Source organism: Pinus tabuliformis, chromosome 1_2, assembly GCF_031772625.1.
Source record: "Pinus tabuliformis cultivar Carrire ecotype Pingquan chromosome 1_2, CPIR1, whole genome shotgun sequence".
NCBI lineage: Eukaryota > Viridiplantae > Streptophyta > Pinopsida > Pinales > Pinaceae > Pinus > Pinus tabuliformis.
The window spans coordinates 399474904-399619082 of record NC_142298.1 but is presented as its reverse complement, the minus strand read 5'-3'; positions in this window follow the sequence as shown (position 1 = coordinate 399619082).

The following is a 144179-nucleotide window of genomic DNA, read 5'->3' as shown; positions in this document are numbered from 1 at the left end:
TCAAACTAAGATTTTCTTGCTGCATTTTCAACACCTTCAACCACTTTAACTCTACAAGTTTGACTTTTGGGGGTACCATACTTTGACTAGCCATAACTTTCAATCCAAGAGGTCTCTTTTGATCTTCCACATACCACTAGAAGGATTTATCAGGGCTCTATCCATTTGAGTGGGTTCAAACTACTTTTGAAATGATCTTCTTAATCGAAAATGGCTTCAAATGTCCTACACCTTCACCAACTCTTCATTTAGCATACTTTGCACTCATCTCAACTTTTTCCTTCATCTTCATCATATTTTCCATCAATGAAAAAACATTTTTAACACATGGAATCTTGAGATAGGGTGTGTAAATCCACTTTTAGTGGCACAGTTTGGGAATCCCTTATAACACAAGGGATAAGCACTATGATACATGGGTACCTTTAGAGTGACCTCCCAACTCTGTTCGGAACTAGTTGGCAGTTATATCTAGGAACTACATTGTACTCATGGGGGTCTCTTTTAGGAGGCTTCAGGCTTGATACCTTGCCCTTGCATGTAGTTCTAGTTGTTGTTGTTGTTGACCTTAGTGGTCTTTCTTAGGATACTATCATAGGTGATGACGAGGGGGATAGTCCTTGTTGTACCCCGAGCAAATTTCAAGCAGACTCACTCGGTCCTCCTAGGGGGGTGCTCCACGACTCATAAGAACACGTGTGTCTAGATTTGGATTGTTAAGAAAGTACCTATTATAATTGTCACAACCATTTTCTCACCACTGAATCGTGCATTGATTAAGTGGTCTATGATGGTGAGAGGACCCCTTTCCCACTCTGATTTACTTGGTTTCTTGCATTAGGATATTTTAGTGTGCATTGTTTGTTCTTTGAATATCTAGTGGCCTTAGGAATTTTATTTGTTCACATTTGTGTCACCTTTGGGTGCCACCATGGAGGATTTTTGTTTGCGTCATTCTCATAGAATTGCATCCCTTTCCCCTTACGAGGCAGGACCATCTCCATGTAGATGTCAACTTAATTCTAACATAGGTACGTCTATGTCTTAGGATATTTTGGGTGCTAATCAAAGGCATGAATCTTCCTTTCATTCGGTGGTTAACCCTAGTTCGCCACATCATTTTCATAACTCTGAACCTATTTCATTAGGTGGGGGTGTTGACTTACCTAGATCTTCCCATAGTCCCTTACCTGAACCATTCATGGATAACATTAATGATCCTATGTCAAATCTGTTTTTGGGAAAAGTGTCTATTCAGAACGACCCTATCCCACTGGGTTGTGACAGAGACCTCAGAAAAAAACAGGGAAAACTACTCTTGTATTCTCCTTTATAAACTATAAACGAAGATGATTAAGATGAACCGACCCGTGTCTTGCGCTAGTTGTTCGATCCAATCTCTCTTCTCTTTGCCAGCTTCCAACGATCTGCTCCCTCACTTGCCCAGCGTCACCAAGTTCCTGCAAGTTCACAGAAGAGAGAAACTACACAAAGACATGGATTTATGTTCATAAAAAGCTTAGGATAAGATTTAAGCTAAACATACAAATATAACACACATCAGATATACAAGCATGTAGGAGAAACTCAAGTAGTTTTATTGATAAAACAAGAAGATCCAGGAGGAGTTACAACCGATGATTCCTGATCCAGCATCAACCTCCCAGCATAAAATCCCTTCTTCACCTCCAACAAAGCATAAATCACCCAATACTCTGATATCTATCACAAAACCAACAACAATTCTCTACAATGTACAAAATTCCAGCCTCTGGATCTCTTGGTGAGGGATCCATATATAGATGTATGCAAAGAGGATGAGTCAGCTCATGAATTGATTAGTGGCTTCTCTCTGTCAGTTCTTGCTTCCACTTGGAGACTGAGAGCCTCTTACTCATCACTGGTCGAATTCAGTGAGGCAAGTGTCATTGGAGAAGATTATGGAAGCTTCCATTGTCTCTCCACCTCGTGGAATGACTCTGCCACTTGTCATTTCCCGCTCAACGCACCCTGGTAGTGCATTCAAGTGCATTGCAACGCACCTAGCCAGTGTATTTGGGTGCTTTGCAATGCAGCCAGCTAGTGGAGCACTTGAAATGATCCTGTTTTGACTAGTTTTGAGCAGTTTCTGGTGGAGAACTTCTGGGAGAAGCTGTAATTTGTTGAGCTTGTTTCTTTAGGAGCTGGAACAACACTTTTAGGGACTTAGGATCCCTTGGTTTATGGACATTTCATGCTTATAGCTGTAAGGCACAAAAATGTCTATAACAGTTGCCCCCTAAAGTATGAGGCCGTTTATCGGGTGAAATGCTTTATTAGGAGGATCCGAAGTTCTTCTAATGCTGGAGAGGAGACATGTAATGAGATACAATACAATACATTATTTTCATACTGTTTTCATGATCTGGCTGAGGCGGGCATTCCCATGCTCAGCTTTATAAATTCATTTTCATGTACATAGGACAGACAATCGTCTGATGGTAGACTGATGATTCTGATGAAGTCATCATCCCTTTTGGTAGGATGATCATCTGTGCTGCAATGCTGTACATTTCAATGTATTTATCTTTCCTGAATATATATCGTAGCCCGGATGGATGAAACTAGATCCGGGGTCTTCAATCTCGTCCGATCTTCACTCTAAGTACAAGTTGATCCATGTGAGAAATGTTTTGAAGTCGAACATGGAAAGACATCGCTTGATTACCAGTCAATGATGTAAATCGTTAACAAGCACGAGAGGAATCACCGATAATAATAATGACCCTCAAGGTACTGCAGTAAAATTCACGTGGTGTGAATAAAGGACTTGGCGTCGAACACCACGCAAAATCTTTCGGTCGAAGGTCATTGATGTATACCTGTCGCCGAAGTGAGAAACTTGCCATTGAGGCATGCAAGCTTCAAAGTACTGAAGGGGTGTTCCTAGATCAACTTCTTGGATAATGAGCTGATGTCGACAAGAAGTGATCCGTCAAAGGAGGGCCTTAATGAATCCCACATCAATGACACGGAACGGAGCAAATGATTTTGATGGAGGTGAAAACGATCTGGTAACATACGGTTCAGGGTGGCAGTCATGAAAAAGTGAAGTATAATGTATGGTAGTGGATGGGGCACGGTTGACTTCTCTGGATGAATTCTCTTGAACATGTCGGCGACACTTATGTGATGGATCGTTAGCATTTACCCCAAATTTGGATGGTATGGCGTGACCATGGTGATGTGACCGGTGAATGAAACAACCCAACCCGACTCTGGCACGAAGTGGAAGTGTCATGTTCAAGAGCGACTTGCTACCAATAAAGTTTCTTTGAGTTTTCTTCCCAATTTTTCCCCAGTCATTTCTGACCAGTACCTCTTTATTTTTGTCAAGCTTGAGGAGGATAACATATGCTTGTTCTATAATTCGCCCTTCGGGCAAACCCATCGCTATGTTTTAACGAGCCTAGCGATAGTGAAACTCGTTCTCGTCTAAAGACAAGTTTGTCGCTATTAATCTTTTTAACGAGTCTAACGACAAAGATAACTCGGTCCTTTTCTTTTTTAGGGAGTCTGAAAAGGTACGTAAAGATAACTCCGGAATTCCTTTTTCGTCATCTAATCCCTTAAGTCTGAAAAAGTATAAAACAATACAGAAGGGATGAATTTTCGATAGTTTTAACGAGCCGAACAAAACAAGCGCTCGATCTTTTTGTGCAATAATCCCTCAGGTCCAAAAAGATTAAAATCTAGAGGAGGGATAACACTTCCTGTCGCTTTAATGAGCTGGAAGGCCAAAACTCGGCAATCTTTTCGTATTTTACGAGTCAGATGAAAAGAGCTTAAAGAAGACTCATCTTTTGAGGAACGAGTGATAAGACGGGTAGTAGCTGATTCCAGGTAAGGTTTGGAATTTTCCAATCACAGCAGTGTCACAAGGATGGCTAGTGAAATCACTCTTCACAGCTGTTCCTCAAAATGGGTAAACAATCAAATGGAGGTGAACGATCGGCCAATGGAAAAGTGGAGGTGACGGTGCAAACACGACCAAGGCTTTAATGGCTGAAAATGTTTCATTCACGATGGTTATTTACCAGAGGATAGTTCATTTTTTAACGAGCTTAAACGCGGGTGGAAACATTTTCTCGATCTTATGTTTATTTTTTAACGAGCTTGAACTATGTGCTAAAACTGCTCGATTAAGTGGTCTTGTTTTGATTTTTACCATAGCTAGCTTTGTCCTTCCAAAGATAGTACTGTATTTTTTAACTGCTTCATCAAACTAGTTAGAAATGATCAATATTTGCTTTGAAAATGAGATTAAAACGCTAATACTTTACTCCGAACTACGTGAAAGTAATTAAAAAGTGTTTTTTACCTCTCATTTTACCATTTCATTTGAACTTGGTTTGTTGGAGCTTTGGAGGTGTTTTCCCCCTCGATTTTCATCAGCTGATTTCGGGAGATTCTGCGGACGATTCTTGGCGCCGTCTGGACCAGGTAGGAGCTAAACCCGAGCCCTTTCATTTCATGGTTTCTTTTTTGCATTCTGTGCTCTGTTCCCTGATTTTCTGAGCCCCTAGGGTTTGATGGGCTCGTTATGCTATCAATGCACCTTGGGTACATCAAAACCTGCGCTGAATGTTGGTCCTCATGAAGGCAGTTTGACATTCAACGCACCTGTAACACTGCTGCAGGTGCGTTGGGCGCAGAAAGGAAAGTTGTTGCACAGTTTTTGATGGAATTTTTCCCTGTTTCTCATCAAAATCAGGATCTAATCTCCTCTCTTGTTTGTTTTTGCAGAGATATTGGAGCAAAATGACCCTTACATGGCGAGAACGAGAACATGAAGAAGAGGACATGATTGCCCTACATGATCCTGTTACAGTGAACGCGCTGCGGAACTGTGGCTTGCTGAAGTTCTTCCATATCTCTAGCATGAGACAACAGATTAACTTGCTGAAGTATTTGCTTGACTCTTGGGATCCTATCAACCAGGTTTTCCATATTAGGGGCAAATCTATCCCCTTGACTGCAGTAGACATCTATTTCTTGACTGGCTTGTCGAGGCGGGAGGTTCGGTCCGAGGAGGCGATTCTGTGAGAGATTATGTCCGTCAGTATTGCAGGGAAGGATCTCAGCCGAGTAAAGAAGGCAAGATCATCATCCGTGATGTCACTGATAGGTCCCTTAGGACTATCCTATTTACTTTTGGTAGGATGGCCGGTAGCGTGTCTCTTCATGTAGCCAACAGATCCTATATGCAGCATGCCTTGGAATGCCTCCAATCGAAGGTGTTCAACTGGTGCGACGCAGTACTTCTTCTTATGAAAGAGTAGTTGACCAAGATAAAGAACGGGAAGTTGAAGAACTTTGGGTTCGGTTCCATTTTGACCGCCTTTGCCTTGGAGAAGATACCACTGATGCAGCCGCAGTACATTGCGTTCGACTTACCTTCTCCTACTGAACCACGCATGCAGAGATGGGTTGACCATATGTCTAGGCATGCTGGTCAATCTCAGATTTCTTTCTCTGATACCTTCTTCAGGTGGTTTGATCGTCAGGAGATGGTCTATTCCGAGTATCCATATGCCGGCATGGACTTCCGGGGTGATCCAGATTTGGTACTGCCGGATGGCGAGCAGTGGGGTGCTATTGGTAAAATCTCTGACCATATTGTTGTTTACTGTTTTTGTTTATAATGTCCTTGTGCTTTGTTCTATCAAGACTCTAATCAAACTCATGTGTACATGCAGATGTCAGTCCTGTTCGTCCAGTAGTTTGCGTGAGAGTACCAGCTGTTGTCCCAACAAGAGAGGCCACCGGAAGGGTTATTCTTCGCGACCTCAATGTGGCCGAGACTCTTACAGCTATGCAGGAGCAGGTTGAGAGCCTTACTCTCGGTATTCCAGATGTGAGGATCGACGAGCTACCTTTGCAGTTACAGCGGCATACTACTGGTGTGCCCAGACGATGGACTCGTCTCTTACGCATGATCGCACAGGCTGTGACTTGCTATCACGAGCATCATTAGACTAGGGTGCCCCCTAGCATTTTGAGTTTTTGGGTCGTGTGACCGATTTTGTCTTGGTTACAGAACATTATGTGTAAACCATAAACAGCTATATATGTATTTTTGATTTTCGGAGTTTCATTCTGGTTGAGTTATGTGATCCACATGTAGAACATTGATGATGTGTTTCTTTTTATAAATGTTGCAAATGTCTATCTAACACATAGTTTGCTAATGAGTTGGTTAATGTGTTTAAGTTTCTGGAAATATGCTGGTATTGAATAAGATCAAATTGTCTTTCCAAAATCTTAACCCTTAGGAACATGCAATAAATAGCTGGGTTTCGGACGGAATATATACCATTGAGTTGTAGTATTACGAGCTATGAGTCTAGCCTGACGATTAGTCGGCGTATACCATGAGTGATGGCATCAGAGAGAAGTTCTATCAACGCACTGTATTCAGCGATATTGTTTGTTGATCGACCAATACATACACCTCTGAAACTTACTAACTCGCCGCTTGGATCAAAAATGGCCCAGGCTGCGGAGGACAGGTTCCGCGAACTACGACTTGCTCCGTCGGCATATCCAACACATGGTTCCAATAGGTTTGACATCTGCAATAAATGTAAAAAGGTGGATTACTTGACCAAAACAAACACTCTTAGCGAAAACAAAAATATAACAAAAGCATATTGGTTACTACTAGGCGTAGTAACGCTTGAGGTACAACCCATTACGAGGTTGCGCCAGTGGAATCCCGTCGTAATCCATCAACTCGTAGGCTCCTTTTGCTAACACCCGCTTAACAATGTAGGGGCCCATCCATAAAGAGTTAAATTTACCTGCTCCCAATTTATCGGATTCTTGGTCGTAAAGCAGGACCAAGTCACCTTCCGAGAAGACATGGGGTTTGACATTTTTGTCGAACTGCGCCTTGACTCGTTTCTTATGGGCTTCGTTAGCCAACGCGGCGTCACAACGGGTTTCGTCCAATTGGATTAATTCCAAGAAACGAGCTTCTTCTTCTGAAGTTCCAGGGAGGAGATCGATTGCGAGTTTGAGAGACGAGATTTCACACTGGACTGGTAAGACTGCTTCTAGGTCGTATACCAGTTGGAAGGGTGTGAACCCGGTCGCATTCCTTACTAATGTTCAGTAAGCCCACAAAGCTGAGTACAAGATTAGGTGCCATCTTCTTTTGTGAACTCCGATCATCCTTTGCAGCATGCGCTTCATGACCTTGTTGATCGCTTCAACTTGTCCGTTGGCCTGCAGATAATATGGAGTAGAGCTATCGTGAGATAGCCCTAGTTTGGCAGCTAATTCAACCATCATGTGATTGCGAAAATGCGATCCATGATCTGTGACTATAGCCTGTGGTACGCCGAATTTGGCGACTACATGATTGAAAAAGAAAAGGGCAGTTGTTTCATCAGTGTTATCTAATGTAGGCATCGCCTCGGCCCATTTGGTAAAATAGTCAACTGCGACTATAATATACCCATGCCCCCCCGGTCGAGGTGGGGTTACATGTCATGAAATCGATGCCCCATTTTGCGAATGGCCCAACAACAACTATTGGCTGTAAAGGTGCGGGTGGTCTTCTGGTTTTGCTATCAAAAATTTGACAAGCATGGCAACTTCTGACTGCGGTTATGCAATCTTTGAACATGGTTGGCCAGAAGTATCCTGCTCATAAGATTTTTTGTGCTGTAGCATATCCAGATTGATGCCCTCCACACGCGCCTGAATGACACTCATTCAGGGCTTTTTTGGCTTCCTCATGGGTGAGGCACCTCCTCAGAACTGTATCAATACCATGACGGTAAAGTGTATCACCGACGATCATGTATTCTTTTGCTTGGTATCGAATACGTTTTTGTTCGGAGTGAGAGGTATTTGGCCTGAATTTTTGGGTTTGGAGATAAATGATTATGTCTCCATACCACTCATTGCTCGTAGATATCAGAAACAAACTTTCATCCACGATTGATTCTTCAGACGTTTCATCGTTGGAAGACGATGGGAGATCGCATAATAATTCTGCGAAAACTAGAGCTTTCTTTGACTTGGATTTTACAAATTCCAGATCAAACTCTTGAAGGATTGCTATCCATTTTGAATATTTGCCCCCCAGCAATTTTCGCGACAATATATAAGTCATGGGGTTGCAATATGACAGAATGGTAGTTTTCCGAAAGAGGACATAGTGTCGAAATCTTTGTATCGCTTGAACTGCTGCAAGCGCTAGTTTTTCAACATAAGAATATTTGCTTTCTGTATCATTTAAGTTCTTACTTAAATAATAAATAGGATGTTCTATTCCATCGACTTCTTGAACTAAAACCATTGCGATGGTCGTATCTGCTGCAGCCAGATACAGGTTAAAGTCTCTTTGATAATCAGGGGCATACATTAATGATGCTTTCATTAGGGAATCTTTTAAAGCATCAAAGGAAGCTTGCGCGACCTGATCCCAGTTAAAGGGTACCCCTTTTTTCAAAAGACGTGTATAACCTTTAGCAAGTTCGGTGTAATTTGGAATGAACCTCCTCAGAAAGTTTTCTTTCCCCAGTGGAATCGCCATTTTGTTTTCGGGAAAAGTGTCTATTCAGAACGACCCTATCCCACTGGGTTGTGACAGAGACCTCAGAAACAAACAGGGAAAACTACTCTTGTATTCTCCTTTATAAACTACAAACGAAGATGATTAAGACAAACTGACCTGTGTCTTGCGCTACTTGTTCGATCCAAACTCTCTTCTCTTTTCAGCTTCCAACGATCTGCTCCCTCACTTGCCCAACATCACCAAGTTCCTGCAAGTTCACAGAAGAGAGAAACTACACAAAGACATGGATTTATGTTCATAAAAAGCTTAGGATCAGATTTAAGCTAAACATACAAATATAACACACATCAGATATACAAGCATGTAGGAGAAACTCAAGTAGTTTTATTGATAAAACAAGAAGATCCAGGAGGAGTTACAACCGATGATTCCTGATCCAGCATCAACCTCCCAGCATAGAATCCCTTCTTCACCTCCAACAAAGCATAAATCACCCAATACTCTGATATCTATCACAAAACCAACAACAATTCTCTGCAATGTACAAAATTCTAGCTTCTGGATCTCTTGGTGAGGGATCCATATATAGATGTATGCAAAGAGGATGAGTCAGCTCATGAATTGATTAGTGGCTTCTCTCTGTCAGTTCTTGCTTCCACTTGGAGACTGAGAGCCTCTTACTCATCACTGGTCGAATTCAGTGAGGCAAGTGTCATTGGAGAAGATTCTGGAAGCTTCCATTGCCTCTCCACCTCATGGAATGACTCTGCCACTTGTCATTTCCCGCTCAACGCACCCTGGTAGTGCATTCAAGTGCGTTGCAACGCACCTAGCCAGTGTATTTGGGTGCTTTGCAACGCAGCCAACTAGTGGAGCACTTGAAATGATCATGTTTTGACTAGTTTTAAGCAGTTTCTGGTGGAGAACTTCTGGGAGAAACTATAATTTGTTGACCTTGTTTCTTTAGGAGCTGGAACAACACTTTTAGGGACTTAGGATCCCTTGGTTTATGGACATTTCATGCTTATAGTTGTAAGGCACAAAAATGTCTATAACAAAATCCCATTATGTCCATACCGCTAGTGATTGATGGTCTTCCAAGGTCACGTCCACATCCATACCCTTGACCACGGATCCCTTCCATGCCACATCCTTTTATGACTCTTTCTCCTTGTTCTTGTAGAATCTTAGTGGAATTTGACCACTTGGCACATCCAGTATGGGTACCTCCACATCCATGACCTTTAGCTCTCCATTGACAATGAGTGGAGGTTATAGTTCCATCACATCTAGTAACCCTAAGTCTAATATTGTTTCACATATAGTTTCATAGGCCCCAATGGGTTTAGGTATCTTTGTTTGGAGTACGACAATACCCAATAATGGATTTCCATTGAGTTGGAATCCTTTCAGTCTATTCATGTCATCCTCTAGTAGTGTTGGAGGTGTGTTCATTTCTAGTGGGCCTACCAATCCTTTTGGGAGTCAACTTCTTAGAGGATCTACTTTCGAGAGTAACACATATGATCCTTGGAATTCCTTTAGTGCGAAAAACACCTTCTACATTTATAATCCATGGGGTCCTAATCCTATTAAAAACCATTTTGGATCCCCTATGGTCCAAGAACTCAAAAACCTCTTGGAAATCCTTTTGCCACTAGGGCCACTTACCCTAGGGGCATTAACCAATCTTAGGTTTACATGGGCACTGGAGCTAACAACTCTGGTCAACCCTCTCCCATGACTATCCCTAATATTAGAAACAATGCTATGGGGGAAGACCTTCCACCACTTGGATCACAAGGGGCCTCTAACCCCTTCCAAGCTTCGTTCACATCTCCTTTCTTGGCCGCTATCGCTTTTCCTAATATTTCTAAGTTGATGAGCAACCCCATTTGCCATAATCCTGCATGGCCACCTGGCCTGCACAAGGTGCCAACAAATATTTTCAAATTTGATGGTAATCCTGGTGAAAACCCTTGCGACCCATATCACCACTTACCCATTTATGGTGTTCATCCAACTCTTTTATTGATGACAGTATTAGGCTGTGTCTTTTTCAGCAGACTCTCTCCAGCGGTGTTGCTAAGTGGTTTATTGATCTTAAATCTGCTGCTTATAATGATACTTTCCTATATTTGGCACATAATTTTTTTAACCATTATCAATTACCCGTTAGATATGAGTTTAGTATGAATATCCTTACTACCTTATGTCGGGATGACTCCACACAGATTTATGATCATATTCATGAGTGGAGAAGATGATGAGCTTTTCTTTGAACCAAAATGCATGATGAAGTGGGTTATGAATGGTTTATTAAATATTTAATGACTGAAATCGTTGAAAATGTAGCAAAGTGTGGAGACCAAACCGAAGAGCAATCTATCTTGTGATCCCACCAACTTGATTTGATTTAATATCCATCAGGCACCTTGTACCAACGCATTAAAAATTCTCCTCAACCATTGATTGATCATTTTGATATAGGTGGATATTGGTGGCCACCCACCTTTTCCACCTAGACCTCCAGTTGGTTTCATCATTTTCCTTGATTACAACAGCATTTACTATTTTTAGCAATTTTTCGGGTCCTAAACTTCCAGAGTTGTTTCGACCCCCTAAATGGCATTTTTTTAGGTTAATTGTAGGCACGTAGCCATAGGAATAGGCTTACTTCAAATCCTATGGTACTAAAAGAGATATTTCTACTGAGGTATAGTATGTGCCAAACAGATATCATATGACTAAGTTACGACCCCAGGAAGTTGGCTGCCCAACTAACCCCAACAAGGCCCCCAAACACTTGGTGTTCCATCTCCTAAGATTAGGTTTTTTGTTGTTTAGGTTTCCGTTTGTTGTACAATAATAAAAAGTCCATTGAGCCTTATTGTAACATAGTTTAGAGGCATTTAGCCGCCACATCTATTCTTAGAGATAAGCTACCATCGCCTGAGCTATTTTATTTCCATTCTGTATGTAAGCATATTTAATTTCTCTGATGTTAATGAAATTAAATTTTATTTCTGTTGCATCTTTGTGTTTATGTTTATATCTTTGTTCTATTGTGTTCCTGCATAAGTCTGGATCATTTGTTTCAGAGCAATCTACTCATTCTCTATTTTTCTTTGCATGTCCCCAACGAGGTCAGGGTATAATGAGTTAGGGCTCGAACTGGTTGAACCTTTGGAAGACCAGCCTTGCAAACCTTGATGTCCTTCCATGGCAGAAGAAAGGAAAGCTGAGGGGCCAAGAGATAATTTCAAAATATTTCTCGAAGAAGCCCTCAAGCGACAAAGGAATGCAATAATGGACAACATTACCCAGATCCTTCGGTCGCTACACATAGGCAACACATATTCATCTAGAAACCACTCTGGATGCACCACTCCCTTTAAGGTACAATTCAACTTTGACATTCCTATATTTGAAGCCAAGATAGATGCAGACACCATAGATAGATGGTTAAATTTGTTTGAAGAATCTTTTTCGGTTCATGATTTTTCCAATCAAGAAAATATTACTTTTTCACTCCTTAAAGGCGCCCCCATGTCAAGGGCTGGTGGGAAACTTACCATGAACAAAAGGATGAGAGAGAACTCTCATTGTTTCAGCCACACCCACTTAGAATTCTTTCCAAGACGCCATTAAGGAACAATATTAACCTATGAGGAGCTATGAAGATAAATACATAAATTGGACCATGCTACAGCGAGGAAGGAACCAAGACATGCGAGAGTTCACAAATATTTTTCATACCCTTCACACGAGGTTGCGTATTAAGGATTATGAGTGGCTTATGGCACTAAAATACGACTAATGTCTACATAAGTACATCTAGGACAAGATGGAGTTCCTGGACATCTCCTCGCTCGGCGTCGCCTATCGATACACTATCAAGATCAAGAAAAACTTTAAACAGAAGAAGCGAGACTTTGGATCTATGAATCCGAAGCAAGGGAAAGGCACCCCCAAACCATAGAAAAAAGGACAAAGCCAAGATGGGGTGACCCATGACAACCCTATGAAACTACAAGTAAAGAACAACTCCACGAAGACAAAGAATGACACAAGAAAATGGTGTAAGTTCCATAAGAGGCCCACTCAGAACACAAGTGAGTGTCAAGCCAAAAAGTAACTGATGGTCGAGATGAAGGCTTCTGAATCAGACGCATGTTCAGACTCTGAGTTAGAACCCAACTAGGGGAATGAAAAAGGGAAGTAGATTATTGATGTAGAGTGCAGTGCCACTGTTTCCACCACCAATATCTAAACGATTGAGCCCAAATATCCAGAGGAGGGGGAGTGTCTCTTCCACTCACATATGTGGGTGAAGGGTTCTCCACTATAGTTCATTGTCAACCGAGAGCTAAAAGAAACTCATTTCATTAGAGGTCATGAATCAATTAGGCCTACTAACCATGCCACACCCAACGAGACAACATCAAGTGTCTTCACCAAGGTGAAGATCTCTGTGTCAACTAGCAGTGTCACTTTCCATACAACATCAAACCCTTCACATATGAGGTATTGTGTGATGTTTCTCCTCTTGAAGTTTGTGATGTATTATTAGGCCAACCATTCTTGTGGAAGCATCATGTTGTGTATGAGTCTAGGCCTCACATTGTTATTATTACATTAGGAAATAAGTTATACAGGATATGTAGGTAGCACCACCTACTACCATCTCTTTGATCTCTGTGAAGAAATGCAATAAGATCATTTCCCAAATTTGGAAATTCATATTCCTTATGATTCACCCTAAGGGCAAGAATATTTTTACCACATCCACAACCTCTTGACAGGGCTCCTCTGCCCAATAACAACAAATGGAAAAGGTTGTGGAGGAGTACAGGGACATATTTACCTCACCCACACATGTACCCCTACACTGCTAAGTCAAGCACTCCATCGATTTGACCCCGGGTGCACCGCTACCCAACATGCCGATATATGAATGCTATATTATGAAGAACGATAAAATTAAGAGGCAGATTTAGGAGTTGTTGTAGAAAGGGAACATTAGGCCAAGTTCATCATCCTGTGGGAGCCTGATATTTTTGGTACATGAAGAAGGACATGACCTGGAGACTCTGTATTGACTATGGCACACTAAATAAGATCACTGTTTAGAATAGGTATCCAATCCCATGGATTGATGACATTCTGGACCATCTTAAGAGTGCCAAATATTTTATCAAGATTGACTTAAAGTTTGGTTATCATCAGGTGCCAATCAAACCTTCCGATATACGTAAGAATGCCTTCAAATCCAAGAAGGGCCTTTTCGAATGGCTGGTCATGTCTTTCGAGTTGACGAATGCCCCCGCAAACCTCATGAGGCTTATTCTTGGGAACGGGTCCTTGTTGGGTTGTGTTATATTCTTTCCATGACTAGCCCACATAGTTAAGCAGGGGGTTAGAGGGGGGGCGAAGCTACCCCCTTCATTGCGTCAATTGTGTAGCGAGGGGGGTCACAGGGGGTTTTAGGGGTACTCGTAACCCCATTTTATGGTTTTGGACCCTATGTTAGGTTGGTCGGACCCACCTATGGTTTTGTGCATGATTTTCACACATGATTTTGGACGCGATGGTTTTCGGTCCATGGTTTTGGACGCGATGGTTTTCGGTTCATGGTTTTGGATGCGATGGTTTTTGGTCCATGGTATTGGATGCTTCGGCATGTATAAATATGTATTGTAACATTGAAAGGAACATAATGAAAAATAAACCTGGTAGTCCCGGTTTTGGGATCTAGGGGAAATCTCTGTGTATATGTGTTATTCTCTTGCATTGTTTATTTTTTGTGTTTTAGAATTCGTATGCAGGTAATTTCCATATGGGGTTAAAACCTATTGTTCCCTGGGGTCAATTTTGAGGTTAAAATCCAAAGTTTTGGGGTGAAAGGCCCAATTTTTGTGTAAAGAATGTAAAGTCTCCATATTTTGTGGTAACAGAGTGCGAAGATGTAAATAGTCAAAAATGGTTTCTGCCCTTAGTTTAGATAGTTTGTGTTAGCTTGATGAGATCCACCCTTGGTCCGCGGGCCATGGGAATGTATAAGAAGGTAGCCTTAGAAGAGTCTAAGGCAAGTTTTAGTAGAGTTATAAGTAATTTTTTGGGTCTATAAGAGCTAAGAGCGGAGAATCTTAGAGTAGGAAGAGGCTCTGAAGCTGAGTGCATAGAGGCCTAGGGTAGAAGTCCGCAGCTGAGTGCGCGGACCCCTACAACTCTATGCGCAGGGTAGTCAAAGTTTGTACTAGAAATCTGAACCATCAATAAAGAGAATTATTTTGGAGATATCTGTATATGAGTTATTTTACTTCTGTTATTAATGTTGTGATTATGTTATGTTAAACACTGGGTTTATGTTTTAATGCTATTCTGATGCATTAATATATATGTTTCGCTTTGTTATATGAACGCAAGAAAAGATATATGTTTACACGAAGATAATCATAATTACATGTTAAGGCTATATGAAACTAGGATAATCTGATTAAATACAGAAGTAAGAGTAATTACAGAGGCGTGTAAGTGCCTGATCTATATATTTAGGGTATGCAAAGGACGATCAAAGACTTTCGCAGAGGCTTCAAGGATGAATAACATAAGTACATTGATAATCCCTAAAGGGCTTATCGATCTGCGCAAAGGCAGAGTGAAGGTATAAAAGTCACATCGCTACCATCTCAGGGTGCGGAAACTTGGTTCCTACACCCCCCCATACTGCTTCGGGTGAGACTTCAGTCCGCACTCCGCGGATTGATGCCGAAAGGGTCAGTAGTGTAGGGATTTGCTTGACTACTTAATGTTGAACTTGGGCCAGGGCCCATCAAGCCAACAAATGGTTTCGTTTCCAAGACTGAGATCTACATAACAAGATGTGTGATGTCGCATAATTGGAATCTAACTAAGAAAGAGATCAAAGACTGGTTGGATAGAAAGATCCACGAATTTGGGGCGCAAGAAAACAAGAATCCACGATTGATGAAAGAACAGTGGTTGGATATATATTGGTACATAGAGATATACGAAATCTTCTTATGTTCCTTCTCGGTTGAATTATATGAGTGGATCACGAAGTTGGAAAACGACCAAGGGAGGTGGAGGCTTGACGGTTCGATAGTCTGCACCCCGGAGTTAGTGCGGAGATTAGAAACCTTTGAAAATAAGATCACGTGTGTTGTCGATCATTGGCACGATCATATCATAGGAGGGTTCATGACAGAGTTCACGGCCAATACCTCGGTCAGTCATAGTGAAGCAGAGCACCGCTTCTTCGAAGGACCACGAGGTAAGTATTTAAAATCGTTAAATACTTGGATTAAGATGCTATTGTGTGAAAAGCAGGTTATGCAGTTACCTTGATGTTTGGGGCTATGCGAAGTGGAAGGACTTTCAGGGACGGAGGAAAGAAAGTCCCTGAATATAGCCCGTTGATTCAACCTCCTCTGAGTGACGACGAGGGATCAACACAAGCTTCTTTGCAGAGTGCTATTCAGTGAATAAGGCAGGAGTTCCCACAAATACCTCATCCACCCACACTGCCTCCATATTCACCTCCACCGCTTAAACCCTCGCCCACACCACTGCCACCTCCACCACCATTCAATATGGTGAACTCTGTGAAGTTACCTGTGTTCAAGGGTGTGGGAAATGAAGATCCAGACCAGTTTTGGTTCGTTGTGAAGGTTGTATGGGAAGCTCAGGGTATCAAAGATGATCAAATGAAGAAAGTGGTGCTGGTTAGTGCTTTGCAAGATCGCGCACTAACATGGTACATTAAGTAAGTATTTAAAATCGTTAAATACTTGGATTAAGATGCTATTGTGTGAAAAGAGGGTTATGCAGTTAACTTGATGTTTGGGGCTACACGAAGTGGAAGGAATTTTAGGGACGGAGGAAAGAAAGACCCTGAATATAGCCCGTTGATTGAACCTCCTCTGAGTGATGACGAGGGAGCAGCATAGGCTTCTCCACAGAGCGCTATTCAGTTAATAAGGCAGGGGTTACCACGAATACCTCATCCACCCACACCGCCTCCATTTTCACCTCCACCGCTTACACCCTCGCCCACACCAACGCCACCTCCACCACCATTCAATATGGCAAACTCCATGAAGTTACTTGTGTTCAAGGGTGTGGGAAATGAAGATTTTGACTAATTTTGGTTCGTCGCGATGGTTGTATGGGAGGCTCAGGGTATCATAGATGATAAAATGTTATAGCTCTGATACCACTTGTTATAGATCTAACCCAGAAATATTATAGATCTGATTCTTTATTGATCAAACCCTTAAGGTAGGGCAACACCATACATTCACTCCTTAAGGAAGGAGAACACTCCACAAGCCATATGCCTGTTCATACAATATTCCTTCACTTCTCCCCATGTGGAGTCTCTGGCCTCTATATAGGCCTCATACATACAATACCATGGGTCATTATCATGGTTCCCTCATACCATCGAACTAATACCATGGGCCCATTACATTATTACTAACTACTTGTGGTCCCTTACATGATATGGGTTAACCACCTTATTTATTACTATGGCCCATCCCATTATTACATTATTACCTTGCGTACTTCCCTTTGTATCCCATATTATCCCCCCTAGGCATATAACATTGCAACCCCCTTAGCATGTTTCGTCCCCGAAACATGAGAAGAACACAAATAATAAGATCTACTGAAAAGAGTAGTCCACTGGTACCATGCACATGCATCTAACCATCCAAGAGAGAGGTGAACCCTTGGTCTCACTGGTGCCTCGCTCGCTCGAGATGGAAGTTGACAGTGGTAGCTCTTTTGTGTTGATGTGTAGTAGGTGGATCTTCGCTCCTCTCTATCAGTCCTGCGGAGGTTTTTGTCCATGTGGCTAATTGGTTGCCATCTTGATGGTTGTCTTGCGGGGTGATGTGGGTGATGATATTTTGAAGTCTTAACCCACGGTGTCTTTTTCTTTAATTCACCCTGCTCTGGTGCCTGTTGTGGTGTCTCCTTTTCCAAGATGACTTCAACCACTGAGCCCTCATCTGATGTACCTGTAACCTTTTCTGCTTCAGCCTCTGTTTGTGTTTGATTATCGATCATCACTGGCTCATCATCTAATATGTCAGACCCTGGAACATCTTCTGCTTTAGCCTCCTTGGACTCTACCTGTTTATTAATGAAAATATCCTGTAATGTAATTTTCTTCTTTTTATACCAGAGCTTTAAGAATTTCCTCTGCACATTAATATTGATAGTACCCACTGATTCCATCCAAGGGTATCCCAAAACAACATCCATGTTATCCATATCTGAAGCATAAAAATCACCATGCAACACATACTTATCCATAGAAAACTTCAAATCCTTATAAATTTGAACATCCTCATCATCAACCTGTGTATTTTCAATGTGTTTTGCTAGAACTTGCAATTTTTTTGCCAAGTTGACATTTATGAGATTTTGCTTGCAACTCGGATTTATAGACACATTGATTTTCTCCTTCTGAATCAATTCATGAACCTGCAATAAGGAGATACCAGCAGAAAATAACCCTTTTGGTTCCTTGGTTTCCTTCTTTCCTGTAAAAATAAAATCTTTGCTAGGCTGTGTGTCTGCTTATGTGAGCTTATCAACAAGATTAACTTTACGGTCAAAGTGGTCCATAAGAGCTTTTGTGAATATGTCCCAAGTCAAGGGCCTTCGATAGTAACGTTTATGCCATTGCCACCATTGCCGTATTTCATTGTCCAAGTACATTGTTCCCACACTCAGTTGAGTCTCATCATCCATGATGTAATGCAATCTAAAAAATTTCTCCATTCGTGCTAGCCATTTGGCTGGATGAGAGCCATCAAATTTATACAAGTCCCTCAAATTCTGATCTGGGCCCGCCATCACAAAAAAGTTGGCGAAAATTTGAAATGGTCACAATTCCATCAATATTGCTCAGAATCCCTGTTATAACCTATTTTTGGAAATAGAACAACCATTCTGCATCTGCCCATATGATAGAAACCTAATCCAGGCACTAGAATTTCAGTTATGCGCTGATACTCTCCCGCCGTCACCAAAATTTCTGAAAAAAGCGTTGATTTTAAATCAACGATATCTCCCTCATCCGGACTCCGATTCGACTGGTTTTTTTTTTTGAAATTGAGTATTTTTCCCCAAATAATCCATATCTACAATTAGATTTTGTAGATCTTGCACCAAGACATCTAGATCTGCGCCGAAAATTTGCTGCCTCGAAAAAATGTCTGCAACCCCACTGATTTTTAAATCAGCGATATCTCCTTCAGCCAGACTCCGATTCGACTGATTTTTTTTTGAAATTGGGTATTTTTTCACATAGAATCCATATATACAATTATATTTTACAGATATTACACAAAAACGTATAGATCTGATCTGAAAACTCGCCACCCTCGAAATCCTGCTAAAAAAAAAATTCTCCACTTTTTGGCCCAAGAAAGTGCTCTGATACCACTTGTTATAGCTCTGATACCACTTGTTATAGATCTAACCCATAAATATTATAGATCTGATTCTTTATTGATCAAACCCTTAAGGTAGGGAAACACCATAATACTCCTTAAGAAAGGAGAGCACTCCACAAGCCATATGCCTGCTCATGCAATATTCCTTCACTTCTCTCCATGTAGAGTCTCTAGCCTCTATATAGGCCTCATACATACAATACCATGGGTCATTACCATGGTTCCCTCATACCATCGAACTAATACCATGAGCCCATTACATTATTACTAACTACTTGTGGTCCCTTACATGATATGGGTTAACCACCTTATTTATTACTATGGCCCATCCCATTATTACATTATTACCTTGGGTACCTCCCTTTGTACCCCATATTATCCCCCCTAGGTATATAACATCAAATGAAGAAAGTGGCATTGGTTAGTGCTTTGCAGGATTGTGCACTAACGTGGTACATTAAGTATTTCACTAATAATCTGATGTCTACGTTGGCAAATATCCAGACTGCGTTAAATAAGGAATTCAGTAGACCTAAGTCTAAGGCGCAATTAATTGTGGGATTCAAAGAGATCATGATGAAGCCTGATGAGACACTCTAGGATTTGGATCAGAGATTGAAGTGTACGATCCGTGAGGCTAACATGAATTTGACTGATGGGTAGCACTGCGAATGGTTTTTGGCCTCGCTCCTGCCTCATCTAAGGGTTGCGCTATCAAAACAAAAGATTGGGACCCAGGCAGAAGCTTTGGAAATCATGAAGAGATTTCACAAGATACTAATGCAAGATGCTAATATGGGGGTTCAACATATTCATGCGCAGTTGTAGAACCTTTGCCTAGAAATGCAGAGTTTGAAGAAAGATAGAATAACTTAGTCCGAGGTGCACGAAGAAGTTTGGTGCCTGAAGTGCAAAAGCTAGGGGCATGAAAAGGATCACTGTCCAGATTTCGCAAATTATGTTGCAGCAGGGGGACCAATGCCTCTAAGGCTAGAGGCTACAGCAAGGACAAGTACAACACCCGCGCTATGGTGTGCTATCTATCAGGTACCTCAGAAACATGCGACAAACAATTGCCATTTGCTACAGAAATTCGCACAAACACTGCAACTGTAGAAAATCTGATGGTAGGTTAACCCAATAATGCAATATAAATCAAAGCAGAATACTATAAACTACTTCTACTATCAATTTGCGAAATCTTAAAGATCGAGCTGAACAATATAACCATAAGAAGAAGAATAAATGGCACAATACATATGAAAATACTTTGGGGAAAGCCTCGGCTAAAAACCCCACACTATTGTATTATCATACAGGTGGAAATACATAGGAATTATACAAAGCCTTACCTCTCACAGCTAGCCAGATCTCAGTACAATCCTCACAGATCCTCACAGGCAATCTTGGCTTCTCTCCAGCCTTCCTCTGTACCCTCCAAGCTCCTATTTCCTTGTGTTTTTCCTTGTGGATGATTAGCCTTCAACCAAGTGGAAAACCTCCTTCAAAACTACGCAATCCTCAAGGATAAATCCTTGACTTCATGCATGAGTTTTCTCCATGAGAAAACACATACAACTGATAGTACATTGTCCTTGAAATTTAATCTCAACCGGGTCTTTCTTAGAATAGACATGCATGAGTTTTTGATGAGGGAATCTTCAGTTAACTGGAGTAGCACTAGTTGAGTGCATTAATGCATCAACTAGCTGTTAACCCTCTATTAGTTCCTCAACAATTTGGAACTAATTTAACTGGAATTAACTCAATAAACTGAGTTAACTAATTAAAACTCAAATATAACTCAATCTTGTCTCCTTAATTTAAGGGGTAACTCTTGCATGACTTCAGAAAGACTTCTAACTTGAATTTCTCCAAGTAATTAATTTAAAATAAATTAATTAATTATTTCCAAGTAGTTGTTAAAACTAAATTCGATTTTAATTCACAATTTAATTCAAGTACAAATTAAATTGGAATATTCTTGTTGCCATATTTCAACACTCCCTCTCAACAAGAAAGGGATTATCTGCCACTCTGATCATGTCTCTATGGAACTCGAATTTACAATTTGACAATGCCTTTGTCAAAATGTCAGCATCTTGCTCCTCTGTCGAAATATACTACAATAACTGATCCTCCTCGACCTGTGAAAAGCCACGGGCAACAAATCTTGCCTTATTCTTCTCCACACTACCATCAGCAACTTTCTTTACCTTGTAAAGCCAACGGGAACTCACAATTGACTTGTTCTCCTATCTCGGAACCACGTCCCAAACACTGTTACAAACTATGGAGTCATACTCCTCCACCATAGCATCAACCCAAATCAGTTGCTACACTGCTTCCTCAAAGGAAGATGGCTCGGTCTCAACACATTCCCCAGTAAGGGCCATGTATCTAGTGTACCTCTCAGGTGACCTCCTCTGTCTACGCTGAGAAGATGGTGCTCCCACATTCTCTCTCGCATCCTCCAACAATCTGCTAACTTCTCTTATGCGCTTCCATCCATCTCTGGAAGACTTTGCTTAAGTGAAAGTCTCCACTTCTGAAACCTCTACATGCATCTGCTACACATCAGTCCGAGGCTCCTCCTCCTTAGGAACCAAAAGTTCCTCCACAGCTTGTAGTTGGAGCTCCCTCTCAAGGGAAAATCGCATGGCCTTCTGCTCATCAAACTTGAGATCTCTGTGAACCACTGTCCTTCGACTGAGGGCAAGTACACCTAATAGTTGTGAGGTGTATCAATGTTCCCCACAAATATCCCCAACTCTGTTGTCAGCTCAAGCTTCTTCCGTGCATTCTTTGTCACATGGCAACATGTCGATGAGCCAAAGATCCTGAAGTGACCCACATCTGGTCTCTTACTAGAGAAAGCTTCCTCTGGTGTCTTCATCGCAAGTATTCGATGCAAACTTCTATTCTGTAAATAGACCACTGTGTTGCATGCCTCAGCCCACAAGGGAAGTGTTAGGCCTTGGTCATGCAACATTGCCTGTGCTGCCCCTACAATAGTTATGTTCTTCCTCTCGTCCACCCCATTCTACTGTGGGTTATGAGGTGCTGTCAACTCTTGTTTAATTCCTTCCGTTGCACGAAAGTCCTTAAACTCTTGAGAGACATATTCTCCACCGTTGTCGCTTCTCAACACCTTGATCTTCTTCCCTGACTCTTTCTCGACCAAAGTTTTGAACTCACAAAACTTTGTGAAAGTTTGGTCCTTCTTCTGCATGAAATAAATCCAACATTTACAAGAATATTCATTAATGAAAATTACATAATACCTTTGATTTGTTGCGGATTCTGTCGAGAATGGTCCACAAAAATAAGTATGAACTCGCTCTAAGATAGCCTCTGCTCGATTGTCTCGATCATGAAAGGAAGACTTGGTGTACTTTCCCAAGGTACAACTTTTGCATGTGTCAACTTGTTCAATTTTACCTTTGGGAAGTCCTATAGATATCTGTTGCATTATCTTCAAAGCCCCATGATGCAAATGGCCCAACCGCCTGTGCCACAACTAGCCAATGTCTTGGCTTTGCACCAATTCTACTTTCGTACTCAATGCTGCACAATCATCTACCTCTAGTTTATAGGGATTCTTCACTTGAATCCCTATCTTCTTGGTCTGACCCATGGCTATGTGTCTTAGGAATGCCTTTCCTTTACTAAATATAACATCGTAGCCTTTGTCCTCCAACATCGCGACTGATACCAAGTTCTTCTTCAATCTAGGCACATACTTCACATCTGTCAAGGTGAGAGGAGCTCCATGCTCCCTCTGAAAAGAAACCGTGCCCACTCCTGAAACACTATACCTTCCATCATCACCCATCTATATGTGCATCTTGAGGTCTTTCTCCTCCAAGGCACTGAATAAATTTTTATCACTGGTCATGTGGAATGAGGTTCCACTATCAAGATACCAGACACAACCCATCATCGATTGCACCGTGCATGCAATGAGGTAAAGTCCATTTCGAAATGAGAGGCTAATGCCTCACCTTCCGATCCTTCCAAGGATCTCTTCTTGGACTTCTTCGATGGGAAATTAGTCACATAATGTCCCATCTTGTGACAATTAAATCATCTTACTTTAGACATGTCACCCTTTTGCCCTCCATGAGAAGAATTTGATTTGAAATGGGAAGCCTTCCCCTTCCCTTTCCTTGCCTTACTTGCTAAGGCCATATTCTCTTCATCATCATTCTTGGATGAAGAACCATTTCTTGTGCTCCTCCTGATCTCCTCCTACATAAGATTCGACCACAGTTGTTCCCAATCCGGCAGTTTCTCCCTTCCATTAACAGAGTCCTGGTAGCTATTCCAACTCTTTGCAAGGCCAAGGAGAGTGATGCTCACCATATCATCATCTGCAGTAGTTATTCCCACACTGCCAAGCTCATCTCTGCAGGTGGTGAGCTTGTTTAGATATGTGGAAATAGTATCGTGCTTCTCCATCTTGATTCTTCAAAGCTTATCCTTGAGCGCCAATTTCCTCTGGTCACTATTGTTCTGGTAGAGGTCCTTCAATGTCTCCCACATTTAAAATTGAGTATCCTTCCCATGGAGACTCGAGATAATATGGTTTCTAACTCCCTAAAGGAGGATCCTTCTCACCTTCGCCACACACTTCTTCCACTCAGCCAACTCTTGTGCATTAGTTGAAGCTAGCTTTGGGATTTCTTGATCAATGAATTCCTTCAAGCCATTGTCTTCTAATACAACCTCCATTCTATCTTTCCATGCTATGTAATTCAAGCTACCTTCCAAGGCATACTCGAGTCTCAAGCCATAGAATGCCATTGGCCAACCTTGAAGTATGATATGAATTCGATTTTCACCTGCAACCCCGAACTTCAAACTTCGAATTCTCTTCTCAGTATACTGTTCATAGCTCCGATACCATGTAGATAATTTCTACAAATCCAGCTCTGATACCATGTAGAAAATCTGATGGTAGGTTAACCTGATAATGCAATATAAATCAAAGCAGAATACTATAACCTACTTCTACTATCAATTTGCAGAAGCTTAAAGATCGAACTGAAAAATATAACCAGAAGAATAAGAATCAATGGCACAATACACATGAAAATACTTTGGGGAAAGCCTCAGCTAAAAACCCCACACTATTGTATTATCATACAGGTGGAAATACATAGGAATTATACAAAGCCTTAGCTCTCATAGCTAGCCAGCTCTCAGTACAATCCTCACAGATGCTCACAGGAAATCTTGGCTTCTCTCCAACCTTCTTCTTTGCCCTCCAAGCTCCTATTTCCTAGCATTGTTCCTTGTGGATGATTAGTCTTCAACCAAGTGGAAAACCTCCTTCAAACCTGCACAATCCTCAAGGATAAATCCTTGACTGCATGCATGAGTTTTCTCCATGAGAAAACACATGAAACTGATAGTACATTGTCCTTGAACTTTAATCTCAATTGGTTCTTTTTCAGAATAGACATGCATGAGTTTCTGATGAGGGAATCTTCAATTAACTGGAGTAGCGCTAGTTGAGTGCATTAATGCATATACTGACTATTAACTCTCTATTAGTTCCTCAAATAGTTTGGAACTAATTTAACTGGACTTAACTCAGTAAACTGAGTTAACTAATTACAACTAAAATATAACTCAATATTATCTCCTTAATTTAGGGGATAACTCTTGCATGACTTCAAAAAGACTTCTAAATTGAATTTCTCCAACTAATTAATTTAAAATAAATTAATTAATTATTTCCAAGTAGCTGTTAAGACTAAATTCGATTTTAATTCACAATTTAATTCAAGGACAAATTAAATTGGAATATTCTTGTTGCCATATTTCAACAACAACAACTCTTCTATAACTTCGGTCAATCAATGGGTCGTGATGAGAAAAATTTCCAGAGTTACGAATTAATGATGGACAAGACACTTGCATACAGGGTGCAGACAGAAATGCAGCCTCTGGACCAAGGCGCAGCATTATCACAGGGCAAGTATCAGGGGTGAAGACAAGGCCAAGGTGGAGGAGGACCTGGTAGAGGTCGAGGGTAGCTTATTTGTTATAATTGTGGAGGACCAGGATACTACGTGTGAGACTGCCCGAACCCGATGCAGTTTTCATGCTTCTATTGTACTCATTTTGACCATGCGACGGAGGATTGCACTATATTTTTAGCTAAGATATGCAAAAAGGGGGTGCAGCCTCAGGAACCCACTCAGAACCTGCAGATGATGAGGGATGAGCCTGACGAGGAAGACCCTAAGGTAAATATTGTGTTGCGGAGAGGAGAAATGACTGGTGAAGATAAGGGGAAGCAGCCTAAAGAATGTGAGTGGGTCTGCAAAGCACCAAAAAAGGAGACCAGGTTTGATCTAGAACGTGCAAAAGAAAAGTTTATGGAAGAAAATAAAAGCTTCATTGAGGTCTCTACCTTAGGGTGTCAAGAGAAGTTGGCTGAAGAAATGGACCCGTCCATGATTACCGCGTTCTTGGAGACCTGCATGAAACTACTACACGATAACAAGGCTGTGAAGGGACTGAAAGTGCTAATCAATAGGTGCGTTGGGAAGGAAAACGTTGCTAACGGACCGCGCACAAATAGAAATATTGGCAGGCATAAGACAAGAACTGGACGTGAGATGAGACTCACCACGCAGATAGGAGAATATGAAATGGACCAAGTTATCATGGACCTAGGGTTAGATGCGAATGTTCTTCTGAAACAAACATGGGAGAGAATGGGGATACCTGCACTATAGTTGTATTTGATTCAGTTAAGCATGGAGAATCAGTATAAAATCATCCCAATGGGGAGGTTACAGGGGGTAATAGTTGAGATTGAAGGCGAGAGCTCACTAGCTAATTTTGAAGTGATAGATATTGTGGATGACAACAATCCCTACCCTGCGCTCCTTGGGATCGATTGGGCTACTGACATGAATGGGGTGATTAATCTGAAGAATCAAAATATGATATTTGAGAAGAAATCACTCTGCGCAGTGGTGCCCCTTGACCCTGCAAAAGGACTGCACTAAACTAAAGTGGTCCGTGATTATGAAAGTGATGAAGATTTGGACCAGATTTACAAGATAACAGCACAAGATTAGGATTGGGTGAATCCGACAGTAGATGGACGTATTGCATGGGACCGCGAGCGTTCTTGCACATCAGATTCAAACGAAGAACTGGAGCACTGGTAGAATCAACTGCATGAAGTGTCTACGCTACACTGTAATATGATGACCAAGTCGTTGCGATGTGTATCATCAGTCATTGCGCTATGTATGAATTTGAGAGAGAATTTCCAGAGAAACATCGCTTCCAAACCCTAGATTTAGTACTGCACGCTACACCTATGATATGGTGGGGCACACACATGGGAAGTTTTGATGATTGGTGCGTATATAGAAAAATGATGAGAGTGTGGTTTGGCCACCCACAAGTGCGGTTAACTGAAAAGTATGATGGGAGAAATGATCCACGCAACCATTTGGCCAAATGGACTAAAGTGTATGGAGTGAAGCCTCAGCTGGAGTGGGTACATATGTTTTTTCATACCTTGGATGTTATACCAATGAATTCGTACTTGGAGACAGAACTCCACCATGGCACTAAAGAGTGGGATGTTTTGCGCCAAGGATTTTTTATGACGTTCAACTTTGAGGATGGGTTTGAATGTATCGACGAAGCATTACAGGAGTTAAGGCAACGATCTTCAGGATAATGCAGGATCATCTAGATTTGATTCAACTTGATTGGACTACCCAGCTAAACCACATACTAGAGTGCTACAATGTAACATTGGAAGAAGAAGACGAAGACCTGAGGAAGATTAATATTCCAGAGACTGTAGGTCACCGCGAAGTTGAGGGACCACAATTATAGAACCCAGACATAACTAAGCCGATCAAAACTAGATAGGTGAACATTGGTACGGAAGCGCAGTCGAAGTTTGCAAATATTGGGGACTAATGGGATGACGCGACAGTAGATAAGATTGTTGAACTACTCCACAAATATTAGGGTTTGTTCCCCACAAACTTTTTAGATCTGAAAGGAATAATAGGGGGCCTGGGTCATGAAGATCACTCTAAAACCGGATGCGAAGGCAGTTAAGCAAAGACCTTACCGCCTCAATTCAAAGTATAAAGAAAGGGTCCATTTGGAGTTGGATAAAATGCTTGCAGCAGGTATTATTGAACCGGTGGAATAATTTGATTGGGTGAGCCCAATAGTAGTTCAAGAAAAGAAGCAGAAGGATGAAATAAGGATATGCGTAGATCTCAGGAAGTTGAATGATGCCTGCATGCATGATCCCTTCCCAACTTCGTTCATCGATGAGGTGTTGGATAATGTTGGCGGCCAAGAAGCATATTCATTTACCGATGGGTTCTCAGGGTACCATCAGATCAAGATCGTGCTGGAGGATAGAAGTAAGACGACCTTCGCGACTGGGTGGAGATGCTTTCAGTACACAGTAATGCCTTTTGGGCTGAAGAATGCACTGACAATCTTTTCGCGCATAATCATTGTGACGTTCAAGGACTTCATTCATAAATTTATGGAGGTATACTTTGATGATTGTACAGTGTTTGGACTGGTAAAGCGTCACATAGCAAGTCTGCACTTGATGCTAGATACATGCCGGAGGTACCAGATTGTGCTCAATCTGAAGAAATATTTGTTTTGTGTCCCTTTCAGGATCTTGTTGGGTCATGTGGTATGCAGATAAGGCTTGATGGTAGACCCTGCGAAGATTGTGGTCATAATCGATTTGGAGGTGCTAAGGAGTGTGAAACAATTGCGTGCAACATTGGGGCATACGGGATACTATAGGAAATTCATAAAGAGCTATGCCCAGATCACCATGCTGATGGAAAAAATGTTAAAGAAGGATGTTATGTTCTGTTGGAATGAAGAATGTCAGAAGAGCTTGGATGTGCTAAAGGAGAAAATGGTCATTGTGCCGATTCTAGTCTTCCCGGATTGGAAGAAGGAATTTCATGTGCATGTGGACGCGTCATGTATTGCGCTAGGAGTAGTACTAACACAGGCTAGTGAAGGAGACTTGGATCATCCTATAGCATTCGCAAGTAGGAAGTTGTCCAAAGCTGAGAAAAATTATTCCACGACAGAGCGCATAGGATTAGTTGTGGTGTACGTGCTCTAGAAGTTTAGGCATTATTTGTTGGGCGGAAATTTTAAGATGTATACAGACCATTCTGCATTGAAATACTTGGTCAACAAGCTTGTGTTTGGGGGGAAGATATACAGGTGGTTGTTGTTGTTCCAAGAATATGATTTTGAAGTCATTGTGAAACCAGGACGATTGAATGTAGGACCAGATCATCTATTGTGCATTGAAACTAGAGAAGAGCCTACTAATTTGGAGGAAGGGCTGCTTGACGCTTAGCTATTTGCAGTGCACATCACGGAAAATCACTTTGAAGATATTATACACTTCCTGACTACAAGAATGGCTCCGGAAGGATATACAAGTCAACAAAAGAAGGAGCTGGTGGTGCGCGCAGCAAACTTTTCTATCATTGCAGGGCACTTGTACAAAATGGGATCAGATGAAATATTTTGATGTTATGTGCCAAAGTTTGAAAGAAACAACATCCTCACTAAGGCTCATGGTAGGGCTGTGGGAGGACATTATGCGGGCAAAGAAACAACACAAAATATTCTACGCACTGGGTTCTGGTGGCCGACACTACACAAGGATTCAAAAACGTATTGTACGGCATGTGATGCATGCCAAAGGATTGGTAGAGCCTCACGGAGGGATGAGCTGCAGCTGAATTCACAGATATCATTACAACCCTTCAAGAAGTGGGTGATTGACTTTGTGGGACCAATTCAGCCTCCAAGAAAGAAGACGGGTGCACGGTACATCATCACCACGACTGAGTACTTAACCAGATGGGCAAAGGCGCAACCTGTGAAGGAATGTACAAGCGCGACAACAACAAAATTCATCTTTGAGTATGTGCTGAAAAGGTTTGGTGGTCCAAAAAATTTAATGAGTGATCGTGGTATGCATTTTCTTAGTGAGATGATTTGTGCGATGACGGAGGAATTTCAGGTTTACCATTAGAAGAACACACCATATTACCCGCAGTATAATGGAATGGTAGAAGCATTTAATAAGATACTGGAAAACGCGCTGACAAAGGTTTGCAATAGATAAAGAAATGACTGGGATGTGCGCGTACCCACAGTGCTATGGGCTTATATAACGACTTGCAAGAAGATGATTGGAAAAATGTCGTTCAGGCTGGTTTATGGCATAGAAGATGTGATGCCGATGGAATACATTGTACCTAGTCTGTGCATAGTGACATTCACAAGAATGGTGGATCCTGGAGCCCTGGAGGAGAGGTTCGTGCAGCTAACAGAGCTTGAAGAGGATAGATTTCTAGCTGGATTCCATCAACAAGTTCAAAAGGAGCGCGAAAAGGCATGCCACGATCGGCATATAAAACTATGCACCTTCAAAGTAAATGATTTAGTGTTATTATATGAAAACAAGTTTGATAAATTTCCAGGAAAATTTAGGATGCATTGGCCGGGGCCCTATGTCAACAAGGAGATTACCGATGGTGGAGCAGTTCAGGTGGTAAAGTTGAATGGAGAGCCATTCCTAGGGAAGGTGAATGGTAGCTGATTGAAGCCATACACCAGCGATTTGGCTAGATGACTACATGATGGAAGCATAGTCTTAGCGCCCTAGGCAGCTGAAAGGAGGCGTGGGACTATAAACTACACTGCCCAAGTTGTGGAGCTGCATGATTGGGCAACTGCGCGGAACGAAGGAATGTCACAGTGTCAACAGAAATGCATGGGGAGCTGCGCTATCGAAGAAGGGACCACACAGGGCAGCCGGAAAGTGACCGTTATGGTCACTGTTCATGATTTGACGATGAAAAAGTGACTAAATGTAGCGGGGGGGCGGTGGCATTTAAGTCGGAATTTAAGGGCAAGATATTTGAAAATCTGTTGCCAATCTAGAATTTATGAACGAATTTTGGGGGGAACAGTCGGATTTGAATTTGAAAATGCCTATAAATTATAGGTGGCTGCCCAGTGAAAAACACTTGGCATTTTGAGAATTGAGGTGTTGAGCTCTCAGGCACGTATGAACCATGAGAAATTTGAAGCTTTGATATCGAGTTCAGTGTTTGAGATTTTGCCAAAGGAAACGCAGGAGTTTTTGTGTAGCATCATGTTTGCACCTGCAGAAACCGTGAGTGCTGGAGAAGCAATGGCAGCTGAGGGAGCTGCCCCGGAGGTGGCAATGGTAGTCGAGGAAGCTACCCCAGAGATAGCCAGTGTTGAAGTAGTTGTAGAGGTATCAAAATCGCCGAGGTCGCCTAGGCCGATACCTACACCGAACAAAGAAGGTTTGAAAACGGAGAAAGATAAGCAGAAAGTGACACCACTAGTGCGCGCGTCACCCAGAAAACACCCGCAGAAGGAAGCCCACCACATAGGAGAAGGGCAAGGTAGTTGACCTGGAACCTGAAGAAGACAGAGAACAAATCAATATGGATGGGGAAGAAATTGACATTGGGGCATAAGATGTTGACGTTGAAGGGTCCGACCCTATCTATAAACTGCCTGAATACATTCCTCTGTGCCAAGGCAAGGCACGTTCCCAAAGGACATTGATGAGAGAAAAGTTACACTGCATACACCACTGCTGTCGGAAAAGATTGCGTTTAAAGGGCTGCGCCTGACATGCGTCCCCCATTTAAAGCTGAAGGATTTGGATTTCACTGATATGGAGTGCTTTCCCCACTTAGCGACTGACCAGTTCATGAACCGTGTCTTCTATAAGGACATTGGTGTGACTGCGTTGGAGCCAAGGAAGTGGATAAAAGGGGTGGACGAGGTAGGACTGCTAAACATACTATGGGTGCCACATTACAACCGCGTGCCCATAACCATGATAGTGATCAAACAATTTCTATTCTTGGTGCATGATGGGTGCCTGTGGTTGGAAGAAACAATCCCAATCATTGACATGCTAATCCATAGGATCACTCAGCTACCGCATTCAGGACTAAATCTGGCCATGGAATTTGGCAAAAATATAGGTGAGCGTGACCTCGCCAAGCAAATGAAGGACAAATTTAAGCTCGTTAAGAAGCCGTGTGGCTACTCCATTTCTAGTATAATTGACCCCACGGTCAAAGTAGCCACCCAGATCATGGCTGGGAAAATTATAAGGAAGTGTCACGCAGATGAAGTGTCAGAACCGGTCATATCATTAGCGGCCTAGTGCACAGAGGGTGTACAATTCAACTAGGCACGCTACCTCTGCAGTGAGTTCCTCACGAACTGCAGAGAGGCACATGATCAGAGCAAAACGTTTCACTATGTATGCCTGTTGCTATCCATAGTGCTGGTCGCATGGGAGTTATTGGAGGATAGTCAGTTTCCTCCAGTCGCATAGGATTTACCAGAAGCAGTGAAGTTTGCTTCGCTCTGGGCCACAAAGGACCCCCAAAGGGTCAAGGATATCAAGATCTCCTGGATCTTGATGGAGATGAGTATCAACATGGCCATCAACAATAAACCACAGTTATCATTGACTACCTTCGAACAGTTGGCAAAGTATGTGGAGTTCAAGGCGGACTTCTACTATGTCTCCATGTGAGCATAGAAGGATCCTGATCAAAAGTGGTATGACCTTCCATACCTGGCCATAGGCGATGCAATCACGGCTGTCCTCGACCACTAGCTAGTAGAGTGGCGCATGATCTCATAATTGACAGTTGGGTCTAGCAAGTCTGCAGCGAAGCATAAGAAGGAAGAGGCTGGACTAAAGATGGAATAGTTGATCGAAAAGATGAAGAAAGAGGATGAGGACAAAGCCAAAGCAGAGAACAGTGCCAAGAAGCAGACAAAAGGGGAGGAAGAAGAGGAGGAGCATGACTCCGACATGAGCCAGAAATCTCCTTCCTCGGAGACAGAAGAGGAAGAGCAGCGATCTAAACAGGGAGGAGCAGACCTAGAGACTACTCTATTCTGAGTTAAGTGCAATAGGGAGTAGGAGAAAGTAGGTCCACGAAATAATTCCAAGGCCAGCAAAATGTCCCTCGACCCAATCACCTTGACATAAGGTGATTTGAAAAACATTGGAGATGCAGTGAGGGATGTGACCGCGAAACTGCTACAACAGTTTGAGCAGCAGCAAAAAAAGGCCTTGGGTACCATTCAAATGGATCTGCGAGAGTTGTAGATCCAGGCGTCATAGGTACAGACCAGTGTGGGGCAAAGTAGCGCGACGTCAACTAGTTTGGTGCCTCTAACTTCAGAGGCAGGAGAAATGGGGCGTACGTTGGATCCTCGGGCCGTAGCGCTGTTAGATGGAGCGCTGACTACAAAAGTAGAAGCTGACAGGGCCACTATCAACTCCCTCAAGAAGGTTGGCTAAATTTGGTCATGCTTCCAAGTGAAGCCCTTCACACCTTGCAAGGTGGTGTGATTGCAGAACTTCGGGCTCAAGAATAGCACACCCTGAATGTTATCAGTGAGAAAAAGGTGAAAAAAGCTCAGTTGGCTGTACAAAATAATTCTGCCATTGATCTTATTAAGGCCACCATGGAAAAGAATGAGCACATGAACAAGGTGGTGGCTGAGGCATGCAGGACTGTTCTAGAGTTGGATATTCCTAGAGATGCACCAATGGAGTGAGAATTCGGAAGCTCGCTTCCGGAGTGCGTGAAGCAAGAATAGAGCTAGTTAAGGTTTAGTTTGAGCTGAACCTTAAAATTATAGAGCTCGAGTTGAGGGCCCATCCTTCAACTCCACCAGAGGTTAAAGAGTAGCACGGGGCCACTATCAATGATGTAGTAGCAGTTGTATATGCCACAGTGACAGATTGCACTGCACCCTTCAAGTAGTCGCTCAAGGTAGTCACCAGCCTATAGGAGGATCCCAATATGCAGAGGTTGGAAATAGAGGAATGAGAGCTGCAGTAAAGATATGATGAGGTTAAAGCGACATCACACACCGTTTCCATTACATAGAGGTTAGCAAAGTTGTAGGAAGCAAATACACTTAAAGAACAGGTGGACGTAATTCAACGCAAGGAGGCAGTACTAAAGGCCAAATTGGGGCCTTGGCTAGAGGGAGCCTACGTACTCACTGCCCCCATTGAAGGGAAATTGACCAATCTACAGGCGACACAACAAAAAATACAGGCAGAAAACGCAGAGCCATCGACGGAGCAGCTGGTTGAGTGGGTGAAGCATGCGGCAACACAATGTACCACCGAAGTCATAGTGGTACAAGTGGTGTTGGGAGGTGTTCATGACAAGATCTCCATGCCACCAGAGTGACTCGAGGGTGAGTCACTAGATTTTTTTTGGGGGCCCGTTGGGAACGAGTCCGTGGGATCAATTTTGGGGTTAAAATCCCAAGTTTTGGGGCTAAAGGCCCAAGTTTTGTGTAAAGAATGTGAAGTCTCCACATTTTGTGGTCGTGGAGCATGAAGATGTAGATAGTCAAAAAGGGTTTCTGCCTTTAGTTTAGATAGTTTGTGTCAGCTTGATGAGATCCGTAGACCATGGGAATGTATAAGAAGGGAGTCTTAAAAGAGCCTAAGGAAAGTTTTGGTAGAGTTCTAAGTAAGTTTTTGGGTCTGTGAGAGCTAAGAGCAGAGAGTATTAGCATAGGAAGAGGCTCTGCAGCTGAGAGCGCAGAGGCCTAGGGTAGAAGTCCGCAGCCGAGTGCGCGGCCCCTGCAGCTGTGTGTGCAGGGTAGTCAGAGTCTGTACTAGAAATCTGAACCATCAATAAAGAGAATTATTCTGGAGATATATGTATATGAGTTATTTTACTTTTGCTATGAATGTTGCAATTATGTTATTTTCAACATTGGGTTTATGTTTTAATGCTTTTATGATGTGTGAATCTATATGTTTCCCTTTTTTATATGAACACAAGAAAAGATATATGTTTATGCGAAGATAATCATAACTACATGTTAAGACTGTACGAAACTAGGATAATCTGAGTATATATAGAAGTAAGAGTAATTATAGAGGTGTGTAAGTGCATGATCTATCTATTTAGGGTACGCAAAGGATGATCAGAGACTTTCATGGAGGCTTCAAGGACGAATAAGAGAAGTACATTGATAAGCCCTAAATGGCTTATCGATCTGCATGAAGGCAGAATGAAGGTCTAAAAGTGACATCACTACCATCTCATGGTGCAAAAACTTGGTTCCTGCATCCCCCCATACTGCTTCAGGTGAGACTTCAGTCTGCGCTCCACTGATTGATGCCGAAAGGGCTAATACTGTAGGGATTTTCTTGGCTACTTAACGCTAAACCCGGGTCAGGGCCCAAAAATCCAACACTTATGGATGACATATTTCAGCCCTTCACCAATTCATTCATGGTAGTGTGTTTGGATGCCATCTTTTTATTTAGCTAGAGTTGGGAAGAGCACCTTAACCATATTCGACAGGTCCACCAAACCCTGCGTCAACACAAATTGTGTGCCAATTTGGAGAAATGCACTTTTGATATGACCTAGGTTCAATATCTTGGGTACTTCATCGATAAGCATGGTGTGCATGTGGACCTAGAAAAGATACAAGTTACTCGGGATTGGCCAACCCACACTAATCTAACAAAGTTCTGCAACTTTGTGGGTCTTTCCAATTTCTACCACAGGTTCATGTTGGGTTTCTCTCATATCACTTGGTCTTTGAGTCAAGTCACTAAGGGTGGAGCAAAAGAAAAGTTATTTTTGTTTGAATCCCAACATAAGGTGTTTATCGAGTTGAATTTCTACCTCTTCTTAGCGCCAATGATCAAATTACCAGACTTGCAATGCCCATTTGATATTGAGACGGTTGTCTCCAACTACGCTATTGTTGCAGTTATTACCCAATAGGGGCATCCAATGGCATATCATAGTGAGAAAATTTTAAACACAGTCTGAAAGTATCCCACCTATGACAAAGAGATGTGTTCCATTATTCAGGCCTGCGGAAAATTGAAGTATTACATTCTAAGGAAGGAAACGATCATCCACACAGAACAACAACCCCTGCAGTTCATGCAAAGACAAGGGAATTTGCAGAACAATCATCATAGAAAATGGTCCACATACCTGCAACAATTCCATTTGAACATTATGTACAAGAAGGGAAGAGCCAATAATGTTGCAGACTGCCTCAACCGATCGTCGATCATGGAACTGGCCACTGTGCTAAACTCTTGTGGACATGAAACTTTGGAATGGCCACATATTTACAAGAGTGATCTAGAATTCGACACCACATAGCAGATGCTCATGGAAGATAACCAGGTTCTAGAATTTCATCTCCAGGACGCGCTATTATGCCACCTGGGACACCTTTGTGTACCTTCAAGTGAGCATGCCAATATGATTTAGGAGGCTCACTACAATCAAGTTGTTAGACACTTTGGGGTAGAAAAGATAGTGGAAATATTGCAGAAGTATTTTTATTGGACAAACCTTCGATAGGATGTTGGGAAGTACATTAGTTACTACACTACTTGTGCCATTACCAAACCTACAATCAAGAAACAAGGCCTATATACTCCTCTGCCTACTCCTATTCGGCCCTGGGAATCTATATCCATGGGTTACATGTCGGGCTTTCATTCTACCAAGCATGGCAATGATTGTGTTTTCGTGGTCATCGCAAAATTCTCTAAGATGACCATTCTGGCCGCCTGCAAGAAGAGTATCTCAATAGAATCCTTTTGCAAAATCTTCTTTGAATGAGTATGGGTACAATTTGGGATCCCATAGTCCATTATTTGAGATTGGGACAACTGGTTCCTAAGTGCATTCTAGTCAGGCCTCTGGTTGTTGTTGGATACCAAGCTCACTAAGTCTATGACCTTTCACCCGCTAATTGATGGTCAAATAAAGGTCATAAACAAGATGATCATGCACATCCTATGCATGTACAACTCAGATCACCCATGCACATGGGATGAGATCCTCTCCTATGTCCATCACAACTACAGTAGGGTACTCCACAACTCAACTAGTTACAAGCCCTTTCAGTTGGGACTGAGTTTCCATCCACTATGTCCCATCGATGTTGCCATACCATTTGTAGCTACTCAGGCATATTCGTTGCACGTCCAATCTGAAGCTGACAGGGCTAACAACTTCATTGAGCCCATTCAACACATTCGCCAGTAGGTCCATGACATATTGGATAGAGAAAATGCAAAGTACAAGCAACGTCGTGATCAAAATCAGGTGCCACACAAGTTCTAGTTGGGTGGAAAAGTTTGGTTATGTTTGCAGAAGGAGCGCCTCATTGGACCCCACTGCAAGCTTTTCCCACTCTGATATGGGTCTTACACCATCACTAAGGCAATAGGAGACAATGATTTTGAGCTCAAAATTCCACCATTCCTTAGCCTGCACCTAGTACTCAATATGGACCGATTGTGACCATACTTTCCCCCATTGTTAGACACATCCGACATTGCTGAGCAGTTGACACCAAACAAGATCAACCCAAGTTATATTGAACAAGCCACAAATGATAGTATCATAGAAACATATATATATAACACTCACCAACAGAGGATGCAACTATATCGAGTTGTCAAAGCATGCCAACTCCTTCACCAGGGAAAGTGGCTCACCAAGGACTAGGTTCAACAAAAAAATCCTCACCTCATGGAGGCTCTGCACGCAATGGAGAACATTGCTTGTTAAGGGGGGAGGACTGATCTAGGTGAATATTGGTTTCCAATCACCTATTCCACCGAGACCTCTAGTTAGTTTCATCAGTTTCCTTGATTATAGCAACATTTACTATTTTTAGCAGTTTTTCAAGTCCTGAACTTCAGGAGTTGTTTTGACCCCCTAAATGGTGTTTTTTAAGGTATTCCACAAGGCCATATAAATAGGTAGGGGTTTGATGCAAATCATATAGTAATTAGAGAGATATTCCTAATAAGGCATCATACGTGCAAAACATAGATCATATGACCAAGGTACGACACCGGGAAGTTGGCTGCCCAACTAACCACAACGGGGCCCACAAAATCTTGGTATTCCATCTCCTTGGGTTTGGTTTTTGGTTGTTTAGGGTTTCCCTTTGTTTTTCAATAATAAAAAGGTACTTGAGCCTCATTGTAACATAATTAACAGGCATGTAGTCACCACATATCTGCTCATTGATAAGCTACCATCGCCCGAGCTAGTTTATTTCCATTATGTATGTAAGTATAATTTAGTTCTCTGATGTTAATTAAATGAAGTTTTATTTCTGCTGCATCTTTGTGTTTATGTTTATATCTGTGTTATGTTGAGTTCCTACATAAGTTCAGATCAGTGGTATCTGAGCAGTCTACTCTTTCTTTACATGTCCCCAATGAGGTCATGGTATAAGGAGTTAGGGATCGAACTGGTTGAACCTTTTTAAGACCAGCCTCGCAAACCTCGATGGCCTTCCATGATGGAAGAAAATAAATATGAGAGAGCAGGATATCCTTTCAAAATATTGTGTTCCTGCATAAGCCTGGTTCACCTTCAACTCATAAACCTAGAACCCATGCTGATGGATTCGTGGGGTCTATATCATCTAGAAAACTAGGACAACTAGCCTCATAGATGGGCCAACTGAACATCTCTTCTAGTGCCCCAGTTGGTAATCCTACTACTCAAACTCCTTATGCCTTTGTTCCTACCTATAAGGTAGATTTTGTTTAATCCACCTTGAATAATAATCCTCAGCAACTGGGAGGGAAAAAGATAAAGAATAAGTCCAAGACTTCATTTGAGGAATAGGGGGCGTCACAAACCCAAGATAACATTGGGATTGACATAAAATAAAAGAGGAAGAAGAATCAATTCCCCTATAATATTTGTGGGGATGATCATCTTACTCATGAGTTCCCTTAGATGGATGAGATTCATCGATATTTCATTAAAAAACTTGCTCGTCAACCTATTTTCTTGAAAAATCTGTTTCCAACCAAGCAATAAAACATGGTTGCAAATCCTCCACCACCTTAGCAAGGGGAAAGTGGGGCCAAATTTTCTAGTTCCTTTCCTTCAACACAATATAACTTTATGGTAAATCCAAGCATCCATTCACAAACCAAAGCTCATATTTATGAGAATTATGAGAGTGGTACTTCTACCTTAGAGCTCGTGAACCAACCCACACTGGATGGTCAAATTCACTTTGATAAACCATCATTGAACATTGTGTCGCATCCACCTAAGGGTGCTCTTCGAAATAATATCCACAACCCCAATGTGAAGGTTGCTCACAATTATAGTATTATTAAGGATTTGGCCCAAGCTCCAGCTACTATGTTTGCATTAGAAGTGTTTCAAAGTTGCCCAATGCAATGCAAGGCACTTTTGTTTTATATCTGTGGGGTGGATCCCTCATACTCAAACATTATGACCTTTTATCCATTAGTATGGAAACCTTGTCTTCCACATCATCTAGCCTTCCAGATAATGGGCCACATTTTTGGAAAAGATGTTCATAGGAAAGTCTTGGACAAGTAGGTATTCATTTGTATAATGTCGTCGAAGTGGTTGAAAACTCTCAGTGCAACCTTAAGGGGTGTTTTCATCTTTGTCTATAGACCTAGAAGGTAAACCAATCTACGTTGAGGTTGAGGTCATCAATACACCATTATATTATAACCTCCTCCTAGGGAAAAGTTGGTTCTACACTATGAATATTGTTGTTTCATCAATATTCCATGTTGTGATGTTCCCCCATGAGGGTAAAATAGTCACTATCGAAAAAATAGACTTTTGCAAGCTTGATATTTAATTTCACGACAGTCAGTCGGTCCCCTTTATAGGTGACTGATATTAGGGAAGGAATGTTCCAATGCTCCTATTTGATGGGCACATTCCCAATCCTTCCTCCCAATTTGTCAGAGACAACTAATTCCATCAACATTATCACCTCCATATCATATGATTTTGATGGGTCTACTAATCCTTGGATAGAATTTTCTCTTAGAGAGTTTGGTTCATTTGGTGAAATGGGATCTTCCAAACATGACACAGGTTCTTAGATGATGTTGAACTTGCTTCTTCCTCCATTGAATCTGATGCCAATGAGTCCACCGACCCTTGGATCAACTCTTCTTTTGGGGATTTTGGATAATTTCATGAAATGACATCGACTCTCTTCAAGTCGAGTTCTTCCCAGTATGTTGAGATTGATTATCCTCCTTTTTCTTTCAATCCTAATGAGCCATTTTACCCATCGATCGTCCCATCAATACCTCCCCATGATGTTGGGTTTGATTCTTTCTCTCTACATGACACTCATGTTTTTGTGCATATGATGATGACCTTGAGGAAGGAATCCTGATCTTTGATCTATCTAGGGAGGATCCCTCTCATCCTTTAACGTTTTCCTCTCGGTTGAAACTATGGAATGGTAACATTTTTACCCTTAATTCTCCATATAATGTATATTGGGTGCAAGATCCTAATATCACCCATGATGTTCTCTTTGACTAGAACCTTGTGTACTTTTATTCTCTTACCCCCATCAACACTCAAAATCTTGGGATTACAGATGACTTTGTGATTGAAATGAATTTCCCTCATGATAAGATTTCTTTTTATACTGCTATGTATCCTATCATCCATGACATTCCTCCACCTTTACATGAAGTGATTCTTAGCCTCAATCCACATCTTATCGCACATTCATCCATATGAGCCACTACCATGCATCCCTCACTTGAGTTTACAACATCATTCCTATCATCAAACACAATGGTGTTCATCATATATGTGTCGACTTTAGACCTTATGCTTGTCCAGGGACTCTTTATCCTGATGGCTACATCATTGCAAAGCCCCTAATGGGTTCCTCTTAGGGCCATATTGTGTTTATTTTTCTTGGCATAGTGCCCTATTGATCTAGTGGAACAAAATAGTGCTCAAAATTCAAAGTGTGCGACAGAGCTCGAAACTTGAACGACTAGATAGATCTTAGAAACTTGAATCCAACCCAACTCGTTTCACTCAAACCCGACATCGGATGCTCCCAGAATCGTGTTCTGTTTGTTTTGGGAAATAATTAAAATAATTGAAATCTGGGTTGCAAGGATGCCCAGTGAGTAGTTAGTATGCTGACTGGGCCATGAATTGGGAGGATGAATTGGTCCTTCATCGTCCAATGGTTGGTTGACACTTGGCATCAACTGATTGTTTGAGGGGTGGTTAATTTTTATTGGTTGTTTGTTTGTTGTGGTGGTCGAGTGAGGGAGTGCCACGTGGGACACTCATGGTCGGCCAAAATTTAGTTATGGGGTCATGTTGTCTATATGGGGTTCAAAACCGAGACCTCACATATATCAACCAAGGCCAACACCACTGTGCAACCGCGTTCCTTATTTAAATAAGGTTGAAAGGTTTTATTAAAGTGTATGAACGCACCATTGAGGAAGGGGTTGGGCTAAGCCCAAGCCCCTTGCCACCCTTGTGCCACAGGATCGTGGGTGGGGGACAAAGGGCTAGGGCCTAGCCTAGCCCTCACGGCCCTTTGCACAGTCATATGCCCACAACAATAATCGGGAGCACAAAAGAGTTGGGGGCCAACCCAAAGCCCTATGGGGCCTGAATGTGTCCAACAACGTGTGTGGGAGGGGCCATCCCACGGTCATCACATGCACCTGAATACTAGGGGTGAGCATGGAGATAGGGGCTAGACAGAGCCCCCAAATTTCAACACTTTTCATTGTCATGTGACCACCATGCGACCATGAATTTCAGGATTCGAGACTTAATGGTTCCCTTAACGGTCCTACAAATTCACCCATCGAGTGGGAATTGTGCAAGGTTTAGTGTGTCGGTTCTGTGTTTGGGGTGCTCAAGTGAAGTTTAGGCTGAATTAGAGGATGGTTAGCATCATAATTTGGGAAAATGAAGAAACAAGCATAAATTTCTCATTTTTTGGCAATGAGGTGCAAAAAGAACCAAAATGGGGATTTTTTACTATTCTGGAGCCATTGAAGACATTGTTTTAGCATTTTGAGCTTTTTAACTTGATGTAAACACATATTTTTGAGCATAATGGTAGAGGCTCTGCGTTGGAAGCTAGACTAGGAGATGTAGTCCAAGAGAAGGGTGAAATCCTTTATCATGCTTTGTATTATGTGTTTCAGATATGATTATTTGTCTCCATTTAGCTGTAAAATTAGGTTAAGATGTACTTGTTTACGTGTTTAGTAAGTTTATCCTCTACCCAAAACACATATATTTTTCACTTGAAAATTGTTTAAAAATCTTCAAGTTTGCGCATTCAGTTCATTTTGGTATCAGAGAAACAGGTTTTTGTGAAGATTTGATTTGTTTGCAAGTGTTTTTTTTATGCTTACAAGGTTGAAGCTCAGGAGAGGAGAAGGAAAATTGGTGGAACCAAGATCTCAAATTGGTTCAAGGAGAAAAAACACTCCTCAAGCTTCAATAGTCATGGCACATGAAGAAGGTCTTAAAGAGATGTTTGAAGATGAGAAAAAAATTAGAAATCATTCTTTGAAATGTCTGAAATGGTTAAGGTTCTGTATGAGGAGAGGAATTCCAAACTGTATGGAGAGAGCTCAAAATATCATGGAGGAAAAGGAGACAAGCCTCCAAAATGGAATGGAGGGAATGGTGACAAACCACCACCTTCACCTCCATCATCATCATCCTCATATTCATCTTCAACCTCATTTTATTCTACTTCTACTACCCTTTAAAATCACCTCCAAGATCCCCAAGGGGTCATGGTAAAACTCCTTTGCTTAAGCTTGACATTAAGTTTTAATTGCCTATGTACAATGGAGAGGTAAATGCAGAGAGATTACATAATTGGATTCTTCAATTTGAAGTGTATTGCAGGATACAAAGAACGAAAGATAGTGAAACCCAGATTCAAATTACTTCTCTTAGATTGGAAGGTGGAGCACTAATTTGGTGGGAAGCCAAAACTCAAGAGGTCATGAAGAATCATGGTAATGTTTTAACCTCTTGGAATGATTTTGTTGTTGCAATAAGAAGGCATTTTTATCCATTAGCATACATGCAAAAAGCTATTATGGATTGGTAGAACTTTAGTCAAGCTAAAGGGAAAAATGTGCAATCTTATACTCAAGAATTTAGCAAAAGGGATTTGATTTTGGGTATAGATTTATCCTCACAAGATACTTTTGCTCAAATAAAATGGAGGATTGCATAGTTATTTGAGACATACCATTCTCATGTTTAACCCTACAAAACTAAATGAAGTTTGTGTTCAAATAACTCATTTAGAGGCAAGAGGGATTTTTTTTTTGAAGAAACTAGTGAGAGTTCTTTTGAGTCTCGAGAAAAAGGAAAGGGTAAGTTCAAAGGAAAAGGGAAGAAGAATGGTACCATCAAGAAGGAGAAAGAAAATATCACATGTAAACATTGTTCCAAAGATGGCCATGATGAAGATCATTGTTGGAAACTTCATCTAGAAATGAGACCTAAAAAGTTTAAGAACAAGGACAAGGAGAAGACAGTTGCAACTACACAACATGATTTAGGTTCAGATTATGGAGATGAAACAAATATCACAACCATGGGTTTGAAAGGTAAGGACATTGTAAGTACTAGTTCTTCAAATTGTCTCAATGAAACTCAAGATGAAAAATCAAGAATAGAGCTTTTCCATAATAGAGTTATTTCAAAAAATACCAAGATAGATACATTGTTTGATAGTGGTTCACAAGCAAATATTATCTTAGAAGACATTGTCAAGAAGTTGAATTTGGAAACCATTCCTCATACTAAACCATATCCTTTAGGTTCGGTATGTGAGAATGCAAAATTGTAAGTGACAAAGAAATGCATACTTAGATTTGCAATCACTGCAAACTTTCTAGATGAGGTAGAGCTTTATGTAATTCCACTTGATATATGTGGTATTGTTTTGGGAAGCCCATATCTATATGGTAGGAGAGCTATTTCTCATCGTCGTGAGAAAAAATATCATTTGTTCAAAAATGGGATTGAGTACATTATTAGAGAACACATCAAGAAATTGAATGCATCTCTTGTAAATGCGGGACAAATGAAGAGGATTGTTAATGCTAGTTAGAACTTTGCATTGTTAATGATCAAACTTGAAGATGTAGAGGAATCTAAAGCCTTTCAAGGATATGATTCTAGATTGAAATCTGATATTATTGATGTTTCTAATTCATGTGATAATATGTTTCAGGAGTCTAACATGTTTCCTCTTAAAAGAGGTAAACAAAATGAAGTAAATTTGCAGCAGCATGCATCATTGTTGAACATTGGTGTGAACAAGATCCTAGTGTTAAAGAGTGTAGAGGTCAAAAAGAAAATTTACAAAGAGGACATTGGTTCCAAAAGTTCTTCTTGTGGGTTTCATAATGTGTTGGCTTTGAAAAGGGTTGGTGCATGGCGATGGAGATCATATTTGGTCAAGAGTAGAGCCAAGTACAAGGCTATACATGGTAAGCATTGTCATGATGATAGTGTTCAAGGTGAGAAGAATTTGAGATTGTTTAAATTTCATTTTATTGGAGACTGAGGTAGGAATGTGTTTATTCCTTCAAAGGCAGTTTGTTGTTCTGCCTATTTTGAGAAATTGCAGCAAGATGTCATCTATGACAGTAAGACAAGGACTCTAAAATCAGGGAAAATGATGTATTTTCATGAAAAGCTCAAAATGAAAAATTCAATCAAAGTTCAGTGGATTGAGACTAGAAGGGTGAGGGAATTGTACCCTCATCTATTTTTTGACTGATAAAGATATTTTGGAGGTCCAAAAGCTTTCAATGGGGAGGAGTGATCTGGTGGATCAAAACAGTACTCAAAATTCGAAGTGTGCGACTGAGCTCAAAACCTGAACGAATAGATAGATCTCAGTTACTTGAATCCAACACAACTCATTTCACTCAAACCCGACATTGGATGCTCCCGGAATCGTGTTTTGTTCGTTTTTGAAAACAACTAAAAAATTGAAATTTGGGTTGTAGGGCTGCCCAGTCAGGATTATGTACACTGACTGGGCCATGACTTGGCAGGATGACTGGGTCCTTCATCGACCAATGGTTGATTTGATCTGTATGTGAAACTTGAAGATTTCTTAACAATTTGCAAGTGTAATGATCAAGTTTTTTCTAACATTTATGTCAATTTCCTTAACAAAATTACATGCTTTAACTCAATTTTTCATAAAATAAAGAAGCCATAAATACCATAGCAACAAACACAAACAACAAATGATAAAGGAGTTTACCCCTCTCTTGGGCTATATCTCCTCGTCCAACTTCCAATGTTGGGCCTCTTCCATTATGCTAAAAAAAATGTGTTTACATCAAGTTATAATGCTCAAAATGCTAAAACAATGGCTCCAATGGCTCCAGAATAGTCAAAAACCCCTATTTTGGTTCTTTTTGCACCTCATTTGGTCCAAAATTGAGAAAGTTCTGCTTGTTTCTTCCTTTTCCCAAATTTTGTAGCTAACCATCCTACAATTCAACCTCAAACTGGCTAGAGTGCCCCAAATGCAAAACTGACACACAAAACATAGCACTATTCCCAGTCAGAGGGTGAAATTGTAGGACCGTTAAGGGCGCCATTAAGCCCCCATTCCTAAAAATATGACCACATGGCGTCCATGATACCGCGTTGGGGGCTGACTTTTGGGGGTGTTGTCTGGCCCCTGCCTGACGCGCACCCTTGGTCACGTTGCGCCTGCATGTGATTTAAGTGTAGGACCCCTCTGTCTAGCACCTTCTGCATGCCATACTGGTCATATTACAGTTATGTGGCTCGGGGACTAGCGCTTAAGGGATGGCCCCTTCACCTCCATTTGCATGTGGTCATGGCTTGTGAGCACATGGGCCCGAGGCCGACCTCCTCCCTTTAGCATGCTCGGTCACATTGTATGGCCATGTGGCTTGTTAATGGTCATGAGGGATGGTCTAGGCCCTAGCCCTTGGCCCCCCGCCCATGGTCCTATGGCACAAGGGTAGCCAGGGGCTAGGGCTTATCCCAACCCCCCTAAAAATGCACCAATCCAAACTTGATTAAAGTTTGTATTCATGTTATGTAACAAGGAACACATATGGCATGTTGGTGTGAGCCTTGGTTGATAACTATGAGGTCAAAAGTTTGAAACATACGTGGTGTTGCTTGGCCTTCAACCATTTTTGGCCACCATGAGAAGGCCACGTGGCAGCAATTGGTTGGCCCACATGGCACTCCCTCATTGGCCACTTCACCAAACCACAAACCAATGAAAATTTCCATGTCATTAAACAATCATACTGATGTGCCACATGTAAAAGAACTATTGGGCTATGGAGATCTAGCCAGTGTGCCCAGTGACGGTCCATTCAGCATTACAAATTTCTCACTGGGCATCCCTACAACCCAAATTCCATTTTTTTTAGTTGTTTCCCAAAACAATTAGAACATGTTTCTGGGAGAATCCGATTAATTGGATTTAAGTGAAATGAGTTGCATTGGATTCATATCGCCAAGATCTATCTAACTGTATAGGTTTCAATCTCCATCAAACACTTTCAGTTTTGAGCATTATTTTGATCCATTGGATCACTCCTCCATTTTGGAAGCTTTTGGACCTCCACAAGCTCTTTATCAATGAAAAAATGGATGAGGGTAAAACTCCCTCACCCTTCCAATCTCAATCCACTAAAATTTTCTTGAAATTGGCATTTTGAGCTTTTCATGAAAATACATCATTTTCCCTAATTTTGGAGTCCTTGTCTTGCTGTCATAGATGACATCTTGTTGCAATTTCCCAAAATATGTAGAATGACAAACTGATTTTGAAGAAATAAACACATTCCCTCCTCGATCTCCAATCAAAGGAAACTTAAACAATCTTGAATTCTTCTCACCTTGAACACTGTTGTTATGACAATGTTTACCATGTCTAGCCTTATACTTGACTCAACTCTTGACCAAATGTGATCGCCATCGCCATGCACCATCCCTTTTCAAAGCCAATACGTTATGAAGCCCACAAGAGGAAGTTTTGGAACCAATGTACTCTTTTCCAATTATTTTTTGCATTTTCTCTTTGACTCTTGCACTCTCTAACATTGGCATATTGTTTACACCAATGTTAAACAATGATGCATGCTAGTGAAAATTTACTTCATTTTGTTTACCTCTTTTAGGAGGCAACATGTTAGACTCCTGAAACATCTTATCACTTGAATTAGCAACATCTATGAAATCAAATTTCAAACTTTAATCATATCCTTGAAAGGTTTTACATTCATCAACATCTTCATGCTTGAGCATTAATAATGAAAAATTCTAACTAGCATTAACAATTCTCTTCGTTTGTCCCAAATTCACAAGGGATGCATTCAACTTCTTGTTGTGCGCTCTAACAATGTACTCATTCCCATCCTTGAACAAATGATATTTGTTCTCATGGCGATGAAAAATAACTCTCCTCTCATATAGATATGGGCTTCCCAAAAAAAATACCACATATATCAGTTGGAATTACATCAAGCTCTACCTAATATAGGAAGTTTGTAGTGATTGCAAATCTAAGTATGCATTTCTTGGTCACCTGTAATTTTGCATTCTCACATACCCAACCTAAAGGATATGGTTTAGGATGAGGAATGATTTCTAGATTCAACTTCTTGACAACATCTTCGGAGATAAGATTTGATTGTGAACCACTATCAAACAATGTATCTATCTTGGTATGTTTTGAAATAACTCTAATATGGAAAACCTCTATTCTTGTTTTTTCATCTTGCGTTTCATTGAGAAAATTTGAAGAATAAGTACTTTCAATGTCCTTACCTTTCAAACCCATGGCTATGATCTTTGTGTCATCTCCATAATGTGAACCTAAATCATGTTGTGTAGTTGCAGTTGTCTTCTCCTTCTCCTTGTTCTTAAAATTTTTGGGTCTCATTTATGGATGAATTTTCCCACAATGATCTTCATCATGTCCATCTTTGGAACAATGTTTACATGCAAGTTTTTCTTCCTCCATCTTGATGGAAACATTCTTCTTCCCCTTTCCTTTGAGCTTACCTTTTCCTTTTTCTACAGACTCAAAGGAACTCTCACTAGTTTCTTCAGAAACATTTTCCCCCTTGCCTCTAAATGAGTTTCCTCAACACAAACTTCATCTAGTTTCATAGGGTTAAACATGAGAACGGTATGTTTCAAATAACTATGCTATCCTCCAATATATTTGAGAAAAATATCTTGTGAGGACAAATCTATACCCAAAATCAAAACCCTTGTTCAAAACTCTTGAGTATAAGATTGCACATTTTTCCCGTTATCTTACCTAAAGTTCTGCCAATCCATAATAGCTTTCTTCATGTATGCTAATGGATAAAATTGTCTTCTTATTGCAACAATAAAATCATTCAAAGAGGATAAAACCTTACCATGTTTCTTCATGTCCCCTTGAGTTTTGGCTTCCCACCAAATTAGTGTTGCACCTTCCAATTTAAGAGAAGCACACTAAATCTTGGTTTCATCATCTTCAATTATTTGTATCTTGCAATACACTTCAATCTCATGAATCCAATTGTCTAATATTTCTGCATTTACCTCTCCATTGTACATAGGCAATTCAAACTTAATATCAAGCTTAAGCAAAGGAGTTTTACCATGACCTCTTGGGGAACTTGGAGGTGTTTTTGAAAGGGTAGTAACAGTAGAAGAAGATGAAGCTGAAGACAAAGATGAGGATGATGATGAAGGTGAAGGTGGTGGTTTGTCATCATTCCCTCCATTTCCTTTTGGAGGCTTGTCTCCTTTTCTTCCATGAGATTTTGAGCTCTCTCCAAACAATATGGAATTTCTCTCCTCATACAGAACATTAACCATATCAAAGAATGCTTTTCTAAAGGTCTTCTCATCTTCAGATATCCCTTTAGGACCCTCTTCATGTGCCATAACTATTGAAGCTTGAGGTGTGTTTGTTCTCCTTGAAAAAATTTAAGATCTTGGCTCCGCCAATTCTCCTTCTCCTCTCTTGAGCTTCAACCTTGTAAGCATTAGAAAAAAAAATTTCAAACAAATCATATCTTCACAATAACCTGTGCTTTGATACCAAAATGATCTGTATGTGAAACTTGAAGATTTGTTAACAATTTGCAAGTGTAATGATCTAGTTTTTTTTTTTTTTTTTTTTGTTTAATTTATATCAATTTCCTTAACAAATTAACATGCTTCAACTCAAATTTGTATAAATAAAGAAGGTACCAATACCATAACAACAAACACAAACATAAAATGATAAAGGAGTTCACCTCTCCCTTGGGCTACATCTCCTCGTCCAGCTTCCAATTTTGGTCCTCTTCCATTATGCTCAAAACACATGTGTTTACATCAATTTAAAGTGCTCAAAATGTTGAAACAATGGCTACAATGGCTCCAGAATAGTTAGAAATCCTTGTTTTGGTTCTTTCTGCACCTCATTTGGTCAAAAACTTAGAAAGTTATGCTTGTTTCTTCCTTTTCCCAAATTCTATAGCTAACCATCCTACAATTCGGCCTCAACTTGACTTGAGCGGCCCAAATGCGGAACTAGCGCACAAAACTTGTCACTATTACCGCACAATGGGTGAAATTGTAGGACTATTAAGAGCGCCATTAAGCCTCAGTCCCGAAAAATATGGCCACATGGAGACCATGTGACCATGTTGGGGGCCGACAGTTTGGGTTGTTGTATGGCCCCTACTTGGCGCACACCCTTGGTCACGTTGCGCTCGCATGTGACCTGGGGTTGGCACCCATCTGACTAGCACCTTCTGCATCCAGCCTTGTTCATATTATGGGTCATGTGACCCAAAGGCTGGCACTTAAGAGCTGGCCCCCTCACCTCCATTTGCGTGCGGTCATGGCGTGTGGGCACATTGGCCCGAGGCTGGCCTCCTCCCTTTAGCATGCTCGGTTACATTGTATGTGCATATGGTTTGTTAATGGTTGCAATAGTTGGGCCAAGCCCTAGCCCTCGGCCCCCCAACAATATTCCTATGGCGCATGGGTGGCTAGGGGCTAGGGCTTAACCCAACCCCACCCAAAATTGTACTAACCCAAACTTTATTAAAGACTTTATTAAAGTTTGTATTCACGTTATATGAAAAGGAACATGTATGGCATGTTGGTGCGGGCCTTGGATGATAAGTATGAGGTCACAATTTCCAAATCTATGGGGTTTCTACTTGGCCCTCAACCATTTTTTGCCACCATGAGGAGGCCACATGACAGCCACTAGTTGGACCACGTGGCACTCCCTCACTAGTCACTACACCAAATCGCAAACCAATGAAAAATTGCCATGTCATTAACTAATCATATTGTTGTGCCACATGTCGACCAACCATTGGCCGATGGAGATCTAGTTAGCGTGCCCAATCATGGTTTAGTCAACAGTATAGATTACTGATTGGGCATCCCTGCAACTCAAATTCCATTTTTTTTAGTTGTCTCCCAAAACAATTAAAACGTGTTTCTGGGAGAATTCGATATCATATTTGAGTGAAACGATTTGTGTTCGATTTATATCACCGAGATATATCCAATTGTACAAGTTTCAAGCTCTGTCACACACTTTCAATTTTGTGCATTATTTTGATCCACCAGATCAGGTTGGTCGACACTTGGCATCAACTGATTGGTTGAGGAGAGGTTAATTTTTATTGGTTGTTGGTTTTTTGTGGTGGCCCAATGAGGGAGTTCCATGTGGGCCAATCAGTGGTTGCCACATGGCTTCCTCATGGCTGACCAAAATTTAGTTATGAGGCTGAGCTACCTCTATGGTGTTTGAAACTAAGACCTCACACATATCAATCAAGTTTAGCACCACCGCGCTACTATGTTCCTTATTTAAATAAGGTTGAATGGTTTTATTAAATTGTATGAACGTGTCAATGGGTAAGGGGTTGGGCTAAGCCCTAGCTCCTAGCCACCCCTGCACCACATGACGCGGCTAGGGGGCCAAGGGCTAGCACCTAGCCCAGTCCTCATGACCCTTTGCACACTCATATGCCCACAACAGTAACCAAGAGCGCAAAAAAGTTGGGGGCCAGCGACAAGGTGCCAGCCCCAAGCCCTACGGGGCCTCAATATGACCAATAACGCCCGGACGAGGGGCCAACCTCTAGGGCCTAGCCCATGGTCATCACATGTACCATAAGACCAAGGGGATGCATGAAGACAGGGGCTAGACAGAGCCCCCAAATTTTGGCACTTTTCGCGGTCATATGGCTGCCACGCGACCAATAATTTCGAGACTGAGGACTTAATGTCGCCCTTCACGATCCTCAAATTCGACCACCGAGTGGAAATCGTGCCAAGTTTAGTGCGTCGATTCCGCATTTGGGGCACTCAAGCCAGGTTTAGGCCAAATTGGAGGATGGTTAGCAGTAGAATTTGGGAAAATGAAGAAACAAGCATAAGTTTCTCATTTTTTTTTCAAATGACGTGCATAAAGAACCAAAATGGGGATTTTTTACTGTTCTGGAGACATTGTTTTAGCATTCTGAGCACTGTAACTTGATGTAAACACATGTTTTTTAGCATAACGGAAGAGGCCCTGCATTGGAAGCTGGGCCAGGAGATGTAGCCCAATAGAGGGGTGAACTCCTATATCATGCTTTGTGTTATATGTTTCAGATATGCTTATTTGTCTCTATTTGGCTGTAAAATTTAGTTAAAATTTACTTGTTTATGTGTTTAGTAAGCTGATCCTCTACCCAAAGCACATATAATTTTCACTTGTAAATTGTTAAAAAATCTTCAAGTTTACACATTTAGATCACCTACACATATGTATATATTTCTTGAAAAAATGATAATCATAGCTCTGAGGTATATCACTGAAACTAGAATACATGAATAGGATTCGCCAACCTTGTCATTGCATTGTTGACATTTTTGTCTATGTTTTGATTTCCTTAGGGTCCAACCTTCTAGTTTGCAACATTAACTAATCCTTTTTGCACGTCGTAACTTGTGCGGTAGAGCCTACCCTCCATGGGCACCCCAGAACAACACCTAATTTTCATTTTGGCTTCCATGTTACAGAGATTTGTAGGTTCAAGGATCCTCTTTAGTACACACCATGACATTGAATTTGAGTCTCATGCCTCTCTTTGTATATTATATCTGGCATATCACCTTATAGGGGGTCCCTACACTTTTTATCGTGTTTCCTTATGGTTTCCTATGCTCATGGTCCTCAATGTCCCACTATATTCTGTCATATAGATGCTTGCCTTCATTTATGCCATATTTGCAGCTATTCTCAACCTCTTTCCTTTGCATTAACCTTGCCTCTATCTCGCAACTATAACCTTTTAGACAGATCATTGGGATGAGTGGATTTCCATGGCAAGACACTTTGTTATCGCTTCTTGCTCTACTTAGGTCATTTCTGTCACTACCCCTCAGAATAAGATGCATACCATTATACCACACATCTCTCTGGAACAAGATTTATTTTGGCCTCCATTTCATGCTCGTTAAATAATGAAAATACCAAGCTCCTTTTATTATATTTTCATGCTCATTAAATCTATATGAAAATGTTGAGTCCATTTTGATCTTCTTTCAAGACTCGTTAAACTCATGAAAATCTCGAAATTATTTTGCTACATATTTTCATGATTGTAAAACCTATATGAAAATTTCGAGTTATTTCGGTTTTTTCCCACTCATTAGTTAAATTGAAAGTCGACAAGAAATCTCTTGTCCATTATCAATCTTGTCAATCCATGAGAAGGTCACAAGAGTACTTTTGTCTCTTTTCTAGCATCGATATAAACTTCACAGAAAAGGAACCTATTGATCTTAGTTGGCTTCTCTTTCATGCTCATTAAGATATAAAGGGGATACACTATATAAAAAATGGGTGGGGGCTTCTTTGTTGTAGCATATTTATCATGGAAATTGTATGTTTCCCTTGAACATGGCACTTGTTTGCGTCACAGTCTTATAGTTGGTTTTTCTATAGACTTTTGAACCACACCTTCAATTTGAGTCGAGTCACTCTGTTGCATGAGTCAATATCTCGCCTGATTAGTTACCCTTCCAGTCCATGGGCTTTGGTGGTGCCTCCCGTGTCACCATCATGTATGTTGATATTCTTCAGTCTATGTTGCCAAGTTCACTATTGTGTCGTTCCATTATATGTTCAAGGGAAGTCTTAGTCAAGAGTCAGCCATTTGCATGTATCATTATACTTTGTCGGTCATCCATATGTCATTTGTACATCACTTCTTCATTTTCCATCATTATATACCTTATCTTCGTGTCATTTTTGTGTCGATGATGGGGGACACATTAAGGCCCTCCTTCAATGGATCTCTTCCCATCGACTTCAACACCTTGTCTAGGATGTATATCTAAAAATAGTCTAGTACCTTAGAGCTTGTAATCATTAGTGGCAGGTCTCCTTACGGTTTGCATTAGGTTTTCATCATTGGCCCATGTTGGATAATTCTGGAAAGCACTCGAGTTCATAGATTGGGTATAAATAAATAAGTTGATGATGGGAATTAAGTGTGTAGGGTGAGATAAAACAAGGCTCCTTGAAAATTCATGATCACTCCTGGGTGCATTGTCGTATATGTTTAATTTACTTAAAATGAGTGAGCCCTGTGAATTGGGAAAGTAGCTTCCTTAAAGCTTGTAATATCATTTGATTTAGCCTCCACCATCAATCTCTACAAAATATCTCAATCTTTGCAGTACTCTACTCAAAAAATAGATTCCCTAACCTATTTTTTATTTCTAACGATTAAAAAAATATTTTCTAATGATTAAAATGTCATGGTTGTCCAAAGTGACCACCAACTCACCTCTCACAACTTTCATTTCATCTTTCCACTTATTCATAAGTAATAATAATTATTTAAAATATTTTGGAAGGTGCGTTCAATGTAGTATCCCTTGGCTTTAAGTAAAATACTAATTGTGATTCTTGCCTAAAAAATTAGGCTTTCTATTACATTACTTTATAAAAAGATAAATATTATGACCTAAAGTGTAAAATTGTATGTAAATTTTATGAAATTTGAATTTTATTAGGAATGAAAAGCTTTTCAATTTTTAAATGCGGATATATATATAATTTTATGAAATTTGAATTTTATTATAAATGAAAAGCTTTTCATTTTTTTATATATATATAATTTTTAGAGAATTGGTAGGTAATTAATTTTAATTATTATTTACTTATTTTGGATGGTTTTTGTTCAAAATTTAGGTAAGAATGATATATTTGAGTTGTTATAGCTAATTTCTCTTGTCTATTCAATGATGTATTTTAAATGACAAAAATTAACAATTTGGTCAGAAATTGTATTTATATATTTTTTACAAATAGATTTCACTATACTATATAGATCAAGAAAATTATACTTTTTCAACTTAGTTCAATGTTAACATTTTTTATTTACCATTTTTTATTTTTAAATGATTTTTTTCCTATTTTTAAACTACAACATTTTCCATGATTTTCAACATTTTTTTTTAATTATCATATTCAACTTTAATTATTTTATTAATTTTTAATGCAAATTAATATTAAATTATCTTACAAATAAAAATTATTTTTTCAATTTTTATAATTCTAAACATTCAAAGATATTAATGTTTATAAAAAATATAATATGATTTATAATAAAAAATAAAATTAGTCATTTTAAGAGCTGAATTATCATTATTATCTTCCTTGAAGGCTCAATTGATGTAGACAAAACATTTTTCCATCATAGCACTAGATTTTTTTTGTTGTTTTATTTTTTGTGAGCATAAATGATTTTATTTTTAAAATAAGGTGCTATTATTAATGAGGAGCTGAGATGTGTATTACACATGTGAATAAAATTCCATTTTGAATTCAAAATGATAAAATACTAGGCACAAGCCATGATTATAGTGTTTTAGGAATCCTCATAATCTAATTGTGATCTATAAATGGGTATATAACAATAATTTCAACCACAATGCTGAAATTCTTCATGTCTACCACATCCATATGCTTGTTTCCTACAGGGTTCCATGTTTTTCACTCTACATTCATCTACACTTCTATCATGTCCTTGCACCTTTGGGTGCAAATGCTAATATAATATGTATTAGAAAAATACTATATTTAATAAAAGATCTTCGAAAATATTTCCCCAAATATATATTAAAGGAAAGTATTTCATATTTCAACAAATTTTATTTTTTATTTTAACCAAAAATCAAAGCATTATATTTTTATCACAAATAAGGATCCAAACACAAGGAAAATTGGTTATAAGGAGAATTTTATTTAATCCTATTTCATGTCCACAAATAAAGTAGTTATTCTAAAATCTTACACAACAAAGAGCAATCCAAACACAAGGAAGATGGGTTATACGGAGAATTTTATTTAAATCCTATTTCATGTCTACAAATAAAGTAATTATTCTAAAAGCTTACACAACAAAGAGTGATACATGGAGGAAGAAAACCCTAATTATGATCATGACTACAAATCATTATTGTTCGGGCAAGAAAATACCTCAACACTCAACACTTTTCGTTGCTTTCAATATTTCTTCCCAAATCTCTAGTATGATTTAACACGGTAATCCACAATTTCTCTTCCCAAATCTCTAACATGATGCAACCTTGTGGGAAATCTCTTTTCCCAAATCTTGAAGGTGATTATGGATACATTTTTATGATATTTTAACTCTCGAATATTTCTTCCCAAATCTCGAAAATGATTTTGAAACATAAACCACATACCCTCTTACCAATTCTTTGAAGTGTTCATGCATTTATATAAATGTTATTTTCACTGTCCACTTTCACATGCAATTTGATCTAATTGTAGATTTAGAAACCCAACAAACATGTACACCTTGATTCATCTCATATTTTTATTGTGATATCCATTGCTTCCTATCGAGTGACTTATAACTAATTTTGATCTCTATGAAGTTTTAGATATTGAAGCCTTTCAACTTTTTACTGTATAATTAACAATTGGTCCATTTCCAAGTTAGTGAGGATATTTTCTTTTGAATAATGTTGTCATTTCCAAATCTTGTAGGGTATCTCTCAACTAGTTGGATATTTGGCCACATTCAAGGATGACCGCCCTCTAATTTTTAGGCGGCCGTTGATGCAATTCCTTGTTTTCCCTTGGGTGAGGGATGGGTTGAGAAAACATTTGACTTTTTTCCATCCAATGAACATTAGAAGGCTTGCAACCCATATGCGGGTGATTTTATGAGCCTTTAATGCCCATACGAGCGACGCCGGCATTGGGCATTGTCGTGGAGCAAGTAGGCGTCTTCTGGCTGCGCATTAAATCCCATTAATGAGGAATTGGGTGTACAGCATGCGGAGTAAGTTCTTCAGGATGATGAGCATACGATCCATTTCAATTGCCTAGAGCTTGATTTTCTCTCTGGCTTATTCTAGCAGAGACATTCCTGGTAGAATTGGTTCACAGAAATTAGGTGCAGTGCTAAGCATTTGGAAGCCATCATGGCTCCATAGAAGCCCGCATCTGGCCAGCCTCAAGTATTTAATTACGGTTCTTCTGGCTCACATCTGGTATGGTCATTGTTTTTTCCTTTGGTATATAAATGTAATTGGTTGGGTTACGGTGTCTGTTGAAGCTGTTTGGGCAGGGTGTGGGACTCATTCAGGCAATTCTGGAATTTATTTAGGGGTTCTGATTTCTATCTGTGTGGTTCTTTCCCTGGGCACTTTCTACTCTGGGTACTGTTATACTTTGCTTATTTCAAATTGGGGTGGGTCGTTCTTCTTCCTCCTCCAACCCTTTTGTCCTCTCAGTTTATCAATCATTGCTGGTATGGCCCGACTTCGAGGAATTTCCAGGAGGGGTAGTAGTTCAGGTACTCGTGGGGGTGTTAGAGGAAGGGGAGGCCCTGTTCCTTGTTGCATTTCCCCGCTAGCTTCTGTCTCGCCGGCCTCACCATCATCCGACCACTCTGGTCCGTCCCTCTACAGTTCTTTCCACTCCTCCCGTTTCACTTTTAAAAGCAAGCTAAACAAGCCTACTATCTCTGCTATTATCACAGTCATCTTCTCAGAGGAAGAATATGACCTCTCTGGCTCTGATGAACAATCCATGGACAGGACTCTCTCACAGAATTCTAAGGATTCTCAAGGAGGCATGGTAGAGGATATCCTCAATATTCCAGAGGTGCAGCAGAACGAAGGTCATGAAGAGGATGCGCGTCTTCAGCAAACTTCTTCACACGAGGAGTTCATTCCTTGTGCACCGACGCAGTTCTCTGGCACTGTTCTGTATCCGGTGATGCCTCCTGGTCACAGTATTATGGATGTTGAAGACAATGTGATGATTGAATGGGTCAACTCTCCTTGCAAAGCCAATGGTGAAGATGCAGAATTACCACCTCAGGTTGAAATAATCAACGACAAAGAATGACAGAGCAGATCGGACGGCGGTGGAGGATTTCGGAAGGCTCTTTTTGGCTGAACTTTACGTCCTGAAAAGTCAGAAATGATGACGTATGGAGGGAGCCACGCGTCAACAGGACATTATATCGGGCTCGTTCATACGGAAACCGCTCGCTGGTCGACGACGGTTCGATATACCGGTGGTTTTTGTTAAGCGGTTAGTGATGCAGTTGTCATCCACATCAGCATTTTTCAATATAATTCTCCATCGTCCTCTAGTTTTTGATTTTGGTGGGGGTGTCTAGTTATTCAGAGTCCTGGGCTCTTGTTTTTTATCTGTGTAAACAGCCAGTTAAGAGCTGATGGTAGAAGTTTTTTTGACAGAGGGCTGGCTTTAGCCCCCTCAGAGGTTCCAACCTCTTTGTAAATATTTTCCTCTTTTTATTTATACATAATATAATAGTCTTTACTCAGAAAAAAAACATTAGAAGGCTTGCAGTGACATAAAATTGATCACTAAACCACCAATGTGACTACACATACTTTATGGAAGAAAAAAATGCAGATCTGGACATAAGCAATTTCAATGGTGAAAGAGCCAAATTATTATTATTATTAACTTCCTTGAAGGCTCAATTGGTGTAGAAAAATATTTTTTCCATCACAACATAAGACACCCTTCGCATAACTATTTGATTTTTTTTCATGTTTTTATTTTTTATTTTTTTAACCTAAATGAATTTATTTAAAAAAAAAAGTGTGATTACTAGCGAGGAGCTCGAATGTATGTTGTATGTGTGAATCAAGTTCCATTTTTAATTTGGAATAATAAAACACTAGGCACGATCCATTGTTACAATTTTTTGGAATCCCGAGAATCGAATTGTGATATATAAATGGTAAGACAAGAATAATTTCAGCCACAGTTTTGAAATCCTCATGTCTTCCACATCCACATCCACATCTAAGGCAACATATGTATATGTGGTATATTTAAAGTTAAGTGTGACTCTTTTCAAAATGTTAGATAGTTTAGGTCTTTCGACACATTCATGAAGTTTTTGCATATTAAACACTTATTGTTAGCTTTATTATTGTTTTTGTTATAATATCTATAATAATAACAATTAGGGTGAAGAAGGAATGACTCAAAGAAGTGTCCATGTGTTAGCTTCAAGATCCCCTGATGTACAACATAAAATCCTAGATGTTGAATGTTTCATCTTCTTTAAATAGTTTTGTTGTTCATAACCCAATAAATAAGTTTCAACATTGTCCTTTAACTTACCTTGTGAGAAATAGAACCAACCTTCTACTAAAAGTGATCATCAAAGGTATTGGAGAGATGGGAAAGTTATACTTAATTGGGCACATTAAACATGCACTCTTAAGAAACACAACCAACAAAATCCATCCCCTCCACATTGAGCTCGATTTTGTATCACAACCTTCAACGGACATCCATCAAAGACACATTCAACCATTCAAATTCTTGTAAAGGAGATGAGGCCTCAAGAGTGATAATTGTTATACAACTTCTGAATAATAATTAATGCATGTTCACCACAATCTCAATGACAATATGAGCTTCATCGTCCAAAATTCTTCAATCACACTGATTAGTGATTCTAATAATCATTCCTTCACCATAAAAACAAACTATTTGGTGGTTGTTCAATGACCTCAAACAATTACCAACTTTAAAGGGCATTCCAATGTATGCAAGAACATTGTATGGTAGCGCTAGATTTAATACGATGGCCACATTATAGAAACTTTTCTAGCAAAAAGATAACAAATCTTCTTAATTTGTTTTCTAATTTTTTTATATAAACATTATAAATGTAGACCCTACCTTAGAGGAATAAATCTTCTCATATTGAAATCAAAATTCTTCATGTTTATGAAGAATAACAAACATTTCAAAATTCATTTCCCTCATACACAACCAACAATGATATGACCCCAAGGAGGCCATATATGGGTTTCAATATATACTTGATTTGGTAATTATATATGTAATAGGGTTCAACTTCAAAAAAGACCTACACATGCAATGAATGAATAGGTGTATATAGAGTTCACATAGTCATTATGTGCATATGAACATGTGATTAGAATATATGAATGTATTGGGGAATTTGGAGGAATTCTCATATTATTTAAGGAGCTATTGTGTAATTCATCTTTCTTATTTATTTTAGAGTTGCGTTCCACACTCAAAGTTGGTGTACATAGTGTATACCTTCAGTTTTTATAATATCATAATAATTTGGAATATAATAGTTAGCATTAAAGCATATCATACTTAGGTTTAGATTCATTGATAAGTCATCATGGCATTTTTCTATAATTTTCTTATAGAGAGTTTTACATAAAGAAATTCTCTATAATCTAAAATGACAGAACATAGTATGAGAAACATTTCATATTCTAGTTCACTATGTTATGCAACTAGCTCAAAAAATAGAAGAAGAATAGATCAACGAATTCAAAAAGAGCCTCTTAGAGCGGGAAACCTCCTTTACATTACACAAATGAACAATTCTTGGATGATTCAAATGAAAAAACCTCCTTTCTATATATAGGAGTCAAATGGGTCACAATATAATCAAAGCCGACATAAAAATAATAATGTAAGGACACAACAATAACAACAGTGGGCCTCTATGGGGCACAATAATAACAATATGGGGACTACATGGGCACAAAAATAACAATAAGGGGGCTACACTGAGAATAATAATGAGGGAATACACTAGTATTATAGGGACCTAACATGCTCCTCTCCTTCAAAAAGGTGTTGTCCTCAATGCTTGAGTAGTTATGGATGCTTATTTATAAAATTCTCATCCTCCCATGTGGAATATTCTGCGGGTAACTTCTTCCACTTGATGAGATACTCTGAAATTGATCGATTTCATAGCTATCAAGTTCTTGTTTCCTTGACTGATTCAGGTTCCAATATGATTTTTCCTTCCTCGTCAAGTTATGTCAATATTGTTTGAACTGGGAGCTTGTCACCTATAACCTTCTTTAAGCATGAAACATGGAAAACTAGGTGCACTCGGGAAGATGTAGGAAGCTCCAATTTGTATGCCATAATACCAATCTTTTGCAACACCTTGCAAGGACCATAATACTTTGGTGATAATTTATTATCCTTCTTAGCTTGCTTGAGGGACATTTTTTTGTATGGTTGTAGCTGTAAAAATACCCAGTTGCCTACATCAAAACTTCTTTCGCTGTGATGTTGATATGCCCGTTGTTTCATTATATTCTGCGTCAAAGTGAGGTTATCCTTTAAGAGTTGGAGAATTTGTTGTTGATGCTTGATGTAATCTTCCACTACTTGAACCTTAGAATTTTCTCTAAAAGATGATGTGATGGACCCACTGTGTCTGTTTATCAGATACAAAGAAACGAAGATATCCTTCCAAACATTTGTTCACTATCTCAATTTGCTCATCTGATTGAGGATGATAAGATGAGCTATGAGCTAATTGAGTACCCAAACAAGAAAATAATTCCATCCAAAAATTTCTAGTGAAAATAGGATCTTTGTCGCTTATAATAATCTTTGGGTTTCCATGTAGCTTTTGAATTGTTTCCATAAATGCAGTAGCAATTGTACTGCCTTTAAATGGATGAGATAATGCATAAAAGTGTGCATACTTGGTAAGTCTATCAACTACCACCATGATGACACTCTTTCCTTCGGTCTTGGGTAAACCTGTGATCAAATCCATTGAAACCTCCTCCCAATGTTGACTTGGAATGGATAAAGGTTGTACCAAATCTCAGGTCTTAATTGTCTCAACTTTATTTTGTTGGCAAACCAAACATTCCGCCACAAACTTTTGAATATCATATTTAAGGTCATCCCTAAAAACACACATACATAACAACATTAAATTAGATCCAAATTGAAAAGTGGTATTACTTAAATTTTTCTAATTGATTTTCTAAATAATTTACCTTAAAAAGTAATTAAATTAAGAAAACAATTTGATTTTTTTTTTTTTGAGCCCATGGGGTTTTGGATTGATGTTGAATGGGTGCATTGTTAAAGCACTCATTGTGATAGGTCATTGGTTCAAATCCCTCATGGTTTAGATGAAAATAATAATATTATTATTATTATTATTAAATAATTAAATAACAAATTAAGAAGGAAAAAATCAATTTAGAAAAGAAAAGAAAAAAAATACCCTTCCATTTTAAAAAAAACTTAACACATTTAAAAAAAAATAAAGATTTTTTTTTAAGGATATATATATATATATATATATATATATATATATATATATATATATATATATAGATATATATATATATAGATATATATGTAATCCTAAAAGCCCCATATATATTTACAAAAACTAAAAAATTAAACTTCTTTCCTATGCAACACAACACACCTAAAATTCCTTGGATCATGACATAACACATTACTCCAAACTTTTTGTTAGGGTGGTTCGGGTAAACTTGACTTAGATAAGTTACTGGTGGCTTTCAGGCTCCAAGATTATGAGAACCCATGGTTTTCCCCATGGTGTTCATCTCTAATATAGTTTATTTATATGAAAAATGACTCGAAGTAAATTGGCCTTGATGACTAGTGGGATTACAAGCACATATGTCTTTAGACACCATCACTTCTCTTGGTTTCATGGACCAATGCACTTCTCTTGAATGGGTGCATTGTTAAGGCACTCCTTGTAATAGGTCATTGGTTCAAATCCCTCGTGGGTTAGACGAAAATAATAATAATAATAATAATAATAATAATCATTATTATTGAATAATTAACTAACAAATTAAGAAGGAAAAAATCAATTTAGAAAAGAAAAGAAAAAACACCTTTCCATTTTAAAAAACTATTGAACACATTTGAAAGAATTTTTTTTTTTGAAGGTTATATATATATATATATATATTCCTGAAAACATAAGACATATATATATATATATATATATATATATATAAACTAAAAAAATAAACTTTCTTCCCATACAACACAACACACCTAAACTTATTTGAATCATGACATAACACATCGCTCCAAACATTTTGTTAGGGTGGTTTGGGTAAACTCGACCTAGTCAAGTTACTGGTGGCTTTCGAGCTCCAAGGTTATGAGAACCCATGGTTTTTCCCATGGTGTTCATCTCTAATATAGTTTATTTATAAGAAAAATACTCGAGGTAAATTGACTTTGGTGACTAGTGGGATCACAAGCACCGATGTCTTTAGACACCAACACTTCTCTTGGTTTCATAAACCAAACAACTAGTATCATAGCTTGGTGAATATCAAAGTTGGGATGGCCTAGTAGAATATGTGTGTAGAGGAATCCATGATGCAAAAACGATTATGGACATGAGATCAAATATGGTCTAATAAACAACATTTGCACGTGTTGGGAACCAGAGGATGGTGTAGAGAATTCGATGTCATTGGTTTAACCGATTGGAGACGAGATCTACAGAAGTCAAGATCAGTTGGTTTGGTGATGTTAGTGGATGAGTTGATTGCCAAAAGTATTAGAGGCACAATGGAGGATGTGGCCTAGCTGTGGTTGTATGAGTAGTTGTTGACAAGGACATTGATGAGTTTGTAGAAATGATATAAAGGATCATTATGTAGAAAAATTTGGCAATTGTGTGAGGTTTTATACTGGCCATTTTGTAGTGCAACAAACATAGATAAAAAAAACAATTGACAGAGATAAAGGGAACATAAACTTTGTGTTAAAGAATTGATTTAGATCTAGTAGAATCACTGTGGAAAAAGAAGTTGTAGGAAATTTAAAAATGATGAGGTATGCTAAAATTGAATAAGACGAGAGATTTAAATAAAGGATCGATAAGTAGTTGCTATGAGTGATGAAACATGTCCTTTTAATGCCATGGCCAACAAAAGTGGCCACTCGCTCACCTATCACAACTTGCATTTAACATTTCCACTTACTCATGATTAATAATAATTATTTGGAATATTCTGGAAGGTGCTTTGAATGTAGTATCATCTTGCTTCAAGGAAACTATAGATTGTGATTCCTATGTAAAGGTCTTTTTTATAAAAGGAAAAAAGGTCACGCTTTCTATTACTTTAGCAAATGGAAAATATAATCGTTATGGCTTAATGTGTAAAATTGTATTTAAATTTTTTAAATTACCAAAAAAAAATTAATTATCTTTTCAACTTTGGTTATTTTATTATTTTTAATATACATTAATATTAAATTAATTTACAATTAAATTTTATTTTCTTTATAATTTTAAATATATTAATATTTATAATAAATACAAAATGATTTATAATAAAAAAATAAAATAAAATAACAAGAGCAAAATTATTGTTATTATCTTCTTTGAAGGCTCAATTGGTGAAGAAAAATTATTTTTCCATCACAGTACAAGACACCCTTCCCCCCAGCCACACACACACACACACACACATATATATATATATGGTTTTATTTTTTAAAAACGAGCAATTATTAGCGAGGAGATCAGATGTGTGCTACACGTGTGAATAAAGTTCCATTTTGAATTTTGAAAGATAAAACACTAGAGACAACCCATGATTACATTTTTTAGGAATCATGAGAATCTAATTGTGATCTAGAAATGGTAAGACAACAATAATTTCAGTCGTAGTGCCGAAATTCTTCGTGTCTTGCACACTCATATCATTGTTTCCTACAAATCTATTCTACATTCATTTACACTTCTATCAGAGTGCCCTTGCACGTTTCGGTGCATATGCTAGTATATTATTGATCCAAAATGGATCCTAAAAACCTCTAAGTCTTTATATACTTAAACACTATCGCAAAGGAAAAACCTTCACAAATGGCAGAAAACACTATCGCAGGGGAAAAACATGAAGAAATGTTGAAAACAGAGTTAATTGAAGGCTTAAGCAACATTGCACAGGAGCCGTCGGATCTGACCGATCAACGGTCCAGATCTAATCGGCATATCGCAATCGGAGGCAGCGGACGAAGTCTATCGGAGGCAGCCTTATGGAAATTACGATAGCGATCAATGCTATTTAACGAGGACTGTTGATCAAGCGCGCAAATCAACTGCCTAGATTATATCGCAATATCGCATCGCTAAAACATAAAGGGAAAGACTTACGGGAGGCACGAAGATCATGTGATATGCGATTGCGATATATCGCATCGGAGCGATACAAAGGAGCGGGGTTGATACAAATGCGACTTGCGATCTCCGGACCCGATGGGTTTTATGAATGTGATTTAATATATTTTGAGTTCCGGTAAAAAGGGTTTTTCTATGTATTTTTGCATTTTTGTTAAATAAACGAAATACAAAGAAAATGCGCCCGGAGCTATAAAACGGACCCGAAAGGTTAATGTATGTAGCTTTATATTATTTGAGTTTCGTAATGAGCAGGATTTCGGGTGGGCCTCAGGCAGTAAGTGGTATTGGGCTTCGCCCGATCCCATACACTGGCTGACACGTGGCTTGGCGCCTGAGAGAGAAAACCGCCTGTTTAGGCGGGTAATCTCCATACGCATAAGCAGCCTGAAATGAATATCAACTGTTGGATCAGAGATCACCCAGATCAACGGTGGGCTTGTGATAGCAACCAAAGGCAGATCCAAAAGGATTATAGGGTGGATTCGATGATTTTTGAAGTCTAATAGAAAGAGTTTTGCGGGTTTTTCAGTGTTTTTATTGTATTTCTCTATGTAAATAGAGAAACGCGTTCCCAGGGATTTAAACCGCACCAATGGTCCTTTCCATTTAAAAATAGGTGGCCACCATACCTGAAGGCGTTTCACAATGATTGTCTAATGCTCAAAGGTGATTTGAACGGACAAAGGCTAGAAGCCAAAGAGTCGAAAGGGGAGACGAATAAATTGTTGGGTTTTGTTATATTCTTTCCACGTAGTTAATAGGGGGTTTGAAGGGCACCCGTAACCCCACTTTATGGGGTCAATTTTGGTTTTGGACCCTATGATAGGTTGGGTGGACCCACCTATGGTTTTGTGCATGATTTGTGCACATGTTTTTTGGACGCGATGGTTTTGTTATATTCTTTCCACGTAGTTAATAGGGGGTTTGAAGGGCACCCGTAACCCCACTTTATGGGGTCAATTTTGGTTTTGGACCCTATGATAGGTTGGGTGGACCCACCTATGGTTTTGTGCATGATTTGTGCACATGTTTTTTGGACGCGATGGTTTTCGGTCCATGGTATTGGATGCTTCGGCATGTATAAATATGTATTGTAACATTGAAAGGAACATAATGAAAAATCAAGCTCGTAGTCCTGGTTTTGGGATCGAGGGGGAAATCTCTGTGTATATGTGTTTTATGTGTTATGATCTCGCATTGTTTATTTTCTGTGTTTTAGAATTCGTATGCAGGTAATTTCTATACGGGGTTAAAACCTACATTTGGTATCAGAGCTGTTTTGGCTTCAAGGGGATGCCTTTGTTGCTGAGGGGTTTCACTCGGGCCTGTGGTAGACCCTGTTCAGTGGGAGATTTGCGAGATCGATTCTGGTGGTGAAAGAATATGGCGAGTAGTGGAAAGATAGAGATCGAGAAATTTAATGGTCAGAGTTTTGAGTTGTGGAAACTCAAGATGGAGGATATGTTGGTGGATAAAGACCAGTGGATCGCGGTATATCCGGGTACTAAACCAACGGGAGTGTCCGATGAAGAATGGAAGAAGTTGGATTGGAAGGCAAAGAGCACAATATGATTGTATGTCTCAGATTCAGTATTGCTGAATGTATCAAGGGAAGCTACGGCGAAGGCTTTGTGGGACAATTTAGGGACTTTGTACCAATCTAAGTCTCTGGTGAATAAACTGTTCCTACGGAAAAAGCTGTATAACCTGAGGATGAAAGATGGAGACTCGGTGACAGAGCATCTGAATGCATTTAATACTGTGGTAAGTCAGTTAGCATCTGTTGATATTAAAATTTCATATGAAGATACGTGCATCAGTTTGTTGTGTTCTCTACCAGATTTGTGGGATAGTCTGGTTATTGCAATAGGTAGCAATGAAACTGCCTTGCATTTTGATGAAATAGTCTCATCCTTGCTGACGGAGGAGATGAGACAGAAAAATATGGAGAGCCAAAATGGTGATGCCTTGTCTGTATGAGGGCAGACCCAGAATAGAAACAAAAATAAGTCATCGAGTGGGAGATCTAAATCTAAAGGGAGATCTAAATCTCGGGAAAACCTGTAAAGGTGGTGTGCTGGAAATGTGGAAAGGAAGGGCACTACAAAAGGGACTGTAAATCTAAAGCTCCTGACAAAGGAAAGGGATCTGATGAGGCTCCTTCTGCAAAGGCAAAAACCACCTCAGATGAAGGTGGGGATGTGTACTTGGCTTCTTCAAGTACACATGTAAATCATGAGGCATGGTTGATTGACTCAGGTGCATCCTTTCACTTCACTCCCCATAGAGAGTGGTTCTGCGAGTATGAAAAATATGATGGTGGTGATGTCTTCTTGGGGGATGACAGGAAGGCTAGAATCGTTGGTCGTGGAAAAGTAAATTTGAAGTTGCAAGGTCGAAGGTGGAAGGGTTAGAACGCTTCCAGGTGTTCTACATATTCCTGCATTAGCCAGAAATCTGATTTCTGTTAGCAAGCTGGATGATGCAGGTGTAAAAACAGTCTTCGAGAAGGATACCTGCAAGATGGTTCGAGGAGCACTGGTATTGATGCGGGGAGTTCAGATTGGAACTCTATACAATCTGCAAGGTAGCACTGATATTGATGGGTGCAATAGTTTTGTGGTTCCTGAAAGTGGGGCAGAAAATCTAGTGGTCTCTGGAGAGAAAACCATGTTGTGGCATCAAAGGCTTAGACATATTGGAGAAAAGGGCCTTCGGATACTTCATGGTAAAGGTATGGTAGAAGGTATGAGTAATAGCTCTTTGGATTTTGATTTCTGTGAAAATTGTGTATATGGGAAGTAGAATCGGGTGAGTTTCCCCTCTGGTAGTAAGAAGGCGAAATAGATATTAGAGCTTGTGCACAGTGATGTGTTTGGACCTGTGAAGGTTCCATCACTGGGTAAGTCTGTGTACTATGTATCATTTATAGATAACTTCTCAAGGAATACATGGATATATTTCCTTAAGACGAAATTTGAAGTCTTTGACAAGTTTAAAGAATTTAAGGCTCTGGTGGAAAACCAGACAGAGAAGAAGATAAAGGTGCTGAGGACAGATAACGGTGGAGAGTTTTGCAGTAAGGAATTTGAAAAATTCTGTAAGAAGTGTGGTATAACACGACAAAAGACTACTCCATATACACCTTAGCAAAATGAAGTTGCAGAAAGAATGAATAAGACGTTGATGGAAAGGGAAAGAAGCATGCTCAGTGGTGCCAGGTTAGGACAGGAATTCTGGGCAGAGACGGTGGATACTGCATGTTACCTGGTCAACAGGTCACCTTCATCAGCGTTGGAGGATAAGACTCCACAAGAGGTATGGACTGGTAGGAAAAACCCTCTCTTTCACATCTGAGGGTATTTGGATGTGATGCATATGTACATGTTCCAAAGGAGAAATGAACCAAGTTGGATAGTAAATCTGAAAAGTGCATCTTTATTGGGTATAAGGATGGTTTAAAGGGTTATAAGCTTTGGAACGCAGTTACACAGAAGGTTGTGTACAGCCAAGATGTGGTGTTTAGAGAGGTGAAAGATGTTATTAAACATGAAGTCCAATGAAAGGAACCTGAGAAGATAGAGTTTGAGCTAAAGGAGGAAGAATCAGACTCTACAACAGAGGAGGAATCAGAAGATGAAGAGCCACAAACTCCTGTTGTGAGAAGATCAGTTCGAGAAAGAAGGCAACCTGAAAGGTATAGTCCATCTGCTTTTTGTTCAAATTTTTCTTTATCTATTACTAACGATGATCCCAGAACTGTGAAGGAAGCAGTAGATTCAGAGGATGGAAAACTCTGGAAATAGGCCATGGTTGATGAAATGGAATCTTTTCACAAAAATGAGACTTGGGATCTAGTGGAGTTGCCATCTGGAAGGAAACCCATTGCCAGCAAATGGGTGTTCAAAAAGAAGACAAATGCAAAAGGAAAAGTGGAGAAATACAAAGCTGAGTTGGTAGCAAAAGGTTATTCCTAGGTGCCGGGAATTGATTTTGGTGATATTTTTTTCTCCTGTTGCCAAGGTAACTTCTATTAGATTAATTTTATCTGTTGCTGCTACTTTTGATTTTGAGGTAGAACAGATGGATGTGAAGACAACATTTCTTCACGGGGATTTGGAAGAGGAAATCTACATGAAGCAGCCTGAAGGCTTTGCAGCGAAGGGTAAGAAAGAACTGGTATGCATATTAAAGAAGTCTCTGTATGGTTAAAACAGTCACCAAGGATGTGGTATCAGAAATTTGATACATTTATACGGGGACTTGGCTTCACTAGAAACAAAGCAAATCACTGTGTGTATTTTAAATTAATTGGTGACCGTGTTATTTATCTGGTCTTGTATGTGGATGATATGTTGATGGTTGGAAATGACAAAGACATTATCCAGGATTTGAAGACCCAACTGTCCTCCAAATTTGACATGAAAGATCTTGGTGCTACAAACTATATTTTGGGCATGGAAATTAAAAGAGATCAGGCAAAGAGGAAGCTCTGGTTAAACCAGAGGAAGTATGTCGAGACAATACTGCAGAGGTTTAATATGCAGGATAGTAAACCGGTGAAGGTTCCTATTCCTGTAGGTGTGAGGTTATCTGTTGAACAATGTCCCAAGACACAAGAAGAGGAAGAGGGCATGTCCCGTGTTCCATATGTAAGTGCAGTCGGTAGCCTGATGTATGCAATGGTATGTACTAGACCAGACATTGCACATGCAGTGGGAGTATTGAGCAGGTTTATGTCAAAACTAGGAAAGGAGCATTGGACAATAGTGACGCTGGTTTTCAGGTATTTGTGTGGCACTAGTGATTATGGTCTATGCTACCAAGGAAGACCAGGATTGGATAGAGTGTTGGATATTCATGGCTTTGTTGATGCAGACTGGGCTGGAGATCTGGATCAGAGAAGATCTACAAGTGGTTATGTGTTTAACCTATTTGGAGGTGCAGTCAGTTGGATGAGTAAGAAACAATATGTAGTGGCACTATCAACTACAGAGGTAGAATACATGGCAGCCACTCATGAAAGCAAGGAAGAAGTTTGGTTGCAAAGATTGTGTTCAAGTATGGGGTTAGTATAGGAAGCTATAAGGATAGACTGTGATAGCCAAAGTTCAATTTTCTTGGCAAAGAACCCTACATATCATTCAAAGACAAAGCACATTGATGTTCAGTATCACTTTGTGAGGGATATGATAGAAGACAAAAAGGTGTTGCTGGTAAAGTTGGACACTTTGAAGAATACTGCAGATGCATTGACAAAATCTGTGAGCTCTGAGAAGTTCTCTTGGTGTAGAGAGACAATGGGCATTTCAAGGCTGGGAAAATGACTAAGCTCTCTTGTGGCCCCTTGTGGAAAGAAAACAACAAGTGGGAGAATGTTGGGTTGTGTTATATTGTTTCTACGTAGTTAACAGGGGGTTTGAAGGGCACCCGTAACCCCACTTTATGGGGTCAATTTTGGTTTTGGACCCTATGTTAGGTTGGGCGGACCCACCTATGGTTTTGCGCATGATTTTTGCACATGTTTTTTGGACGCGATGCTTTTCGGTCCATGGTATTGGACGCGATGGTTTTCGGTCCATGGTATTGGATGCTTCGGCATGTATAAATATGTATTGTAACATTGAAAGGAACATAATGAAAAATCAAGCTGGTAGTCCCGGTTTTGGGATCTAGGGGAAAATCTCTGTGTATATGTGTTTTATGTGTTATGATCTCGCATTGTTTATTTTCTGTGTTTTAGAATTCGTATGCATGTAATTTATATATGGGGTTAAAACCTACACAAACAAGTGTCGATAGGCTTAAAATCCACTCAGTGTCAGAAAAATGGACAGGTAGTGCTGAGACAAAGAGAAAATAGAGACAGAGAGTGAGAGGTAGAGCCTATGTACTCAGAAAGGCTTGAGGGATTCCAGCAAAACCCTGTTGTTTGTTCCTGTTGTGTTGAGACTCAATTTGAGCTCACATTTGTAAAAAATTTGCTCTTGAAGACATAATAGAGAGGTCACCACTGAAAGCTGGACCAGGAGACGTAGCCCAAGAGTTTTGGGTGAACTCCTTGATTATTTGTTGTGTTATGTGTGTGTGTATGTTATGTTTCTCTAACTACTCATTGTCTATATTATTCGCAATCTTTTCAATCCATTGCACTAAGTAATATAGGAAAATCCTGCACATGAGTTTGTAATACCTTAATATTAATCTAAGATCTCATTTTCAGATCAAGTGGTATCAGAACTTTTGGTTTTTGGTTTGTTAAGGTTAGACAAGCTTGTGTTGGATCTTTTTTGAATGCTAACTAGGTCAAAGCTCAAACTGGGAAAAGGAGAACTTGTTGAGGCCAATCCAGAAATTGGAAGAGTCTATCCTCGGAGAAAAATGGCAGAAGAAACTCCCTTGGGAGCAAAATTTCAATTTATGGAAGGTTTTAAGGCACTTCAGGCCATGGTGGAAGAGATGTATCGGGAATTTAAGAAAGGCCGAGGTGAAAGCACTTCAGCATCTCAACCAGATAAAGAAGCAGAGGAATCTATTCTAGATGCCCATCTAGAAGGCAAAGGAAAAGAAGATAGGCCTTTTCCACCATCTACTCCATCATCACCTTCATCATCCTCGTCATCTTCTTCACATAAAACTAGCCCTGAAAAGAAAAAGAAGAAAATTTCTTTGATTAAATTAAATGTAAAGTTTTCTTTGCTAATTTATGATGGAGAATTAAATTCAGAAAAGCTAGATAACTGGATTAGACAGATTGATGTATATAGCAGGGTGTAGAACATTGATTTAGAAAGGAGAAAGATTCAATTGGCTAGCCTTCGCCTTGGAGGAACTGCACTAGTGTGGTGGGAAGGCAAGAATTTGTTTCTTTCTACCTGGAATGAATTTGTTTCTGCCATCAAAAAACAATTCTATCCTCTAGCTTATATGCAGCAAGCAATGATGAATTGGAAAACTCTTCGCCAATTAAAGGGCCAAAGCTATACCCAGGAATTTAGAAAAAGAGCTTTAACTCTAGGCATATCTCTAGACTCACCTAAAACTTTGTTGAAGTATATAGGTGGTCTGCATAGCTATTTGAAGCACACCATTCTCATGTTTAATCCCACTAGCCTAGATGATGTATTAGTTCAGGCTACACATCTAGAAGCTATAGGCAAGAATGTGAACCCATAGATTGGGGGATCATAACAACCCTCTGCAAGCAAGAACAAGGAAAAGAAGAAGCTGAAATGGAAGGAGAGGAATACAAACGTTGTACAGAAGGACAAACCTTTATGCACTCACTGCAAGAAGGATGGACACGATGATGAACACTGTTGGTCTTTGCATCCGGAGCTGAAACCTAAGAAGTTCGGTGGTAGGAAGAAGAAGAAGCCTGTTGCTACTATTCAAAAATACTTGGGGTCAGACTTAGGTGATGAAGCAACAGTCACAACCATAGGTATAAAAGGTAAAAATTTTGAAGCATCTACAAGTAATTCTGCACAATCTATTGATAATATGGGTTGGCTTTTTTCTCCATCATAAGTTCTTTTGTAGAATAAGTTTTTTTTTTAAATAACTAAATATAATTGTAAAAGTTGAGTTTTTTTTTTTTTTTTTTCTAAGTAGCACTAATTCTATTAATGAAACAGTAAATTTACAGTGAGGCTCCAGCCTTTGCGGTGCTAGAACAGAGTTATAACAAGTTTAGACATCCAAAAGACTGATTCAAGACTGCCCACTGAGGGGAAACCAGTCCGAAAAACCGATGGAAAATGCTGCCCGCATAGGGGTTACAGCTCAAAATCCAAGAGAAACAGTTATGGTAAATTACCAAAATTGACGACATAATTTGAAAAAACATTAAAAAAAAGCCCCTAAGAATAGGAGTCGGGAATCGAAACCTAGCTGCATTGACCCTCTAAGTGTTGTTTGGTGGAGGAGGCTCTTCCCCGACTAGACACCTGTATTCATCCTAGTCATCCTCAACTACCTGCATGCTACCAGGAATGCCTTCACCATGCTTGGCGCTATCCTGGGTGCCTTTGCATTTGCGAGAACCAGAGTTGCTGCCCAAGGCGTTTTGTTTGCTGGTGGCCAGCTTCTCCTGAGCCGCCTTCTGTTTGCTGGTGTATGGCTTCTCCTGAACAATGGCAGGTTGCACAGTGACAGGATGTTTTGCAGTGGTGTGAGTCTATTCATTTTGGGGGCAAGTCTACTCTTTGACCGCCACAGAGACAGTGGCGATGATGGCAGGGCGATTGATGGTACAGTGGAAGCAGAATTGGGTTGTTTAATGCGGCTGGTGAGGGGACATAGAGAGGTTGAGCATCTGGGTTACAGCATTGACACGCTAAGCTTTGATGGGTTGGACTTGGCCTCTTCCACTGCGGGTGGCGGGATATTTTCCGGAGAATTGGGCTGTGGGCGGGGTGGAGGAAGGGGAGGACGAAGGGATTTTCGGCTCAGAGGGGGATAGAGGGGGGGGCAAATGGCATTGCCTCGATTGCTGCCCCGCCTGCAATGCATTTGATGGCGGAGTCATGGCATGGACCTGCAAGTGGGGTGGAGCTGACTGGTGTGGGCCGAAATGATGAAGGTGCTAACAGTGTGCGTAGAGGAAGAGGCAGACTCATCGCGGGAATTCACAGGGCGATTCAGGCTAGACAGAGACCAGAACCAAGGCTTTAGTTTGCAGAGTGTAGAGAACATTCTGGGAAAAATGGATTCCATCCCCCAAATCTATACAGTTCAGGAGTCGACATCGCCTCCTTATTGTCGTGCGAGAGCTCAGCTCCGCAGCATCAGGGAGGCAGGAGCAATTCAGAGGGGGCGGGGCAGAGGTATGCAGGCTTGCCAAAGCCATGGACTTAAACTTGCAGAGGAGTCCTCGACCTGTGCATCAGAGTAATGGCGCTTGCAGGTTGACGATAGCTCGCCATAAATCATTTCGGGTGGGAATGCGGGTGGCCATGTGTCTATGCCACCTACCGTCCCACTGTCTAATCCACATTAACGCGTCTTTAACTACCTGCATCTGGGGGAATATAATTGTAAAATTTAATAAATTAATATGTGTGGATTTTAATTTGATAATAAGAAAATCCTTCTATTTTATTAGTTGTTTATTTAAAATTTTAAGAAAAAGAAGTAGAATATATTTAACACTCAAATTTAGGGTTATATGGCCTGAATATATTTAAAAGAAATTACTTCTTCAATAAATGCTTTTCTAGTTTCAACTTCTAATTTTAGAAAAAAAATGAAAGTGTCTTAAAGTGAATTAACAAATTTACAATATTCAAAAGAATATCATTGTTTTCAATTATTAGGAATTAAGGTTTTTGTAGGAAGTGATAGAAGTCACATTGTCATACCATTAATTTATAGTCTTTGATGCTCTCTAGATGTTGAATTTTCCATTTTTCCTCAAATATATCCCTTAACCCCCACCAAATGCACACTTTCAAAAATAATGTTGTTCTTTAAGTCAAATCGCAAGAAACAAAATCATCCGTTCATTGAAATCGATCATCTAATGTACAAGAGGGCTATGAAAGTTATACTTGGGTACATTAAACATGCACTCCTAGAAACCAAAACCATGATCAGTCAACCCTTAACCAAAGCATCATGAAGTCAATTACAAACCTCCATGCAAGAAATAAAGTCCCATGCCATCTAGGGCTCAGTGGCCTCCTCTAGGATTCCCAATGTTCCTCCTCCAAGGAAAGTCATCTATCAAGCAAGCCACCCACTCTTTTTGTTCACGTCATGAATAATGTCATTAAGTTATATAGGAATCCAATGCTCCAAGAAAGGCTGCCACACAAGCATCAATAAAAGGTCTAGCAATCAATTAGGAAGACACTTCCCATGTGTATGTCCATAATGACACAACGAAGGGTCCTTCATGCACCATTTAACCCGCAACACATGAATCATTCCCAAGCATGTTGTAAACACTTTCAAAATAACCTTAAAATCCAACACTACCTTTTTACAAGGAAAGTGTTTCCACAAAATCCTATCTTCTCCCTCCACAACTCAACCAAAATTACGAGCTAGAATTCTAAACTTGATGCAATCTCATAATCAACCAATTTACTCCAAATGTCACACACATAAATGAAGGCATCACAACTCACTTCTTCAAAGTAACTAGAAGGCTCACAAATATAAGAAGCCAATGCAATATGGTTAGTATATCTCCTAGAAGGTATATTTACCTTCATTTTATATATATATATATATATATATATATATATATATATATATTTGTGTGTGTGTGTGTGTGCACCTCTTTATCTTTTATGTCTCATTTAATTTTTGGGCAATCAGCCTCAACTTATTGCATATAACCCCTAAATTTGGCTCATCTCTAACCTCTAAATCAACCTCGAAAACAAGAACCTATTCACTTCAATCTATGAAGGAGACACCTATGGACTACTGGATTTCAAAACCTCACTAAAATTCACATCTTAGATCACCATAATCTTTATATCATATAGCTTGTGGAAGCCTCAAGATATCCAAAATCAATACCCTTAATACTCGACGGTTTGAAATTAGTCCTCGTCTCCTCAAGAACATGAGTATATAGACATCCAAATATATAGAGGTGTGACACATCTATTTCACGTTGATGAATGCTTCCTATGGTGCCATGTCCTACAAGATCCTACGAGGATACCTACTCAAAATATACATTATTAGATTGCAAGATTCTACCTAAAGATAGATAGGAAAATCCATGTAATAAATCAAAAACTTGACAATCTCAATAATAACTTGTTCTTCCTCTCTATGACTGCATTTTCTTATGGGTTGTAAGATACAAACCACTACCTCTTGATCCCAATTTTTATGCACAAAGAATAAAGCTTTGTAGTGGTATACTCACCCCCATTATCTACGTGAAACAATTTGATATTCCAATCTAACTTTCAATCAAGGCCTAAAAATCTATAAACATACTAAACACCTCAACCTTAGTCTTCAATAAAGAAATCTAGGTCTTGGAAGAGAAACCATCAATGAAGGTGACATAATATGAAATACCTATCAAAAAGGTGGAAGACGGGTCCATATATTTCTAAATGGATAAGATCAACTCTCCCTCTTTATCTATGCTCATTACTAGGAAAAGTATCCTTGACATGATTGTTAAGTGCACATCCCTTCTATACATCTTCCTTCTCTATCCCAAATTTTGGTAATTAATGCACTAAGTCCTTTAAGAATGGAAACACTCCATGTGTAAGTAACCAAAACACATGACATAACTCACATAAGTTCCTACAATTTATAAATACCTCCAACTCAAATCCCCATTGCCACAAATGGCTTCAAAATTGATTGATCACCTTTTAAACATCAAACTCATCCCTACAAGAAACTAAAAGAATGTTTTTCTTCAACCTATGAACAAATAAAACAATATTCAACTCAAGAACTTCATGTCATGGGATTTAGAAGGAAATGGAGCTCAATCCGCTTATAGAATAAGGATCATCATCACACAACTCCAAATGCATACCTCCCTCATACTCCTAAACCTTGATAATTAGTTTTTTGTCATAAGTCATGTGCGTCAATGTTGTATTGTCTACATACCATCAAACGCTTAACATAAGGTTAGAAAACAATGTTGAGATTTGTAGCTTGGGAGTTACTCCAAACCCTATGCTTGAGGGTTGTGGAGGAATGGGCACACAAGTATGGCTCATGGGATTAGAACACAAGCTTGTGGGATTTCGACCCAAGCCTTTGGTATTTCCATCCAAGCATGTGGTTGCGAATCCATGCGGGTTATTAGACCTGTGATGGATGGAGATGATAGAGGATGCCAAGACAAACCTGATGCATTGAAATTTGAGTTGTTTATGACAAGAAATTAATTTTTGAAGTTAGTTTGTGGGCATGTGGCTTATGTTTAAGGTCAGCTAGGGCAAGATTAGCCCCCATGACAGTTGGACAAGCCCACTAATGACATTCGTTGGATCCATTGATGAAATTATAAAAGGAGGAGGATGTGAGGTTATTTGTGTATCATCCTAGAGCAACAAAAGGAGCTCACATTAGGAGAAAGTGATCATTGTTTGAGCCACGGGCCTAGGCTGACTGCAAGCGAAGGGAAAGGAGGCTAACTTTAGTGTCCTTCATGATTGTCTTGGAGGCCTAGTGTATCTAAGGGCAAGTTAAGTTGGTTGGTATTATTTATGGGCTTGTTTAGTGGCAGCCTTCCTGACTTTGTGAGGTCATAATCATTGTGTTCCGTGCAGACTAGGTTGAGGTATGACTTTAAGGAGATTTGGGAGCAGCAAGCCCTAAAACCTTATGCATACCCACCTATGAGATCAACAAATAGGAGCATATTGAGGACAAAAGAAGGCCGCAGTAATGAAGGTATGTTTTATTACTATTTCTACATTATTTTAAATTGTTTGGTGCTTTGTTTTGGTCCGCATGAGTAGCTGAAGCTATAACACTATTGGAGGACTTGTAGAGGGTTTGAGAGGACTAGTTAAGCCCTATTTCCTAGCCACAATCATCAAGGATAAGTCGCCATCATCAAGGATAGGCTGCAACCCACAACATGGGCATCTCCATGTGTTTTAGGGTTGTTTCATAAGTGTTGGTGTGGGTAGAATTATGTGTCTGGTCTGAGAATTGTAGAGTGTCTAGTGGAGGTGCCCAAGACCTAAAACAACACCTTGGATTCCTAGGAAACAACAGTAGAAGGAAGCATCTAGTTTGGAGAAGGATACATCGTGTTAGAGCAGGGTTTGAGGGCTATTGGTATGCCCTAACCAAACTTGCAGATACATGGATCCCTAGGCAAGAAGGAAACATTAGTATGTGGCAGATGTCTACTTGATTGATGGTTGGATGCAAGGTGGATGGTGTCCTAGGAGAGGACAGTTGGTGAATTTTGATAGCAGCTAAGTGAAAGGGTGATCATAGGTTTGGATTCCCTAACCAGAGAGCAAAAGCTACAACAAGGATTGGCCACTCATGGTCTATTGGAGGGCAGTGTGAGAGTGGACCAAGTGTGGATAGTGGATTGGGAATTTATGGTCTATTGGAGGGTAGTGTGATAGTACCCAAATTGGAGCTCAATGTGCACCATCTTGATGGACTAAGGTGGTTGCTAGAGTGGCAGAATATGAGCTCAAGGGTCTAATAAGCCAAGAGCAGTTTTGTGTATCCCTAAACTTGTAGTGTGGAGAAGGAAATCTACGGTAGAAGAAGATTGGTCCTCCTAGCTGATGTTCATTGTGAGAGATGGGCATCTTGCAGTGATAGGTGGCATCCCTCCATGCCCTATGTTAGTATTCATTGGAGCAATATAGGAAGACTATAGTGGGAAGAAGGCCCTAATTGGATGAGGACGAGCAGTGGGCAGTTGTGAGTTGTTCACAAACAAAGTTGTGAATAACTCGACAAGAGTCTCGATGTGTTGATTGTTAGTTTTTTGTAGCATTAGAAGTTATCTAGCCTTGATAATTGGTGGAGAGGCCAAGGCACATGAGTTTTAAAGAACCCAGAAACCATTTGGTGAAATTCCACCTAGATTGTATTTTATTAAAATAATTAATATTTTTAATGGAGCTCATAAGTCTAAACTTAGGGAAATTAAAATATTAATGGGTATTAATCAAAATGTGGGTGAGAATGATCTAGAAGGTGGATCAAGTCATGTTTTAATCTTAACCATTGATTAGAGACTTAATCTCAGTCGTTGAAGAATTAACAGGAAAAATATAAAATGGAGGCTCGGGGTTCATTTGAAAACACAAACAGAGAGATTGAGGAAATCAATTTTCAGAGGTGAGAAGTTCTCATGAGGAAAATCGATTAGGGAGATCTTGCAGCTGAGGGGCAGAGAGAATCTGGGAGAAGGACTTTCCGAAAAATATAGAACAAAGAGGCAGAGAGAGTTTGCAAAGAGGTAGCACATTAGCCGGGAGAGTTGACGCAGAAAAGATGCATGTCAAGCAAAATCCGGAACTGTTGGAACAGCTGAAACTATCAGGGACTGCCGGAACTGTCGGAACAGTTGGGAGAGCTAACGCGGAGGCAGCGCAGTAGCCAAAAGAGCTGATGCAGAAAAGATACCTGTCACATAGAATCCAGAATTGTCGGAACTGTCGGAACAGCCAGGAGAGCTTATGCAGAGGGTAGAGAAGGTGATGCAGGGTTGACGTAGAGCCAACGTAGAAATAGTCGGGGTTAGCCGACATTGTGCTAGATCAGCTGGAATTCTGCTTGGTGAAGTGAGGTAAAACTCACTCATATTTTCCACCAGTATTTTCTCTATAAAGGATTGCTAGATGAGCACCCTAGATTTGTATTCAGATATTTATCCTGCATAATAATAAACCCTCAGAACTACTGCATTTGTTTTCTCACATTGGGTTTTTTCAGGGACTATCATGTCCAAAAATAAGTGTGTTCTATGTATCTTGTTCTTTGCTCTGTTTTTTGTTTCATGAGATCAAATATTTAATTAGTGTATGTCATGTCCCTTCTCAAATAAATTTGTAACAGGGTGCTGCTACAAAATTTTGCACAATTTTGGCTAAGGAAGAGAACCCATCATTTTTTACTTAGGGACTTAGGAGGCAATTCAACTTCATTTGGTTACTAGTGGAATGTGGGGGCCATCCACATGGGAGTTTGAATTGGCCCATTTGAATAGCTTGGAGGGAAAGTCAAATAGGTGGATGGAGGGGCCCACATAAGGCTAGGGAGGCCCAATGAGTTATAAGGAGGGAGCAACTCTCATTTTGGATTCATTCTTACACCTTATAATCAAAATTACTTGATTGTTCACTTTGTTGTTTAGCTGAGTCAACCGGTTGTTTAGCCACGATTATCTCAAGAGGGAGATTAAACCTTTACTTTGGGGGACCATCTATGCCCGCCCTAGAGAGGTAATTCCATAATTATTTTAGGAGTTCCAAGAGTGTGTTACAACACTACCATTCAGCTACAACAAGAGGTGCATATTTCTGGCTAGCTGGAGAATATGCAAGGGGAGTTTGGAGCTATCAGTGATCAAGCATTTATTGGGAGAGTTAGAGGATTGGGAGAGCAGCAAAGGGCCAACCTTTCTTGTGAGTTTGGAGTCAGCAGAGCCAACATCATAGCAGTCTAATTTATAGTTACCTGGGCCTATGCAAAGAGCCATCACTAGGCTCACGTGGGAGTTAGAGGAAGGAATTGTAGAGCTAGAGCTAGCCAGGAGAAGTAGGAGATCACTTGGAGGGCCATTTGAGGAGGATTGTTGTAGTTGGGAGAGAAAATATTGACATGATCAATCACAACAACAAAATTTGAAATTGGAGGAGGGCCAAGCTGTGAAAGGTCAATTTTTTAAGGTTGGAACGAAGGGAAACCCTTTCTGGGTTTTTCTGGGTTTTTGACAAGGATCACAACCCTAAACTTGCAGAATTTTCTGGGTAGTTTTGAGGAGCCAAATCAAGGGGCCAAGTCAGCTAGCAGTGTAGAAAAAATGGGCCAATCCCCAAGGGGTCAAATTTGGTAGGTCAAAACCATGGAAAAACCTTTCTGGGTTTTTCTGGGTTTTTGGAGAGGAGCACACCCCAAAGTTGTAGAAATTTTTGGGTTTTTTTGAGGGGGTAAATCAGAGCTTGAAGTCAGCCAGCAATGTAGTTTTGAGGGGACAACGTAGTTTTCTGGGAGGAACAAATTCACAGTAGTTGGGCACTTTGTATTGATCACCTGAGGCTTGTAGTTTGCCTTGTGCAATCCCAGGTGCACCTCATCCAATTTTATTGTACTCCAGTTTATTTATTAATGAAAAATGAGTTGATTTAGGTGTTGATGAAAAATTTATGTTCATATGCTCCTTACTGAAATAAAATTTTATTGTGAATGTTATTACTTTCCTTTATTATCACTGCAAATCTTCCATTAGGAATATTATAGTGTAGGCTACAGAAATAATTTTCTTCAATATTCAGAAGAATAACCTGATGAATGTAATTTAAAAATCAAGTAGGTACAGTAGATCCATATTTGCTACTGTAGGGGTTCCTAGAGTCTAGGAAATTTCACATGGCATCAGAGGATTGATTTTGAAATAGGAATAACAGATCTAGGGCTGAGCATTGAGTTCGAAAGTAGCGCTTGGAAGAAATTCGAATCCCCTTGAAGGGATTGCACAGTCCTTGCCAGGAAGCAAATCCAAGGAAATTTCTCTCTGAGTGAGACTACAGATAGGTATGATTTCCAGTTCGTGAGTTTGTAGAGGCAAAGGGAGTGACACAGAGCCTTAGCACAGTGCTTGAAGGGCGCAATTTTTGCCGAGGCAGAAATCCGCTGGAATAGAACGAAGATACGTAGAAGGGGAATTTTCTCCTTAGAGAACTTTCTGCCATAAATTTTGAATTTCTCACTTGTTGAGCAGCTGAGTAGTGCTAAGCAGTGACTATAGGAGTCAGTTTGATAGTTGGGTGAGATGGCATCGCATTGGCTCAGAGATCAAGATAGTTTGGAAGGAGCTTCCAACTATGTCATATGGAAGACCAAAATCTTAGTTGTTATGGAGGAATATGATCTCGGGGCCTACGTCAATAGTGTTGTAGTTGTTCCTGCTCAAAAAGATCAAAAGAAGAAGTACAAGGCCAAGTAGGGGAAGGAAAACAGGTTCATTCTCGATGGAGTTTGAGATCATGTGGTCTCACACTTGCAAGGCAAGGATATAGCCCGAGAGATGTGGGAAGCCTTGTCTTCTTTGTATGAAGGCTCTTCCGAACAATGGAAGATGTATTTAGAGCAGAAGTTGCAACGGACCTTGATGCAGAAAGGGGAAGGGGTGAACCTTTATCTTCAACGTCTTCAAGACACTAGAGACCAACTTGTTGCAGTGGGGTCCACTCCTCATCCAACCGCGATGGTGAGGATAGCCCTGAATGGAGTCTCAGATGAATGACAAGTTTTCATCCAAAGCATATTGGTCAGAGAAAAACTACCTTCATGGGAGGAGATGTGGGCGGCTCTTCAACAGGAGGAGTTAATGTTAAATTATGGTATGTTCTATGCTTAAGAGCAATTTACTTCAAATATTATTATTAGACCAATTTCAATTGCCAATATTCCAATCACATCAACATGATAGTAAAATGCAGATAGAACATAAATGTAAACAACAGAAGACAAGCCAAGACAAGAGACACAAGATGTGGCACCAGCTAAGGACAAACCCCAATGTGGGGAAACCCTTTAATCAATTCTTCTATAATCTTCAATAATTCAGTAGAGAGAGAGAGAGATAGTACAATATCGCAAATCTATGATTTTACAACAGCAGTAGTGTAATCCAAATCAACACGGTCAAAGTTGGTCAAACAACTCCCAAGTGACCTCATGAAAAACAAGGAGAACTCGGCCTCCAACATCAACAGATAGTAACCCAAAATAGTCCTCAAAACATGGTCAAAACACTAGTCAACATGTCAGCTCCTACAGTCAGCCCTAACCAGTCAATGTTGTCCCAAAACTGTGGTCAAAGAGAGATCAATAAAGGCCAATTTGAACTATGGCTAGCAAGATAGAGGCTCCCCACACAAATCCGCGGTCAAGGGTGTCTACACGTTGATCAACACAGTCCTCTAGAACCTTGTTCAACCCAAAACAACGTTGTTGTACCTTCCTGCACCCACGTCACAACTGTTGCTCCTAACTGCGTCCTCTTTCTTCCCATGTGAGAGAGAGAAGCTCCTCCTATGCATACCCAAACAAGCTAGGAGAGAGAAGAAATGTGGAGATGAGATGAGTGTGATAATGCCTTAAGGTTTCCTTTACTTATATGCCACATTGAGGTTTATTTGGGGGTGTGCAACACTACTTTACTTGCTAGCTGACCTTGACAAATTGTCAAGAAATACAAATAAATTCATATCTCCATGAATACATGTCGGAATTGGATGATCTTTAGATCAACTCTACACCTCTCGATGAGAGGAATCCAAGAAAAATATCAACTGCCATAAATAAGATTACCCACATGGAGTTTGGCCCTAGTTTCCAATTTTAACACTCCCTCTCAACTAGGGAGAACTCCATTTGCTAATCCATCTGTCTGTCGGTACTATCTCTACCATCAAATGCATTGCCCTGCATTGCTCTGCGCTACTCTGCTGAGCTATGAAGAAGAAGAAATGATTGAGAATGTATCATACCATCCTCTATTGACCCGAAGTCAGTCCTAGATAAAAGAGAGTGTCCAATAGCACTCTTACTGACTCGAAATCAGTCCCAATGAAGAGAGCGTGTCATACCACTCTTACTGACCCGAAGTCAGTTGCAAAAGAGAGTGAGTTATATCACTCTTACTGACCCAAAGACAATTCCAATTGATCCTAGATCAATGTCATCCTAGCATAGGGAGTACGGTAGATACATGATGCATCCATCAGTACTACTATGGTCCCTATCCTCATTTCCCTACTCATTGGCTAGATGAGAGGTACTTCCCATGAGTCTCAGACTGCATGGGTGGAATGTCTCGGTAGGAGAACGATGAACCACTCATCCTACCTACATGTCGCCACGGTGTATCACAAGGGAAGGTTAAATCACTCACCCTGTGCATAGCGCACCACTAGGGGAGGGTGAGTCACTGTATGGTCGCTCGTCACTCCAAGAAGCACTCCAAGCCCCTTGGAGCTCCCAGAGCTCAATGTATGCATCATATAGGACCCTCATAAGAGGGTCTCTCAATGAATCCTAGTTGTTCTCAGAAAGTCAATAATTTGACCTTTCCCATGTGCTTTGTTAGAATGTCGACGACCTGCTCATCTGTCCCAATATGATGGATCCTTATTTCTCCTCATTGTACCATATCCCGGATAAAGTGGTACCTGGTATCGATGTGCTTGGATCAATCATGAAATATAGGATTATCGGATAAACGAATCCCACTCTAGTTGTCCCAGAGGATTACGGTAGTATCCTACGTATGTCAAAACAACTCACTGAAGAGCTTCCTCAACCAGACAGCCTCAGAGGAGGCCATACTTGTAGCAATGTACTATGCCTCAGTGGTGCTCAAAGCCACCGAATTCTGCTTCTTGCTCATCCAAGATAACGAGGTAGAACCCAAAGAGAAACAACACTCAGAAGTTCTCTTTCGGTCCACCACACTGCCTGCCCAATCAGCATCGGAATATCCATGTAGCTTCACATCTACGGCAGTGTATCTCAACCCATGAGTTATTGTGCCCCTAAGATATCTCAGAAGATTCTTGGCACCAACCCAATGTGAGTGATGAGGCTCAACCATATATTGGCTCAACGTGTTGACTGCAAACATATATCCAGACGGGAGTTCACCGAGAACATCAATTCTCCTATGAGTTGATGATAGTCAAAAGCATTACCCAATACAGGCCCAGCAGCACTATCGCATAACTTCTTGAAGTTAAGCTCCATCGGGGTAGTCACGTGCTTGCAGTCCATCATACCAATTCTCTCCAAAATCTTCACCACGTATTTTCCTTGAGATAGGAAAATTTCTCCTAGCTTTTTCCAGACCTCCAACCCTAGGAAATAGTGCCTCAGTCCTAGGTCCTTCATCTCAAATTCAGAAGCCAACTACCTCTTACATTTGTGAATGAGAGGGTCTTCACCTATCAAAAAGAGGTGATCAACATACAACACCAGTATGAGAGACTTATCATCCTCAAACTCAAAGTAAAGGTTTGGATCAGCTTCACTCCTAGTGCATCCCAGCTTCATCAAGTAGTTATCAATCCTCTCATACGAAGCTCAGGGTGCTTGCTTCAGCCCATAAAGAGCTTTCTTCAACCTGCATACGTGAGGTTCTCTATTATGAATCTCAAACCGCTCGGGTTGTTCCACATAGACTTCCTCTTTAATCGAACCAGGCAAGAACATGGTCTTGACATCCATCTGATGTAGGTTCCATCCTTGTGAAGCGGCAAGGGCTATGATCGAGCAGATAGTGGTGTATTGGGAAACAAGTGAAAATATCTCATCATAATCTACACCTTCTTTTTGAGAGAAGCCTCGAGCAACAAAGTGAGCCTTGTACTTTTCAGCACTCCCATTAGCTCCATGCTTGATTTTGTAAAGCCACTTCGAGGTGACAACTGTTTTGTCCTGGGGTCTGGGGACCACATCCCATACATCATTCTTCATGATGGACTCGTATTCCTTATTCATAACATCCTCCCATACTTGATGCTTCATGTCTTCTTCGAACAATGAAGGCTCATTTTGAATGATGGTGCTCATAATGGTCAAGTATCACTAATAACTGGTCGGCTTCTTACTTTCACAGGGAGTCCCTCTGGGTGCAATATGTCTCTCAACATCTTCAAGGGTCCCCCTAAGCCATGAGGGCCTCTTCCTAGAAGAGGAAGGCTCTTGTGGAGGGGGATCAATAGGATCCATAAGTTCTTCCACATTGGGTATTGTCTCATCTTCCTTCTCATCTGTCTTCTTGGTGTCAGCTTCTTTATATTTCCTTAGAATAGGAATATTGTCAACCTTGCTAAAAGCGTATCTTCATCAAAGGTGACATCATGACTTATCTCAACTTCCCTTTGACCAGCCACATAGATTCTATAGTCTTTAGAATTTTCGCTATAGCCCACGAAGATTCCCTTCTTTCTATATGAACTCAATTTGCTTCTTTTCTCTTTCGGCACATGAAAATATACGGGACTTCCAAAAATTCTAAAATGAGAGACATTAGGTTTCTTACCAATGAACATTTCTTCAGGAATCTTAGAATCCAACACTTGATGAGGGCATCAGTTTTGAGCATATATGGCAGTGTTCACACCTTCGGCCCATAGAAACTTCGGAAGCCTTTGATCATGGAGCATGGCACGAACAGCTTCCACAATAGTACGATTATTCCTTCCGCCACACCATTCTGCTCAGGAGTGTATGGTGTTGTGGTCTCCCTCTTAATGCCAGCTTCTTTGCAAAAGTCATGGAACTCATTGGATTCATACTCGGTCCCATTATCAGTCCTTAAGATCTTGATCCTCTTCTCAGTTTGATTCTCGATCAAGGTTTTGAAGTGACAGAACTAGGAGAACACTTCATCCTTCTTTTTCAAGAAGTATATCCAAGTCTTGCAAGAATAATAATCTGTAAAAGTGAGATAATATAGATATCCTCCCAAAGACTTCACGGGCATCATACTAGATATGTCGGAGTGAATCAACTGCAAAATGTTGGAGGTCTTGCTATGGCTTAAGGGGAATGGTCCCCTTTTGAGATTTACTTCGGCACATCCCGGACATACACCTTCATCCTCTATTTTGATTTTGGGCATCCCTATTACCATTTGTCTCACATCGTGTAGAGCCTTATAATGAAGGTGGGAAAACCTTCGGTGCCATAGTTCAAACTGAAGAGATGTGTCGCAAGACATGACTCCCAACGAATGTCCTCCAACTTGATATAAAGAGTCAACTCGAAACCAAAGATTGAAAGCATCTTTAAAATTATTTTTCCACACACGTACCTTGCCATCATTGAAGTCCACCCTGTAGCCTTTGTCTTCCATTGTCGAAAGGGACACCAGGTTCTTCTTGAGATCAGGTACATATAGGACTTCTTGCAAATGAATTGTGTTACCTTGATTTAATTGAAGAGTAACATTCCCTACACCCTTTACGGGATAGGTGGAATTGTCTCCAAGAAATTTGTCCCCTTCTCTAACAGATTAGAGAGAGCTTCCTTGTAACTAGTGAAGTGCCTTGAGGCACCACTATCAATAAGCCAATTGACCAATGAATCCGGAGGAGAGGTAGTGGAGAGGGCCGATATCAGATAATGTTCATCTTTCTTATTGTTAACAACATTTGATTCATACCTGGAGTTCCTTGCTTTCTTGGAGGGTTGACCACTGCTTCCTTGATTTCCCGCATTCCTCTTTCCTTTGCCATTGAACATGCCATTCATTTGATTGTGGTTAGAGTTGCCCCGGGAGTGATTTTGATCATCTTCGTGTGATGTGTCCTTTCTATTTGGACACTCCCTTGCATAGTGGCCAAATTTATTTCAAATGAAGCATCTTCCCTTCCTTCTACCCTTCAATCCGGTATTTCCTTTGAAGTGACCTTTAGACCCATAATTATTTCTCCTTTTGGCATGAAAGGAGAAAGCAGTGGGGTTTCCTTTTCTTGAAGGCATTTCTTACGCCACCATCCTTATCTCTTCTTGAATGCATCTTGCCATCAATTCTTCAAATCCTACAATTTGATCATTGTTGAGAAGAGTGGTTCTAAATACATACCATTCGGATGGGAGCCCTCCAAGAGTAGTGATAGTTAGTTCTCTATCAGAAATGACTTCTCCAATTGATAGGAGATAATTCTTTCTCTCAGTGATCCTTAAGAAGTAGGATTGAATATCGTCATCCTTGCCCTTCTTAATATCGGCTTCAACTTATTTTTGAGGAGAAAAACTTGATTTGCATCACTAACTTTAAACAAGCTTACGAGTCTATCGTAGATCTCCTCAGAGGTGTTCAACTCGGAAATGTAAGCCACCAAACGCTTGTCAATTGAGTCCTGGATGATATTATTTACTTTGACTTCACCCTTAGTGTACTTGTTCCTTGTAGCAACCAGTGCATTTGATAGAGGCTCCATAATTCTGCCCCTCACATAGTCCAACACTTCTTGCTCTTCCAATGTCAGATCAAGGGACATCTTCCATTTGTGATAGTTAGACTTCTCACGGAGCTTGTCTTCGGCAGGGAAGTGTGATGAGGAACCCATCAAGCCTTTTGACTTTTTCCAACTGCCTTCGGTGATTTCTATTACTCTTGTTTGGGCTTTGTCTTCACCTCACCTCTAATACCATGCTAAATTATGGTATGTTCTATGCTTAAGAGAAATTTAGTTCAAATCTTCTTATTAGCCCAATGCCAATTTCCAATATTGAAACCACATCAACATGATAGTAAAATGCAGATAGAACATAAATGTAAACAACAGAAGACAAGCCAAGACAAGAGACACGAGATGTGGCATTAGTCAGGGACAAACCCCAGTGCGGGGAACCCTTTGATTAATTCTTCTATATTCTTCAATAACTCAGCAGAGAGAGAGAGAGAGAGATAGTACATGTTGACGATGTTGGACCCGCCAACATGTCAAGGGGATCTCCCCGGCAAGAAGTCCCAATTAGACCTCAAACCGTTTGGTGTAGGTGATCCAGGTGGATCTCCAGACACCAGTGGCATGGAAATAGCTCAAAATTCAAAGTGGCAGAAAGGCGATTAACTTGACATCAGATTGAAGTGATTGTCACCCTGATTCCAATGGTGTGAACGACACTCCAATCCGAGTCTGGATGAAGGAGATAGAGGCAGTCAAAGTTGGGTTGACCTTTTGATGATTGGGCAGGATTAACAAGGACACAATTTTCACTTTTTCGGTGGATGGAATCTGGCCAACTACGGCCAGATTTTGGACAAAATTGTTGCCTCATTAAAATGACTCCTTCCGCTTAAAAACAGAATTTCTACAAACGGCATATTGTTGTAATATAACAAAAAAGTATAAAAAAAAGGGTGGTGGGCCACCCCACCACCCCAACTCTATCAACATAAAAAATTATGTAATTTGTGGAGGGACGGGCCATGACCCCCAGCCCCTTCCACGGAACTCCCACGACACCACAACCCAAAACAGGGTGGGCGGCCATGACCCTGCCACCCCACAAACCTCATAACAGGAACCTCAGGGTTGTTAAAACAAGCAAGGGAGTTGGGTGGGCTAGCCCTTGGGGCACGGACCCGACCCTGAAACACACAATAGCCAAACTGCATGGCAGAGGTGGGTATGGTGGGCGGGCCGCCCAAGGCGGGCCCGGCCCAACCAATACTTTTTAAAATTAAATTGTGGTGTATAAAAAAAGGAGGAGGCGGGGTTTGACCTCCCGACCTCCTCCCTCATAACCGAATCCTTAACCAACTCACCCAACTGTCAACTTTGGCTGGCCAATTTATATTTAAATGCAGTTTATCAGTGTGCCCAAGCAGAGGAGGCAGTGCACACAGTTCGAGGCAGAATTTTGCAGGAGGGCCAAATTTTCACTTTGTCAGATTTTGACAAATTTTATATGGTTTCAGCACTTCTCGATGCCTTGAACACAATGGCACTGCCCGTTTCTCTATCAGAGTTATACATTTTTTGGTCATTTTTTAATATGGAGGTACAAAACTCCTTTTTTAAAACTAATGCTTGTACTCTTCCTTCTAATGCCACTTAATGAATGAAAGCCTCCCCATTGATTAAGCAGGGACCAGAGACATAGTCCAAGTCGAATGAACCTCGTTATCAAGTCTTGTTGTCTTCTTTCATGCTTTATGTGTTTCTCCTCTTCTCTCATGTCCACATTAAATTTCTATGTTAAGTTGCAATTTATGCATGTCATTATTTAACACATCTATAAGCAAAAGATTTTGGATCAAGTGGTATTAGAGTAGGTCTTTTTAGATGTGAATTGCATGTTTATATGCTAACAAGAAACAGGCTCTGAAGAGGTGAAGGAAACTAAATTCTTTCGATCCCGAAGCGGGGCGTGCACATCGAAGGAGAAACATGGTAGATGAAGAGGGTCGTCATGAAGAGGAGTGCAATTTCTGCAAAACCTTCTATATAATGGTAGAGAATGTCAGTCAGTTGCTTTCAAGGCTGGAGAAAGCAGAAGAGAGAAATATAGAAGAACAAGGTTCAGTGCATGGAAATGGTGGAGAAGAACCCCCTCCTTCTCCTTCCACGAGTGAAATTTCTTCTTCCTCTCATCACCATCATCATAGAAATTCAAGGGATGCATCTAAGAAAACTTTCTTTAAATTAGATGTCAAATTTGATATTCCCATGTTTAACGGTGAAAGTAATGCAGAAAATCTTAATAAATGGATTAGGCAGATTGAAATCTACTGCAGGATTCAACAGATCGAAGAGGACGAGGCAAAGATTCAACTAGCCTCTCTTCGGCTGAGTAGCACTGCTCTCATTTGGTGGGAGAGCAAATTGCGAAGCAGTAAGAGTGTGGATAATCTTCTTTCCTCATGGCCTAGTTTCATGGCCTACTTTACTTGCTGGCCGACCTTGACAAATTGTCAAGAAATACAAATAAATTCATATCTCCATGAATACATGTTGGAATCGAATGATCGTTAGATCAATCCTACACCTCTCGATGAGAGGAATCCAAGAAAAATATCAGTTGCCATAAATAAGAGGACCCACATGGAGTTTGGCCCTAGTTTCCAATTTTAACAGTTAAGGAGAAAACTAGTGAAGGTCAACCTCAGTGGCAATAGTGGGAGTGGCACAAAGACGAAGGAGGAGGAGGAGAACGCAACTCTAGCATCGAATGTACAACAGAAGCTGAAGTGAAAGAAGGACATTTCGAAGGTGAAATGTTTCAGTTGTGGCAAGATGGGCCACTATGCATCCCAATGTCCTTTGAAGAAAAAGGACAAGGATGAGAAACATGATCCTAAGGTTGCTTCAACAAATATTGATGAGGATGATTTTGCCATGAGCGCCCATGCATCTCCAGGAGGGAGATGGGGCGATATTGAGTTGTAGTCAAGATAACTACATATGGGCAGGATCCTTGAGGATTCCACCTCTTGGATCAATTCCTTTGCTACGGGAGCCCAAGATTCAACAATAGCAAGATGGACTTAGTGTCAGATGATGTAGTGGAGTGTTTGGAGGATAAATGTATTGGCTTGGGACCAAGACTGATCAACATAGAGCAAGGTTGGTAGCAGTGCAGGAGTCAGTAGCAATGCAGAGGATTCAGAGGGTCAGCATCAATCAGATTCCAACATTCACTGTATTACATTGAACACAGTTAAGTTCAGCTGATTTTGGAAGTTTTTCAGTTGCTTCTCTCAGCAACTGAGTTACAGTTTTGATGCATTGTTAGGAGTGGCAGTGCTAGCAGCATAGCAGATGCAACGTTTGAGACAAAGTTGTACTGTAGATGCAGCAGTGGCAGTTTCATGGAAAGTAGTATAGTAGAAGCAACAACACAGTGTTAGTGGAAGAAACAGTGTAGAAAGGAGGTGCTTCATAAACAGAGCAACATGTAGGTGGACATTGTTGCTAGAGCACTTTCCTTGCGAAGAGGGAGTCTTAGATTTTGGTAGAATCGGAAGCGATCTAGCCTTGAAAATTGGTGGAGAGGCTAAGGCACATGATTTCTAAAGAACCCAGAACCGTTTGGTGAAATTTCACCCAGAATGTATTTTATTAAAATAATCAATATTTTTAATGCAGTTCCTTAGTCTAAACTTAGGGAAATTAAAATATTAATAGGTATTAATCAAAATATGGGTGAGAATGATCTAGAAGGCGGATCAAGTCATGTTTTAATCTTAGTCGTTGATTAGAGACTTAATCTCAGTCGTTGAAGACTCAACAAGAAATGTATAAAATGGAGGCTTGGGGTTCATTTGGAAACACAGATAGAGAGATTGAGGAAATTGATTTTCTAAGGTGAGAAGTTCTCAGGAGGAAAATCGATTGGGGAGATCTTGCAGCTGAGGGGCAGAGAGAATCTGGGAGAAGGAATTTATGGGGAATACATAATAGAGAGGTGGAGAGAGCTTGCAGAGAGGTAGTGCAATAGTCGGGAGAGCTGACGCGGAAAACTTGCCTATCACATAGAATCCATAACTTTTGGAACAACTAAAAATGTCGGGAACTGTTGGAACTGTCGAGAACTACCGGAATAGCCAGGAGAGCTAACACAGACGCAGCGCAGTAGCTGGGAGAGATGACACAGAAAATTTTCTTGTGATGCAGAATCCAAAACTGTCGGAACTGCCAGGAATTGTCGAAATTGACGGGAACTGCTGGAATAGCCGGGAGATATGACACAGAGGGAAAAGAAGGTGACACAGGGTCAGCGCAGAAATAGTCGGGGTTAGCCAATCTTATGTTGGATCAACCGGAATTCTGCCAGGTGAAGTGAGGTAAAACTCACTCAAATTTTCCACCAGTATTTTCTCAGTAAAGGATTGCTAGATGAGCATCCTAGATTTGTATTCATATATTTCTTCTGCATAATAATAAACCCTCAGAACTGTCGCACCGATTTTCCCCCGTTGGGTTTTTCTGGGGACTATCATGTCCAAAAATAAGTGTATCCTATGCATCTTGTTCTTTGCTTTGTTTTTTGTTTCATGAGATCAAATATTTAATTAGTGTAGGCTGCAGAAGTAATTTGCTTCAATATTCAGAAGAATAACTTGATGAATGTAATTTAAAAATCAAGTAGGTGAAGTAGATTTAGATTTGTTATAGTAGGGGTTCCTAGAGTCTAGGAATTTTCACATTGACGCGTTGATGGACAAATGATAAATGAGAGAGAAGATTAGATAGTCGAGATTCAGTGGCTAGATGGGATTGGAGTATTGATAGAGGTAAATGATACAGAACAAAGGCAAAAGACAGGTGTACATGATATGACAAAGAAGTTTTGATCATGCACTACGTCAAGTAGATCGTCAGATTAGCTTGTATTTTGTATTCTTGTACTAGTGGATATTTGAGGGCCATTATCCCTCACATGAGAGCCCTAGACAATTATATTATTCAGTTGGATTAATATGACAAAGTTGGGTTGAAATTTTGTAAAAAGTTATCTATACTTGTGCACGTGTGATTTACTGTTGTTTATATTTTGTTGTAATATGTTGTGATGATTGGTTTGGTAGCGTTAGTGATTTAAGATTTTATCCTAGATACTAGTATCATGGAAAAATAACATGGTATCAAAGGGTGTCTGAGCTACTTTAAAGGGAAATTGAATCAGAGTGTGCACAACGAGGCAGCTTAGAGGGAGTTGAGATTTCCATAGGCCATGGAGTAGAGGGTTCCATTGAAGACATGGAGATGTGGTCTTGATAGACTACATGGTGAGATGGGCTAGGAATTTTGGTGGATCGGTGGTGAACTTGGTGCACTTTAGTATGATGTATGGCAGCTTGCAGATCATGGACTTGCTATAACTTTCCATGGATCGTTGGGACAACTCGACAATTGGTTTGGCATGGACGAGATCAGTATGATCGAGATTGCTTCATGTGATGGATTGCATATTGGTAGGCTAGAATATTTGTCGGATCGTGATGTTGCATATCTAATATTGGAAGGATTTGCATGGGTGGTATTTGATCCAGGAGGATGAGTGATTGCAGGACTGAGCCAGTGGATATCATGTAGACTCAAAGGGAGCAACCCTATGGAGTTTTTGGATCTTCAAGTTTAGATGTGATGTGGCAGAAGCACTACCAATATTGTAGGGTTCAATCTACCGAGTATGATGTAGTGATGGATGCCAGATGGGCTACTGTAGCCAGAGATGATGATGGAGACTTCCTAGCTTTTGAAGTACCTCCCTCACTATGAGGGAGTGTTGAGATTTGTAGTTTGGGAGGTACTCCAAACCCTAGGCTTGAGGGTTGTGGAGGAATGGGCACACAAGTATGGATTGTGGGCTTAGAACCCAAGCTTGTGGGCTTTTCACCCAAGAATTTGGGTGTGAATCCGTGAGGGTTATTAGACATGTGATGGTTAGAGATGATAGAGGACAGCGAGACGAACCAGACGCATCAAAAATCATCAAAACCTAAGCTGTCTATGAGGAGAAATTATTTTTTGAGGTTAGTGTGTTGGCTTGTGGCTGAAGCTACAACCATTAGGGGACTTTTGAGGTCTAAAATGGGCCTCCTAAGAAAAATGTTCAACCAAAATAAACTTTATAAGAACCAATAGTATTCAAGATGATGACGTTAGCCATGGGGGATGATTCACCATTTTTGGAGTAAAAAAGTAAAAAGATTGAACAATAATAAAATAATAAAACTACTTTTTCAACTCGTATTTTCAACTTATCTCCTTAAGGTTTTACTCAAATTTTGAGCAGGAGAACTCATTGGATGCAAAATTTAATTCCTCATATAAAGACTACCCATGTGGAATACTTTTGATGAACCCTACTACACGAAAAATAAAAAAATACATGAAAAAACGTGATTGCAATGACATTTTTCATGTATTTATCAGTTTCGTGTAGCAGGGTCCATCGAAAGTATGCAACATGGGTACTCCTTGGATGAGGAATCAAATTATGCATCCAACGAGTATTTCTGCTCGAAATTTGAGTAAACCCATAGGGAGATAAGCTGAAAATATGAGTTGAAAAAATAGTTTTTTCTTTTTTCCCTCTAAAATTTGATGATGTCATATAATATTATTTTATTATTTCCACTATTATTTTATAATTTCCTTAGGAGGCCCATTTTAGACCTCAAAAATCCCCTAATGACTATTGGAGGACTTGTACAAGGGTCGAGAGGGCTAGTTAAGCCTCTCTCTCCTAGCCTTAGTCATCAAGGATAGGCTGCAACCCAAAACATGGGTATCTCCATGTGTTTTAGGGTTGTTTTATAATTGTTGGTGTGGGCATAATTATTGTGTCTGACCTGATTTTTGTAGAGTTTCTTATGGAGGTGACCAAGACCTAAACAACACCTTGGATGCCTAGGAAACAACAATAGAAGGAAGAAACCATATTGGAGAAGGACATACCATGTTAGGGTAGGGATTAAGGGTTGTTGGTATGCCCTAACCAGACTTGCAGATGCATAGATCCCTAGGCAAGGAGGCAACAAAAGTATGTTGCATATGTCTACTCGATTAATAGTTGGATGCTGGTGGTTGGTGTCCTAAGAGAGGATAATTTGTGAAGTTTGGTAGTAGCCAATAGGAAGGGTGATCTTAGGTTTAGATTCCCTAACTAGAGTGAAGATTCTACAACAAGGATTGGTCACTTGTCATTTGTTGGAGGGCAACGTGAGAGTCGACCAAGTGTGGAAAGTGCATTGGGCATTTATGGTCTATTGGACGGCAGAGTAATAGTGTCTAGGTTGGAGCCGAGTGTGAAACATCTTGATGGACTAAGGTGGTTGCTAGAGTGACAAAATATGAGTTCGATGGTCTAATCATCGAGGAGACTTTTTTTGCATCCCTATACTTGTTGTGTGGAGAAGAACATCTACAGTAGAAGAAGGGCAGTCCTCCTAGCTCGTGTTCATTGCGAGAGATGTGCATCTTGCAGTGATAGGTGGCAGCCCTCCGTGCTCTATGTTAGTATACATTAGAGCAACGCAGGAAGACTATAGCGGGAAGAAGACCATGAGAAGATGGGGAGCAACAGTGGGAAGTTGTGACTTGTTCACAAGCGTAGTTGTGAATAATTCTATAGGAGTCTTGATGTGTTGATGTGTTGGTGGAAAAAAGATCAATGAGAGAGTATATTGGATAGTCGAGATTTAGTGGCCAAATGGACTTGGAGCATTGATAGAGGAAAGTTTTACAAAATGGAAGCGAAGGACCCACAAGTGTACATGATATGACAAAGAAGTTTTGATCATGCACTACATCAGCTAGATCATTAGATTATCTTGTATATTGTATTCTTGTACTAGTGGATATTTGAGTGCCACTATCCCTGGTATGAGAGCCCTAGACTATTGTATTATTCAGTTGGATTAATATAATGAAATTGGGTTGAAATTTTGTAAAAATTTGTTTATACGCGTGCACATTTCATTTATTGTTGTTTATATTTTGTTGTAATATGTTGCGATACTTGATTTGGTAGCGTGAGCGATTTAAGATTCTATCCTAGACACCAGTATCATGGAAAAATAACAGACAAACAATAGGCCATCTAGAAGGCCATCTCAATTTAGGATATTCTAACATCTACTTTTATTGCAATTTCAACTTTAATTTGTTTGGTGTTCCCCTTCTTCTTCTCTAGAAATGGACAACATAATATCCCAACTAATGATACTTAAAACATCTCACCTTACTTAAATCCTTTTTGAAACTTAACTCTTCCTTCTTACCATTATTGTTACCTTTCTTGCTTCTCTACTTTTTCCTCCCAATGAATGATGCTTCTTCTACTTCCTTTTATTGCTAGGAAGATAATTCCAACTTAATTTATTCCTACACAAGGCCACCTCAAAGTTTAAAAAAATTGACAAGTTCTCATGAGGGTAAAAATCTTGTATAAAAACCCTTAAGATGGCCCAAGTCTATTCAAGGCAATGGACACCAACTCCTTATCCTCCACTTTGTCATATGGAAACCAACTAATATCTTAACTTTATGAGCTTGTCCAAGTAGCTCAATATTGTATTATCCTTAATAATGTGAATGCAAGAAATATTGCTCCACAAAAACATCTATCAAGAAACACGCTAAATATGATATAAACCAACTAAATCCTCAAAGATAAAAAATCATATTTTCTACAATGTCATGGATGAAATGATCCTTCTTTGAATTAATAATTATTTTCTTTTCCTTTGCCTCCTTCCTAACATGAAATATTCCTAAAATCCACAATAGACATAAGGATTTCTTTGTCAATTTGGGTTGTCTCATGTGGTTGGGAAGAAGGAATGGAATCCTCCCCACTTAAGTTCAATTCCCCCAAAAGACATGACAAATGTTGACAATGTATTGACAATATATGTATATTCCTAGTATGGAACATAAAACATTACCTCTGAAAAAACACCAATGAGATAAAGATACCTCTAAAACATGTATTTACTTGGATTCAAAAGAAAAGCTAAAAACAATAACACCACTTGCCTGAGATAGTTTCAAATCATTGAATTCATAACTCATGTATCTCAATCACTTGAACTTTGACATATCATGAAAGGGAAGCTGGTAATTTTCTCTTCAAAAAAGACCAACTCCTCAAATATTTTCTTGGACTTGCCCTTCACTTTTGTCAAATTTATGAGTTGAAGAACTCTCGATGATTTAGAAATTGAGTGGAGTGTTGTTGGAGATATTTCCAATGCACAAGGTGGTAAATAAAATTAACCATGAAATGTTGAGTACTCACTGTTTCCAGGAGGAACTACCAATCATAGTACAACGCATGATGGCGCCTTCAACTATCAATAATGTTGCTTTTTCGATTACAACATGTGTTCCTTTACGACCTTCTTTCAATATTTTAACAACATTGGCAACATAACTCGATTCTTTTATAAAATCCCAACACTTCCCTTTGTTGGTGGAAAGATCTTGAAATATTTCCAAAGTATATGCGACCACAAGAATTCCACCTGTAGCAACCCTAACCTACCCTGAATCCTTTAGGAATGTTGTAACAAGTCTAGTATGAGCACCATAAAAAAAGAAAGAGAAAATTTCAGATTTAATATATTTATCCTCACTTTTCATTTTTAGTTTAAAGCGATGAAATTCCTTGTTGAGTGGATCATAACTAATTTGGAGCACTTGAAAGTGTTGGGTAATGGGGCCTTTCAAAGTATTAACTTATAAATTGACAATTAGGCCATCCCAGAGTCTTTGAGGAAATTATTTTTGGGAAACAATTCCCTTTGGAAATATTATAGGTTATCCTCCCAACCACCTAGATTTTTGGCCACTTTCAAAGAAATTTTCACCCCTATTTTGAAGGGTTTGTTTATATCATCCCCCTTTCTCTCCATGGACTCGCAGGGGTTGAGCATACATTCGACTTTCATCAATCCAACGAATATCAGATGGTTTGTAGAGACAAAGAATTGATCATTCAACCACTAATGTAATTGTTGTACACACTTTATGGAAGAGAAAATGCAAATATGGTCATAGGCAGTTTCAATGGCATCGCCTTCGTCTTTTTGGCCATTGTCTAGAAAAAGCTCGGAATCCTTTTGAATGAAAGAAAGGGGGTGTTTGAGATTATTTATAATGGATACTAGGTGCATTCCAATATATTCACTTCATGTTGGTAGTAGTGATCTGATTTAGAATATTAGTTTGCAGTGTGAAATGAAGAGTTTTATGTTAATTTTATGAGAAATTTAATATAGATCGGAAATTGAACAACAACATAAACATATACAGAACATCATCATAAACACATTACAACAAGCACATGATAAAGGAGTTCACCCCTCCTAGGCTACTTCTCCTTGGTCTAGCTTCCAATGGCTTGGGCCTCTCTATTATAATCAAAAGTGTAAACAATTGTGTTTACAATGCTCAAATGCTTCTGAAATCTGCTCCAATGAGTCCATAATACTAAAAAATGGCTATTTAGCCTATTTTTGCAACCAATTTGGTAGAAAAATTAATAAGTTATGACTTCTGTCAGTGTTTCCACTATTCGTTCCACAAAATGCTCCACATCCGGCATGATCCTACAAATTAGCCCCAAAAATGCGCTAACTGGGTGAAAATGTCATCGTGTTGCGGCCTATAATCTGTTGGTCGAGTCTTATCGAAAATCACAGTCGGCGAGGACCAGCGGGCTTAAGCTTTGTGTATGTGGCGAGCGATATTATGATAGCGATGTGGTGGACCTAACGGAATTATAAACTGGAATCTAAAGTTGCATCGCAACCTGTGTATGTTGGGGGTCGATTAATATAATTGTCCTCCCTTTGCCAATCTGCGATTGTGATCCATCGCATTGCACCTCCGCATCGATTTATGAATGCCTTCCCGCCTCCCTTATCACATCGCACCTCCGGTCGATTTCTAAATGCCTTCCCGCCTACCTTATCGCATCACACCTCCGGCCGATTTCTGAATGCCTTTTCGCCTACCTTATTGCATCGCAACCCTGGTCGTTCTGGGGCTGATTTTTAACACGCTTCGCCTGCGACATGCGATTTGTGTTATGCAGAGGCCAATGGCGGCCTGCCACTTGGCACCTCCTCTTTCGATGAAGGACCTTGCCACATCATCCAATCATGCCATGTAAGAAATTCAAATATGAAGTTTGACTTGCTCTAACTTCTGCATATGAGCTCGGATTTGAGTGTCGTTCACACCGTTGGAATTAGAATGACGAGCTCTTTGATTTGAAGCTAAGTTTAACAAAATTCTGACACTTTGATTTTTGAGCATAATTTTAAGCACCTGATCAAGTAGTGTGATCATCTGGAAATGGGAAGCCATGTGGACTAATAGAGACGCTTCCTTGCAGGCTTCTTCCCTGTTCATCACTTCAAAATGTATCCATCTTTGCCCTACTCTTCCAAACAGTATATTCTCTCAGCTCTCTTTTTTTCTAATGAATAAAGAAAAATGTCATGGCCAACATAAGTTGCAACTAACTCACCTATAACCTAAGAATAGATGGTGAATTACCACGCAATCATCTCTTATTATTAAGCATCTTTCAAACCTGACTTGATGCAATATATCTCTATCTAAATGCCCACCACTAGTTGGGTAACAAGTAAGGCAGCGTGTCCACTCTCCAACAAACAAAATATCCCACTTTGGCCAAAGACTTTGTGGTATGTATAGTAACTTTAAAAACACAAAGATTAATGAAATGATATCTAAATGATAAATTATATTTTGTATAAGGAGTTATAATTTGAAATCATGTTGTTAATATTTGTGTTTAGCTTTTTTTCCATACTTTTCATAAGGCATTCATAGATTTATTCCCATTAACCTTTCACTTTGCTCAAGATTTCTATCTTGGACTGTAAACGGTTTTTCTCACCCATGTAAGGAAAATGTGTGTTTGGAGAACATGTTTTAGTATGTTGAGTGTAAGGACACTGACAGCACTAAACTAGCTATGAGGAAGGGGCTACCTGCATGGGTTTGCATTGCTTACTACAAGGGTTTGCATAACTGGTACAAGTTTACGGTTCAAAATTTTCCCTACAAGTTTTCACTTGAATGAATAGTAGGAGGGTGCAGTTTTGAAGATTTTAGAAGGGAGCATGCTGGACATTGAGTGCAAGGTTTAGTATGTAGTTTTTTAAAGCTGAAATTTGCCATAGGGTTTGTTGACAATGGAAGTTTCCAAAGGGAATACGGTGGGTGTTGGATAATGAGTGTAAGGATGCTGAGAGCACTAAACTAGTTGCGCGGAAGGGTTTTCCTGTATGGATCTGCACTACTCACTACAAGGATTTTCACAACAGGTATGAGTTTATGATTCAAAATTTTCCTTGCAAGTTTTCACTTGAATGAGTAGGAGTAGGAGGGTGAAGTTTTGGAGTTGTTAGAATGGAGGGTGTTGGACGTTGAGTGCAAGTTTTAATATGGTGAGTAAAGGTTCTGAAAATTCTCTACAAGATTGTTGTGGGATTATTTATTTGTTTATTGTGACTCTTGTTTGGTCACCGGACCTGCTTGATTGTTGCCCATATTACTTCCGCCATAAACTGTGGATGCCTCCCTATCCCTTTCTAGAGTTATTTCAGATTGTCATCTTATTCCTATGTGCATTGTATATTCTATTTTGCATCCTCGTTGAACACTTCCGGTTATATCGTCGGAGCTCCCATGTCAAATTGGATTGGGATAAATAGGGTGGTGTGCACTGGTTTTGATGTAGAATCTGGGGCAAACCCAGTTTCACATGATATTGTTGGAAATATTACTGAGAGGGGGGGTGAATCAGTATTATCAAGTTCTTTTAATAAATCTTCCTTATTTATACTTTGAATTATTTTTGCATGTCAGTACCATAAAATAATGAGCATGAACAAAGAAAACAGATAGTCACACCAAAGAACACCAGATGTAAGGTGGAAACCCAATGTGGGTGAAAACCACCTGCTGCAATATGTCTCTATCTTCTTTCAAATTAGAAACTCCTTTTACAATGGTTTAGTACTGGTGCAGTCCTTTACCAGTACGCAGGCTGCAACCTGCAGAGAGCTACAACTCTCTCTCTCGTTTTCCAGTCTCTCCTGGAAGGGAGCTACAACCCCCTACTTCTTTTCTTTCAAGGACCACTTTTCATAAATTTTCAAACTGGATCCATAAACATCAAGAGATCATCAAGTAGAAGTAAATCACCCAGCCAACTGCAGAAACCAGATCAACAATAACAGAAAACTAAACCTAGAACACCTTATCAACAGAGAAAAGTCAGCCAACAAAATATCTTAAGACAGATACGCAGTTTTTTCTTTATCTGGCTTGCGTGGCTCCGCACTTCACCTTCTGCTCCCCTGCGTATACCCGCAGAGACCCTTCTGCTGAACCGCGTACCCAAGCATTGTTTCTTCAATCGCGCTGCGTACTGTTACTGTAGGCACGCACCCACAGATATTATCGCGCCGCGTACTTCTACTATAGCCACGCACCCACAGATGCTATCGCGTCGCGTACCTACGCATCTGCGGCTTCTGAAGCGTCGCGTACTTTCCCTGTGCATACGCACCTGATACTTTGTCGCGCTGCGTACCCACGCACTGCGCCTTCTTTTGCTCTGCGTACCCACGCAGCGTGCCTTCTTCTGCTCTGCGTACCCACGCACTTGCAATGTTAATCACCTGCGTACCTTTGGTTAGGGCCGAATTGGCAGTCCACCAGTGTGCTACAGATCGTCAGATGCCCAGATCTGATCATGCACTCGAGAGATCACCCTTCATAGATTTGCTTTCAACTTCACTTTTATATAGATCAAGCTTTTAAAACAATAACCCAATATTTCAGATTTTAAGATATTCAATTTGCAAAAGATACTTAGCCAAGTGATCTCCTTTGCTTTATATAGGCAAGCTCTTCCTAAAATCATGGATCAATACCATAGATAACCAATACAAGGGGCCCAAAACATGGGGCTCAATAATAATAATAATATAAAACAATACCACGGGCCAAAACCATAGAATCAAGAACGGCGGGCTAAATACCACGGGCCAAACATAAGAAACCCCACGTGAGCGCACTTCTCTGCCTTGAAGTAAGTGCACTGGGGGTACGCACCTCATGCACGGGTGACCTGCGTGTATGACTGCAGTCCCTTCACAGCGTACCTGCGTGTACGCACCTTTTGAAATATTCTCCTGCGTACCTCTTAATTTTCAACATTTTGAGGGCCTGATCAGAGCATTGCCACTTGAGAGTGTTGCCATCAAGTACAACATCTGTATCATAGAGCCATACCAGAATCATAATGCCAACAATCTCCCCCTTTGGACTTGATTGCAACCTCAAGATCCTCAACGTCATTCTCCCCCTTTGACATCAAGGGCAAAGTGTTATGCTCCCCCTAAGAACATGCTCCCCCTGACTATAAACCAGATCTGCAAATAAGAACCATAAGCCACCAAAACACCATAAATGACCATGAAAGAGATAGAGACATATTGCAGCAATATTCAGACCAGCATCCATGATCTCCTTCTGTACGTCCTCCATAATGCCAACAATGCATTATATGCTCCCCCTGAACCTGTGCCATTCGATCTTCAACCATTCCGCAACCCAGCAAATGTACGCATATACCCCAAATGAACCTTGCGTACAACCAACCATCAGAAGAGATTCAACAAGATGATGCATCAACAACCCCCAGCTTTTGCCTGAGGTATTCAAAGGTCTCCCCGGGCAATGGTTTGGTGAGTATATTAGCAACTTGTTCCTTAGAAGGAACATACTCCAACTTGACCTTTTGTTCTAGTACTTGTTCCCGGAGAAAATGATACTTGATCGGTATATGCTTGGTCTTTGAATGCATGACTGGGTTCTTTGAAATGCTGATTGCACTTGTGTTATCACATAAGATGGAGATGGGTGGTGTACAAGTGATTTGAAAGTCTTGCAAGGTCTGCATCATCCAAAGGAGTTGAGTGCAGCAAGATGCAGCAACAACATATTCTGCTTCAGCTGTAGACAAGGCAATCGAACTCTGTTTCTTGCTGAACCAAGATACTAATCTGGAACCCATAAAGAACGCACCACCACTTGTGCTCTTCCTGTCATCCACGCTTCATGCCCAATCTGCATCTGTATAAGCATGAAGTGTGAGATCTGTATCTCTAGGATACCATAAGCCATAATTTTGAGTCCCTTGAAGATATTTAAAGATTCTCTTCACTGCCTGAAGATGAGCTTCCTTCGGATTCGCTTGAAATCTTCCAACTATTCCCACTGCATGCATGATGTCTGGTTGGGTACCTGTCAAATAAAGTAGACTTCCAATCGTAGATCTGTAGGTTGGTTGATGCACTGCTGCTGATTCATCATTTGCACTGAGGCTACATCCTGTGACCATGGGTGTACATACTGGTTTTGCATCTTCCATGCCATATTTCTTCAAAATCTGCTTGAGATACTTGGTTTGAGACAAAAAGATTCCTCCTTCCTTTTGTTGGATTTGCAAACCAAGAAAATATGTCAGTTCTCCCAGCAAGGACATTTCGAATTCTTTCTGCATCACCAAGGAAAAGCTTTGACTCATAGCTTCTTCATTGCTGCCAAAGATAATGTCATCTACATACACAACAAGTATTAACAATTTGTCATTTTCAACTTTTATATAAAGATTGATGTCTGTTGATCCTTTTGAAAAACCTTGTTGATGAAGATATTTGTCCAAACGATAGTACCAAGCCCTTGGATCTTGTTTGAGACCATAGAGAGCCTTTTTCAATATGCATACAAGATTTGGATCATTTCCAAGAATGAAACCATCTGGCTGCTCAATGTAAACTTCTGCTTCCAAGTCTCCATTCAGAAAGGCTGATTTCACATCCATTTGAAATACTTTGAAGTTTTGAAAGCTTGAGAGAGCAAGGAACATTCGGATGGCCTCAAGTCTTGCAACAGGAGCAAAAGTTTCTTCAAAATCTATTCCTTCTTGCTGCGCATACCCTTTACAAACAAGTCTGGCCTTGTTTCTAATTACTTCTCCATTTTCATTCAATTTATTTTTGAAGACCCATTTTGTCCCTATAACATTCTTATCCTTTTGTCTAGGAACCAGCTCCCAAGTGTTGTTCTTTTTTATCTGCTCAAGTTCTTCATCCATTGCTTTCACCCAACATTCATCTTTGCATGCCTCTTTCACATTTTGTGGTTCAGTGGAAGAGAGTAATGCCAAATAGCTTGAAGCTTCTGCAACTGTTCTTCTTGTTTGTACACCTGCTTCTTTCTGCCCCAAAATCTGAGATTCTGGATGATTCTTCTGAACATATCTGGATGGAGTATTCTCTTCTATCCTTATCTGCTCCTCTGGTTCTTCTTGAGGTTCTTCTTCTTCATCATTCTGTCTTTGAGGGTAGTCTTCATCTTCTTCGATATCTTCATGATTTACTTGCCTAGGAATGTATCCCTTCTCATCAACCACTACATCAATGTTGTCAACAATTCTTCCAAGTCTTTTATTGTAGCACTTGTATGCTTTGCTGTGTGGAGAATAACCAAGAAGAATGCCTTCATCTGCTCTAGGTTCAAGTTTGCCAAGTTTCTCATCAATATTCTTAATATAGCATTTTCTCCCAAAGATTTTGAAGTGCTTTACCGAAGGAGTCTCACCATACCAGAGCTCATGAAGAGTTTGAGTGCTGTTCACCCGGACATTTGTTTTGTTGAGAATAACAACCGCAACATATGCAGCTTCACCCCAGAAAGTTGCGGGAGTTCCAGACTCATCAAGCATAGCACGAGCCATTTGTTGGACTGTTCTGTTCATTCTTTCCACTACTCCATTTTGCTGAGGAGTTCTAGCTGTAGAGAATTCTCTTCTTATCCCATGTTCATCACAGAAATCGAAAAATTCATTTGAGGTAAACTCCCCACCTCTGTCGGATCTGAGGCACTTAATTTTGTATCCTGATTCATTTTCAACCAAGGCTTTAAAGGATTTGAATTTTTCGAATGCTTCATCTTTGTGCTTCATAAGTCCTAACCAGACAAACCTGGAGAAATCGCTGATGAATAATATCAAGTATTCTTCTCCTCGAGGTGTCCTTTTCCTGAATGGTCCACATACATCTGTATGTACAAGCTCAAGAGGCATGCTAACTGATCCTTCCTTCTCTGGAAAGTTAGTTCTGGTTTGCTTTGCAAACTGACATGATTTGCATATGGTGTTGTCTGGAATTTTGATATCTGGAAGACCGCGAACTGCCTGATATTTGCATGCTTTCCTTATTTGTGAAAAGCTTAGATGCCCCAACCTCCGGTGCCATAACCAGTTTTCATCATCCTTGCTTAGATAGCATTGTTGTTGTCCTTCTTCAAATATGAATAGATTATTTGGAGTTCTTTTACCTTTGATCACTGTTTTACCTGTATCAAGATCACGAACAAGACATCCATTTGATCTAAATATCACCTCGGTTCCTTGATCACACATCTGGCTGACACTCAGAAGATTATGCTTCAATCCATCAACATACAAAACATTTCCAGCTTTGACCTTTTCTTTTAACTGAGCAGTGCCTTTTCCTTTTATAGTTGCAGGAGTATCATTTCCAAAAGAAACTTTCTTTCCCTTTTCTAGAGCAGAATATGATTCAAGTTTTTCTTTATCACCTGTCATATGCTTCGAACATCCACTGTCAATGTACCATAGATTTTCCTGTCCCTCTGCATAAAATGCTATTCCACATCTTTCTGTTTGTGGTTCCTTTATTCTCCATGTTTTGGTGCTTGAGGCTTGTTCCTTTGTCTGCTGAAACCTGCTCCTGCATTCAGAATCTTCATGACCAAAGTTATTTCAAATAGAACATTCAACTTCATTTTGAAGAAACGAAAAGTTGTTATAGGTCCTTTTTGTAATCCCGGTCATACTTCTTTGTTTTTGAGCTTCTCTAGTCATGATCGTTTTATATGCAACACATTGAGCTGCTTTGTGACCAAAGTTATGGCAAGAAAAGCATTGTCCATTGAAGAAACTTCTGCAGTTATCCAATCTTCCGGCCAAACGATTGTAATTTCTATTGTCATTCATTCTTGAAGCAAATTGAGAGGATTTTACTTGTGGCTGGTTGTAGCTTTTGTTCATCTTTAAGACGGATTGCCCCTGGTTTGCCTGATAGTCTTTGTTTGTAATTGGTCCCTGCTTTACCTGGTGATCTCCATTGTGCTTTTGCTCATTCCTTCTTGCTGCATCAAGATAACTTTTTGAGGTGGATGCTTGAGAAGTTTCTCCATTATAGCCCAGACCTGTCTTGTTTAGAGGAGAACGTTGTACATTGATGATCTCATCCAGAGTTTCAGATCCTTTGACAAACTTAAGATTAATAGCCTTTGTTTTCTCAATCTCTTTTCTAAGACCAACAATTTCACCTTCTAACTTTTCAAGATATTTTTCTTTTTCATCAATTTGAAGTTGTAGAGTATCAATGATCCTATTCTTTTCTTCTATACATGTCTTGAATCTAGAAATTTCTTCACAAAAGCTATCCACATCTATAGCATCCATGTAATCATCATCTTCAAATGCCATTAAAATTTTATAGTCATTACCTCGTTCATCTTCATCACTATTTGATAGACCATCACTATCTTCATGAGTGTAGTAGCTTTTCTTATTTGCAATCTGTTTCTTGTTCCATCTAGCAGGTTCCTTTCCTTTATCCTTATAAGGACATTTCGCAGCATAATGACCTACTCTTCCACAAGAAAATCATTTAAAAGGTAACTTACCTCTGAACCTTCCAGAACCCCTTTGAAGATTTCTGACAAAATTTGATTCTTCTTCTTCTTCTTCTGGCACGTGACTTGCTTCATAATAGTCTCCTTTGCCTGAAGCCTTGAAAGCAGCTTCTCTTCTGTCTGATGGACCTCCCTTTCTCATTTCATAAGCAGTTAGAATTTCGTGTAGCTGAGACATAGTAAGAATTCGTAGATTTTCCTTTTCTTCTATTGCAGACACTTTAGATTCAAACTTGGGGGACAATGATCTTAGAACTTTTTCAACCACAATAGCCTCTTTTATTTCTTCACCCAAGTTTTTCATGCAATTAACAATCTCATCTACCCGAAGAAAATAGTTAGCCACACTTTCATCATTATACATTCTGAGATTCTCATACTGAATCCTGAGGGTTTGAAGTTTAGCACGCTTTACCTGTTCATCTCCTTCATAGCTCAAGAAAATCTTATCCCATATTTCCTTTGCGGATTTATATTGCATAACCTTTACGAATTCTATTTGAGATAAGCATCCTAGCAGAGTATTGACTGCTTTAGCATTTGTTTCATATTTCTTCTTTTCGGCCGAATCTGTAGGAGTAGCTGAAGGAAAAGTGTAGCCTGTATCTATGATATCCCAAACTTCTGTACCAAGAAATTGAAGATAGGCAGTAACTTACCTTCCAATAATTGAAGTTTGTCCCATCAAAGATTGATGGCCTGATTGATGCTTCCCTCTCGTAGTTGCTCATGATGAATGATCTTCCTCCAAGCGATCAAGCTTCTCTGAAGGACCTGCTCTGATACCAATTGTTGGAAATAATACTGAGAGGGGGGGTGAATCAGTATTATAAAGTTCTTTTAATAAATCTTCCTTATTTATACTTTGAATTATTTTTGCATGTCAGTACCATAAAATAATGAGCATGAACAAAGAAAACAGATAGTCACACCAAAGAACACCAGATGTAAGGTGGAAACCCAATGTGGGTGAAAACCACCTGCTGCAATATGTCTCTATCTTCTTTCAAATTAGAAACTCTTTTTACAATGGTTTAGTACTGGTGCAGTCCTTTACCAGTACGCAGGCTGCAACCTGCAGAGAGCTACAACTCTCTCTCTCGTTTTCCAGTCTCTCCTGGAAGGGAGCTACAACCCCCTACTTCTTTTCTTTCAAGGACCACTTTTCATAAATTTTCAAACTGGATCCATAAACATCAAGAGATCATCAAGTACAAGTAAATCACCCAGTCAACTGCAGTAACCAGATCAACAATAACAGAAAACTAAACCCAGAACACCTTATCAACAGAGAAAAGTCAGCCAACAAAATATCTTAAGACAGATACGCAGTTTTTTCTTTATCTGGCCTGTGTGGCTCCGCACTTCACCTTCTGCTCCCCTGCGTATACCCGCAGAGACCCTTCTGCTGAACCGCGTACCCAAGCACTGTTTCTTCAATCGCGTTGCGTACTGTTACTGTAGGCACGCACCCACAGATACTATCGCGCCGCGTACTGCTACTGTAGCCACGCACCCACAGATGCTATCGCGCCGCGCACCTACGCATCTGCGGCTTCTGAAGCGCCGCGTACTTTCCCTGTGCCTACGTACCTGATCCTCTGTCGCGCTGCGTACCCACGCACTGCGCCTTCTTCTGCTCTGCGTACCCACGCAGCGTGCCTTCTTCTGCTCTGCGTACCCACGCACTTGCACTGTTAATCACCTGCGTACCTTTGGTTAGGGCCGAATTGGCAGTCCACCAGTGTGCTACAGATCGTCATATGCCCAGATCTGATCATGCGCTCGAGAGATCACCCTTCATAGATTCGCTTTCAACTTCACTTTTATATAGATCAAGCTTTTAAAACAAGAACCCAACATTTCAGATCTTAAGATATTCAATTTGCAAAAGATACTTAGCCAAGTGATCTCCTTTGCTTTATATAGGCAAGCTCTTCCTAAAATCATGGATCAATACCATAGATAACCAATACAAGGGGCCCAAAACATGGGGCTCAATAATAATAATAATATAAAATAATACCACGGGCCAAAACCATAGAATCAAGAACGACGGGCTAAATACCATGGGCCAAACATAAGAAACCCCACGTGAGCGCGCTTCTCTGCCTTGAAGTAAGTGCACTGGGGGTACGCACCTCATGCACGGGTGACCTGCGTGTATGACCGCAGTCCCTTCACGGCGTACCTGCGTGTACGCACCTTTTGAACTATTCTCCTGCGTACCTCTTAATTTTCAACATTTTGAGGGCCTGATCAGAGCATTGCTACTTGAGAGTGTTGCTATCAAGTACAACATTTGTATCATAGAGCCATACCAGAATCATAATGCCAACAGATATTTCATTCTTATGGAAGAACTGGTTATCTACTTTCATCATCTCTAGACTTTGCAAGGACATACAATTCAAATGATGTCACAGATGGTGGAAATGCATGGGTTGTTGTTGCGATTAGATATTATTACTCTCTCACATTAGGGTTTGGAGATGCTATTGCGTGGTTTGTGAACTCCATTGATCCAGGGTGGTGAATTTTCCCGCTACATTTTTCTCCAGCCATTATTCTTCTGTGAGGTGAATTTTTCACTATTTCCAGCGTCTAGGGACACACTTTCTCTGCGTTGGAGACTTATCATAACACTACCCTCCCCGAGGTGGTCTATCTTTCTGGGTGGCAATTTAAAGCACTTTAAATAATATTTGGACGATCTATTGTGGAAGTGGGGTATAATTTCTCGCTTGGTTTCTATGCTGGAGTAGTTGCTTTCTTCCTTTTTGAGGCAGGCACATTTAATGGTATAGGTCTAGGATCTAAGTAGGTGAGAACACAGATCCACACGATGCCCTTGGAGTTGGAGTTGGAGATATATTAGTCAAAATCCATACCTTCCCCGAAATTTTTAGTTTTCAGTGGCGTACCTTTTCTGGGCTCTATCTTCCCGCAGTTGTATGGGTTGGGTTTGGTGAGATTTGGGATTTTTTATTTTACATTCTGTGTGGGGGAACTAAACATTCCTAACATTTGTACCACTTTTCCTCAGGTGTCATTCTCTTTCCATTTTTGGCTTCTCTCAAGGTGAATTTTTTTTATTTTTATCTTTACTTGAGGCTTCGCTAAGTGCCGCTAAGTTATATGTTTTATTTGATGACATGGTGACCACATTTATGCGGATGGGCAAACGACAGTTTGACTTTTCAGATATCTACAAGTCAGATGTCTCCTTGCACAAGGCTCTGGAGGCTAAGGCGGCATACTGAAAAACTCAATTGGAGGTGGGGGACTCGGGTCCGTCATCTCTCACACTCGGAAAAAATTTGTCTGATGACCTAACAGGGACTTTGTAAGCAAAGGATCTGGAGACGTGTCATAGAACCCTAGACAGAGAATACCGAGCAGGGAAGAAGGTTGCAGCAAAACCATTGGGACATCGACGGACACGAAACTCTTGAGTTTCGGTTATGACGTTCTTTGGGACCAAGTTGTCAGTCTGCAAAAACGTGCAATCATGGGTCGTTGGGCATTTGTAGATTTACTAGAGCTAAAGACACAGAAATGGACAAAAATACATTTGTCACCTATTTTGGGTTACACCCCTAAGGCTAGTCGATTGATGAATCACTGATACAACTCCATTTTTGCATTAGGATGACTTGGACCGCATCTTCAACAAGCCTTGGGTTCGCGGGCAAAGTTTCCTCCAGCTCCATAGATGGTACATTGGCTTTAACCCTCTAATGGATATTCCGAAGAATAAGATGATTTGGGTTAAATTACTTGCTTTTCCCATTGAATTTTGGACTCAACGGGTTTTATAGGAGATCAAGGAGGCGATTGGTAGATTCATTTATATGGCCCCGGGATGTTTGGGAGCAAAAGAAAAGCGGGTGGTGTAGATCTTGGTGGAGCTCGGTTTTTTGGGGGGTGTCCTTGAACATATTGACCTGGAATGGGAACAAATTTGTATCAGATAGTGACTGGATCATTGGGGCATTCCCTTTCGATGCCTCTTATGTCATCATACTAGACATCTCTTGGCACAATTCCCTCAATAGTTTCATATGGCTGGTGGCGATGAAAATCCGAGGAGGGGCAACTAGAGGGGTCATCGTTTTAGGGATCACTCTTGCTATAAACCTACTTCAGGTACTGATTTTGATCCATATAGATCTCCTGCTCTTTTTTATTTACCACACTCTCCCTCCCCCACCTCTGATATTTTATCCCCTCCCCTGCACTCCGAGCATTTGGTGGCTCCCCTTGCCCTTGGCCTTGATGAATCGCCCCGCTTACATACCTCCCCCCCCCTCTTCTTCCCCCCCTGGCCTGACTCCCACCCTTTACTCTCTGACATACCCTCCCTTCCCTTCGGTGCTGAAGCAAGGTTGTCTTGTTCCCATCCTCCTCTCCTCCTCCTAGGGCAGGGGTCCTGTCAATGTCCTCTCCCCATAACTCGATCACCAACAACCTCTAATTTCTGATGAATAACTCGGCTCTCGATCTAGATGCCCTCTCCATTCATATGGGTGTGGGATGTCATACCTCTCCTCATATCAACCCCAACTCGGCCCTCAACATCACTGTCAGACGTAGGGGTGGTAAGGGGAGCAAACATTTTCATGGTAGATCGAACCCGCTGGCACTCCATTTTCCTAATAATTCTGACCTTCGTGATGTTCCCATTTTCCATTCCATTGACCCTCAGTCTCTTAGAGCAGATACGTCGATCCTCTGAATTCATGATACTTTGTTTGTCCTTGAACATGCGCGGTTTGAGGGACTTATCTAAACAACTTTCTGTCATACACCTTTTCTCTTATGCCCATCCTTCCATTATTTTATTATAAGAGACGATGAATTCCTCTCATAAGGTCTTTGAATATTTCCAATATATCTTTCTGACATGGCACATGGTCGTTGTAGGCTCATGTGGACAATCAGGGGTTTGGCAGCCCTCTGGTATCCCAGATCATTGTCTTTGTCGACATAAATGTTTTGCTGGTATCTTTTTGACATGGCACTCTTACGGAGATTTTGCTTGAATCCATTTTCTCAACATCTATGCCCCTTACAAAGACAAGGCTATTTTATGGGATCGTTTAGAGACATATGATATTATGAAGATCGATTCCCTTATCATGGTTGGAGATTTCAATGCCACACTCTCCATGAAGGAATGTTTGGGGGGAATTTCAGGCGAGATCCTTTGGCGGACAGAGTAATGTCACTTTTTGCTGACAATCATCTTGTGGACATATCTCCCTTTCCTCTCTCTCCTACCTGGTATAATGGTAGAGCTGGAAAAAACCATATTGGGAAGAGATTGGATCACTTTCTGGTGTATGAGAACTTGGTGGAGAGACTGGGTAATCTGAGATCCCAGGTGGAAAAGACATTCATATCAAACCACCTTCCAATTATATTACAGTGGCAAACTAAGCAAATAAGATTGGGCATTCCCTTCAAATTCAATCGAACCTGGCTGGAGGACGAAGATTTCAACAAACTAGTTACTTCAACTTGGAAGGAGGTGGCTTCGTTGCCAGGAAAGTCTTACATGCAACACATAACTGAGAAACTACAACTCCTAAAGAGATGGGTTCAGATATGGGAAAGACACAAAAAGAATACCATGCTAAAGGATTTGAAGTCCCTTACTGCGGAGATTGAAACAATGGGCAGAGAACTAGATGATGGGGACCCCGACCCTCCATTATTGGAGCGGCTTAAGGAGTTTGAAGGAAAAAAAAAACATATTTTGCAAGTATAGGAAGCAACTTGGCGACTAAAAAGTCGGGCTTTATGGATTCGCGAGGGGGATAGAAACACTCGCTTCTTCCACCAATATGCAAATCAAAGGAGGAACACTAATACTATCTGGCAAATTAAGGGTAGAAACAATGTGAATGTCTACTGCGGAGATATAAGAAGCGATACATTTTTTTGAATCTTTTTATAGGGACCGAACTAGGGTGAACATGGTAGATCAAATATGGGCACTTGATAACTACCCTGTCATGTTTGATGAGGCTCAAAATGAAATCTTATTCAGACGCATTGAGTTGGATGAGGTTCTTATCATTTTAAAACCCTTTGCAAGAGATAAGTGTCCTAGCTTGGATGGCTGGACTGTCAAAATCTTTCTCCATTTTTATGAATTGATGGGACAGGAGCTTTTGTACATGGTTAAAGAGTCCAGGACTGTTGGGTATGTGTCAACAACCATAAATTCTACCTTCATCGCACTCATATGGAAGTCATATTATCCCTCCACCTTTGTAGATTTCCGACCTATCTCACTTTGCAATATTACATACAAGCTCTATTATTATTATTATTATCATCCAATTTTAAGGTCACGGCCAAGCTAGACACCACATTGGTGTATGAGACCCCCTTGTTTGTGGGACAAGGGACCCACCTCCATGTAGTGATTTGACTGCTAAGTCCACGAAGGCATACATACTCTACCCCCCTCTGGTTTTGACCCTGTGACCTCTTAGGAGGAAACACGTGCTCTTAACCATTAGGTCCACTCACGCTGTATGTTGAACGCCTGAAATGTACTCTCTCAGCCCATATCTCTTTGGAACAATATGTTTTCTTGCCCAATCGTTTGATCCATGACGTTGTGGCTACTACAAAAGAGTTTATACATTCTATCCACACGGAGAAAATGGAGAAACTAGTGATGAAGGTAGACTAACATAAGGCATATGATTCTATGGATTGGGCCTTTTTGCGCCTCATTCTAACGAAGATTGGCTTGGCGGCGTATAGTGTCAAATGGATTATGGGATGTATTACCTCAATTTCTTTTGTTGTCTTGATAAATGGATTTCCATCCCGTTTTTTAAAGGCAATGGGGGATTGCAACAGTTTTGCTCGCTCTCTCCTTTACTCTTCATATTAGTCATGGACAAGATCAGCCTCAAAATTAGGGAGGCAAGATCTTTTGGACTATTCTATGTATTAAGTTGGGTAGAAATGTTTATATATCTCACAATTTTTTTGTTGATGATATCCTCGCATTTGGGTTGGTATCCAGATCTCACTGGTTGATTATGCATTATATATTTATGAGATTTGGTGAGGCATCGGGGTTGAGAATAAATGGAGGCAAATCATTACTTCTATTCTCTAGAGGAGATTGGGAGGTGATTTTATTCATTGCAGGATTTATTTGGTGTTGAAACTAAGCCCCTTGGCTTTACATATCTGACTTTCCATCTCAAGCCCAACAATTACAGGTCAACTGATTGGTTATGGCTACTGGAAAAATTTCGATGGATTGTTTGGCTGGTCTAACAAATGGCTTACTTTGGGGGCTAGGTACACCCTTACATGGGCGGTACTACAACAGATTGCAGTATACTAGGCTCATCTATATATACTTCCCTCCTATATTATTTCTAAGATGCGAAGTATAATGGCACACTTTATTTGCGTTGGAACTGGAGTAGAGAAGAAATTTCATTTAACAAGATGGGATAATATCACAATCCTGAATGAAAATGGAGGATGGGGGATATTGGAGATGAAAACATTTGGATGGGCATTGTTGATTAAATCCATTTGGTGGGTACTAAATCGAGATGGGATATGGAAGGACATCATTCATGCAAATACCTGAAAAACCGGAGCGTAATTGAGTGGATTAGAGATGGCACAATTGGGAAAAAGTCGGGTTCATTTATATGGTCGAGCTTTCACAAAGTTAAAAATTGGTTCCTCCTACGTCTTCGGTGGTCTTTTGGCAATGGGATTGCATTCTCATTGGTTTCGACCACATATACGGCGTTCCAAATTCTGTCAGCCTCCCGATGGAGATTATCGATCGTTTACATACTAGAGGACTTTTTTATCTAGCACAGGTCATTCAACAATGGCAGAGCTCATTTCTTGTTTGGAAGAGGGTTATTGAGATTGGTTTGGTTAGACACTATGCCGGTGTCTGGGATAATTACATCCTGGAACTTAGAAGCGCGGGTTCGTCTCTCGGAGGGAGGCGATTTCATCACTTGGGGCGGGGTTATCCATCAAGGATCTGTGGTTGTGGCGGAGACGTACAGGTATATTCTAACCACAAAACACTCTATATAATACTTGTTGGTTCTTGAAAATATGGAAACTGAAGTTCCTGTTACGATCATATTGTTCACCTGGTTGGTCTGGAAAGATAAAACACTAACTTGGGAGAATCTGTGTAAGAAGGGTGTTCATGGACCTAGATGATGCCCGCTATGTCATTCTTCTTTGGAAACTAATCAACATCTTCTCCTGGATTTCTCATTACAACACATGTATGGCTATGGATTTCCCATCATTTTAATATTCCTTTTCATATTCACCTCTCTATTGAACAATGTTTGTTATGGTGATTGGAATTGGGTGGGATACTACAACCTATTCCTCTATATCTTTTTATGGGAAATATTACATGCCTAGAACAAATATATTTTTGAAGGCACCCCTATTAACATCCACAAAATCTACTTCCACGTTGGCACTTGAATGGATATGCAGAAAATTCGAGTGCATAATGATAGAGATTTAAGTGTTTGTCTTATACAACCATGCATTCAATTTCCAATAGGGCACTTTGATGGCGCAGCACAGGCCGAAATATGGGGTTGTCATGCCTACCTTAGAATTTGGGACAAAAACCAATACAAGATATATTGACATTGTGGCATTGGCACTAACATGAGGGCTGAAATCTTGGCACTATGGGGCCTCCTTTGGTTCTCCAAGAAGTTTAATTTGAATACCATTCACGTATACGAAGATTCCAAGTCCCTCATTGACAACATGCTGGGGAAAATTACTCTTTCTCCCCCACTGCTTGATGGATGGCTCAATCACATTCAATTTCCAGTAGGGTAATTTGATGATGCAGCACAAGCCAAAATATGTGGTTGTTGTGCCTGCCTTAGGATCTAGGACAAAAAACAATCCAAGATACATTGGCATGGTGGCATTGGCACTAACATGAGGGTTGAAATCTTGGCACTATGGGGCATCCTTTGGTTCTCCAAGAAGTTTAATTTGAATACCATTCACATATACAGGGATTCCAAGTCCCTCATTGACAACAAGTTGGGGAAAATTACTCTTTCTCCGCCATTGCTTGATGGATGGCTCAATAACATTCAAACTCTAAAATCTTATTTTCATTGCATCACCTTTCACCATATTTATAGTGAATCAAACACTATAGCAAACACATTGTCCAAAAAGGGTCTTACCGAGGCTGCGGGTTACATGCACTTTTAGTACTTGGAAGATAAAAAAGTTATTCGAGCTAGCTCCATACAACTCCCATAGTTTCTTTGTTTTCAATGCCCATTATATTTGTTGAATATTTGAGCACTCAGGTCACTGTTTATGTAGTCTCATTATGGGTCAACTTTTTGCAACTCTTTTTACTTATTTTTGATTTTACATATTTGCCGCATATGAAGCCTTACTTAGACAATACATAGGTTACATCACTCTGTAGTATGGAAATTATATGTATGCATAATATTATGATAATTGCACTAGTACTCAATATAAACCAATGTTTTTTTCCTCAAAAAAATGTGTTTAAATGATTATGTTGATGCGATGAAAGTATAAATGTGACATGTCTTCACAAAGTTAAGATCGCTTATGCGTTTTTCTGAACTTTATTTAAATCAACACCTTTTGGAAATAATAGAAAGAAAAGAAACGGATGTCTAACTTTGCTTCTCTCAAGTAATTTTGCAAGATGTGTTTGTGAGTGGGTTACAAATTCGTTTTGATAATGTATTTGTGAGTGAGTCACAAATTATTTATTAAGTCCCATTTGGAATGGATACAATATGTGGCATGGAGTTAGCCACTTTCTCTATTTCAAGTAGCACTGTAAAACAAGTCTTTTTTATTATTAAATATTAATATAATTTGAAGGGTTAATATATATGTGAGTTTCAATTTGATGTATAGATTCATTTAAAGTTAAAAAAGTTTTTTTTGGTTTTTTTTCTAAGAACTGAAGAAAGAGAGTAGATTATATCTTACACTCACATTTAGAGTTATAACTTCCAGTTTAACGCTTCCAGTTTTAGAAAGCAAATGTTAGTGTTTTGAAATGGATTAAGAAATCTACAAAATGCCTTTGCTTTAAATTATTAGGGATTGATCTGTGTAGAAAGTCATAGAGGCCACTTTGTCATATCATCAATTGATAGTATTTGACACTTTTTAGGAAAGCTATAAAAATGCATACCAAGGTAATCCTATTACTTTTTAAATGCTTCATTTTCTTTTTCGAAGTCATGACAATCTTTACAATAATTGCTACGATGATGACTTGATTCTTTGATAAAAAGCATGTACAAAATGGATTCTATGATGGAGTAAGCTTACTGATATAAGATCATTATTTTTAAGCAACCATGAAATAGAAATCTTAATCATCAAGAACATGGAATACATTTTTAAAACAAAAAATACAAAACCACTGACAAAAGGCTATATCTACGCATTTATCAAAGACTTCCATATCTAAAAAACTAAACTTTGATCTATCTTTAACAACATAGAAAGATGGTTAAGCATCCTTTGATTATAGGTTTTTTATACTATAAATAAATAAATAAATAACTAATTCTTTCTTTCATATTAGTAATAAAAATGATGTATAAAATAACATTAAAATGATGTTTTTTTTTTCATTGTTAAAATACATTTTTGTTATCATGAGGAATCAAAAAAAGTACAGAGCTAATAGCTGAAGATGCACTTCCTCAACAGAAACTTCTGCTGAAAAGCCGAAAATATCTAAAGCTGCACCACCAGGCCTGGCTGTCAGCTACAAACAAAAACCAGCAGCAGACTGAAAATTCCAAATTACAGGACGGCAATAAAAGGCAGCAATATAACTAAAGCAGGCCGTCTGTTACATACAAAAAAAACAGCAGCAGACTGAATGTAGTACAGTGGCAAAAAAATAAAGGTTTACAAGAATAGAGACAGAACATAGCAAAGAGATCCAGACTTTATACATATGTTTTCTGCCGGGACTATAGGCTAATGTTTATTCGTAATGTCATCTCAAGTTTTTTTATTTATAAAAGAAATATCACTAGTGGTTATCCTTGAAGTTGCAAAGGAATGTGAATAAAGCGAGTGTTAAGGAAGATTATATGTAATGGAAGATCTCTGGGAACATTTACCCAAACATATATTAAAAGGATAAAATTTGACAGTTCTTTTCGTGGCACTGTCGACCATTTTTGAGAATATAAATAGATAGTATGATCACCTTATCTGAAATGGCTATAAAAACCATGATACAACGCCATCTCTGAATTTCTGCCATCTGAGTCACCAACTCTTCGCTTTTCCTGATGCTCACAACTTGCAATGTGTTCATCTTGGTCATGTGGTCCATTGATTTCCCTCCTACCTGGGGGGGCACCCACCCAATATTAGTGGTTGCAATGAGGCTAGTCCATGGAAATCTTCAGGGAGTTTCTGTAATCTCTTGATCCATACAAATATAATTGTTGCAACAAGTTTAGGAAATGGAAGTCTTCAAGGAACTTTTCTAATCTCGCGCAGCTACTCAAAAATAGCACCGAGGAAAGGCAGTGAAAGTCATTGAATAACTCTAAGCTGGCTGCAATTCTCAAGAACCAACACCTCCACCTCCAAATTTTTGAGTTGACCAAAACCTTCCGGAAGCTTTTATAGTGTTTTACAGCCTCTCATGTCCAGCAGTTTTAAACTTTAACTGACCAAACCGATCTGGAAGCTTCTCTAGGCTCGCACAACCTCTAAATGAAAGATGTGTGATAAATGAGAGGTTGCAAAACCCAGCGGGTAGTTATTTTAGATTTGAACACTCTTCCAAATCAAACAGCCTCTCATGTCCAGCAGTTTTAAACTTTAACTGACCAAACCGATCTGGAAGCTTCTCTAGGCTAGCACAACCTCTAAATGAAAGATGTGTGATAAATGAGAGGTTGCAAAACCCAGCGGGTAGTTATTTTAGATTTGAACACTCTTCCAAATCTAGGTTCACAATAGCTTCAACTCTCCACTGCTTTCTGGAATACCTTTCAGGTTATCACAACCATTTAATTCTAATTTAACTGCGAGTTGAGTTTTCTATGCCACTAGGTTCTCGACACTATTGGAAGTGCTTTTAATTGTACACCACGAGCTATTTTGAGTTTTCCGAAGTCAACCGGAAACTCAGTCAAATTTGAACAACTATCCATTTTCAATATCCGTAAAGACTGAAACTTTGAAATTGAATCTCGCAGTTTGTCCCTGGATTTACAAATTGAAAGAAACACTTCCTGCAAACTATTTACTTGGTCACCCAACTCTTCAGGCAGGTCTTACAACTTTGTAAGAGATCCTTGGAAGAGATTTGAAAGGCATGGGAATGTGAACTTCCATCAAATTCCATGTCTCTCAAACTTAAGGCATTTGCAAGTTATGTAACTGATATGTCACAATCATAACTCGTATGCTAATTTAAGTCTATTGCAAATTTCAGGAATGCAGAATGTGATATCAAACAATTTACCTGGCTCTTGTTTATTGGATTTTGAATACTCCTGAAATCTGTAATAGATATAATCTCCCAAGTGGCTGGAAAGAAAGAATGGAATGAAAATTTTACTTTATTGGTTTCATCGAGATCCTGCAGCAACGAGGTTCAAGCTTAACTCGATCCAAAGCATTGTCAATGTATATGAAAGCCTCCACTTTCTTTAACATTTTCCCCAGCTATCCCCTGTCCATATCAGCGCCTTCGACTATCAATAATGTTGCTTGTTACTGGGTACATTTGGGGTTTTGTTTCAATCTTTTAACAACACTGGCACATCCCAACACTAGCAACATAACCTCTTTCTTTTATAACATCCCAACACTTTCCTTTGTTGGGGGAAAGATTGTGATATCTTTCCAAAGTATATGCGACCACAGTAGCAACGCTAGCCTGCCCTATATCCTTTAGGATTGTCGTAGCAGGTGTGATCCCTCTTTCTCTCCATGGACTCGGAGGGTTTGAGCATATATTCGACTTTCGTCGGTCCAACAAAGATCAGAAGGTTTGCAGAGACATAGAGCTGATCATTCAACCACCAATGTGATTGCTGTACACACTTTTATGGAAGAGAAAATGCAGATCGGGACACAGAAAGTTTCAATGGCGCCGCCTTCCTCCGTTTGCTCAATGTCCAGAAAAAGCTTGGAATCCATTTGAATGAAAGAAAGTAGGCGCTTGAGATGATTTATGATGACTAGCAGGTGCATTCCAATATATTCACTTCATATTCGAAGTATTGGTCACCTGGAAATGGGCAGCCATGTGGGCTTCACCGCAAAATGTCTCCAGCTTTGCCCTATTCTTCCAACAGTAGGTTCTCCAAGCTCTCTTTTTCCAATGAATAAAAACAATGCCATGACCAACATAGTGACAACTTGCTTCTAACCCAAGTATAAGTATAGATGGTGAAGTACCACCTAATAATCTCTTAGTATTAAGCATCTTTCAAACCTGACTTGATGCATTGTATCTCTATCTAAATACCCACCCACACTGCCCAACAACCAAAGCTGCCAGTCCACTCTCCAACAAACAAAATATCCCACTTTGGCAACGGACAGACCTCTGACCTAAAGTATAGATGGTGACCTAAAGTATACTTTAGATGGTGCAGTACCACTTAATGGTTTTTTTTATTATCTTTCAAACCTGACTTGATGCCTTGTATCTACTTCAAAATGCCCACCACGGGTGGGCCAGCCACAATGCAGCCTCTCCACTCTCCAACCAACAAAATATTCCACTTTGGCCAAAGACTTTATGTTATGTATAGTAATTTTAAAATCACAAAAATGTTATCGAAATGATAAATTATCTTTCCTCTAAGGAATTTAAATCTCAAATCATGGTGTAAATATATGTGTTTAGCCTTTATTACATACTTTTGAGTAATTTTGCTAGATGTGTTTGTGAGTGAGATGCAAATACTTTATTAAAGTGTGTGGAATAGATATAATATGGGGTTGGCATCTTTCTCCATTTTAAAAGTAAATAAATTAAAATGTGTGGATTTTAATGCGATATAGGGATTTGTTCAAGAATAAGAAAGTCTTCTTATTTTTGTTTATTTAAAAATTTAAAAAAGAGAAATAACATATATTTAATATTCAAATTTAAGGTTTTATAACTTAATATATTTAAAAGAAATTATTACTCTAATTAATGGTTTTTTAATTTCTACTTTCCAATTTTGGAAAATAAATGAAAGTGTCTTAAAGTAAATCAAGAAATCTACAATATTCAAAATAATATCATTGCTTTCAATTATTAGGAATTAAGGCTTGTGTAGGAAGTGATAGAAATCACCTTGTCATACCATTAATTTATAGTATTTGATGCTCTTTAGATGTTGAATCTTCCATTCCCCTTCAAATATGTTTCTTGTTTCCCACCATATGCACAACTTTCAAAAAATAATATTGTTCTTTAAGTAAAATTGCAAGAAACAAAATCATCCCTTCATTGAAATTGATCATCCAAGATAGTAGAGGGATAGGAAAGTTATACTTGGGTACATTAAACAGCACTAATAGCAATCCCAAGCATGATCATTCAACCCGTAACCCAAGCATCATGAAGTCAAACGACAAACCTCCATGCAAGTAATGAAGTCTCATGCCATCTAGGGCTCAATGGCGTCCTCTAGGATGTCAATGTTCCTCCTCCAAGGAAAGTCATCTTTCAAGCTAGACACCCACTCTTTATGTGTGTGTCATGAATAATGTCATCAAGTTGTCGAGGTATCCTAACGCTCCAAGAAAGACCACCACACAAGCATCAATAAAAGGTCTACCAATCAGTGAGCAAGCCACTTCCCATGTGTATGTCCATCATGACACAATGAACGGTCCTTTATTCACCAAATAACCCACAACACATGAAGCACTCCCAAGTGTGTTGTAAACACTTTCAAGGTAACCTTCAAAGCCAACACTCCCTTTTTACAAGGAAAATTTTTTCACAAAATCCTATCTTCTCCCTCCACAATTCATTCTTATAATCAATCAATGTCCTCCAAATGTAACACTCATAAATGAAGGCATTACAACTCACTTCTTCAAAGTAACTAGAAGGCTCACAAATATAAGAAGCTAATGCAATATGGTTAGTATATCTCCTAGAAAGTATACTTACCTTGAATTAATATATGGGCACCTCTTTATCTTTAATGTATCATTTAATTTTTGGGTAATCAGCGTTAACTTATTGCATATAACCCCTAAAGTTGACTCATCTCTAACCTCTAAATGAACCTCAAAAACAAGAACCTATTCACTCCCTTCAATCTATGAAGGAGACATCTATGGACTAGTGGATTTCACAACCTTATTAAAATTCACATCTTAGATCACCACAATCTTTATATCTTATAACTCGTGGAAGCCTCGAGATGTCCAAAAACAATACCCTTAATGCTTGATGGTTTGAAATTAGTCCTCATCTCCTCAAGAACATGACTATAAGATAGATATCCACCTATATGGAGGTGTGATGCATCTAGTTCACACTGATGAATGCTTCTTATGGTGTCATGTCTTATAAGATCCTATGGGGACACCTTCTCAAAATATACATTATTATATTTCAAGCTTCTACCTAAAGATAGATGGGAAAATCCATATAATGAAGCAAAAACTTATCAATCTCAATAATAGACTTGTTCTTCCTCTCTACTATTGCATTTTATTATGGGTTATAAGGTACAATCCACTACCTCTTGATCCCAACTTCTATGCACAAAGAATCAAACTTTGTAGTTGTATACTCACCTCCATTATCTACATGAAACAATTTAATATTTTGATCTAAATTTCAATCAAAACCTAAAACTCTATAAACATACTAAACACCTCAACCTTGGTCTTCAAGAAATAAATCGAGGCCTTGCAAGAGAAACCATCAATGAAGGTGACATAATATGAAATACCAATCAAAGAGGAGGAAGACATGGGTCCACATATATCTAGATGGATAAGATCAAGTCCCCCTCTCAATCTATGCTCATTACTAGGAAAAGTATCATTGACATTATTGCTAAGCGCACATCCCTTGTATACATCTTCCTTCTTTGTCTTGAATTTTGGTAATTAATGCATTAAGTCCTCTAAGAGAGGAAACACTCCATGTGTAAGTGACCAAAACACATGCCATAACTCACATTAGTTCATAGTATCATGCAAAAAAACACCATTCTTCACTAAATTTTCCTACAATCTATAAATACCTCCAACTCAAATCCCCATTGCCACAACATGGCTTCAAAATTGATTGATCACCTTTTGAGTATCAAACTCTTCCATGCAAGAAATTGAAAGAGTATTCTTCTTAAACCTATGAACAATAGATCAATATCCAACTCAAGAACAACATGTCATGGAATTTAGAAGGAAAACGAGCCTAATCCACTCATAGAATAAGCATCATCATCACACAACTCCAAATGCATGCCTCCCTCTTACTCCTAAACCTTGATAATTAGTTTTTTGTCATAAGTCATGTGTCTCAATGTTCCACTATCTACATACCATTAAACACTTAACATAAGGTTGGAAGACAAATGATATACCATCTAGAAGGTCATCCAAAAATAGGATAATCTATCATCCACTTTTGCTACAATTTCAACTTTAATTTGTTTGGTGTTCCCCTTCTTCTTCTCTAGAAATGGATGGCATAATATCCCAACTAATGATACTTAAAACATTTCATCTTAAATCCTTCTTTCTGAAACTTGACTCTTCCTTCTTACCATTATTGTTACATTTATTGCTTCTCTAGTTTTTCCTCCCAATGAATGATGCTTCTTCTACTTCCTTAACATGATTCCAACCTAATTTCTTCCCACACAAGGTTATCCCAAAGTTTCAAAAAAATTGACAAGTTCTCATGAACATAAACACCTTGTATAAAAACCCTTAAGATGGAGCAAGTCTATTCAAGGAAATAGACACCAACTCCTTATCCTCCACTTTTTTCATATGGAAACCAACCAATATCTTAACTTTATGAGCTTGTCCAAGTAGCTCAATATTGTATTTTCCTTAATAACGTGAATGCATGAAATTGGGTTCCTAAAAAACGTCTATCAAGAAACAAGTGAAATCAACTTTTCTACGATGTCTTGGATGAAATGATCCTTCTATGAATCAATAATGATTTTCTTTTCCTTTTCCTCCTTCCTAACATGAAATATTCCTAAAATTTGCAGCAGAGATAAGGATGTCTTTTTCAATTAGGGTTATCTCATGTGGTTGGGAAGAAGGAATGGGATCCTCCCCACTTAAGTTCAATTCCACCAAAAGACATGACAAATGTTGATAGTATATTGACAGTATATGTATATTCCTAGTATGGAATATAGAGCATTATACCTATGGAAAAAAAAACAAAGAGATAAGGATGCCTCTAAAACATTTCGTTGCTTATATTCAAAAGAAAATAACACCACTTGCCTTAGATAGTTTCAAAGCATTGGATTCATAACTCGTGTTTCTCAAACACTTGAACTTTGACATATCATGAAACAGAAGCTAGGTAATTTTCGCTTCAAGAAAGACCCGCTCCTCAAATATTTTCCTAGACTTACCCTCCATTTTGTCAAATTTATGAGTTTAAGAACTCTCAAGGATTTAGGCATTGAGTGGAGTGTTTTTGCATATATTTCCAATGCATGAAGATGGCGAATAAGATTAACCATGAATCATTTTTTATAGGCAAAATGACCAATTTGAGTACCACATGATCGTGCCTTTAACTATCAATAATGTTGCTTATTTGATTACTCATTTCTTTTATAAGATCCCAACATTTTCCTTTGTTGGTGGAAAGATCCTGAAATATTGCCAAAGTATATGCGACCATAAGAAGTCCACCAGTAGCAACCCTAACTTGCCCTATATCCTTTAGGAATGTTGTAACATGTCCAATTTGAACACCATGAAAAAGAAAGAAAAGATTTCAGATTTAATATATTTATCCTTTGCTTTTAGTTTTAGTTGTAAGTGATGAAATTCTTTGATGAGTGAATCATAACTAATTTGGAGTTGTCATCAATGTTAGGTATTGAGGCCTTTCAACATGTTAACTTATAAATTGACGATTAGGCCATCCCAGAGTCCTTGAGGAAATTATTGTTGGGCAACAATGCCTTTTCTAAATCTTATAGGTTATCCTCCCAACCATTTGGATGTTCAACCACATTCAAGGATGATTTCTCTCCTATTTTGAAGGGATTGTTTCTGGGATTCCCTTTTCTCTGCATGGACACGAGGGGGTTGTGCATACATTCGACTTTCGTTGATCCAAAAAATATTAGAAGATTTGCAGAGGCAAAGAGAAAATGTTGTACACTCTTTATGGAAGAGAAAATGTAGATCTAGACATTGGTAGTTTCAATGGCGTCGCCTTCCTCTATTTTCTCATTTTCTAATAAAATATTGTAATCCATTTGAATTAAAGAAAGTGGGTGCTTGATATGATTTATGAATACATGGCTCAACTTTTGACCTGCATGAGGAAGACGAGGATGATGATGGAGATATGTGATGAGCAACGAATAATGGAGATAAATAAAATCCATTTAGTAGTGGAGCTTCCTTGAAAGTTCATGATGACTACCAAGTGCATCCCAATATATTCACTTCATATTGGAAGTAGTATTGGTCATTGGAAATGGGCAGCCATGTGGACTAGGAAAGATACTTCCTTGATGTTTCCTTCTCTGTCCATCACTTTAAAATTCCTCCATCTTTGCCCTATTCTTCCCAACAATAGATTCTCTAAGCTCTCTTTTTCCAATGAATAATTAAAATACTAGGGCCAACATAAGTGGTAACTTTGCCTCTGACCTAAGTATAGATGGTGAATTACCACCTAATCATCTCCTTTTACTAAGCATATTTCAAATCTAACTCCATGCGTTGTATCTCTACCCACCCACCCACCACTTGCCAACAACCAAGGCAGCATGTCCACTCTCCAATAAACCAAATGTACCACTTTGCCCAAAGACTTTGTGCTTTGTGCAGTAACTTTAAAAACACAAAGATTAATGAAATGGCATCTAAATAATAAATTATATTTTGTACGAGGAGTTTGTTTAACAAACAAGGATAAACATTAAAAAAAATAAAGACATTTAAAGATTTATTATTATTATCTTTTCACTTTAATTTTATGTATATTTTCACAGTTATTTGTATTGTAAGATGAATTTTTGGAAAAAAATTGTGTTTTCGAATTTAATTTGTCCAATGATTCGGGTGGACCTCCACGCATCATCGAGGGACATAAAACCTTTGAGATTCATTTTAGGTAGACACTCCACCCATCATCAGAGGCATAAAATCTTTGAGATTCACTGGTCTCAAAGCTTTTATGTTCCTGATGATGGGTTGAATGTCTACCTGAAACAATGGACAAATTAAATTCGAAAACATAGTTCATGTAACACCCTCTCCTACATTTACCCGCATTTATGAGCCCTTCGGGTAAATGTGAAGACAAAGTGCCACAATGACATGACCCGACCTCCAAGGTTCAGTTATGAAAGTGGGGCCAACAATCGAGACTTATTGACCACACACTGACATTCTACGGGGATTATAGGACACTTAGGGGCCAAGGAACCACCCCAGGTGAACAAACCCTGAGATGGATAGATTTTTCAATGACCTAGACTCCCAAATGCATGCATAAGTCAGTATGAATGTGGTTATGACCCTCCAACCACATGCACAAGCCTGCCTTAGTGCGATTGTAACCCAAAAAACTTAGTTTAGAGGGTGCGGTCCTGAGATCTGAGCCACAATTCCAAGCCAGCCTCCAAACCACTGCCTAGAACTTCCTAAGACTTTCTAGAATTATAAATGACTTGAAGACAATGCTAATCATACAAAACTTGAATAAGGACTTGACCTAACTAGGCCTAACCATGGCATTCATTTTGTCAAACATATGGTGATCATGTAATCTACAGGTCATGAATTCATATATGAACATAGGAGTTTGAAACTTATATGAGAATCACGAAGAAGATCTAATGCCCTCTCATCATAGTTGCAATAACATTGGTTAGCCCATGCATTCATTAACAATTAAATACTTATCAAATCATGAACAAGACATAATTGGAGTACATTGCAAATCCATGCTTATAACCAACACACAACTAGATTATTAACCATGACATAACAACCATCACAACAAATACACGTGCTCATAGATTACAATAAGAAAATAACTCTTATTAACTTATGCAAAATCCAACCAAGTTTGGCACTTCCACATACCACCCGACCATATATTGGGTTGAACCAAATCTTTCTTTCAGCCAATCACCCTCATGCCATATTTCAAGCATGAATGTGGGAACTCAAGACATAAACAACCAAGGCTTCTTGAAGATTAAATCACCTCCACCCTCGGGCTACCATGATCTCACCAAAACTGGTCAAGAGATCAGAAAGCCCAAAACAAGCTTTGATGCCTCATAGTTTCTTCACTAATACCTTGAGGAATTTTCTTGTCTCCACCCACCTATCGAGGGCTTCCCAAAGATTAAACCACCTCCACCCCCAACCCTTGGGAATTTTCCTGAGACCACCTCACCCGGTTCCAAAACCTTCTGGAAATCCAAAGCTCAACCAAAACAGAATCCCATCACACCATGGCTATCTGGAAATGAAAAGGCAAGGCTAAAACCATTGTCACACCCAAGAAAATCCATGCCAATGACATCAAATGAACCAAATACAAAAATGCATGTACCATGCATTCACAAACCAACTAGGAAATCAAACATGTAACCTATTACCTAGAAAGTCCTCCTATTGAAGTTTCTTGATCCAACCTTCCTTTCATGTCCTTTGCTTTCCTTGTCCTTCCTTAATTTCCTTTCTACAATGCTAGAGTGCTCCAAGAACACTCTAAGTGTGCCATAGTATACAATGATAGAGGGAGCTCCAAAACTGAACTGGAAATAGTTGTGAATTGATCATCGGAAGTCTTTTTAATATTGTGGCCTCTATTTTCTTCATTTTCCTCTATTTTTCCTTCAATTTTCCTCTCATGCAAATTTGTGACCCTTCATATCCCTTTTCTCCCATTTTCCTTTATTCTCATAAATGAATGTCAATTAATGCCTCTTTGTCTTTGCCAATGCCTTTGCTAATTTCCTTAGCCAAAATAACCAAAAGTGACACCCACTAGGATGTTTTTCCCAGAATTCATCTTGGAATATGTGTACCATGACCTTGGTCTTATTTTTCCTTTATTAATTTTATTAGATGAACTTTTAACTTGGGGTTGTTACAAACCCTTCCCCCTTGGGGGAACACAGTCCTCAATTTTTTATGACACCTATGACTAGAAAACCGTGGAAAACAAAACACACTACCTATGGAGATTTATAAATTAGCTTGATGAAGTGTTTACAATAATAACCATTGCAAACCATTACCAACATGATAATCGTACCGGTTATTGGAGTTTTATAACACAACTCATTGTGGTATTTACAATAACAACCATACATAGATATGTATATATACCAAAACTCCTTTGCCTCAACTGACAAACAATGAAGGACACAAAGCCCACATCTAATCAACCATCTCCCATGTAGCTTCATCAGGCCCAAAGTGCTTCCACTGCACTTTAACCTGCTCTATTGCTCGATTCTGGAGCATGAGTTATTTTCGTTGCAATATGCACTGAGGTTCTAGCTGCAATTTTCCTTCGGGTTCCACCTACAATACAGACCAGTCAATCACATATCAACATCCTTCACATGTCTTTTAAGTAATGAAACATGGAAAACATCGTGGACTTTCACTATTGGCAACAGTGCAAGTCTGTAGGCCACAGGTCCAATCCTATCAAGGATCTCAAAAGGCTCGTAAAACTGAGGTACCAACTTAGCACATGATCCAATCCTCAAGGAGCTCTTCTTGGGCTTGATGCACAAGTGCACATGCTCCCCAACCTAAAACACCTTAAGCACCCTATGTTGATTTGCATAACTCTTCTACATGTCATGTGCTTCCTTTAGATTCCTCTTAACAACCTACATTTCTTGTTCCATCAATGGTAGCATGTCTGGTCCAATCAACATCTTGTTCATTGGATCACTCCAGCTGATAGGAGTATTACAACTTTGCTTATAAAGTGCCTCAAATAGGCTCATCCTCAAGGAGTCTTTATACCCATAATTGTATTCAAACTATACCAGTGGAAGGTACTCTTCCCGTCTCCTCTACTAATGCATAACATACATCCTCAACATATCCTCTAGAATCTTGTTGACCTTCTTTGTCTATCCATATGTCTACAGATGATAAGTTGTACTAAAATCCAAATTTGTCCTCAAACCTGCAAATAACTCCTTCCAAAACCTAGAAGTGAACTTGGAATCTCTATTGGATACAATCTTCTTAGAAACACCATGTAATCTCACTATCTCCCTGATGAAGACCGGAGCTACCTTGGTCAACTTGTCAACCAAACCCATGATGAAATCATGTTGTCTAGATGTCCTCGGGAAATCTGTGATGAAATCCATGGAAATTATCTCCCATTTCCACTCTAAAATCGGAATTGACTGCAATTAACCATCAGGATGCTTACACTCTACTTTTACTTGTTGACAATCTAAGCACCTTGCGACAAACTCAGCCACCTCTTTCTTTATATTTGACCAATAGTAGAAATTCTTCACAATTGATAATGTCTTATGATATCGCTGGTAACCTGAATATGGCTTAACATGAAATTCCCTCAAGATAAGATTCTTGAACTTTTTGTTATCAAGCACATAGATCTTGCCCCTAAATCTCACCAAATCATCTGTCATAGGATGATAATCCACATCCTAATCACCTGTACCCTGCTATTGTAACTTGTGCTTAAGTTGTTGGTACTTGTCATCCTATTTTCCTGCTTGCAAGATCTGATCATGTAAATCTGTCCCATATGAACTCATAGCCACTATGTGATTTACTTGCACTCTTCTGCTAAGAGCATATGCAACCATGTCCTCCTTACCCTTAAAGTACCCTATCTCGAATTCAAACTTGTTGAGCATAGCTAACCACCTATATTTCTTGACATCCATATTAGGTTGGTCAAAAAATATCTCAGGTCACTGTGATTGCACATCAACACAAACCTCCTACCAAAAAGGTAGTTCCTCCACATATTTAATGCATGAATGATCGCTGCCAACTCAAGATCATGTGGTCACATTTTTATGCTCGTGCTCATTTAGTTTCCTTGACTCGTAGCATGCCATTTATCCCTCTTGCATAAGAACTCCACTAAGTCCTCTCTTGCAAGCATATGTACACACCATAAACTCTTTATCTATATCTACAATCTTTAGAACTGAAGCGTTTGTAAGCAATTGCTCAACTTCTCAAAACTAGGCACATTCCTTTGTTCATTCAAACTCCTTTCCTTTTCTCTACAATGGTGTAATAGGATAGGCAATCCATCAGAATTTACTGATGAATTTGTTGGGTTGTGTTATATTCTTTCCACGACTAGCCCCAGTAGATAAGCTGGGGGGTTAGAGGGGGGGCGGAGCCACCCCTTTGTTGCGCAGGGTGCAGCGGGGGGGTGCATTATCCCCCCTACACAGGGTCCGGGGTAGCGCCCCAGGAATATTTTTTTTTGGACCCTATATTAGGTGGGTGGACCTACCTATGGTTTTGTGCATGGATTTCACACATGGTTTTGGGTGCAATGGTTTTTGGTCCATGGTATTTTGTAGATCTGGTCAAGGTAACTACAATTATGTTCTAATCTAGGGTTAATGGATTGGGGTTTATCGATGCTTTGACATGTATATATATGTATTGTAACATTGAAAGGAACATAATGAAAAATCAATCTAGTAGTCCCGATTTTGGGATCCAGAGAAAAATCTCTGTATATTTGTTTTATGTGTTATGCTATCGCCATTGTTTATTTTCTATTTTTAGAATTCGTATGCAAGTAATTTCTGTATGGGGTTAAAACCTACAGAACCTCCTGTAATAACCTACAAACGCCATGAATGATCTGACCTCATCCACATTCCTAGGAGCTTCCCATTCCATGATATCTTTGATCTTTTTTGGGTCCACTTTTATGCCTTCCTTGGAAACAACATGCCCCAAGTAATGAAATTTTGTCTAAAATAAACTGCAATTACTAAGCTTGACATACAACTGATGCTCTCTCAACATCCTTAATACTATTTCTTGGTTTTCTGCATGATCTTCCTCATTCTTAGAATATATCAATATGTCATCATTGAATACTATCACAAACTTATCCAGATAAGGACGCAACACACTATTCATCAAAAAGATGAAAGTAGTTGGAGCATTTTTTAGAACCACAACAAAATCATAATGCCCATACATGGTACGAAATGCAGTTTTGTAGATGTCCTCTTATTGTGCGTACCTAATGATATCCTGATCTCAGATCAATCTTTGAGAAAAAAATTTCTCCCTTCAACTAATCAAACAATTAATCAATCCTTAGCAACGAATACCTATTCTTGAAGGTGACCTTGTTCAACTGCCTATAATCAATGCACAACTGGAAAGTACTATCTTTCTTCTTCACAAACAACATTGGTGCACCTCAAGGTGATACACTTGGTCAAATGTATCTCTTGTTAAACATTTCCTTCAAATACAACTTCAATTCCACTAATTATGGAGTGCTCATCCTGTAAGGTGCCTTTGATGTTGGTGTTGGTCCTAGTAACAACTCAATAGAAAATTCCACTTCTTTGTGAGGACGAAACTTTGAAATATCCATTGAAAATACATCCTGAAACTGTTGCAAAACCATATACCTCTTCAAGACTCTGGCGTCCTCAAGATCCTTACCTTTATCACTAGAAACGTGCAATGTGAACAATACACACCCTTTCCAACAATTGTGTTTTTCTTGCATAGATGTAACCATTCTCATTAATGCAGGGTTCTTCTTACCCTGCAATATTCTCTTCTATCCATCATCATCCAAGCACTTGATAGCCTTCTCATAAAAATTTACCTTAGTCCTATGAAGGTAGAAACAATCCATACCCACAAGCATATTTTATGATCCCAATGCACATTTAGATGCACTAATGTAGGCACACTATTAAGCTCAAATTCACAAGCTCTTACCGAATGATGAATTCTTTTCTTAGTACCTGTAGCCAACTACACCAACCAAGACTCTGCATGTACTTTTTTTCTCAAACCATACTTATCCACCCGGTCAGGATTAACATAACTATAATCAAATCTAGCATCAGTTAAAATGGAAACAAATCGATCATAGAGCTTACCTTCCATCTCAATAATAGATCCCTAATGATCTTCTTGCTTGCTATCAAATGTTGCATAGGTTTGAGGAGTGCTCTCGCCCACATCCCCAATTGTTTACGCCTCTTGAGAACTGTAAATTTGAGATTTTCCCCCCTGATGTTAGTGTAAATATTTCAGGAAAGTGTACCAAAAATGCTTCACTTAAGTCACTGGTGACAAGTGACCTTAACAACAAGATATGGTTGTTTACACTTTAGATATGCAATGAAAAAACAAGAAAACCCTGCAACAAAAATATTGTATGTGATCCAAAACACAAACGATAAGAAATAATTCATGCAATAACCCAATAGAACAATACTTTGAATGAATAATTTTTTTTTTAGAAAACACCTGGTGAAGAAGGTTTACAACATGGATATGAAAATCCCCCTCTGTGGGATGGGTCCTTTGATGTCCTTGTGCTTTAGCGATCTTTTCTCTCTCTCAATATGTAGAGAACCCAAAACAAAAAATAGAACTCAAGTGGGAGCTCAAATGTGAGAAGACGATAATTATGACGATGATAGCGATCATGGTGAAGAATGAATCAAAAGCCCTCTTATTTATAACAAAGTATTAGGTTAGATTAGGAAATGGAAAATAATAAAAAATTATTGACCAAATCTAAATCTAGTTGTTGAGAATACTTTATTATATTTTTTGGAGGGGGAAAAGATATTCAAAATGGTCAAATATCTTTATTTAGAAAATGGTTGAAGTAATTAACAAATAAAATGATTTATTAATTACTTCTGTGGGAATTAAGTGTGAAATTGAAATAACTATTAAATAATGGTTTAACAAATTAACAATTATTCCAAAAACATAATTAATGAATAATAAATAAATAATGATTTATTTAATCATTCCTAGGTGATTTACTCAAATGTTACAAGGAATAATTATCAAATAATAATTTAATAATTATTCCTAGAGAAAATTAAATAAGTAATGGTTTATTCAATTATTCTTATAATGTTTTTTTTTTAAATAAAAAATAATTTAATAAAAATGGTTTACTAAATCATTTCCTATGGTGAAAGTGGTTTTACTGTGGTAAAATTAATCCTACATAGTGTATTTCGATCCACTTTGTAAGAAATGGTTAAGAGATTATTTTTTAGGTGATAACAGATTGCCCCCCAACATATGAGTGTTAGCAGAAAATCATATGATCAAAATACCTTGTAGGTTACACTTCCACGAGATACCAAGAGGGAGTTAGAGAGAGAGAGAGAGAAAGAGAGAGATAGAGAGAGATAGTTGAAGCAAGACAAGGAAGGATAGAGAAATGGAGAGGGAGAGACCTATAAAACTGATATAACTATTCCTATATTTTGGAGTACATGATCTCAAATGAGGTGGGGGAGGCATACCCATACCTATCAAGATAACTAAGGACAAATAATAATTGTGCGCCCAACAATGTAGGTCTGAGCAACAAAGTACATGATACATGATACATGGTATGATGGCATAAATGGGCTATAATGTGATAGAATAATATAATGAGTCACATATACATAATATGCTTGGAAAACAAAGGCCAACACTTAATACAATATCATATGTTGATCTAAGTACATGAGACATAATGCCCCCATGCTAACATGGGGAGGGAGGCTCATAACCAAAGAAGCCCTGCTAAATAGGAAAGGGCTTTGAAGATATAAATGGACCATCTGAAGGAGACATGCATGTTGTGGGTGTTGCAAGCGACTGAAACCGAACCAATCAAATCTATGGAGTTGCATTGGGGGCTGGATCATAATATGTTGTCATCTAGGCATATGCGGGGCTACATGAAGGGCCACCCCTTCATGAGGTCTGGAACACCTCACAAACACTCGAGAAATGTTGGTACAAGCTGCTGGATCACTGGATCATCAAGTGTACGATTCTCGATCATGCGATAATGAGCTAGAGTCAAGCACGCAAGAAACAACCAAGTCAAAGGGAAATGATGATTCCCTTAGCTTGATTTGAGGCACTGAATAATAATGAAGGTTGGAACCAAGGTAAATCCTCTAGACCATACTTCTGGGATAAATATGTTGAAGTCAACAGAAGAGGGCCCGCTAGAGTTTAGGGAATGAGGAATCCTCAATAAAGGCACCAGGGATCATAGTAAAGTGATTGATGGAATAACACCAGGGATGATGATAGATGGAAACAATATGAGTGGTGGGTACGACTTCCCTTGTTAGAGCATAATATGCATGGTTGACTTGGTAGTGACTAATTCGATTCCAGAGGGGATGGTCGATTACTTAGATAAAGACTTTTCAAAGATAGGGCAACATAGTTGGAGGCCAAATATGAGCAAAACAGGATGAATGCAGTGCAAAGATGGATGGAACATTGTAACTGAACTCAATGGGACTCAGAACAGACTCCATGAATGCATGGGTGACTCATCTCGGATGATCTGAACAAGGGTGACTCGATGATTCTACCACATGGTGGAGGCCTGGAGGGGACCATAAAAGCATGAGTAAATAATGGTTACTCATTATGAAAATCAAAATATGAGTCGACAAGTGCCAAGGTGAAGTGGTACCACAATACAGGTAGCTCATATGAAGAAATTGAATTTTAATCATCTGCAAAGTGAAACCTCATGGAAAAAATGGCTTCCTAGTGAAGTGTCAAATTACCAAAAACAAAGGAAGACTCTTTATAGAACTTAGTGAGAGATTTACAATAGTGTTGACAGTTCTTCAAACCGAACTACGGTTTAGTCGCAATGGGTGACGAAAAAACTAGGGTTTTTCCTCTAAAAGGGCTTCTTGCCCCTAAATTCAATTCATTTGCATAGTGAGTTGTTGGAGAATTTGGAGAAGAGGAGAAGGCCCTAAATATTATGGATATTGTATTGAACAAACTGACCATCAAAATTCAGATATGTGAGTTGGAGGCAGGTGGCCTAACCATACTCATCAATTTTAGTGGATTAGACTTTTAGACTAGGGCTTCATCTTACTGGGGGAACCCATGCTCATCCTTACAGTCACAACACACTTTTTGGACCTTGTTCTGCATTCTGGAACATAGAAACTGGGTCAAGAAGTGCGTCCACCACATATTTGAGGGAAAAAACTACGTTTTGGGCTGAAGGGAAAAGTAGGTCGTGGGGTCGCTATCAAGTTGAATCTAAGAACCATAAGTGTATTCATTTGATTATGAACTAACAAAACATAGTGGTATTTTATAGGTATGGTAGATCTAAAGTTGAAATGGCGAGAACTTGATTTGGAAACTCTTCGTGCTGAGATTCAGGGGAACCAAGTAGTCAGAGGGGTTTTGGCGTGGTATGGGGTACTTAAGATTTTGGAGAACCCATTAATGAGGGCTGGTGAGCCATTGTTGTCCAGGATTGTGAGTTATTGGGATACAAGGGCATAGGATAGGGATCACTATCTAGGACATACACTTTTTGATAGGATTTCCCCCCTTAGGTGTGGTGGGGGAGATACATCTAGTGCTTCCTCGTGGGAGGCATATAAGGGAGTTTGTGGATTTTCACTATGTACCGGGTGTTCGTGTAAAGGGAACAACCATCCATATTAGTGACTTAGAGAGACTCGAGACACGAGCTACAACCACAACAGTGGTGTGGATTTTTGGTAGTTGTTGAAGCCCCGAAAAGCGGGTCGACAACAAGGGGGATACCCGCCCGGTCCGGACCTTGGTTGGCAGCTCCTTATCCGTTTGGTATAGCGGGTCTGACTGGGGATAATGGGACCAGTTTCCCAATCTAAGGGTGTGTGTGTGTGCAGAGTTGGATGATGCTGATCTAAGAGTTCTAATCTAAGCTACTTTAATCTATTCTATGCTATTGTAATCTAATGAAAACAACACATCTAATCTATGCTAACCCGGGATGTATTTCTTCTATTATGCGATCTAAAGAGATTTCAAATAATAACTGGTAATAAAGATCATTCAGCTATCATAAGAATGGAAATCAATTAAGATGACCACTTTGCATAAAAAGTTAGGCAAAACAGTTGTGAACAGCATATCGCATAATAAGTTATTCATATATCAAACATAAATAAATGGCTCCACCGTACAAAAGTGCCAAATGGTAACTCAAACATTCATGCAATAACATATAAGCAACTAAAAACTGTATATCACTTTAAGAATATAAGCAGAATTGGTCAAGAGATAAAAGTACCATTTATGACTGGTCCTACTCATAAGCTTCAAGCAACAATGATTTATCTCTCCTTGTTCTAATATCTACCAAGAGTATAGAAGTGTAACATCAGTAGCAGATATCAAATGCAAACATCAATAAACCTTGATCCATTCATTCACCAAAACCTCCTTTGAGGGTGCAAAAGTGCATGTTCTGAGGACAAGTTTTTGACAAATTTCTGGACCCTTCTCTAAATGCATGAGAAGGGTTTAAATACTACTTCCTAATTCTAATAATAGTTTATTTACAAAATTTAGGATGCGGTTTTCAAATGACCGTCCTTTTTCTAATCTAATTTTTTAAGTAAAAACAACATTCCAAATTAAGCTACCTCTGTATCTGGTCTTTAAAGCTGCATGCATTCAACATTGGTTTAAGGAGAGCCGGCTGGCTGACTTCTTCTTTGAGCTGGGCTGAGAAAACGGAATCTATGAGAGCTGGCACCACTTTTTCGGCCGCATTTATGATACATTTCACAGTCATCCACTGACTATGCGGCTTCACCAAGTATGCCCAGTAACATTCCCAATTTAACCTGTTTAGTGCTTGGATCGAGCTTTATTTTTCTTTCCCATTTCTTCCTACGTATGGCTTTGTATCGTCCTTCGTTCTCCGTTCCTGCAGCTCACAAGTGAAATGGAAATGACTGATCAAGAAAGGTGATGGGAGAGTCTTAAATGCAACAGATATATCAAATATGCCACCTTACGTGAAGTAATTCTTTGCAAAAGCACGCGTCTACATTTTATTAATAGATGACAACTAATTCCTTTATTATCATTAAAAGCGCATGATCTTGAGTCAGATTATGGTAAGTGGCTTTTCTTGAATAGCGTGCCCGAAAGATTCATGATGGAGTGATTTTGCGATTTGGTTCGCAATCGTTGCAGATCGCGACATCACATTATTGCACTATCGCGCTCTCGCATCGACTCACAAATATAACATCGCAGAGTTGATTTGGCTTAATATCGCAACCATCATTTTATCGCGATATCGCAACATCGCAGATTGCAGAAGTTTTATGCTTGCCAAATTTTGTTAGCTCATTCCCTGCGATATGCGATCTTGCGATCGATGTTATCGCAAATCGGAAAATCTTGAAGTTTTTTCTTATTAGCATTACTTTATTGCGATGCGATATATTGCTTAGTACGAGAATCTTGCACATACCGGGATTATACCCAAATGGAGGTGCTTTTCTATCATTTTATGATGCGCCTTTTTAAAGATTTTTTCCTTATCATAAACTTAGGTTTTAAAGTATTCAAAAGATCTTCCTAAGCTTACGATGGTAACCTTATTTTGAAGAAAGGAAACTCTTGATTTTCCTAAATTTTAACTAAGGGTCCCCATTCATTTAGTATTTTGGACAACACTTAAATGAAAAAGGGGGGGGGGTTGTTGCTGGCCACAACAGTAGTCATGCCTTTCATCACATCAGTAGGGGGCACTTGATGTTTATGGAGAGTGTATTGGCAGGGACCTACTATGGGTCTGCCAGATGATGTTGTTATTATTGAAACGAAAGTTGACTATATACAGGCGAAGGACTAATGATAACTGTTAATTTGGGATAGTTGTATCCTTGTTCTTCTTTGAGAAGATCCCGACCGTTCGACCACATGTACAAATTTGTGATGGAGGTCCGCATGAGCCCAAAATGCGTCGTTGGGGACACCTACTATAACGAGGTGGAGTAGGGGGAGTCAAACGGGTGTTCTGACATGATTTATTTGCTCATTGGGACCAGATGCCACTGTACATAGATGACTACCTGTATAGTGGAATGAATTATTAGGGAGATCCTGACTTACCATTCTTGTTAGGATGAGCATGGGGTCTAGATGATAAGTGAAAGTTGTTATATTTTTTTCACATGTAAATTTTAGAAAATATATGTATGTGGTACTTATTTCCAAACTTATTGTTAATTTTAGGTATGTTCTATGCTTAGAGCAATTTATTTCAATTTTCACAATTAGCTCCATATATTTTCCAAATTAGCAATCACATTAGCATTAAATTAAATTGTAGATAGAACATAAACATAAATCGCAGAAGACAAGCCAAGACAAGAGGACACAAGATGTGGCACTAGACAGGGACAAACCCTAATGTGGGGAAACCCTTGATCAATTCTTCTTATATGTTATTCAATAGTTCAACAAAGAGAGAGAGAGATAGTACGTTTACAACAGAAGTAAAAACTTTGACTTATCTATATAAGAGCATAGACCACCTCTAAGAAGATGATACATGAGATCAGTTGAAGATATGTTGCTTCAATTAATTCTCCAAGGTGACTCCTTCACCTATCATTATGCTGCATTTCGTCATCATGCTGCACCTCACCGCACTGCACCATGATGCACCGATCATTACTATGCTACATCTCATCACACTTCATTAATCATGACTGTACCCATCATTGTACTGCATTATGTGCCATTGCTGCACCATGTTTCCATCCTAGCCTATGTGTTGGCTACACCTTGCTTGCTTGTTGTCCCTAGCATGCTTGTTGTCCTGAGTATGCTTGTTGTTGCATGCTAGTTGTCCCTTGCATGCTAGCTATAACATTGCATGCTTGGTGTATTTGCTGCTAAGTACCATACAAATATCCCAATGTTAGTTAGTTGTCCCTTGCATGCTGCTCTCCTACAGAGGCAGATGCTCCGGTTGTTTCGGCAGTTCCCGGCAGTTCTGGCAGTTTCGACTGTTCCTGGCAGTTCCAACAGTTCTGGTTGTTCCTGGTAGTTCCAGTATTCCCGGTAGTCCTGGCAGTTACGGCTTTTCTGACAGTTCTGGGTTTTCCAGCAGTTCTAGATTTTCTGATAGTTCCGACATTTCTGGTAGTTCTGGCATTTCTGATTTTTCTGTCTTTTCTAGCAGTTCCGGCTTTTCTGGCAGGCTTTTCCTGCTTTTCCAACAGTTCTGTCTTTTTCCGACAATTACGGCTTTTCCGGAAATTCTGGTAGTTCTTGCTTTTCTGGAAATTTTGGATTTTCTAGCATTTCCGACTTTTCCAGCAGTTCTGGCTTTTCCGGTAGTTCCGGCTTTTCCATCTTTCCAACTTTTCCGGCAATTCCAGCTTTCTGCGCTCTGGATCAGGGCAACGTTAGTCCTTAGGATCTCTCCTCCTACTAAAACCGAAAGACAAGTAGAGAGAGGAAGAGATCCCAAGTGTGTTGAAGTGACTTGAAGGCCAGCTCTATTTATACTAAAACGTTGAGCACATGTGGGGTTTATTTGGTTGTTGGCCGACCTTGACGAATTGTCTTATAACACAAATAAATTCATAACTCCATGAATACTTATCGGAATTGGATGATCTTTTGATTAATCCTACACCTCTCGATGAGAGGGATCCAAGAAAAATACCATCTTCCATAAATAATATGACCCACATGGAGTTTGGCCCTAGTTTCCAATTTTAACACTCCCTCTCAACTAGAGAGAACTCCATCTGTTGATCCATATGTCCGACTGTACTATCTCTGCCATCAGTGCCCTGCACTGCTCTGCTTTGCTATGATCTGCTGAGCTCTGCTCTACTTTGATCTGCTGAGCTCTGCTCTTCTGAACCATGAAGAAGAAGAATTGATCGAGAATGTCTCACACCATTCTCTACTGACCCAAAGTCAGTGTCATCTGAAGAGAGTGTGTCACACCACTCTTACTGATCCGAAGTCAGTTTTAATGATCCCAGATCAATATCACAGGAGAGTGACTCAAACCACTCATACTGATCCCAGATCAGTTTCATTGATCCCAGATCAATGTCACAAGAGAGTGTCTCAAACCACTCATACTGATCCCAGATCAATGTCATAAGAGAGTGTCTCAAACCACTCATATTGATCCCAGATCAATATCACAAGAGAGTGTCTCAAACTACTCATACTGATCCTAGATTAGTTGCATTGATCCCATATCAATAGAGGTCATCCTAGCATAGGGAGTACGATAGATACAGTTATGTGTTCATCAATAGTACTATTATGGCCCCTATCCTCATTTCCCGGCTCATTGATCAGATGAGAGGTACTTCCCATGAGTCCCAGACTTCATGGGTAGGATCCCTTGACATGAGAATTAATCATCCTGTTAGTGGATGCCACAGAGAACTAATCATCCTGGCCCACAGGAGAACTAATCATCCCGTTCCACAGTTTCCATGGAGAAAAAATCATCCTGGCCCACAGGAGAACTAATCATACTGTTCCATAGTCACCATGGAGAACAAATCATCCTGGTCCACAGGAGAACTAATCATCCTATTCCATAGTTGCCACGGGAGAACTAATCATCCTGGCCCACAGGAGAACTAATCATCCTATTCCATAGTTTCCAAAGGAGAACTAATCATCCCGGCCCACAAAAGAACTAATCATCTTATTCATAGCGCACCACCAGGGGAGGGTGAGTTTCCCTGTGGTTGTATGTTGCTCCAGTAAGTATCCCAAGCCGCACAGAGCTTCCAGAGCTTAATGCATGCAATATGCAGGACCCTTATAAGAAGGTCTCTCAACGACTCCAAGTCGTTCGGGAAAGTCACAGATTTGACCTTTCCCCGGGGCTTTGACAAAATGTCTGCGACCTGTACATCAGTGTCAATGTGATGGAGCCTCCTCGCTCATCGACTTACCATGTCGTAGATAAGGTAGTATCTAATGTATATCTACTGGAGCAATCATCGAATACGGGATTCCTCAATAATCAAATCCCCCCTCTGGTTGTCATAGAGAATCACAGTGGTATTCATCATGTGTACAAACAACTCACTTAAGAGCTTCTGCAACCATGCAGCTTCACACGAGAACATACTCGTAGCTATGTATTCGGTCTCAGCGGTGCTTATAGCAACCGACTTCTTCTTCTTGCTCATCGATGATATCGAAGCATAATCCAAAGAGAACCAACACTGAGAAGTGCTCTAGTGATCCTCCACACTGCCTGCCCAGTCAACATTCGAATAATCATGCAGTTTCATATTTCGGGTAGTGTATCTCAATCCATGAGAGATTGTGTGCCAAAGATATCTCAGAAGATTCTTGGCACCAATCCAGTGAGGCTCAACCAAATATGAGCTCACCATGCTAACTGCAAAACATATGTCTGGACAGAAGTTCACCAAGAACATCAACGCGAATGAGTTTATGAAACTCAGAGGCATTTCCCAAATCTGGTCTGACATCACTACCATATAACTTCTGAAAGTTAAGATCCTCGAGGTAGTCAGAGGCTTGCAGTTTATCATTCCACATCCGGAATCCAACTCCCTCTTACTTCTGCAAATGAGAGGGTCTGCACCTGTCAGAAATAGGTCGTCCTCATAAGGTGCTGGTATGAGAGGTCTATCATCCACAACCTTCAGGTAATGGCTTGGATTGGTTTCACTCCTAGTGAATCTTAGCTTCATCAGACAACTATCAATCCTCTCATACTACACCCGGGGTGTTTTTCTTCAAGCCATGGAGGGATTTCTTCCACCTGTATACATGAGATTCCTGATCATGAATCTCAAACTCCTCGGGTTGTTCCAAACTTGTGGACCTATTGCATGAGGGGAATGGTTCCCTTATAAGATTTTCCTTCGGTACATCTCAGACATGTACCTTCATGCTCTACTTGAATTCAGACATCCCTATCACCATTTGACTCACATTAGGTAGGGCCCCATAGGTATACCTCCAGTGCTATAGATGCGATATGTCAATTGACATGATCCCCAATGGACCATCCTGCAACTTGATACAAATTGCCAACCCTGAACCCATGAGAAAAGCATCTTAATTATATTTTTTAACACGTACCTTTCCATCGATGAATGCCACCCTGGACCTTTGACTTCCATTTCCGAGATGGACACTAGGTTCTTCTTGCGATCAGGTACATAAAAGAGATTTTGTAAATGAATCGAGTTACCCTTATTCAATTGAGAGTTAACATTCCCTACACCCTTTCCGAGATAGGTGGCATCGGCTCCAAGTATAATCCCATGATTGTTTCCATCTCTACCAAACTAGAGAGTGCACCCATCTATCCGATGAAGTGCCTTGAAGCACTACAATCTATAAGAGAGATTCCCAAAGAATCTGAAGGAGAGGGCCAATACAAGATAATGCTTCTTTATCTTATCTGAAACAACATTTGATTCTTCATACCTGAGGTTCCTTGCTTTCTATGAAGAGTCGGCCATTTCCTTGATGACCTGCATTACCTGTAATTCCTTTGATCATTGAAGATGTCCCTGGAATGATTGTTATCATCGTCAAGTGATGTGTCCCTACCATTCAGACACTCCTTCGCATAATGGTCGAACTAGTTATTTTCCTTTCCTTCCACCCTGAGATCTGATCTTCCAATGAAGTGATCTTTAGGTAGGCCATATTCCGCTGTGCCATTCTGATAATATTCTCTGCTTTGACTTCACCCTTGGCGAATTTGAAGAGGGATGAGGAATCCAATGATCCTTTTTTCCTTTCCCAACTGTATTTGGTGATTGCTCTTTCACTCTTACTTGGGCATTGTCTTCACCTCAGCTCTGATACCATGTTAATTTTAGGTATGTTCTATGCTTAAAGAAATTTATTTCAATTTTCACAGTTAGCTCCATATCTTTTCTAGATTAGAAATCACATCAGCATTAAAGTAAGCTGCAGATAGAACATAAACATAAATTGCAAAAGACAAGCCAAGACAAGAGGACACAAGATGTGGCGCTAGCCAGGGACAAACCCCAATGTGGGGAAACCCTTGACCAATTTTTCTTATATGTTCTTCAATAGTTCAACAGAGAGAGAGAGATAGTACGTTTACAACAGAAGTAAACACTTTCACTTATCTAGATAAGAGCATAGATCATCTCTAAGAAGATGATACATGAGATTAGTTGAAGTCATGCTGCTTTAACTAATTCTCCAAGGCGACTCCTTCACCTATTGTTGTGCTTCATTTCGTCATCATGCTGCACCTCACCGCGTTGCACCATGCTACACCCATCATCACTACGCTGCATCTCATCACGCTTCATTAATCATGATTGTACCCATCACTTTACTGCATTATGTGCGCACCATGTTGCCATCCTGACCTATGTGTTGGCTACACCTTGCTTGCTTGTTGTCCTTAGCATGCTTGTTGTTGCATGCTAGTTTTCCCTTGCATGCTAGCTGTAATATTACATGCTTGGTGTATTTGCTGCTAAGTACCATACAACTGTCCCAATGTTAGTTAGCTGTCCCTTGCATGCTTCTCTCCTTCGGAGACAAATGCTCTAGTTGTTTCAGCAGTTCCTGGCAGTTTTGGCAGTTTCGGTTGTTCCTGGCAGTTCCGGTTGTTCCCAGCAGTTCTGGCAGTCCCAACAGTCCCGACAGTTTCAGATTTTTTGGCAGTTCTGCTTTTCTGACAGTTCTGACATTTATGGATTTTCCAGCTTTTCCGACTTTTCTGGAAGTTTTGGCTTTTTCAGCATTTCAGGCTTTTCTGACATTTCCGACATTTCTGTTTTTTCCTGCAGTTCTGGCTTTTCCGGTAGTTTTATATTTTCCAGCAGTTCTGACAGTTCTAAATTTTCTGGCAGTTCCAGCTTTTCCAGAATTTCCAGCTTTTTCGGCATTTCCGGCTTTTCCGACAATTCCGGCTTTCCGGTAGTCCCGGCTTTCTGCCCTCTAGATGAGGGCAACATTATTCCTTAGGATCTCTCCTCCTACTAAAACCCAAAAACAAGTAGAGAGGAAGAGATCCCAAGTGTGTTGAAATGACTTGAAGGCCACCTCTATTTATACTAAAACGTTGAGCACATGTGGGGTTTATTTGGTTGTTGGCCAACATTGACGAATTATCTTATAACACAAATAAATTCATAACTCCATGAATACTTATCGTAATCGGATGATCTTTAGATCAATCCTACACCTCTCAATGAGAGGGATCCAAGAAAAATATCATCTGCCATAAATAAGATGACCCACATGGAGTTTGGCTCTAGTTGCCAATTTTAACACTTATGGTATGCAGATATAGCACCAGTTAAGTCGAAAAGATATATAGAACGAGCCACAACACCTAGGGCTGCAGATCAGAGTGGTTCAACATCATAGCAGAGATCAGATAGTGATGCCCTACTGGAGGATCTCCGTCGTAGGTTCGACATGCTACTGACCAGGGAAATAGAGTGTGGATGGCATGAGTTAGAAGATCGATGTACGGATGAGTGCACTAGTCTTCCCTTGGAATGGCGAGGTATCACGAGGCACATAGTTATGGTAGGTCAAGTGGTTCGAGACTTACGACCTGGTGGTATGGAGACATTGGCTCAAGATCGTCCAGATGATGGTGACTATGCATAGGGACATTTGGGCCCTTATTTTTTTTTGTAACATGTTATGGGCATGTCAGATGTATTTTAAGTAGTGGAATCCAAACATTATATGTTGGATATTATGATACATAATATGGTTATGCATATTCTTGTGACGATTGTGGTTCGCCATTTGTTTATGTTATGGTTTCCTTCTTGGATGTGCATGTGATAAATTCCAATCTCCAATCTAGAATGTTATTTGCAATGGTATCTACATAGTGATTTTGTGCTCTAGAAACATGACTGAATGTAATGGACAAATTCACGTGCAAACAACTTAACTCGTATATATTTTCTAAATAGGACATGATTACGCACATGATAAATGTCGTTCAATTGCATGAAAGGTAGCAAGGAATCAAGACAAACATGAAGGCGAAGGATGTGATGATCAAGGGAATCGACTAACAAACCTGTCATTGCATCATATTCGGCCTGGTTATTAGTGGTAGATCCAATGCAAACGTCGTTGGAGTGAACTAACGAATATAAATGGGTGAAAATGGCCCAAGCTGCCAACACTAGATTCCTTTATAAGCGACTCGCACCATCAACATAATCGATATGAGGTGTGGATGATGGATCCATCTGAAAGACGCAAGAATACAAAAAATGAGATGATGGGGAATGTAAGCTACCTAAATGCATAAAAGAAAAAGATACACACATTTCAATGGGAAATGTTATGGGTAAAATTTCTTCAGGTAGAGTGCATTGTGAGGGTTAGGAAGGATGTCTCCTTCTAGACCTTCTAAAAAGTATGCCCCCTTTCCCAAACACTTATGAATTATGAAAGGATCGAGAAATAATGGTTAAAACTTCCCATGCCCTAGGACATCATGAGATTGGTCATAAAAAAGAATAAGGTCACTTTCATGAAAGGTACGAGGGTGGAATCTATGGTCATACTGAGATTTGGTGCGCTTTTTGGTTGCTTCAATG